At 42.6% G+C, this 144179-nt stretch overlaps 2 protein-coding genes and 3 pseudogenes across 3 annotated transcripts; 2 read left to right on the top strand and 3 right to left on the bottom strand.

Moving 5' to 3' along the window:
* Positions 1-16654: 16654 nt before the first annotated feature.
* On the bottom strand, positions 16655-68151 carry LOC147426880 (tobamovirus multiplication protein 1-like). 2 transcript variants are annotated; one of them, XM_086498912.1, is made up of 11 exons: positions 67799-68151; positions 67061-67151; positions 66917-66969; positions 21647-21739; positions 21475-21546; positions 21304-21376; positions 21141-21186; positions 21000-21063; positions 18358-18411; positions 18182-18259; positions 16655-17254 (listed from the first exon to the last, which is right to left on the bottom strand). In XM_086498912.1, the coding sequence occupies exons 1-11, from the start codon at positions 67913-67915 to the stop codon at positions 17162-17164; spliced, it is 834 nt and encodes a 277-aa protein (XP_086355038.1). In that variant the 5' UTR covers positions 67916-68151; the 3' UTR covers positions 16655-17161. The 2 variants fall into 2 exon arrangements, with proteins under 2 accessions (XP_086355038.1, XP_086355039.1); XM_086498913.1 differs by lacking the exon at positions 67799-68151 and adding an exon at positions 67230-67273.
* LOC147426881 (uncharacterized) lies at positions 36588-38602 on the top strand (annotated as a pseudogene).
* LOC147426882 (uncharacterized) lies at positions 38729-39314 on the top strand. Its single transcript, XM_086498914.1, has 2 exons — positions 38729-38788; positions 38886-39314. Exons 1-2 carry the CDS (start codon positions 38744-38746, stop codon positions 39312-39314), a joined length of 474 nt encoding a protein of 157 aa, XP_086355040.1. The 5' UTR covers positions 38729-38743.
* On the bottom strand, positions 65357-66910 carry LOC147426883 (uncharacterized; annotated as a pseudogene).
* Positions 68152-95116: 26965 nt separating the features above from the next.
* On the bottom strand, positions 95117-96668 carry LOC147426884 (uncharacterized; annotated as a pseudogene).
* Positions 96669-144179: the final 47511 nt, after the last annotated feature.

Raw genomic sequence — 144179 nt, forward strand, 5'->3', positions numbered from 1 at the left:
ACGGTTGTAAGCTGACAGCTATCAAGCAAATTCTTGACAGGTTCTAGGTACTGGAAGATACTACCCAGCAAGCAAGATCAGATTGGAGATTCAAACTATTTAATGAGGTAACTCGGTTTGGATTTTGTATTACCAATTCTTCATGAATTTGCGGTCAGGAAGATTGTACCAGGATAGGAACCCCAGCATCTTTGTGAAGGAGTACGAGCGAAAGTGCGACGCGAGAGAGAGTGCGAGAAGAAGAGCACAACGATATGGTGAACTCTCTCTACTGTAATGTGTAGAGCATAGTGAGTTCTTATTAGGTTTTTACAAAAGAATATGTGTACATACCTGGCGGCCCGCCCACTTACCTGGGCGACCACATTGGGCTTTATACCCCAACAACCTCCCACTTAAAGTCCAATGTGGTACTTTAAGTGTTAGAGAAGCTACTATACAAGCTAATATACAAGAGATGTAGAGAAGTGATGTACTACCCTACACCTAACTGCTTGCGAAAATTCGCAAAGCTCTCTGAGGGAAGTCCTTTTGTAAGTAGATCAGCAGCATTTTCTGTGGTGTGAACTTTGACAAGCTGAAGTTGCTTATCCTCGAGCATTTCCCTCATGAAATGATACTTCACATCCACATGCTTTGTCTTTGAGTGATAAACTGGATTGCGAGCCAATTGTATAGCACTTTGACTATCACAATATAACACAGGCATCTCTTCTTTGATTCCCAAATCTGTTACTAGTCGATTAAGCCAAATTGATTCTTTGCATGTCTCTGATGCTGCAACATATTCAGCCTCTGTAGTAGACTGAGTAACACAATCTTGTAATTTGGAACGCCATGATACTGCTCCACCAGCCAATGTAAAGACATACCCTGACGTAGACCTTCAGTTGTCTAAGTCACCTGCATAATCTGAGTCTGTAAAACCCTTTACACTTAGCTCCGGACTCCCATAGCATATACGCATACTCTTTGTAGCTTTCAGGTATCTCAATATTCCTTTCACTGCCTCCCAATGTTTCTTGCCTAGGTTTGACATGTATCAACTTACTACTCCCACTGCAAATGCAATGTCTCGGCGAGTAGCAATCATTGCATACATCAAACTACCCACTGCAAACGCATATGGAATCTTATCCATTTCAGCATGTTCTTCCTCAGACACAGGACAATCTTGTTTGCTAAGTTTCACATATGGTGGCAATGGAACACTCAATGCCTTTTCCTTCTCCATATTGAAACGTTGCAAAACCTTGTCAATATACTTTGTTTGAGATAACCAAATCAACTTCTTTGATCTCTCTCTCTCAATGCGCATACCAAGTATATGACTTGCCTCACCCATGTCTTTCATGTCAAACGATTTTGCCATCTTTGACTTCAAAGCTGAAATTTCTTCCAAGTGCTTGCCAACAATCAACATGTCATCCACATACAAAATAAGGATCATCCAACTGCCATCCTTAGCATTCTTTGTATATAGACAGTGATGGAACTCACTACGTTTGTAGCCTTGAGAAAGCATAAACTTGTGGAACTTATGGTACCATGCCCTCGGTGATTGTTTTAAGCCATAAAGACTCTTTAACAACTGGCACACCAAATCTTCCTTGCCTTTCTCAACAAACCCTTCTGGCTGCTGCATGTAAATTTCCACATCTAAATCACCATGCAACAACGTTGTCTTGACATCCATTTGGTGCAACACCAAATCTAATATGGCAACCAATGCAAGAAAGCATCTCAATGTAGTCATCTTGACCACCGGAGAGAAGACTTCATCAAAGTCAATGCCTTGTTCTTGTTTAAATCCCTTGGCAACAAGCCTTGCTTTGTACTTTAGCTGACTATCATGAGCGGTGATCTTATACCTGCAAACCCATTTACAAGGTAGAACCTTTTTGCCATGTGGTAATTAACTAGCTTCCATGTTTGGTTTTTATACAGAGCTGTAATCTCTGACTGCATGGCCAATTGCCAATTCTCGGACTCCTTCATTTGCACTGCTTCCTTGTAACATGAAGGCTCATTGCAATCAGTCAACATGACATAGTTCATAGATGGAACAAACCTATCAGGAGGTCGCGTGATACGTCCAGATCTACGCACAATAGGTGGCTCAAGCTCAGCCACAACCTGTGGTTCCACTCTATCCTGTCCTTGCTCCTTGCTCCATCTTCTTGGAAGACAACTCTTCTAATCTCCTCAACCCTCTCTGGTTTAGAATGATATTTGGCTTCATTAAAGTGAACATCATTGCTGCGGATAACCTTTCTGGATTCGGGATCCCAAAGTCTGTACCCCATCTCACCAGAATTACCATACCCTAGAAAGATGCACTTTCTACTCTTTGGATCAAGTTTGTTCCTAAATTGCTTTGGAACGTGAGTATATGCCTCACAGCCAAAGACTCTGAGATGCTTGTATGAGGGCACCTTGCCTGACCATACCATCTCTGCCACTGAATCCTTCTGCAAAACCTTGCTAGGAGATCTATTTATGAGATGAACAGTTGTTGATACAGCTTCAGCCCAAAACCCATTTGGCAGTTGTGCAGTAGACAACATACTTCTGACCTTCTCTTGTATGGTCCTATTCATCCTCTCAGCAACACCATTTTGAGGAGGATTGTAAGGAGCAGTAAGTTCACGTTTTATACCTTTTGACTCACAAAGGTCCTGAAAGGCCTTTAAAACATACTCTCCACCATTGTCAGTGCGTAAGCATTTAAGCTTCTTGCCACTCTGATTCTCCACAAGTGTCACAAACGTTTTGAAAACACTAAACGCTTCATCCTTGTGCTTGAGAAAGTAAACCCATACTTTCCTCGAGTAATCATCTATAAATGTCATAAAGTAAGAAGCTCCCCCTAGAGATAGGTTAGGCATAGGTCCACACAAATCACTATGAACAAGTGCCAACTGCGTATCTCTTCTACTGCTTCTATGCTTATGTCGCTGCTGTGTTTGCTTACCATACATACAATGTTCACAAAATTTAAAATCATTAAATGACAAGCCAGGCAAATAACCAGAACGAGACAAGATTTCCATTCCCTTCTTGGACATATGTCCTAACAGGCTATGCCACAAAGAAACGTTCGGCAGCTCGGTTACATTGATTACATTTTTAGAGACATTTGATACATAAGTCATGTAAAGTCCGCCAGACTTTACTCCATGTGCTACTGTCATAGAACCCTTGGATATCTTCCACATGTTCTGTCCAAAAGTGGTGACGTAGCCACCATCATCAAGTAAACCTGTGCTGATCAAGCTCTTTGTAATTGCGGGAACATGTCTCACATTCTTCAGCGTGAAAGAAGAGCCATTCTGAAACTTCAATTGAACATCTCCAACACCTAAGATCTCACATGTCTGCCCATTGCCTAGCCGAACATGATCTTTAGTGGTCACATAAGAAGTAAACCACTCCTTGTTTGGAGACACATGATCTTTAGTGGTCACATAAGAAGTAAACCACTCCTTGTTTGGAAACATATGAAGTGATTCCCCTGAGTCTATAATCCAGTCACTCAGTGCATTTCCATCAGATGTTGTAAGAAGAGCTGAGTCCATTGTATTCTTCAAGAAGTAGATGTCTCCTAACACTAGACTGTCACCCTCTGCAACAGTGTTTGTCACATTTATTTCTTGAATCTTCACTGAGGACTTGTTCTTCTCACCATGGTCTTCAGCTTTCTCTTTGCCTTTTTCTGCTTTCCATTCTTTGCAGTCTCTTTTCATGTGACCCTTCTTGCCACAATGGTAGCATTCTATGTCACTCTTGCCTTTAGCACTGCGGGACTTGCTACGAGACTGATTCCTCTTTCCACCTTTGTATTTTTCTTTGGTCCTTCCCCTGACAACTAAGGCTGTTTCTTTGCCTTTGTCCATTGTCTTTCTGTTGGTTTCTTCAGTAAGCAGACTGCCTTCTACACCTGCTATGGTCAAACCATCTGGAGGTGCAGAATTACTCAAAGATGTGCGAAAAGTGTACCAACTTTCCGGCAATGTGATCAACAAGAACATAGCTCTAACAGGTTCATCAAACTTGACACCTTGAGCTGACAACTAACTGTAGATGGTGTTGAATTCATTCAGATGATTGGACATAGGTGTCCCTTCTTTCATCTTCAAGTCAACAAGCTTCTTAAGCCAGTATACCTGTGAAGCTGCACTCTGCTTCTCATAAAGATCACTCAGCTTTGTCCATGCTTCATAATCCGACATCTCGTCTGCTACATTGAAGTAAACGCTTTCTGCCAAAGTCAGCATAATGGTAGAAAGTGCCAATTCATCCATTTCGTTCCATTCATCTTCGTCTATATCTTCAAGTTTTATCCCCTTGAGCTTTATAGGTTTTATCTGCTTCTTTTGTACCAACACGTGCCAAATCTACTTCTTCCACAATGGAAAATTGGTTCCATCCAGCTTCTTGATATTATAAAGAGCAGTGTCCTGTGATCCAGCCATAGCTACGCTTCACAGTAGTTTACTTTCCTAGGAAAAATTCAATAGAGTTTCCCCTGTAAACTGACCTCTGAACCAATATCAACCTGTCAAATGAACCAAGAAAGCTTCAGATTCTGCATAAATTTTGGCAGAGTCTCCTTTGTAAATTGGCTCTGGTGTACTCAAAAACAGACCAAAAAACCATTGTCTCTCTAACACTGTAAGTTGTGGGTAAACCTGTCCTCCACCTGTACTGTCTCTCATTGTCCTGTCACTCTCGTGTGAGCATAGACTGCGACAATGCCTCAACGGCAGTAAAGCAAAGATGCAATCCCAACTGTCTAACTCACAGTCAATACATCCTAGTTGCCTATCTAAGGGTGCTCGAGGGATCGCTCCAAGACGTGTATCACCGAAAGTATCTCAACATTCGAGAATCCCCCAGCTCAATAAAACCTCACTCGACCCTCAACAAAGGGTGCAGTAAATCTGACAGTACATAGACTTCCCACAAAGTCATACATCCACAAATTTCCCACTATATGTTGTAACCGCTGCAGCGGTTGTTTGCTGTGTGACTCACAACCAGCAAACCCTCAACAGACATACATCATCTCTGACAATACATCCCATGTGGAAGTACCTACAATGTCAGGATGAAATCTGGAATATCAAGCAACAAACACAAGCTACCTGATGAACTAGTGGATGTCGCCTACAATCTGTGTGTAGATGTGCCCGTGTCGTATGTGACACGCCTCCAAGAACTGTGAGCCGTCCTTCGATGTGTAGACAGCCACAAATCAGCACTCTGGGAGTGCCGATATCCTCAGCACCTGCAGTCGTAGGTCGGAACCCCAAATTTGCAGAGTCGGATCTGCACCCGCTGAGACCACGTAGTCGAAAATGGCATGTGCAGAACTTTATCGAAGCCGAACGGTGGCCGAGATGACCTCAAAATGAAATTCTGAGAACACCAAGTCCTTCGACCTCTCCCACAGAATTTGGGGTCGTGTCTTCGCCTGTTGAATCTCACTCCAATCTGAGCAGGTGACTCTGGCTACCTGCAAATGCTGCCCCGAGCCTCGATCTGAGCTCTGATACCAGTTGAAGGAGTACGAGTGGAAGTGCGACACGAGAGAGAGTGCGAGAAGAAGAGCACGACGATATGGTGAACTCTCTCTACTGTAATGTGTAGAGCATAGTGAGTTCTTATTAGGTTTTTACAAAAGAATATGTGTACATACCTAGCGGCCCGCCCACTTACCTGGCAACCACATTGGGATTTATACCCCAACACTTTGATCAAGGGAGTAATCACTCGACAGAAGAAAATGTGAATCAGAGACCACTGCCGCCTTTGGAACCCATTTTAGAGGAGAGTTTCTCTGACACTTCGTCTGAGAGATCATACAGCCTCATAACTGAAGACTCTAACAAGTCAAACCCTAAGGGAACAGCTTCGATGGGTGCAGGTCCTTCTCAGCGTGCATCTAATGTAAAATTGTTGTATTTGAAGTTTCAATTTGAAAATGTGCTTAAGGCCAAAATCTATAAGGATGGAATGGACCGCTACTGTGTTAAGTTGGAAAATAAGCCGAATGAGTTCAGAGACCTTGTAGATGTTGATTACGACGGGGATAGATATTTCAACCGAGAGGGAGTAATGTACCTGGTGGTTCATAACCCTTTTATTGTGGATAAATGGGGAATGACCGGCACCAAGGACAAGATAGATAGTGAAATGGCCGATGCACCACCCAAAATGGAGAAACAAAATGCGGTACTCAGACGCACCAATGAGACAGAGAGCACAGATAACACATATGTGGGGCTTTATAAGTTCAATAATGGAGAACAAACACTCTATTACAGATGTGATGAGCCCCGCATCAAAGAATTGACAGACCAAAAAAACTTGTATGTTTACACGTACACGGAGGGCAAAAGTATTCAGGTGGTCATAATGGACAAGTATGGCCGAAAGTACTCTCCAATGGATCGAAAGGAGATAGAGAGATATACATATTTTGGAGGACCACTCCACAAATATTATGTAAATCCAGAAGAGGTAAAAACCATGACTACGCACACTAGACCTGAGACTGTAACCATGAGCCCCTAGAGAACCAGGGTAGAGGATTCTTATGGACATGAACGAGTCCCAAAAACAGGACCTTTCATGAACACACATAGGGACAGTACTGTTCCTGACATTACTTACACCACTGGAATCCCTCCGACTATTACACGAGATCGACTTGATGAACGTATAGCGGATAGGATACCACTGTTAGTACCAAGAGGAGATTATGAACCTAGAGAAGCCACACCAGGCGAACCAGGATTTGTCAAAATGGTTGAAGAGGCCAGACGTATGCGACCATCTCAGGTGGAAAAATGCGTACCCAAAAAGTATAATGGATCCGGAGATCCGTATGTCCATGTTTCAATCTTCAAACAAGTGTCGAGAGCGGAACATGTAACTGATTTCCAGACTCAATATGAAGGATTTGGGTTGACATTAGAAGGTACTGCCTTGACTTGGTTCCAACCATTAAACAGCTTGGAATTCCCAAGTATTGAGCAACTTCTCCGAGAATTCGCTGAGGAATTCTCAAAAAGAGGGATCAAGCATAACATTGTCTCCCAGATCTATGCATTTAGGCAAAAGGAAAAAGAGAAAGTGAAGGAAGCATCGCTTCGTTTCAAGCAGTACATAGAAAGACGCCCTTCTCGAGAACTACCTCAAAATGAAAGACTATCAGTCCTTTTCATAGAAGGATTGCGAAATGACACGCTCAAAAAGGACTTGCACTTGAAGGCATGTGTAACTTTTGAGCAAGTCACAAAAGAGGCATTGTATCTTGTAGACAACTGCAAGGCATATGGGGAGGTGACTAAAGACACAGATCGGGGGATGAATAGCCCCTCTTCAACCACTAGTGATTCCACGATAAAATTGGGAGGACAAAATCCAACTGTGCCGGACGTTGATCGAATGATCGAGGAAGTGATCAGGAGGATAAACCAAGGAAACAGGACGAACCCAAACACACGACAACCGCCCATCCAAAAATGCGGTACTTGTGGAGGAGATCATCCAACCCAGTGGCAACAAAGGTCAGGAGTAAACGCACAGCGAATATTGAAATGGTGTGCTACAGAACAAAAATGGACAAACCATGAAACTCACGAATGTTTCTATAATCAAAACTATGTTAGAGAGAGACAATATGGACCACATGGGGGGCAACAACTTCCACCCCCTCCAAGGTACCAAGTGGGGCCAAATAACGCAATCTTGGGGTAGGAAAAAGCTCAACCTGTGTTGGGCCATCAACCTCCCTTATCCCAGGAAAATAGGGCTATGGTAAGGATTTCTCAACCCATAGAACCACCTTCTGATTAGAGTATGGTCCAAGTAGTTTCATATCGAGAAGATTCAGACAATACTTATAAGAGGGGATTTGATGGAAATGCATATGCTCCAGAGGGACATAATCCAGGGATAATTCCAGAAGAAATACCCGAGCCCTCATACATAGCACAGCCAACTAAAAACCATTATTTGGTCGATGAGAATATGCTCATGCTCATGGAAAATCAGGGCTACAAACCTAGGGGCTACCCTTTTAGAACAGGACAACCAATGGGAGCTCCACAAGCTTCTCCATCACCTGTAGCACCATGCTACGAATGTGGCAATGATCACTGGGCTAGAGTTTGTCCAAACAAAGGAAAATGGGTGAAACTTTTCGGATTGTGTGACGGATGCATGACCGACCATCTCATTCCACACTGTCTAAAGAACCCCGAAAACAAAGGAAAAGCAACCGTGAACAAAATGGGGATTGTGCCAAGCTCAAGTGGATCAGAAACAGAACCGAACATTCCGATAAACGCAGTCACTGGAGCTCAAGCACATGAGGCAGCAAGGAACATCCCAACCAGCCAAACAGAGATAGACAACTTGTCCGTCTGAACCCCTAGAAAATCCTGGAAGGCAAAACGGAACAAGATGAAAGCCAAAAGGGAAAAGAAAAAAATGGCCTTGGAAACCAAATTGCTGAAAAAAGAGGAACAACTTCAAAGGGAAAGAGACCTTAAGGGCAACAACGAGATTAAAAAAACCATCGGATCTGCCATCAGAAGGGTTAGTCTTGGTAGACAAGGTGTTCGAACCTTTGGATGCAATGCTGAAAGCTTACGAGACAAGGCTAAAGCCTAACCAAACCCAAGAGGATAGGTGGTTAACGTACCCTCATCCAAGCTATGAGAAAGAGAGGCTAAAGATGTGCAAGGAGCTCATCCAAGCCGCTCAAGCACTTATGGAACCATCAGTTCCTACGGCTCCAAAAATCGAGGTACTAATCCGAGAAAAGATTCAGGAGTTAGAGGTAACCTATCAAATCCTGTAGACGAAACACCATTGGATACAAGGGTGGTAGCCAATACAATAGATGGAACGCATTCTCAAGTACCACTACCAATTCCGGAGGTAGAAGAACAATGGCCTCAAGAGCTATGGAAACAGATCAGGAATAGAAAAGATGGAAGTGTCACACTTGTGTCAGCTCCTATCCCAGAAATCCACCTGGAGCATGAGCTCTACCCAAATAACATCATATCATTGTATAGCAATGCAGGCACAGCAATATCGAAAGACAGTAAACCGCAGTCGTTGAAGACTTTACCTTCATTTATTGGTAATATTGAAACTCGATCGGAGGTAAATAAAGTCCCATCTCAATGGAAAGCCAATCCTAAGATGATGGATACTAAAACTCTTCACGAGCTGATGTCATCCCCTATCCATTGTGCACTAACTCTGTTAGAGTTACTGCATATCAAACCGCATCTTTAGAACGAGGTCGGGAAAATTTTGAAAAAAATAGGGCTGGTAATTCCTTCACCCGAGGTTTCTCCAAACACACTAAAGGCACAACCCTCGAAACAAACTAAACATGAGCTAGTACTAGTAAACAAGGTAGGGGATTATTGTGAAGGTGAAGGAAATACTACCCTACCGGTGGAGTACAAAGAGATTAAGTCGATAGCAATCTTGGATAGCAGGGCTGGAATAGCCATAGCTACCAAAGCCATATGGAAAAAATGGGGAAAACTTGCTCTAAGAAAGACGAGAATGAAACTTCAATTGGCAGATGGGTATCTGGAAAGACCCATAGGCATCTTGGAGTAGATAGTAGTAACCTCTTGTGGAATTGCATATGAACACACATTCGCTATTATCAATTTTGATGAGAGCAGCAATTTCGACATCATACTGGGCAGACCATTCATGCGTCAACTCAAAATGGTGTAAGATTGGGGCTACGACTATATCTATCTCATGAACAAGGATGACACTACGAAAATTAGTGTCACTGATCATAGCTCTAGAGACGTAGAAAGAACCCCATGAGAAGACTTGCATTTCACAACTGACCAAGAAGGAGGAATACCGGCTTAGCTACAAAACAAAGTTCACCAGTGGACAGGAGAAGCTTCGAAATATGGAAGTCTAAAAAAGAAAACTGCATTCTTGATAGGACTGCACAAGATGATGCATACATAACAGAGCCTTTTCCAGAAGAGATGTTCGAACCTTTTGGATGGAAACAAATACTAGCTACTCTTGATGTTTGTGTAAACGAGGTGACTCTCACCAAATTCTATGATGAGGAAGGGTATGATATCATTCCATTCCAGATGATGGGTGTCAACCTAACTCTGAAAACAGAGGGGGAAGTCCCTGACAAGGACGGGGTGGCCGAGTGCCGACACATAGTGGACGAAACCTCTGTAAGAGACCTTGACCAAACGGATGAAGAAGATTTTCAAAACTCGACGGATAAGATGCTAGAGGATAACGCGGACGACGAGCTGTCTGGTAGCTCAAGTCATAGCATCAAATGGAAGGATCGACGGGTGATCTACTATCATTTCCCAAACCAAAACCCTCGAAGACAACACAGATATCGAGATAAACGTAGAAACAACCAAAACAAGCACAACGAGGACTCAATACCTCTATTAACTGACAAAACGTAGTACTTAAGATTAGTAGAAGCGACTGACTCCCTCAAGAACAAGATATCAAAGAAATACATGAAACCTGACTCAACCAAAACCAAATCGAAAAAAGCACACACAAAAACCAGAAAAAGAGAAAGATACCAAAAAATCGATTAAGTTGTCCAAAATGGAACGCAAAGTCAAATACAATGAATTGAAGCAAGCCTTGAAGGAAGTTTGGACAACAGAAACGGAAACTAATGAGGAATCAAATGATGATAAATTCAATGCACCTTCCCACTATAAGAAGTATACCATTCAGGATAGGAAGATCGTGGTGCAAAAACCCAAACGAGATCCCAAAGAACCAGGAATTTCATATGATGGGCCTGAAAACACCAAAAGCATCAACTTAGCAGAACCAGGTGAGGAGCATACATTGCCACGGACCCTACTGAAGAGGAAGAGGAACTTCTAGTCGATACTCTCAGACGATATAAAGATGTCCTTGCATTGTCATACAAAGATCTAAAGGGGATAGATCATGAGATCTGTCAGCACACGATTCCCCTTAAGAGTGATGCCAAACCACGCAGAAAACATCCTTACACATACAATGAAATTTTTGCCAAGAAAATTAAGGAGGACATAGACAAACTGAAGGACGTTGAGTTTATCTATGAGATGGAGCACACTGATTGGGTGTCCCCGATTGCGGTGGTACCCAAAAAGAATGGCGAACTGCGTGTCTGTGTAAACCTCAAACAGGTAAATGCAGGCACCATCAGGGATAACTATCCACTGCCAATAACCGATCATGTTATTGAGAGGGTAGCACGGAAAGAGACCTATAGTTGTTCTCATGCTACAACTAGTTGATGATCAAAGCGGAAGATCAGTATAAGACAGCTTTTGCGACAGAGGGGTGTGTATTTGCCGATAGGGTAATGCCTTTCGGCTTGACCAATGCCCCGGCTACATTTCAAAGACTAATGAGCCACGCATTCAAAGAATATCTCAGGCAATTTCTGGAGATCTACATGGATGATCTTTGTGTTCATTCTCATCGATGAAGTGACCACATCACCCATCTGGGAAAAGTCTTTGAAAAATGCAGAACGTATCGTATTTGCTTAAACCCGAAAAAAATGCGTCTTCATGGTAAGACAAGGTAGAATTTTGGGCCACATTGTGTCAAAAAACGGAATTTAAACTGATCAAGAAAAGGTACAAATAATTGTTGCTCTACCGAGACCAACAAAGATAAAAGAAGTGCAAGTATTCATGGGGCATTGCGGGTACTACAGGCGTTTCATATATATGTATGTTGTAATAGCTAAGCCATTGTACGTCCTCATAACTAAGCTCGAATGGATGGAGGAATGTGAACAGGCTTTCCAAAAATTGAAGCAACAGATAACTTTGGCTCCAATTTTGCAAGCCCCTGATTGGAGCAAAATCTTTCATGTCCATGTGGACGCATCAGCCTATGCCATCGGGTGCATATTAGCCCAGCCAGGAGAGAAGAAAATGGATTTCCCCATTTGCTACTTTAGTCGGCAACTAAACAACACAGAGAGAAATTATACCACCACGGAAAGAGAGGGTCTAGGAATGATCTATGCTGTCAAGAAATTTAGACACTACCTTCTAGCAAACAAGTTTCTCTTCTTCATGGATCATCAAGCACTACTGTATCTAGTAAACAAACCTTGCAACACTGGAAGAATTGTTCGCTGGTTTATACTGCTGCTTGAGTTTGACTTCACGGTGGTAGTAAAAAAGGGAACCACACACCAAAGAGCAAATCATCTTTCACGACTATTTCATGGGGAAGCACATGAGGATGTCGATGATGATCTTCCTCATTCATATTTGTTTAACATCGAAATGGTGCCGAGATGAAGCGAAGAGGTCATTCCTCTACTCACAATTGGCTCATTGCAGATAGAAAGACAACCATCAATTATCCATCAAACACGAAATCTCCAGCTTTTAGCAAGACGGTTATACAAACACTGTAAGGATGGGATACTAAGACTATGTGTACAGCCGAAAGATACAACAAGAACATGTTCAAACATGTTGGACGTCTAGTGGTCAAACATGGAACACAGTGTCCATACATATGTAAAATCCTGCGATAGTTGTATAATGCAACCCCCACGAACATGCCACCATGTTTCGCGTAGTACAAGCACCTAAATGGAGTGCTTACATAGTTGATACTTACAAAACCAAACCTTTCCAGCGAAATGGGGCAAAGCAAGAATGAGAACCGTCGAAGAAGAGGCCAAACACTATCTGTTCATTGCCAACCAATTGTATAGGCGGGGAAAGGACAAACAACTACGGCTGTGTGCTACAGAAGCGAATATTACATTATCATAGATCAAGCACACTCAAAACAGCCAGGGGGACACTTCTCTGCTGATAAAATGGCAAGGCTCGTGCTACACTCAGGCATATGTGGCCAACCCTGTTTATGGATGTAGAGACATATGTCAAACGATGTGATGAATGTCAACGCACAAAACCACCCCAAAAGAGAGATGAAATTCCACTGAAACCAATGATGGGCGTACGTGCTTTTGTCAAATGGGGCATTGACTTCATTGATCCCATCATACCTCCAGGATACAGGACTCACGCACAATACATCATTGTAGCAACAGACTACATGACGAAATGGACGGAAGCAAAAGCAACCCAAAAAAATGATGCAAGAACTACAGCTCATATCCTTTTCGAAAACGTCTTTACGAATATGGACTACCAATCGAAATAGTGAGAAATAAGGGAACACTTTTTGAACGACGTCATTGAAAGTCTCCTTGACGAATTCATGGTGGTCCATCACAAATAGGCATCCTATCACCCGCAAGCTAATGGGCAAGTAGAGAGTACCAACAAAATCCAATGCACCGTGCTCACCAAGATAGTCAACGACTCAAGAAATGATTAGGATCAAAAGCTACACACATCCTTATGGGCTTCCCGAGTAGCTTTTAAAACTTCCATTGGTACGATTCCCTTTAACCTGATATTTGGAATTAATGCGATCCTACCATTGGAATTCCTAATCAAATCCCCAAGAGTGGCAACACAGTTAGGATGGACGGGCCATGAGCTATCAGAGAGACTAAATACCCTAGAACAATTAGATGAAACCAGACTTAAAGCGATAGCTGGGATATATTGTCAAAAAAAATAAATGAAAGCTTTTCATGATCAACACGTGATTGGAAAGGAGTTTCGAAAAGGGAATTACGTTCTCATGTATACCCTTAAGCAGCACTCCAAAAAACTTAAAAAGCAAGAAATGGGGCCTTTTGTAATACATGATATATCGCAAAATGGCGCCATCAAACTTGCAACATTAGCAGGAGAGGAGATGCCTAATTGGACGAGTGGCTACAGATTAAAGAAATATCTTCTTCTGCTAACATAGACGAACTCGCAACACTCCATGCAACAACTCAACGTAGACGTCAAGCACAGGACATTCGGAAACAAGTACAACAGGAAGCCAAATTCAGAATATTGAAACGCAAAGAACAAGCAAAATGTCCAGAGGAAAGCACAACAAGACGTTGTTGTTGAGAATGCTCTGGTAGCATCCATACAAACGACAGCTACATGGTTAGGAGGAATGGATCTACTTATTCATTTACAACTTGTCGATCTACCGAAAGAGCCTTAGTGGACAAAGGCGTCAGAGCTAATGTCATTAACTACTCCACTTTCAAAAAAATCATGCAGGAACCTCTAATGCCAAACACTATGGGGTTCAAAGTAGCAAACAAAGGCATTATGGATAGTCTGGGCCACATAAATTTATCAATCACTATTACTGGAAGCGTTTATCCGCATCAATTTTATGTGGTCGAAGATCAACATCTTAATAAAGCAGTTATTCTAGGAGTGTCGTGGATGCGCACTTATCAAGCCACACCAAACTGGCAGGATAACACTTTACTCCTGACACACAAGGACCAATCTTTTGCCACGCCATTCGTACAAACGGACCATGTACGGGAACCTCTACCATCGCCACATGCACCAGCTCAACGATACTCCACAGCCATGGTCAAAAAAATATGGATTAAGAAATCAATCATGAAAACCAAGCCTATGCAATTGTGGATACCTAAACGACCAACCAAAACAAAGTGAGCTTACATTGCCTACACAGATTTTCAACCCCAACAAATTGCTCACCGCTGTTGGGACAATCTAACCCAATGGACCACTGTCTTCGACATCCAAAAACAGTCAAATGGGTATGGCAACCCAAACAACCTCGCCTTCACGATGCCTCTCCTAGCGAATTCAAACCTAAGCAATTTTGATGGCAACCCAAACAATGCCAAAAAGCAACCTAACCGTCAGCATCAAAGCTTTTGCCGGTCACAATCAAACACAGAGCGCGTCTTCTCCAATTACTACTGTTTAGACCACGCAACTTCCAGGGAACCTTGCCACCAACAACCACTGAACATATTGTTCAGCACCTATCTCTTGCACAACATTTTGTTTCCCTATGCATATCCTCCATCAGCATCATAGCCACACTACACGGCTATGCATAGGTGCTTTATTCCCAAGCACTCTGACACATGTTCGTCAAGGACGACTCACTCTAAGAAGGCGACAAGATTATCATTTGTATATACTAATATTATCATCTTACTTCTTTTCTTTTCTTTTCGTTTCCTTTCCTTTTCTTTCAAAAACACATAACAAGATTTTCAGAGCCTGACAGACTCTTAGTTGGCATAATCATGAGCCATACCGTCACCGTCTAAAACCGGCCTCCTAAAACAAGACAATGTTGTATAAGGCCGATAAAAATAGCAACCTTTTCAATATCACAAAAAAACAAACTTGTCAAACTTGTATCCATATCTCTCCACCTCTAAGACCTATTCTAACACGCCATAGGCATGAGTATTCACACGTGCATACAATACAATCATAAATGGTTGCATGTCAAAAGAGTGTCAATAAACCCTTGCCCTCTCACAAATCTCTACATGTCTTGAGTTTCGAAATAAGCATCATTACATGATCAACAAACAACTCCACACATCTACATAAAATCCCTATCCATAACATCAACATAGCTTATTGAGTGGGCGACATTCGTTTAACTATAAGAACAAACCACAAGTTCTATCATTCAATGAGAGTGTCCAAGGAAATTAGTTGATTGAAGAGGCCTCCAAACATACTTGTTAATGGTCAACACTTTAGCTTAAGCTCTATGTTCTAACTTTACTCTACCTTCTCCTAACCCCTCTGTCATCTCATACCACTCTCTCTTTCTAGCTTCATAGGAAACAATAGAACACATAGAAATGTGTCAAAATTGCATGTAGATGCCGAGAGGAATGCATACCAGGCTTAAGTTATTGGCAAAATTCTTTTCTTACTTTAAGAGAGACTAAGCACAATAGACCATTGAAGAGAGCCCCCAAAATCAGTGCTTTACAACTTAAAGAGAGTTCCCAAGAAGGAAAGGTTAGATGCCACAATTCATTAGAAAAAATAATCACAAGTCAAAGTGGACTGAAATGTGGTTTGAAGAAATGAAGTTTGTTCTTTAAAACGATACCCAGATCCATGTATGCATAGCCAAATTGTTACAAATTCTAGCAAACAGCTCTGGTGAACATGCACCTTATAGCACGATCCGATATGACCAATGAGTAGGCTGGGGAAATTTGTTGTGTAGCCCAAAACGATCCCTGGTATTGAGTGTCAAATAATCAAACATTGTGCATCTAGAAGAAAACATAGCACATGCTTGGGCATCATAAGGTGGTTCACATACTAGACTCATGGCATGAAAGTTTGAATATGCAAACCTAAATGTGATGGATGACTTCAAAAACCTAGATCTATGATCAAAAATTAGATGAGCGCATCTACTCTAACCATGACTTGTTCCATTAGTTTTCAAGAAAGGAGGGTTGATCTCTAGAGCTTACCGAAATTGGAAATTTTTTCATTGGGCCAAACAACATTTACAAAACTAAGACATAGTTTAAGCATGATCAAAAGAAGAATGAAAATGGCCAAAAATATTTCATCAATGCAAACTCAAACAAGGAGAGAAAAAAAAGGATACTAAAAAAGAAGGCCCTGTAGAAGGCCAAGCAGTCTCCAGTTAATTGATGGATGGTAACAGCAATTCAGATCTTGAAGTATTCGCAAAGCCTCATCACAGCATGTCTTTGCAAAGATCTACCTTCTTTGCAATATTAGAAGGCTCAGCTTTGCAAAGACATTATCTTGACATTGTAACAATGCTTACACAGCTTGGATCACTTTAGAAAGACACTTTGGAGCCATAGTCAAACACTCTAAAATATAACTCTTAATTGCGAGGAACGGGATCTTATAGCGCCTCCCTCTCCAACTATGCATGCATGCACAAAACACAAACAAACATGTCCATAACCAATCTCTCACCAACATGTACAAATCAATAAGCCCTCCAGCTTCACATTGAAGGGAACTATTACCTACAGAGGAAATTGAAAGATCGGGTCAAAAATTCCACTGATACATGTTTCAATAAAAAGAATGGGGGCTTGTAATGTTACAGAAACCAGTGGCTCAAGACTCTGCAATGTTACAATAATCCCGTGGCTCAAATGCTCTTCCAAAGAACTTGAAGCTACCTATCGAATAGCGTGATAATGGACTGCGACTCGCTTTGGAGGAAGCTTTCGCAATATAAACAGCACTAGTGATGCTGGAATAATCTCAACAATCTGTCGATAGCATCGTAGATTCATTCACAAGAAACACAAGGAGATACGTCAATATATCTACTAACTAATACTTCAGTGACTTAATATGTTCATAAGCACAAACAAATGTCTGTATATGTGTCGGTTTGTGTGGATAACTACATATACATCCATTTGATAGCCTATGTATACGCACTTGTGCACATGTGAAATACATACATAAACAACACACATGCACAGACATATATATAGAAATGGGAAAATTAACAAATACCCCTAAACTTTGTGGAAATTCCCAAAATAATACCAAAGTTCTAAAGATTCCCAATATACCCTCGTATCGATTTTTTATGGATTGCCCCACATTTTGCATAGTTTATCCTTTTTCACCATAGAGATCTTTCTTTGTCTTAGACAAAAAATTTAACTAATGGGCTCTCAAATAGAGGCATTTGTGTCTAGTTTTGAGCCATTTCATCTTCTATTGGCTGATAGTCAATCTTGCTATAAAAATTTTTAAAAAAAACAAGGTGTCTACAGGATTAACAAGAATATTTTGGAAATATTGAAAAAATTCAAGGGCATTTTGGGATTTTTGCCAATATATGAGGGGTATGTTTTTCAAATGCAGAAAACCATACAGAAAATGTGTCCTACCTTCTTGTGCTAGCATCAAAATCTTGCTTGCTACCCTTGTTTGGAGTGATCTTAGAGACGCTCTACCTGAACTAGAAAACAAAATTTGCACCCATCTTTTACCTGCCTCAACCGTCCCTTATAACCTCCTTACAAAGGTTCAATATGAGCCCTTGATATTTTCTGTGTACTACTTTCAATGACATCTTTCTAAGAGGCAGTATTGAGACTGGCCCAATCAAAGAAATCCATGGAATACATTGCATTAAGAGAGTGAAAAAGACAAGAACAAACATAGCTAGAAGGCCTTACCAAGTAGTAGAAAAGATTGAGAATTGGGTGGTATAAGGAATCAACATCTCCCATGTCGTTGAAGGCAGCCCATGCTGCCTACAGTTATCCAAGCCAAGCAAAACTCAAGAGTTCTCTTCAAAGCAAAATTACAAAGCCTTCATACACTCCTCTAGTGAAATTTCTTGAAAGCTTACCACAACTGCCCTGATTAGAAAGCATGTGAAGCAGATTGCTGTTACAAAGCCCACCTATCCAAGCGTCAATAATATATTCAGTATAGGAGAATCGTTAATCAAGTTATGACTACATATAAAAACCCCCTTGAGCACAGTATATTCTGGTTATGAGAACCACCGACTTGTGTGTGATCAAAATCTAACTTTGATGAGTCACAAATGAATCACAAGCATGAAAGTACATTTTGATTACGCATAGCAAGTATTGCTTGGTTAAAATACAAAATTTGCGGAAATTCTCTCTCTAGTCTACAGGGGGGAAAAAGCTTATAACTGCTAATAACTGACCTCGTGAAGATGGCAATGCTGGACACTGGAAAAGCTAGAAGGCTTGCAGAACATTCAAAAGCCACTGGAAATTTTATAGTGATTCTAGCATGCTTTTCTGGGGTTAAAATGGCTTACAAATGGCCTCTGAATGGATTATTTTATAATGATAGCTGTGGACATGGCATTAGATAAGGGTTTAAGGTGGGCATCAGCCCTAGCTCATCCCCATTATCCAATACAGCAGGCTGCCCCATTAAGTGGGGGCAAGAGGTGTAGAGATTATATAAATGTTAAAAAAATACACTTTTCTTAATATGCTATTGTTGGCTTGCAAAAATGTGCCATCTGCTTCTCTGGCTCTCTCCCTCTTCGAAACACAATCTCTTTCTCTTGAAAAGCTCTACCTTCCTCATGCCATCTTTTCTACGAGAATCTACTACACCAGCTACAGCGGTAAACACGATTCTCGGCTTTTTGCAAAGCCAAGAAGCGATTTTTTTATCTGAATATGCAAGTTTATATACTTGACTTCCCTTCGGCATCCTTTCCCTCTGTCTGCAAGGACTCCCATACCCTCGAGTCCTCAAGAGTGGGATTACGAATTGCTAGTAGAGCTATTAAATTGTTGGATGGTGAAGATCTGAGCCTTCAAGAAAGACCTCCACACGATGTATGACTTCTATGCTTGTATGATTATGGAAAATCATTCCCCTTGAGGGGAAGGAGATGGAGGGGCTTCTGTCAAGTTCCCGCCCTCAAAAGTGTCAATCTCTCAGTTTCATATGTCCTCAGATATTGGTACCTTCCTACTGTCACTAACACACATGATTAGCCATAAAAAAGAGTCAGACCAAGCTGTCCAACAGACAAATGAGATGCACAAATTTCTTATTGCACCTTCACTTTTGCAATGCTCACATTCCACACAAACATAGCTAAGTATAGTCCACACTGTCTCTCAGAGCCGAGGTTTAATGCTATTTCAATAACACCTTGCAATCATCTTACCAGGAAGGTAGGATGAATAGCTCTTGATCCAAATTGTATGAACAAAGTAATGTTTGCCTTGAAGACAACAGGAACTTTTAAGATCCATGTATGTTGACAGATGGTACAAGGTATGTGTCAGGCTAACACCAAAAAATATATTTCTCAATGCTTCACGTGCCAACAGATAAAACATGATACCATCAAGATTACTCCTATTTTCCCCTCTCTGATTTACACACCTTAACCTATACACGCATATATATATACGTACATATGCATCTAAAAAGTGGGCTCCACCCGAGGTTGTCCAAAACTAGCTTAACATTCAGACCCTTCACCAGCTTGTAATGTTGTTCTAGCAGTAATGTACACCATCGTTATGCAGTTTTCCACACCCATTTCATGCTATGAAGATATATAAATGCTCCAGGAAGGGAAAACATTACGAGTCATAACATCATTGTTTCAGACCGTTATGACAGTTTGCATATCAAAATTCCACCTGGTTTTACCTCATTGTAGCCCAGCTACAGCGCTTGGCCCACCGTAACAGCTCAGAGATACATCCCACTGCATGGGTGGACCAGGGTGGCCAACTGCTCTAATGGGCCACCATGCTGGGACTACAGAACTGGACGAGGCTTCGGCCAGAGATGGATGAGTAGGGGCCAGGCTTCAGTGTGGCCTCGTGCCTACCTAGTGTACCGCCTTTCACTTAGTCTATGTGGTTCACCTTATCCAGGGAAATATTTCGGTCATTGTATAGGTATCATCTATCACTCAGTCTTAGGAGAGTCTTATGTTAGTCTCACCTTAGCAAAGTGTCTACACAGTCTACACCTAGCACATATCCCTGCACTGTCTAGCCATGGCACCCCCATTGTACCTGAGTACGTACACAGCACTTAATCTGGAGCTGAGCATGCTGCCAACCAGTGTCCTTGTACTTGGGTCTTGCAGCGTCATGAGGTTGGGTTGGACAGTCCACTTGTCTTGTACCTTCTCTATTGCTCTCTATTTCTCTCTATTTGTTCCATTGTTTCCAGTTCTGTTGTTATCATCTTAGTGGCACTACTGCTAGCGCGCACACAGTGAATTAACCACTCTGAGTGAGACTCTGAGCATACTACTCTAAAGGTACCAGTATGCTCAGAGTCTCACTGCTTCACGCACATGAGCAGCAGCACAGATTTCCTTGCAGCCTACCACAAAGACCCATACATGAATGATCATGGAAATTCCCTTAAGTGCACTGTATAACTGGGAGGGTTCTTACATGTCTAGACTGTGTGATTCACAATTGGATGACAAAGCATAATAAGCAACCAATGCATAAATACCTCTCGGAGTTTCTTCTGACGACCTTTGGATTCTATTGGAAACCTTCTAAGTACAAGAAATAACCTTCATTGCAGCTACCATAAGTGTCAGTAAATTGTACAAATCATGTATACTAAAAATAACAATTTTACCTAACTTACCTTCCTCCATATGTCAGGAAACCCAAGGCTGCAGTAATAGATAGAACTGCAGGGACAAGCAGATCGACTTGAATAATGTTTCTTGCTAAAGTACACTTCCACGGCTGACACTAAGAATAGCTGTGAACAAGAACAGAAGTTAAATAGACAAAATAATTCTTGCCTGCAAGGAATAACCTTGTTATAATGATGGTTGCCTCGCTCATGGTTATCCATTCAGCTAACCAGATGCAAACCTTGCAAAACAAGAATAGAGCATTTTAAACCATCATCTTCAGCATCTCGTTTATCTTTTTGAAAAATGCAATTCTTTCATGAACTGAAGGTCTATCACCTGTATGAAGTACACGATTCCATTCAAAATAAGAAATATTGATCTGAGTCCTTCAGTTGGTAAGCTTCGTGCCTAATAGAGTCGAAAAAGATCTCGGATCCATTAATCCAGTCTTCACCTTCTCAGTCATAGGTTACCAAAATATAGCAAACATAAATTCCAGGTTTTGTACCTGGTGATAAATTTCTGCCCAGAACAACACTAGAAGCGTATATGTTGAAAAAAAAAGAAGGCCAGGCAAATCCAAGAAGACCACTCTAAAAACCTGCATAAAATAAATCAATCTCTCTCTCTCTCTCTCTCTCTCTCTCTCTCTCTCTCTCTCTCTCAGCCACCACTGCAGAGCTCGTCCCACACTCATTCGACCACTACTGGCACTCTCATCGACCGAGCATTGGAGCTACAGAGATACAGACGACCGCGACTGAGGAGAGGAGCTACACAGCATCGACAGAGACTACAACAGAAGATTCGAGCCATACTCTCTCGACATCCAGAGTGCAGATGAGGATGGATCCTCACCATTTCTTCCATCTTTGTTTCACACACTGTTACATCCAGTTTACCGGGTACCTATTGTATCAGCTGCTACACCCACGTAGTTTTAGATTGTAGTAGTAGTAGTAGTATTTTGTTCCACTTCTAGTTCTTTTCTAGTTCTTTTGTACCCAGACATGGTATTAGATTCACTATTTTGTAACTGATTGGTCTCATAGGTCATTTTGGCCTTTTGAAGACGTTAATATAACATTTCATTTCATTTCTCTCTCTCTCTCTGTGTGTGTGTGTGTGTGTGATACAGAGGGGCAGCACACAAGGCAACTGATACAGAGGGGCAGTTGCGCACAGGCAAAGGCAGAAAACCAGGCAGCGCACAGTGAAGGGGCAGTGAGCAGGGTCAACTAACTTGAGTTGTTTTGCAGATATGCTGTAATCGCGGACGATTACTTTCTTTCAAGAAGGGAGGATGTCACAAATTGCTGACGTGTCAAGTCACTAAAGAACAGAGCCAACCTTCAGATCATGATCGAGGGACCTAAACCCTAAGAAGAACAAGCAACAGCAGAAGAAGAAGTCCTACCAACTTATGGGACCCCGTCTAATGGAGCCCAAGTGACATAAAGGAATTAAAATAAAGTTGGACCCTCCCACACACACAAAAGACAGCGTAGAAGCTGATGACGTGGCAGTAGAACAGATTTCCGAATTTTAAGCTGACTGCTGACATGGCAGTCTGTACGGATTTCCGGATTTTCCGCTTACCTGCTAACGTGGCAACCTGTACCGATTTCCGTGATTTACGTTGGGCAGTTTTCAACTGCCAGCTTTTGGGACCAAGTGCTTTTGAGTTTGACTTCTTTTCATGTAACTGCTTTTCAAGGACAAGGGCCTTTATATAAGTGCATAGGGCTCAGTCTCTGGCACGCTTCGGTTGGAAAGTGCACAGGGCGAGTATCGGCATTGTATTGAGTTCAAGTAATATAAAGAAATACTGAAAGGGGCGCCAAGGTTTAAGGCCAATACTCTCTGAGGTGGAATTCCACCACCCCGTGTCGCGTGTGCTCTCTCTCTTTCAGTTTCAGTTGTTATTGAACTGCTAAAGTCTGTTCAATCTATTCTTTTCCGTTGGCACGTGGTGCCCGTCTTGTGACAGGAAAGGCCAGACCAATCTGTCTGCGCAGTCTTGCCTGTATCTCCTGTCTCCAATCCTTCGGTGTCAACCAAATCAGAATCCATGTCACAAATTGATAACGTGGCAGTTATGCTCAGACACATACACACACTGACAGGCTAGCAGACTGATGACGTGGCAAACTATCCAAAATTTGCTTTGGCATGCTGACGTGGGAGACAATACGGATTTCCGCATTTTGCGTTGACAGCTGCTGTACGGATTTTTGCAAATCACGCTAGCTGATTTTACTGGCAAATTTTGAGATAGTTGCTTTTGAGAGATTATTACTTTTGATTTACAGCTTTTGGGGCTCCGAACTGTGACCAAGTTGAGTGCTCCGAATTGTGCTCAAGATGAGTGCTCCAAACTGTGCTCAAGTTTTCCTTTTACTTACAGAAGGAGAGCCTTCCATTCCTTTAGTGAGAGAGTGCAAATAATCACAAACAAAGTGGTAAACATTGTGAATGAAGATGCTGAGACTAAGAGATAGAGAGAGAAGAATACGACACCAGAATGTTGTCAAATCCTCCTCCAATCTGCGTTTTCCGGGCTGAATCTGCAAACGCTGGCTGATCTGACTGTGCGACGAGGATCTACTGCGGGAAGGTGAGATCTGCGAGATTCGGGGGCTATTCTGCTATGTCTATACGCTGAAAACCGAAAACGCTATGCAAAGAAGGTTATGACGCCGAAAATTTGCAAAACCGATAGGCTGAAATTCTGGTCCAAAAACGCTAGGGCTGAATCTGTTCTGTTGCAAAAACGCTATGGTATCTGCTGGGTCCTATTGTGGCCAGGCTGATCTGCAAAGACAAAAAGTTGGGGCTGATCTGCAATGCTGAAAAATGCTGGTCCTTGTTGGCTGAAAACGCTAAATTTGCTGCCGGGGGAGTCTTGCTGAGAAGGTGCTCTGTTGGACACTTGGTCCCTTTTGCCTCTTCTGCCAGAAAGTGCTAGCGCTAGGTTTTCTTATATACATGCTTGGTCAAATTGCCCTACCCAGTTTCCCAACAAAGTCACTTATTAATAATAAGTGAAAAATGGCTAAAACAGGGAAAATAGGTATGTGCACTGTAAAAATTCTCATGATGGATTTTGATGGTAATGTTGATGATCATGCTGTGCGCAACCAGAGGATATGCATCTACTCTAAGTGTCTAAACATGCACGGTCTGCGAACAGACTCACAAAAGTGCCAGAACACTTCCTAAGCTAGGCTGACTGAACTGAATTGAATCCTAGTAATAAAGTAGCTTGTCCACGTACACATAGGGTTAGATGTGCACGTGACATCCCCTCCTTTTCAAAGTGAGGTACTAATACCAAACTGTATAGCATCGAGGGAGATCGCCAACAGCGTCTGGAATCCTAGGAAGGACTCTTTGCCGGCCCACTCTGATGCGTGGGTCATGCGATACTTGAACTTCATAAAGGTCTACAACGCTTGCTTCTTTCGGTCGCGCCGAAAGCGACACAAAGTCATATGTGGCTCCTTTGATGCTTCAACTGTCACAAAGTGATGACGTGGCTGCCCAAAAACTGAAACCCTAACTGCTGCTGAAAACCCTAACCCTAAAACCTGCCAAAAACCCTAAACCTAAAAAATCTGCCCTGACCTAACCCTAACCCTAACCCTAAAAGGCAGCAAGGGCTGAATCCCGGAAAATGCGCAAACATGCTGACGTGGCACCGTACGGCAATCCCCTGAATTGCGGCAAGCTTTCCAGCTTTTGCTGGCAGTTTGCTTTTCTCTATGCAAGTATGAGAAAGAGAGAGAGAAAGAGAATACTTTTGCTTTATTTTAAAACTCGAGAGAGCTTGAGAGAGGAAAGAGCCTTTGCTTTTATTGCTAGGCTTTTGATTTGAAGCTTTTGGGGCTCTGCTTTTGGCATCCCTTGTAAACAAATTAATAAGTGGATTGGGCTCCCACTCTGCAGGGCATCTGGACGCAGAGTCTGAGAGTGAGACCCGAACCACTCTTGTACTTTGAACACTGGTTAATACATAAAGAAATACAGAAAGGGGCGCCAGTCTTTGGGGCCAGTCTCTCTAGGCACAAAACTCCGCCGGGCCAGTGCAAATCTATTGTGACCTGTGAACTGTTTTGAAGTGGTTATCTGGTGTTGTCGTGATGGATTCTTGACTTGGAGTGTCCAGGTTTGTTACAGTGGTATCAGAGCACAGCTAATATCTCTTCTACGGGAAATCCAATCCCCAAATTTTTTCTGCGGCACCTATGGCTTCACGCAAGGATCATTTGACTCCCTCTGCATCCGGAGATGCGGGCAGGGGTCACAACAAAGATTCTGGCAGAGAGTATGGCCCGCCTCGGCCTACTTAGGTGGAGCAACGAGAGATGAAGCGTCGTCAATTGATCGGCGATCCAACAAAGATGATGCTCAGTTTTGCGAAGGACCCAAAATTGGCAAAATATATGAGCGAGACTTCTTTTCAGGAAGTGCACGAGCAGTGGCACAAAACCACAACACCACCCCCGAAACCCGCTCTCAAGAAACCTTATGCTCACAAGACATATTCAGAGAAGGATTTAGAAGAGGTGGTTGATGCACGGATTATTCAGCTTTTTGACGCGCAGAACAAAGCTAAAAAAGCACCGCAAAAAACACAAGAAAGGCACTGACTTCCCGGGTTATTTGGGTCTTCAGTAGACATTTGATAAGGCAAAGAAACAGAAGAAGCGTGTTCGATTTGAAGGAGTACCGAGTTCTTCTTCTTCTTCTTCTTCTTCTGACAGTTCTTCTAGCTCTTCAGATTCGAGCGAAGAAGACGGAAAAGACAAAAAGCGAAGCAAGAAACAACGCTTCGGAAAGGGCAAGAAAGAGGCAAAGAAGTCTAAATCTCGCCCAATGAGTGGCAGTTGTACAGAGGACTCGGATGACGGCAACTTTTATGCGAACAAGAAGAATTTTTATAAAGCCAACCAGTATGACTTTTTGGAAGATAAAAGCAAGAAAGTCCGAGAGTTTAAGGAAGGTGGACAGTCGATCAAATTTGGGATATAAAGATGCTTTGAAGGCTTTTGTCTTTTATACAGCAGTTTGACATCGCTTTCGCGGGAGGACGCTATTCAAAGCACTCCAAGATTCGGAAAGCTGCCTCTTATTTTAAGGGGAATGCTCGAACTTGGTGGTCCACGCTTCTTTTAAACAAGACTACGCCAGTTAAATGGCTAAAATTTAAGAAGCTTTTTATTTCTTCTTGGTTGACTCAAGAGTATGAACGCGATATACGAGCTGCTTGGAACCATCTTCAGATGACCAAGAGAGATACAGTGGATGCTTATTGCGAGAGATTCCGGAGCTTTTTTGTACCCGCCTCTTCATTCAAGAAGATCTTGTTCAGAGAACAGATTCAGCGGTTCACCTTGGGTCTACCTACAAAGATCCGAGATCACTCCTTGGAACAGAACTCAGCTTCTATTCAGGAGTTGATGAGTCATGCGAAGCGGGGTTTTGCCATTCACTCTAGCAGTCTGACCTACCTCACCAATGAGGTCATGACACAACGAGCCGAACAGACTTCAGTGAATGAAAGTAGAAAGAGAAAGAGCAACCCAGAAAAGAAGGATGCACGACCCAAGCTTACTCCTCAGGAGTGAGCTCGCTTCATCAGGGAGGGGAAGTGCTTTGGATGCGAGAACATAGACATATCTCCGCGAAGTGCCCTAAAAGGCACAGAAAGGACAGAATGACAAGGACGACGACATGCCTGAGAGTTCGAGAGCAGCTGAGGAACGTGGAAGAAAAGGCAAGATGAAAACAGGACTGGTTCCAGATTGTGTGGGTACCGATCCCAACACCATGGACGAGACTACAGAACTTTGCCGAGCTTGGGGCAAAGTGAAAGATCAAGAGGCCCTGATCTTCTTTGATGGAGGAGCCAAGGCCAACTTCATTTCACCGGAATTGGCGGCGCGGCTCGAGATCACTCCCGACTGGATGGGACCTCTTGCGGAGGCTGTTCTAGCGGCACCCGGCAGGGACGTAGCCATTACACTTGTCATTGGCAAACCTCGGTTGCATTGTCAGGGGTATTTGGGGCATGAGGACTTTTTCATAATGCCTTTGGAAGGTTGTGATTTTCTCTTAGGGATTCCCTGGTACCACAAGAACAACGCCGTGGTCGACTATCGGGCGAGGAAATCGACATTTACTACAGAGAAGGGTAGAACCATTGTACTTGATATTAAACTGAAGAACGAATCTGTCCCTATTGTATCAGCTTCGGCCATTTCTAAATTAATGAAATCCAGTCTGTTTGTTTACTCGATCTTCATGAAAGAACTGAATGATAAGGATAGGACAAATATGTCTAAACTTGATAAAGAACGCCAAGATTTCCTCCACTCTCCCGCCGATTGCTTCTCAGAGGGCCTACCAGGCGAGTTACCACCCGCTCGTCCTGAAGATCATACCATTGATCTGATACCTGGAAGCACACCACCAAACCGACCACCTTACCATGTGAGCAGAGCACAGAATGAAGAGATTATGAACCCAAGTGAAAGACCTCTTGGAAAAGGGTCTTGTCCACCCTAGTACTTTACCGTATTGCTCTCCAATGTTGTTGGTTTTGAAGAAAGACGGATCTTGAAGAATGTGCATCAATTATAGAGCTCTCAACAAAATCACCATCAAGAACAGATTTCCGATTCCTAGGATCGATGATATACTCCACAAATTACAGGAATCCTCGTGCTTTAGCAGGATTGATTTGAAGAGTGGATATCATCGGATCAGAATCGCGTCGGGAGACGTCTAGAAGATAGCTTTTCGGACGACTTTCAGATTATTTAAGTTTTTGGTGATGCCTTTTGGCTTAACCAATGCTCCTGCGACATTTAACCGGCTGATGGACAGGATTTTTCAAGAGTACAGGCTATTTGTTGGCACTTTCTTTGACGATATCATTGTTTTCTCCAAGAATGAGGCAGAACACAGAGATCATCTGCTTCAGGTGTTTCAAGCATTACGAGATCACAAGTTAGTGATTAATGCAAAGAGAAGTTAATTTTTCCTACCAGAGATACACTTTTTGGGACACATTGTCTCAGCAGCAGCAGGAGTGCAAATGGATCCGGCCAAGATAGAGACTATCCGTAATTAGCCCGATTTGAAGAATGTCCATGAAGTTAGAAGCTTCTTGTGACTGTGTTCATAGTACAGGCGGTTCATTCGAAAGTTTGCAGAGGTTGCTTCCCCTTTGCATATCTTGACACAGAAAGGAGTCCCTTTCTCGTGGGGACCCACAGAGGTGACTGCCTTTCAGACATAGAAAGAGAAATTGACTACGGGACTAATTTTGACTTTGTCGGGCTTGCAAGAGTCATTTGAAGTATATTGTGATGCTTGTGGTCGTAGTCTGGGTGCGGTCTTAATGCAAGAAGGCCATGTCATTGCTTACGAGAGCCGATTGTTCTCAAGGCCGGAGATGACAGCACAAATTTATGAGAAAGAGCTTTTGGCGGTTATCCATGCTCTTACTCAGTGGCGGCTTTACCTACTTAGAGCGGCTTTTACTGTCTTTACAGACCATCAGAGTTTGCGCTACTTCTTGTCACAGAAGCAGCTTTCAGAAAAGCAGATGCGGTGGGCGAACATCTTGTCACAGTTTCACTTCCAGATTGTCCATGTGCAGGGACAGAAGAATGTGGTGGTAGATGCTTTGTCTCGGAAGCCGTTAGTTCTGGCTATTTCCGCGATACATCATAGGAGCTTCGAGGATATGGTCGACCAGTATGCCACGGATACAGATTTTGTAAACCTTTTCACACGGATACGAGATGGGGAGACAGTAGCAGGATATTCCATTCACGATGGCTACTTGATGAAAAAAACCATGTTCTGCGTTACACAGCCGTTGAGGGAAAAGGTTATGACTGAATGCCACTGTCTACCTTTTATGAGTCACCGCGGCATTGCTACCACCATGAAAGGGGTAGAGAGATACTTCTTTTGGCCAAGACTCAAGAAGGATGTGGAAGAGTTTGTGCGCAGTTGCTTAGTATGCCAGAAGGTCAAGTTTGACAAGCATAAAGCACAGGGATTGTTATAGCCTTCACCCATACCCACCCGCCCCTGGGAAAGTATTGCAATGCATTTCATTTTTGATCTCCCGAGAACACAGAGTGGTCACGATGGTATCTGGACTGTTATTGACAGATTTAGCAAACAGGCTCATTTCATTCCAGTGAAGAAAACAGTCAAGCCGGATCACTTAGCGAGACTGTTTGTGGCCCAGATCTTCCAATTACATGGCATGCCTCAGACGATTGTCTCCCACAAGGACCCTAGACTTACGAGTTTGTTTTGGAAAGCAATTTCGGAGAACATTGGCACGTGCTTGCAGTTCTCGTCATCGTTCCACCCGCAGACTGACGGGCAATCTGAGATTGCCAATTCACTGGTTCTAGATTTATTGAAGTCTTATATCTCATTTCAGAAGACTAAATGAGAAAAGTACCTACCTTTGGTGGAATTTGTCTACAATAACACGATACACTCTTCGACGGGAAAGGGCCATTTGAGATTGTTGAAGGTGCTGCGAAGGTTCCACCCTTCCTAAGCACGAAAGATAAGATTTTTGAAGCGGATGAATATACGCGAGACTTAGATACGGCTTTTGCCAAGGTTTGCGAGACTTTGCAGAAATCTCAAGAACGACAGAAAAAGGCAGCGGATCGCCATCATCGCGACTTGAAATTAAAGGAGGATGATTGGGTGCTCTTACGTTTTGAAAAGGCACGCCAGAGAAAGGAAAAGGGAAAGGAGAGGCTTTTTCCAAAGCTTAGTATGCGATACTACGGACCTTTCCAGCTATCTGAAAAAGATAAATGATGTCTCCTTCCGACTGAAACTGCTTGATACTTGGAGGATTCACAATGCATTTCATGTGAGTCTCTTGAAACATTTTAAAGGTGATGTGTCTGATGATGGGGAGCCTGATGAGCAACCCAAAGTGGAAGAGATCCTTGTTCCTTGTTAGGTGCAGCGGAATGAATGTTGTTTTTCTCAAGATTAGTGATCTTTATTGCTCAAGTTTCCTTTTAGTTCTTAGGGAAGGAGAGAGCCTTCCGTCTTGTAGAGTGCTGTGGTCACGAACAAAGTGAGTGGATATTGTGTGTGCAAGTGAATGAGACTGAGAGAACGAGAGAGAAGAGATACGACACCCGAGAGGTTGTAAAACCCTCCCCCGAAGGCCCCACTCTCGTCGACGAGAGTGGTCTAACTTGATTGCACAAAGGTGTACAATGCCAATGCAATGGACTGATGCAATGGGACTATGCCGATGACGACGACGGTGATGACGACGACGACTTGATGGCTGAAATCTGAGTTCTTCTATTCGCTGAATTTCGGGACTGTTTCGGTGGCTGAAAATGACTGTTTTGGCTACGTTTTTATGGCGGAAAAATGAGGTTTCTTAGGGCTGAAAACTGATGGTCTTTACGGGCTGAACCTGCTACACTTTAGGTGAATATTGCCGGTCTTAATTTGCTGCTGAAATCCAAAAACGCCAGGGGCTGAAATTGGTCCTTCTGTCGCCCGGGTTCTACAGATGCAAAAACGCTAGGCTGATCTGTTGTGTCGTGATGACGCCGGGGCTGATCTGCTGTGCACAAATCGCCAAGGCTGATCTGATGCAAAAACGCTAGGTCTTCTATGGAGAAAACGCCAGAGTAGTCGCGAGGGTTGGTCTTGCTGAGAAGTTGCCTGTTGAGCAAGGTGCTCCTGCTGCCTCTTCTGCCAGAAAGTGTGAACTTTGGTTTGCTTATATATTAACTTAGCAAAATTGCTATACCTACTTTTGTTGGAAAGTCACTTAAAAATAATAAGTGAAAATCCCAATAAATAGGAAAATAGGCTAAATGCACTGGAAAATTCCCCTAACTGATGCTAATGGATTCTGATGGGAATTCCGATGATCATGTTGTGTTCAACCGGAGGATATGCATCTATGCTAAGTAACTGGGCATGCACGGTCTACGAATAGACTCACAAAAGTGCCAGATCACTGCTAATCTAAACTGACTGAACCCTGTTGTGGTGTAGCTTGTCCACGGACACATAGGGTTGGAATGTGTCACGTGACATCCCCTCCTTTTCAAAGTGAGGTACTGGTACCGAACTGTATGGCGTCGAGGGAGATCGCCAACAGCATCCGGAATCCTGGAAGGGACTCTTCGCCGGCCCACTCTGATGTGTGGGTCGTGCGGTACTTGAACTTCATAAAGGTCTGCAACGGTTGCTTCTATGGGCCGCGCCGAAAGCGACACAAAGTCTTCTGAATCTCCTTTCTTGCGTCAACTTTGTCTAGAGTCCTGCTTCTTTCGTCTTCAAGAATCTTCAAGGCTGAAAATTCCTGAAACCATCTCCAACACAAAACCATGAACATACCTATTCCATGTAAAGTGAAGGAAAAAATTCTTGTCTTCTCTAAAGACTGTGTATGCAATGTAGATGAAAATAGAAACGGAGTGACAAACCGTTCATCAAACACATGCAAACAATGAGGTCGAATCTTTTCTGTTCGATCGAAATCAATCAACTGTGGCAATTCACAATGGAAATGCCCATGCTTGGTGCTCACACTATCATGTGCTCTTTCGGAAACTGTGTCATGCCAAGGAAGAGACATGGAATGTGACTTCCTGACATACAAACTTTTCAACTTTTCATGAACAATCCGCATACATTCGTGCTCATCCATGAGAGAAACTTGCTCAACATACAATATGTCATGCCTAGGAAAAGGGATCACATAACGATGCTGACTAAAATACAGGAAACCTTCACGAATGAAACACTCGAACAATGCGTGCGTACCAATCATGCGAACACATAATACTTCCTGTGATGGTTCTTTGGACCAAGGCTCGAGAGCCAAGATCGGTTCTTCCTGAAGGGGTTCTTGGGACCGAGGCTCGAGAGCCAAGATCGATCCTTCGTGATTGATCGAATCTACAACGAGGTTAGCTTCGCTAGAAAAAGCATCCACTAACACATCATCCTTGTGAACAATCACATCATCTTCATGCAATTCATCATGCTTGTCTTTTTCATCCAAATCATCATTCAAATCATCATGCTTCTCATAATCATGCAAATCCTGTGTGTCATGCTATGGAGAAAAAGAGACTGAGAGAGTCTCCTTATCTCGAATTCTTTCAATCTTGTCCTGCATATTAGCAATGAGAGATGGAGAAGGAGAAGTATCCACTCCATGAAAGACAGTAGGAGAATCACTTTTGGCATTGAGAGTTAAAGTGCTAGCCTCCCAATCAACGAGAGAGTTGATTTCACGAAACCATTTCATGCCTAAAATCATATCACATCCTGAGAGAGGAGAAACAACAAATCTTCTAGTGAAGGCAGTCTGTTGAATTGCAAACAACACATCAAGGCACTTCTTCGTGATGAGAGCGTCCATACCAGGGCAAAAGCCAAAGACCTCGATAGGAGATCTCGGACTAACTTCAAGGCGGGCTCTCTCAACAAGAGAGGGGCTGATCACATACATGCATACTACCTAGGTCAAACAATATGACAAAACGGTGCCCCGACGTACGACCATAACATTTAATGAGAGAATCATCAATGGGAGGGTCCTGAGAAACTTTGGGCACCATCGTGTTATCCTTCATTGCATTGACAGATGTAGTGGGTGCTGTGGGTTCTTTAGAGTCATTCGATTCAAGCTTAGGACATGTTCTTTTTATGTGACCCTTAATGTGACAATGAAAACAACGACCTTCTTTAGAATACGTGCTTTGTTCTTCCGAAGTGATGTATCCTCCTACAATTCCTTGTGCTACCTTTTCATCTGGAGTAAGCTTAGATTTAGCAGTTGTGTTAGCCTTACCCTTAGATTCATTGGAAGAATTCTTGGATGAGAGACTGTTGGTAGAGTGGTTAGAAGAGTGATCATTCTTACCATTCTTACCGTTCTTAGGAGTCTGCGAGGTACTTGTGGAAGTCTTGTTCTCCTTAGGCTTTCCCTTGTTGTGCTTCATCTCCTGTGCGAGAGCAATCGCTACCGCCTTGTTGAGATCGATTGGATCGAATACCTCGACATCGTACTTGATATACTCGTCCAATCCAAAGAGAAAAGCCTCTTTGCGTTCATCATCCGACATGCGTAATTGGGTACCTAGCTGCAAAACACGATTAGAAAAAGACATGACCGGCAAACCATTTTGCTTGAGAGCGCGCCAATCGTCTTTCAACCGTGCGAGATACTAAGGTGGCATAAACCGTGCCTTGAGCTTGTCTTGGAAATCAGCCCAACTAACAGAGAGGGGCGTGAAATCGTCGGCTGCCTCTAGGTGCACGGCTAGCTATACCTCTTGCGATGCGTGGTACCAATTAATGGCATCACCGGCAAGGTACATAGCTGCCGTCAATACTTTGCTATTCCCTGTCTTCTTAGTTGTCGCAAAATAAGAATTAAATTGATACAACCAAGAATGAATCACTGTAGCATCCATCTTACCGCCATACTTACTGAAAGTCAACTTTTCTGTAACTGGATGGTTGGAATCCGCGTCGTGGCTTACGCCACTTGACGAACTTCCACGATCTTTGGGTGGTTCGGTCTTCGAGGCTAGGATGTGGGAAATAAACTCTTCATGACGAATCTCCCTTTGAGCCTCACGTTCATCGCGCTCGCGTTCGAAAGCAAGTCGATTTTCTTCTTGTTTTGCGGCAAGAGCAATGCGCTCACGCTCCTAAGCAAGGCGCTTGTCGTCCTGTCGATCCATCATGGCCATCATTTGCTTCATCATTGCCTCCATAAGGTCTCGCATAGATGGTGAAGGGCGAGGGTTGGAAAAACCTCCTGGTGGGGAGAATCCTTCGTCGCCTCTCTCATGCTCATCACCTGAAGGCAAAGTATCCATGCCGCTTCGGGTGACGACCATGCACTATGATCTTGGGGTCTTAAGCTCACGAGGAACTTGGTTCTTGAGGGTCTTGAGGTTCTTGAGGTCCTTGATTCGTGAGAATCTAGGGTTCTTGAGGTTCTTGAGTCTTGAGGGTCTTGGGTTCTTGAGGTTTTCTTTTGCTTGCAAATCGCGTTGGAGAAGGATCTTCTCTTCACCCGAGTTCTACCCTTTTTTGCGAGCGCACCCCTTGGCAGCCTTGCGCTCACACCAAGGTTGCTTTTTCCCACCTCACGTCGATTGGCCAGCCGCTAAGTGCACGATCTGCTCTCAATGAGTGAAAAGAGACACAAGGGGAGGCTGGACAAGCCCTTCTTTCTTGGGATTCCTGTCACTCTTCAACAAAACACCATCAGGAATCGCCACGCCCAAGTAAACTTGGGTCCGTGCGATCGCAACAAGCAAAAAAATTCTTGTGGTTCTTTCCTTGAGTAATGCAAAACACTTCCAAAGCTCTGATACCAATGTTAGGTGTAGCGGAATGAATGTTGTTTTTCTCAAAATTAGTGATCTTTATTGCTCAAGTTTCCTTTTAGTTCTTAGGGAAGGAGAGAGCCTTCCGTCTTGTAGAGTGCTGTGGTCACGAACAAAGTGAGTGGATATTGTGCGTGCAAGTGAATGAGACTGAGAGAACGAGAGAGAAGAGATACGACACCCGAGAGGTTGTAAAACCCTCCTCCGAAGGCCCCACTCTCGTCGACGAGAGTGGTCTAACTTGATTGCACAAAGGTGTACAATGCGAATGCAATGGACTGATGCAATGGGACTATGCCGATGACGACGACGGTGATGACGACGGCGACTTGATGGCTGAAATCTGAGTTCTTCTATTCGCTGAATTTCGGGACTGTTTCGGTGGCTGAAAATGACTGTTTTGGCTGCGTTTTTATGGCTGAAAACTGATGGTCTTTACGGGCTGCATCTGCTACACTTTAGGTGAATATTGCCGGTCTTAATTTGCTGCTGAAATCCAAAAACGCCAGGGGCTGAAATTGGTCCTTCTGTCGCCGGGGTTCTGCAAATGCAAAAACGCTAGGCTGATCTGTTGTGTCGTGATGACGCCGGGGCTGATCTGCTATGCACAATTCGCCAAGGCTGATCTGATGCAAAAACGCTAGGTCTTCTGTGGAGAAAACGCAAGAGTAGTCGCGAGGGTTGGTCTTGCTGAGAAGTTGCCTGTTGAGCAAGGTGCTCCTGCTGCCTCTTCTGCCAGAAAGTGTGAACTTTGGTTTGCTTATATATTAACTTAGCGAAATTGTCCTACCTACTTTATTTGGAAAGGCACTTAAAAATAATAAGTGAAAATCCCAATAAATAGGAAAATAGGCTAAATGCACTGGAAAATTCCCCTAACTGATGCTAATGGATTCTGATGGGAATTCCGATGATCATGTTGTGTGCAACCGGAGGATATGCATCTATGCTAAGTAACTAGGCATGCACGGTCTACGAATAGACTCACAAAGGTGCCAGATCACTGCTAATCTAAACTGACTGAACCCTGCTGTGGTGTAGCTTGTCCACGGACACATAGGGTTGGGATGTGTCACGTGACATTCCTGAACAGATTTTGGCACATAAGGATACGAAGAATAAAGGTGAAGTCCGAAGGCGGTTATTGGTTAAGTTTAAGAACTATCCTGCATTGGATGCGAAGCGAATGGAGGAGGAGGACCTAGCAGATACTCCTCAAATTGTGAAACTTTACCTCGAGGCTTTTGGTTTAGCATAGTCTACTCGAAATGAAACCCAAAATTCAGCTTGGCCGGATATCTGGTGCAATGGGATGCACAAGAGGGGAATCACTCCACTCCTTTGTGAGCAGATGTCTTGATTTAGATACTAGAGTCACTGATGTCTCTTCGAACTTCAAGGATACTGAAAGCTAACAGTTTTCTGCTGTATGACTTTATGAAATAGAATTCCTAATTATGATACTGGTTTGTTCTTGACTTCTTTTAAGTGCAGGAACTCATAGACAAAATGACTGCAGCATTTTGGTCTGATTGATCTCGAATAGACATGGTTGCAATAGGGGTTAGTCAATCAGACATCGATGAGGTCCCGATTGGATCTAGATACGATTGCTAGCTACATTGCCGATAAATCATGGTCTAAGATCCGAATGAATGTTGAATGTCATGTGATGTCGTGTGATGTGACTGTCGATGGGTACATGTGCTAGATGTGTGTTCCTAGTACGTAGGTACTAACAGTCAGTGTCTGCTAAGACCAAGGTAGTATCGTACGTACGTACGGATGACATCCGTACGGTACGTCCGTACCGTACGGATTGCATCCGTACGGTGCAATATTTTTTTAAAAAAAATTTGGCCAGCGCGTGTGGCGTCCGTTGCAGCGATAGGGTAGCGTTTTATTTTTTCAGTAAAGCTCTTTACAGATAGTGTGCGCTTCTGTAAAAGTTGCAGAGCAAGTGCAGAGCAGGTCTGTGAGCGCCTTTCTTGCAAAGAAAACACCATGCCTCGCGAAGCCAACCCCCTCTGGAACATTCACACTAATGTCATTGAGATTGTGAAGACTCCAGGGCAATCCGGATCAAGTACACGACGTTGGCAATGCAAGTATTGTGGGATGCAGAAGACCAGTACGGTCACTCGTGTCGTCAGACACTTGACGGCAATAGGATGTACAGCCAATTGTGGAGCATGCAAGAAGGTGCCGCCTACTGTAAAAGATCAACTGATTGCAGAAAAATTTCCAGCAATGGCAGGAGTAAACAAAGGTAGGGGAAAACAATCTACACAAGATGCTCTTCATGATGCCCTTCTCGGAGACCTTGGGGAGACGGACACTCAAGATCAAACGGTGGGAAGTAGTGAACCTAGTGCACAGGCTCAGTCTAACACGAAGAGGGCTCGTGTCATGCAAGATGTTGAGGATGTGTTTTCTGAGGATGTTAATGATACGGAGGATGTCACAGGGCCTAGGCAGACCACCTTGCCCTCGCGTGTGCATACTCAATCTTGGATCAAGGAGCGACAAAAGGTGGCGGAGATGGAGATTGCTCGCACTCTTATTGAGTGCAACATCTCCTTCAATGTATTGAGGACTGACCAATGGAAAAGGATGGTGAAGGCTATTGCTCAGGTTGGTCCCACAGATACATGGACTGGCTTAGAGTACAAGAAATGCGCACGACAATGCTTGATGAGCAAAAGGCTTTGATTGACAGGGCTTTGGTTCCAGTGAAGGCAGGATGGAAACAATTTGGGTGCACAATCATTTCAGATGGTTGGAGTGACATACGTCGACGACACATCATCAACATTCTTGTGTCATCTTGCCTTGGCACATATTTTTTGCGAGCCGTGGATGCAGGGAAGGCAGGGGAACATATCACAGGTCAGTTCATTTACACGCACATTCGGCAAGCCATTAGAGACGTTGGCGCAGAGAATGTGGTACAGGTTGTCACTGATAATGCATCAAATTGCAAAGCAATGGGTGACTTGATTTCAGCAGAGTTTCCATCCATAGTTTGGACCCCCTGTGCTGCACATTGCCTTGATTTACTCATGGAGGGGATAGGGAAACTCCCTTGGGTGCTGCCTATTGTGTCTGATGCAACAAAGATCACCACTTTCTTCCGCAAGAAGCACCAAGCACTTGCCATCTTTAGGAGCCACAGCCAGTTGGATATGGTACGGCCTTCAAAAACCAGGTTTTCCTATATGTATTTGGTGCTCCATAGGCTCTTCAAGCTAAGGGATTCCCTGATGCAAACAGTGGTGGATCCCAAATGGAGAGACATGCACAATTCCCAGCAGGAGAACACTAAGTACATCCAGAGGCGTGTTCTTGATGAGAGCTTTTGGACAGAGGTGCAGTCTCTCACAATGGCTTTGCAGCCTGTTCACGTGTTGCTGCGTGTCACGGATATGGAGGGGTCCACACTAGGGCTGGTTTACCATCTATTCTTGCAGATGAAGAGCCACATTAGAGAGTGTCCTTCTTTGTCTCAGCAGCGGTATGTTTCCTTGATTGCATCATTGACAATTGTTGGCAATTGTTTTTTTTTAGATAGCTCGGACCTGCTACACTGAGATACTTCTTTTTTGATGGATGTGTGCAGACGAGATGACATACTGGCTATTGTGGAGAGTCGGTGGACGTTCATGAGCCGTCCTATACATGGAATGGCTACATGTCTCCATCCTCTCTACAAAAAGCCAGAACTATTCCATGATAGAGATTTGCTTGCACTACGTGATTCATACATCTCGTTGAGGTATGACGAGGACACACAACTGGAGATTGATGCTGAGATGACGAGCTTCATCAACAGCTTAGGTCCTTCCTTTGTGCGGCCTGTGGCACTGAGACAGGAGGCCACCAAGTTTCCTTTGACTTGGTGGCAGAGCTATGGGAGACAGGGTCTTCCCAAGCTTACGGATCTTGCATTATGCCTACTTTCGCAGGTAAATACGAAACCTAAACCATTGCCACTTTTGCAGGTAAATACTAAACCCTAAATCATTATAATTTCCCAATTGAAGGATTGCTCTGCGGGTGCTTGTGAGCGCAACTGGAGTGCCTACTCATTGATCCACACCAAAATACGCAATAGGCTAAGCACTGCGCAACTAGAGAGGTTGGTTTACTGTAGAGCCAACATGAAGCTTGTGCGAGCCTACCATGCTTTGGGGACACCAAAGCAGGTAATATTAAATATGTGGTTTTGTTAACTCGTCGATTTTACTTATGATGATATGATCGAACTCTTTGTAACGTACGTTCAGTTTTTTCTATGAGCAGGTAGATCCCACGCAGGTTAAGATGGTGCCTGATTCCACTATAGAGAACATTGAGCAACAGACGAGAGATGAGCAGGAGGAGATTCTTCGACTACTTCATAGAGAGTTGGAGAGTGTGGATCGACGAGTGACCAGATCGCGAGCACGGGCATACAACATTCCACTCCAAGAGCGAGCTCCAGATCCAGATATTGCACGACGTGAGAGCATTCGCAAAGGAAAGCTTCCGGTCCGCAAAGCACAAGTACGTGCAAATGAGGCGATTCGTCTCATTCACGCCACAGAGAAGGAGGATCTTGAGGATGTTGCAGAGCAGCCACAGGTGTCTATGATTGTGGAGCCAGAGTACGACGACGAGGGCAATGTCTTGTCACATGGAGACATTCTCTCCTCTGCAGAGAGCTCATCTTCATCCGATGATGAGTTCTAAGCTAGTTGTCTTGGGAGAGAGAGACTTGAGTCTCTTGACTGAGGACTCCATTGGGTTTTTTCTAGTATTATTCATGCTATGTATTAGTTTTAACTTTTGGCATTTACACCTTGCTAGTTTATGAGCTTTTGTAGTTGGCATCAGACATTGGTCATGATTGCTATGTCATTCTCATTGGTCATGATTGATATGCCATTTTCATGCCGGGATGATTGTAGTGTTGAGTTTTGTATTTGTAGTATTTTAATCATCATTAGTAAATCTTTGGATCTTCACCCTTGTATGATCATTGATGTACATTGTCTCTTACCTTACAATGCTATGTTGCTTTTGAGATTATGGTATCGAGTCTGTCATACTATTACTGAAATCGGGTATTGTGTCCCATGTTCGTATATGGACCATGGTAGGTCACTTGATTGATGTTTAATGCAGGTAGGCCTTTTCATTTAGCCATATAGATTGATAGTTTATATATTTGTGGGCTTCTTTTGTGAAATTTCAAATGTTTTTCCTAATTTTTAAGGGTTTTTTACCAATAGTGCGTATTTTTCCGTACCTTAAACCTCAATCCATACGGGACTGCGTACCTTACGTACCGAATACGTACAGTATTTTACGTTTGGTTCCACCTTGGCTAAGACGGTTTATGGCCTCTGTCTGTTTTGCAGGCGTAATCGAGGGCGATTACAATGCTTTCAAGAGGGGGGTATGTCACAAAGTGATGATGTGGCTGCCCAGAAACTGAAACCCTAACTGCTCCTGAAAACCCTAACCTTGGAAACCCTAGCCCTAAAACCTGTCAAAAACCCTAACCCTAAAATTTGCCATGACCTAACCCTAACCCTAACCCTAAAAGGCAGTAGGGGCACAATCCCGAAAAATCCGCAAACATGCTGACGTGCACCGTACGACAGTCCCGTGAATTGCGGCAGCTTTCCAGCTTTTGCGGCAGTTTGCTTTTCTCGACGCAAGTATGAGAAAGAGAGGGAGAAAGAGAATACTTTTGCTTTATTTTAAAACTCAAGAGAACTTGAGAGAGGAAAGAGCCTTTGCTTTTACTGCTAGGCTTTTGATTTGAAGCTTTTCGGGCTCTGCTTTTGACATCCCTTGTAAACAAATTAATAAGTGGATTGGGATCCCACTCTGTAGGGCATCTGGACGCAGAGTGTGAGAGTGAGACCCGAACCACTCTTGTACTTTTAACACTGATTAATACATAAAGAAATAGCGAAAGGGGCGCCAGTCTTTGAGGCCAATCTCTCTAGGCACGGAACTCCACCGGGCGAGTGCAAATCTATTGTGAACTGTGAACTGTTTTGAAGTGGTTATTTGGTGCTGTCGTAATTGATTCTTGACTTGGAGTGTCCAAGTCTGTTACATCAACTTCGTCTATAATCATGTGTCCATCTTCTTCAAGAATCTCCGAGGATGAAAATTCTTGAACCACTTCCAACACAAAAACATGAACATACCCATTCCACGTAAAGTGACTGGAAAAATTCTAGTCTTCCTAAAAGACTGTGCATGCAATGTAGATGAACATATAGACGGACTGCCTAACTGTTTATCAAACACACGCAAACAATGGGGTCCAATCTTGACTTGCTGATCTAAATCAATCAACTGTGGCAAATCGCAATGGGAATGCCTATGCTTGATGCTCAATCCTTCTTGTGCTCTTTCTGATACTATGTCATGCCAAGGAAGAGAAATGGAATGTGGATTCCTTGGGGGCAAACATTTCATCTTTTCATGAGTAATCCGCATACATCCGTGCTCATTCATGAGTGAGTTGTGTTCATCGTACAATATGGCATGCTTGTGAAAAGGGATCACATAAGGACGGTGACTAAAATACAGGAAAGCATCACGAATGAAACACTCGAACAATGTGTGCTGACTAATCATCAGAACACAGAATACTTCTTGTGAGGGTTCTTTGGACCTCGACTCGAGAGCCGAGATCAGTTCTTCGTGATTGATCAAATCTGCAATGAGGTTAGCTTCAGTAGACAAAGTATCAACTAAACCATCATCCTCGTGAACAATCACATCATTATCCTGCAAATCATCATGCTCGTGAATAATCACATCTTGATCATGCAAATCATTATGCTCGTGAATAATCACAAATCATCATGCAATTCATCATGTTGATCATTATCATGCAAATCATGTGTGTCGAGCTTTGGAGAAGACAAGACAGAGAGAGTCTCCTTAGTCCAATTCTTTTCAATATGCGCCTCCACATTAGAAAATAGTAGGACCAACTCTTGCATGTGTTGGTCTCTCTGTTCAGCCGCCAAGCGCACTTGCTCGCGCTCACGCTCTAAGGCTACCATTCTTTCTTCGTGTTCACAATCCAATTCTGCCTTTCTTTCTGCGCGCCACGCTTCTTGATGTAACTTCATCCTGTCCATCATCGTCTTGACCAAAGCCTCCATAGGATTTGGTGCAATCCTTGGCGTAGATGGGGACGGGGGAGGGTCAGAAAAACCTCTTGGTGGGGAAAATTCTTCTTCGCCACTTTCATGCTCAACACCTCCATGCGAAGTATCCATTCCGCTTCGGGTGATAACCATACACTGAAGTCTTGGGTTCTTGAGTTCACGAGGAACTTGGGTTCTTGTGGTTCTGGGTTCTTGGGTTCTTGAGGTTCTTGAAGTTCTTGAGGTTCTTCTTCCACTTGCAATCTGTGTTAGAGAAGGATCTTCTCTTACCGGAGCTCTTACTCTTTCTTGCGGGCGCACCCCTTGGCGGCCTTACGCTCACACCAAGGTTGCTTTTTCCCACCTCACGTCGATTGGTTGGCCGTTAAGTGCACGGTCCGCTCTCAATGAGTGAAAAGAGAAATAAGGGGAGGCTGGACAAGCCCTTCTTTCTTGGGTTTCCTATCACTCTTCAAAAACACGATTAGGAATCGACACGCCCAAGAGGACTTGGGTTACGTGCAACCGCAACAAGCAAAAATAAATTTGTGGTTCTTGTGGTTCTTTCCTTGAGTGATACAGAACACTGCCAAAGCTCTGATACCAATGTAAGGTGCAATGGAAGTGAATGTTGAACTTTCCTCAAGATGAGTGCTCCGAACTGTGCTCAAGTTTTCCTTTTACTTAAGGAAGGAAGAGCCTTCCGTTCCTTTAGTGAGAGAGTGCAATTGATCACAAACAAAGTGGTAAACACTGTGAACGGAGGTGTTGAGACTGAGAGATAGAGAGAGAAGAATATGACACCAGAATGTTGTCAAACCCTCCTCCGAAGGCCCCACTCTCTATGGCGAGAGCGGTCTACTATTGATTGCACAAATCTCTACAATGCAATGGACTTGCCGACGACGTCGATGACGATGAGGACAGCGACGAGATGCGGACTGAAATCTGAAAAGGCTAATGGCTGAAATCTGCAAATCTTGTATCTGGTGAATTCTGACTCTATGTCGATGACGACGGCGATGACGACGTGCTGAAAAACACAGATGCTGAAATCTGCGTTTTCCGGGCTGAATCTGCAAACGCTCGCTGATCTGACCGTGCGGCGAGGATCTGCTGCGGGAAGGTGAGATCTGCGAGGTTCGGGGCTAATCTGCTGTGGTCTACGCTGAAAACTGAAAACGCTGATGCGGAGAAGGTTATGACGCCGAAAATCTGCAAAAACGCTAGGCTGAAATTCTGGTCCAAAAACGCTAGGGCTGAATCTGTTTTATTGCAAAAATGCTATGGTATCTGCTGGGTCTTGCTGTGGCCAGGCTGATCTGCAAATGCAAAACGCTGGGGCTGATCTGCAATGATGAAAAACGCTGGTCCTCGTTGGCTGAAAACACTAAATTTGTTGTCGGGGGAGTCTTGCTGAGAAGGTGCTCTGTTGGACACTTGGTCCCTGCTACCTCTTCTGCCAAAAAGTGCTAGCGCTAGGTTTTCTTATATATATGCTTGGTCAAAGTGCTCTACCCAGTTTCCCAACAAAGTCACTTATTAATAATAAGTGAAAAATGGCTAAAATAGGGAAAATAGGTCTGTGCACTATAAAAATGCTTCTAATGGACTCTGATGGTAATGTTGATGATCATGTTGTGTGCAACCACAGGATATGCATCTACTCTAAGTGTCTAGACATGCACGGTCTGCGAACAAACTCACAAAAGTGCCAGAACACTTCCTAAGCTAAGCTAACTGAACTGAAGTGAACCCTAGTCATGAAGTAGCTTGTCCACGTACGGATAGGGTTCGATGTGCACGTGACATGTTTATAAGTGACCCAAGGGGGCTCACAGCGCTCACTCTGTAGAGCATCTGGACGCAGAGTCTAAGAGCGAGCACCCGCGGGCAGTTATACTTTGCTCAAAGATTTCATATTAATATAAAAGAAATACCGAAAGGGGCACCAGTCTCTGGGGCCAATACCTCTAGGCACGAAACTCCGTCGAGCCGTGTCTCCTCTCTCTCTCTCTCTCTCTCTCTCTCTCTCTCTCTCTCTACAGGTAACAAGCTGGAATTGTAGAGGTTTCCCATGGCATAAGGGAGAAGGGCTGGTGGATATTCTACCACAAGCTGACATACTCTTCCTATTGGAAACATGGGAACAAAACACATGCAGGCTGCCGGACATTAGTGGATATATCAAGCACTCCGTATGGTGGAATGGTACCAAAATGCGAGGACAAGGAGGTGTAGCTGTAATGTATAAGGAAGAGCTTCAAAAGATGGTTGAGGTATGCAAGATCGATGACCACAAGCGCTATATATGGGTTAAGGTTTGCTCATCAAAAGGATTGATCTTTGTTGCAGGATGCTATATCCCACATCGAGAGTCACCTTTTTATGACACAAACCAACTATCCAAAAATGACCCCTTTGCTGACCTATGTACAAACATTGCAATATATGCACAAGAGGGAGCAGTTGTCCTTTTTGGGGATTTGAATGCCCGGATTGGAAACACAGAGGTACAATTGACAGACCATTCAATGCATCCTGCGGATAAGAATGGGGAACTTATACTTGGTTCTATGTGGGATAGATGTTCAAGTGATAACATCATGAATGCACAGGGGTCAGCCATGATAAGTATGATGAACTCAATGCAGCTTGTAGCCATGAATGGTGCGGATAAGTTCGTACACTCTGGATCATACACTTGCTACATGGCAAATCATGGGAGGAGTACAAATGATTATGCCTTGGTGAGATACGATGCATTGGAATTGGTCCATAGTTTTGAAGTGGGTAGCAGGCTACCAACCTCCAACCATACCCCAATTCATATATGCCTACACATGCCCAATATGCCTATTGTCAACACAATGAATACACCAAATTGGTCATACAAAATGCAACTCACGAAGAAAGAGGACTATGCTAGTCTCTTAGATAGCTTACTGTTTAACCGGAACATGCCTTGTGACATTGAAGAGACGTGGAAGATCTTCCGACATGCAATGGAGGGAGCGGCAAAAATTACTATGGGCAAGTATCAAAATGGTAAACACACCAGGAAGGGTTTACCTCATAATCCTTGGTTTGATGCAGAATGCAAGGAGGCCAAACGCAAGATGAGAGGCTTAGCACAACACTCAACTGAATGGGAATGGGCTTCTAGAGAATACAATACACTCAAGAGGGAAAAGAGACGCATGTATGAACTCTCAAAAGAACAAGACCTCAGCAGGTTCAAGAAAGAGCCAAAGAAGGCTTGGCGTAACATGAAGGGGAAGAAAGGGGATGTGATGGGAGATTTCAGCCTAAATGAAATGTATGCTTATGTACAAACTTTGTATGCCCCGTCGGGGACTCAAGAGGCGATATACACGGGGGCTCATGCCGAACATCCAAAGCCCATCACCTTCCAGGCAGTCATTAAAGGCCTCAAAAGCCTGGCGAATGGGAAAGCAGCTGACACATTACATCTTACCTCTGAAATGCTGAAATGGTCAGGTATTGAGGCTAAGAAATGGATACACCATATGATGAATCAAGCAATCAACCAATACTTACCCCAAGATTGGCAAGAAAACTGGGTGAAAGCGCTCTTTAAAGGAGGTGACCGCAATTTGCTCACTAATTATCGCACCATCATGGTGAGCTCATGTATGGCAAAACTATTTGGAAGCATTATTGAGAAAGATCTTAGCACATGGGCTGAAAATAACGGGAAACGTGCCATTGGACAAGCAGGATTTAGAGCCCGCCACAGCACGATAGACCACCTTATCACACTCCGGGTCTTGATGGATGAAACCAGGCTAAAAGGCAAAACCCTGTATTGTTGTTTTGTGGACTTCACGAAAGCGTTTGACATAGTACCCCGTCAAGGGCTATGGTCACGTATGGAAACTCTGGGAGTTCCTATGCATCTCAGGGCAGCAGTGGGACGTCTCTACCAAGAGGTCAGATGTAAACTCAAGACAAACACAGGTTTCTCACAAGAGTTCAGGAGCACTATGGGAGTTAAACAAGGATGCCCTTTGTCACCTACGCTTTTTGGACTATGCATAGATGAGCTTGATGATTTCATTAACAAGGCTATGGGAGAGGGGGGAGATCACCCTAGCATTGGTACTTTCATGCTTTTGCTCCTCATATATGCCGACGATGTGGTTCTCTTTGCCTACAAGGCACTCCTTCTACAGAAACTTTTGGATGCAGTACATGCATTTTGCAATGCAACGGGCTTGTCAGTCAATGTAGCCAAAACAAAGGTTATGTCAATGTTGAGAATCAAGATGTTGCTCTTGGTTTCATTCAACCTCCTCACTGCACCAGGTATCGGTCATATGGACAATTGGCCAATGTATGGGATGCCAATAAGGAAAACATCAGTGTTCTTAAGAAGATGCTAACACTTGTGTTTTTGAGGACAAAAAGTCTTCTCCAAGGGGGGAGTAATGTTAGGCCAAGGGAAAGGCCAAGGGCCAGGACGAACATGCAGTCAAGGGGATCCCTAAATTTACACAGGCAAGGCCTATATAGAGAGCGATTGGGTGGAGAATTGCTGATCCAGTCCCCTGTGTCTAGGCTACTAAAAGGTGGCGGGCTGAACTAGTACAGCTTGAAAGACTGGCATCTCAGCCACCTGTTCTTGCACCTTAGGCACAGGTTGTGGAGACTGCATGTTCTCCGTCAAGTGTACAGGTGTTTCCATTGACTGTGCAATATGAATCACCTGTGCTTGAGCCTTAACAGGCTTTTGAATATGATCCAGTGACCCAACTTGCTGAGATGGAACAGGAGGTTGCAGAAAGGCTAAAAACCTCGGATTCTGCATTACTTGTGTGAGCATAGCCACAGCAGTAGCCAACTGGGTCCTGAATATATCATCATCTGTCTGTGGTGGTCTTGAGGACTCACCCACTTCATGTGTCTGTTGACCCTGTGAAGAGGAAACCTCTTCAGTCACATCATCTGGTCTGTCAGCCATAATTGCAATTCCCTGTGTCTGGTCTATGATCCCCTGTGTCTTCAAGCCCAAACTGACCAAGGCTCACTTCTATGGGAAAAAGTGATTTAATCCCGTCGATGGAACCATGAAACCGGCCTGTTCAATCCAAAAAGGGCGGTAGACTTTACTTTAAATCTTGATTTAGCTTTCACCCATTATTAGTCGTCTATTTTACCTGTACTTTCAAGACACAACAAAGGGGAGAGGGATACAGGCTGCTAGATTGCACCTGTATGAGTAGACCGACACCAGATTGGCCCCTAACTTAGGTGCCCCTTTCGGTATTTCTTTATTGTTCAAAAGAGGGAATAAACGCTATGGTTTCCTACAAGCTGCCCCGCACAAACTCGGCTGAATTTCCACTGTTCCGGCCTAATTTCGGCAACATAACTGTATTAGGACACTTCACAGTCAGTATTCCCACGCATTGACTGACTTTCCCGACACATACGGGCACTTTGCAAAACCTGGCGAGAATCTGCAGCACGCTGAATTCTCTGTTTTCAGCCCTGAAAATGCGCCAGATCGCCTGTACAGCGGTCCCCTTGCGTCCCCAAACCTCATGGGGGTATTAGGGTCCGTTTAGGGCCAAAACCCTAAACCTGCAAAAATACACAGCAGGCTGTAATTTACTGTTTCGGGCTCCGTTTTGCGTGCCGGTCGCATCCTTAGCAAGTCCTCGAGCTCCTGCACCTGTAGGGCTACTTGCCCTTTGAATCGAACGAGATTTCTGGCGTGAAACCTCTCCGAATTCACTTGTACCTGCGGGGGATTAGCCGCTAGCTAATCCAGTACCTGTGCAAGAGGCTCTTGCCTCGGCAATCGCGCATGAACCCACACAACTGTACATTGGTCAAATGAAGAGCCCACTAGTGGGGCATAACATACTGCCAAAGGGGAGAGAGAGGGCAGTGCGTAGCGTGCAGGGCATCACTCCTGGCATCGCATTGTACATAGGAGGGAAAGCAAGCACTCCATAGCTCTAAACCTGTGACAAATTCTGAAAATGAGCCTCTCCCAGCTTAGAATTCAGCGCCCCCTTCTCTTGCATGAGGAAAGTGCACCAGACGGTGCCACTTGGCACATTTATAAGCATTTTCCCGTTTCGGGGTTGCCGCCTAAAAATCTCCCAACCGGTTGCCCAGTTGACTTCACGGCAGAGTAAGAAAATGTTCCCCTTGTCATTCCGGAGGTAATGAGTCATTCCGGAGGTAATGACGCAAACACATTTTCAGGTCCCAAAATAGCAATTCCCTAAATTTTAGGAGATGCTGCCATTGTATCTTTCTAGATCATCCGACCCTCTTTGTACACTGTGGCCACATCCAGAACTGAAATGTAGCCTCTGTAGCAAAGGATTCCACTTTGGCTAGTCAATGACCCCACTTGGCTAACCATAGTCCTTGTCCAACTTTAGTGCTCTCTTGCCTTCAGGCCTGGACTCCCTCTGGACAGTTCCACACTAGCTATGCAATGCAGGGCAGTTAGATTTCCCGAGGGGTGTTTCCAAAAAGTGAAAGTAAATAGATAATAAGAAAGAAATCAACAAAAAGGATAAATAGTAGTCACACGTTGGTGACAGGTTGCCTCTGAACGCAATGCCACCGCACACAAAAACGATGGCCCCAAGTTATTCATGTACCTGCACATCTCTGCATCTACTTTGAGTTGCTCCTGCTCATCGAACAAACGATTGATACACTCATCCTTAAGTGTCAAGAGGTCACTCTCTTGAAACAACCTTGGGGTCTTGTAGAAAGGATGGAGTAAAGCAACCATCCCATGAATAGGACGGCTCATAAAATTCCACCTACTCTCTACAAGAGCCAAGATATCATCTCGGCTGCAAAAAATCAGCAATGCCAAAGGTTAGACTCCATGGCACATGCCACATGGTAGGCCATAGCATGTGCCATGTACCACACATCAATAGTACCAGTAGGAAAATATTTAAAAGCATAAAGACCAAAGCTGTAAGAAGTTTAACATCTGATACTCACCGTTGCTGGGTCACGCCTTCGCATGCCGTGATATAGCTCTTCATTTGCATGAAGAGATGAGCCCTCCATGTTAGTGACTCGTAGCAACACATACATTGGCTGCAATGCCACTATCAGAGTCTGCACCTTTGTCCAAAAAGACTCATCCAAGACACGCCTCTGAATGGCTTTGGTGTCCTCACTCTGTGCACGAGCCATGTCTCTCCACTTTGGGTCCACAATTGTCTGCAACAGTGGATCCCTCACCTTGCAGAGTCTCTGCAACACCAAATACATATATGCAAACCTGGTCTTGGAAGGCCTCACCATATCAAGGGCACTGTGGCTACGAAAGATGGCTAAAGCTTGATGCTTCTTTCGGAAGAATGTGGTCATCCTATTAGCCTTTGAAATTGTGGGCTGCACCCAAGGCAGTTTGCCTATGTCCTCCATCAACAAATCTAAGCAATGGGCTGCACATGGAGTCCAAAAAATGTGAGGAAACGCTGCCTTTACCATTTCTCCCATAGCTTTGTAGTTGGTTGCATTATCTGTGACAACTTGAACCACATTCTCTTTACCAACGTCATTGATGGCCCTACGAATATGCTCAAAGATGAACTCGCATGTGATCTTCTCTCCTGCCTTCCCTGCATCCACAACACGCAAGAAATATGTACCAAGGCAAGACGAGACACGTATGTTAATGATGTGCCACCTGCGTATGTCACTCCATCCATCAGAGATGATGGTGCATCCAAACTGCTGCCATCCGGCCTTCACAGGGACCAACACCTTATCTATCAAAGGCCTTCTGCTCGTCCAGTGCTGTGGTGCGCATCTTTTTGTAATCGAGCCCACTCCATGAATCAGTAGCACCTGCACCTACCTGGGCAATGGTCCTAACCATCCTTTTCCACCGGTCAGTCCTCAAGACATTGAAACTGATGTTGCACTCAATGAGAGTGCGAGCAATCTCCATCTCAACCACTTTCTAAAGCTCTCTCATCCAAGATAGAGAATGCACACGTGAAGGCAATGTGGTCTGCCTAGGCACATGCACATCACCACCCTCCTCCTCCTCCTCGTCAACCTGCATGACACGAGCCCTCTTCCTGCTAGCAAATTTCTGAGACCCCGAGACCTCCTCTACCTGTGTAAAAGAATCACCAAGCTGTCCAAGAAGAGCATCTTGCAAAGCGTCTTCTGTTTGCTGTTTTTTTTTTTTCCTTTCTCTATCGCTGCAAATGCAAGAAATTTCTCAGCAATCAATGCTTCCCGCACAGCCACAGGTACCTTATTGCATTTGCCACAATTATTTGTGCAATTGATGCCGATCAGATGCATCACAACTCGAGTGATTGTACTCGACAATGTGACCACAGTATTTCCATGACCACTTGCGGCAACCTGCTCCAGCTTGCCCAGGAGTGTTGACAATTTCGATGACATTGGTGTGCTCCTTCCACAGGGGATTAGTTGGTTTCGGCAGGATGATTCCTGCTTGAAGGAAAACACAGAGAGAGAGAGAGAGAGAGAGGATGATCAATTACCTTTATGTGAACCTGCACACACACTGCACAGTAAGTACTAAGTCGCACACTCTGCACATTCTGTTGCGTTGCGTTGTAGAAATACCTTCAAATAGGCCACGTGCAGAATAGGCGTCCCCAATTTCACCCACATACGGAAAAACTACGTTGCCCTAAGTACAAAATTGAAATCCCTATGCTCCTGCTCGCATCCGGACGCCCAATTGACCCATTAAAAAATTTAAAAAAAACTGCCGTACAATACAATCAGTACGCGTACTGTACGATCAATCCGGCCGTACTGTACGGTAAGGATCCGTACGTACGGAGTGGTACAACCTTGGACATGCCAATGGACAGGGGAAGCAAAAGACGCTACCCGTAGGACCCAAGGCACAAGGAAAGAAAGGAAAAAGGGAATCAACTAGTAGATCAAAACATTCCCCAAACCCAAGATAAAAATTTTGAAGCCAACCAGTACACGAGGGACTTGGACACTGCTTTTGCCAAGGTTCGGGAGCTTTAGAGAAATCTCAAGAACGACAAAAGAAGACAACAGATCGACATCATCACGATTTGACATTAAAGGAAGACGATTGGGTGCTCTTATGTTTTGAGAAGGCACGCCTAAGAAAACGAAAGGGAAAGGAGCGGCTTTTTCCAAAGCTTAGCATGAGGTATTATGCCCTTTCCAGCTTTTAAAAGAAAAAGATAAATGATGTCTCCTTTAGACCCAAGCTGCCTGATAATTGAAAGATTCACAATGCATTCCATGTGAGTCTCTTGAAACCTTTTAAAGGTGATGTGCCACTTAATGGGGAGCTTGATGAGCAACCAAAAGTGGAGGAAAGCGAGGAGATACTCGTTCTAGAACAGATTTTGGCACACGAGGAAAGAAAGATGAAAGGTAAAGTGATTCGGCGGTTCTTGGTTATATTCAAGAACTATCCCGCATTGGATGCGAACTTGATGGAGGAGGACCTAGCAGATACTCCTCAGATTTTGGAACTTTACCTTGAAGCATTCGGTTTAGTATAGTCTACTCCGATAGAACCCCGAATTCAACAAGGATGAATCTAGTGCAACGGGTTTGCACAAGAGGGGAGTCACTCCGCTCCTTTGTCAATGGATTACCCCGATTTTGAATAAAGTCACTGATGTCCCCTTTGGATTTCATGGATACTAATGGGCTGACCAATATTCTGTCGTATGACTTTATGACACGGAATTTCCGAAAAAGAATATGATTGATTTGTACTTAGACTAGTTTGAGTGCAAGAATTGAAAGACGAAAAGACTGCAACATTTCGGTCTCATAAATCTCTATAGACATGATCGCATTAAGGATTAGTTAATCGCGGATCAATGGGGTCCGGAATGGATCTAGATGCGATTACTAAATATGTTGCTGATGGTCATGGTCTCTAAAATTTGGAATGAAATTTTTTGTGATTTGTCGAGTGATGTCTTGTGATGTGACTGTCGATTTGTCTAGTGCTAGATGTGTCGTGTCTAGTGCGTCGGTACTAACAGTCGGTGTCTACTAAGACAATTTATGGCCTCTGTTTTGGAGGCGTAATTGAGGGCGATTACAATTCTTTCTAGAGGGGGGTATGTCACAAATTGATGTGGCATCTGTGCCCGGAGACACACGCTGACAAGGTGGCGGATTGATGACGTGGCAGACTGTTCGGAATTTGCGCTAACATGCTAATGTGGCAAACAGTACGGATTTCCGTGTTTTGTGCTGACAGCTTGTTGATGTGGCACGCTGTACGGATTTCCGCAAATCATGCTGGCTGATTTTACTGGCAGATTTTGAGCCAATTGCTTTTGATTTACAGATTTTGGGGCTCTGCTTTCAGCATCCCTTGTAATGTTTATAAGTGACCCAAGGGGACTCACTCTATAGAGCATCTGGACGCAGAGTCTGAGAATAAGCACTCACGAGAGTTGTACTTTGCTCAAAGATTTAATATAAAAGAAATACCAAAAGGGGCCCAAGTCTTTGGGGCAATACCACGTCGGGCCGTGTCAACTCTCTCTCTCTCTCTCTCTCTCTCTCTCTCTCTCTCTCTCTCTCTCCCCCCCCCCCCATTAAAGTTTAGTGATTATGAAGTTTCTGTTAGTGTGTTGCTATTGATTTCTCGCTTGGAGTGTCCAAGCCGGTTACAATCCGCGCCAACAACGCCAGGCAAACCGCATCTCGGTGTGGCTCTCCGTGAATGAGTTGGGAGTGGCCTACTGCCCAGGTTGGGGGATAAATCTGTTGTAAGGTTACCGAGGGTGAGTGTAAGCAACTCTGAAGGTAGCAATCTAAATGATCAGGAGTGTAGAAGAGCAATTGCGCTACCATCCAAGCCAAGCTCCGGGTGACTCCGGAGTAGTCGCGTGATGATGCTTAATCTCCCGCATCTTGTGAGTAAACTCTCCAAGAGAGTCTAAAGCACTGAAGTCCCACTCCAGTCTATAGATCCAAGCAATGAACCTGTCCAAGAAGAGATCCACGATCCTCTCCCTAAGTCCATGTGAAGCTCGTGTGTAAGCAAGTGATCAAACGTGTCGAGCTCAAGTGGTAAGTGTCTGTACACCAAAGATGGTGGTGTCTTCTCTAGGAATGTCGGAATCCCATATGCCATGAGCATGGCCATATCTCGTGAACTCCTCTGATGAGTGCATAGGTGTGTCCATAGCAAACTACAAGTCACCACCCCCTCTGGAGTGCGCAACCGCCGAATGACGGCTGGATGAATGGATCTCCCAAGGATCATATGCCCATAGATGATCAAGCCGATGTCGAAGATACCATGTACTACAGCAGTCACTGTGAGAGACCGCATGGACCACCACCGGATGGTGTCCTGGCAGGAGGTAACTTCATCCTCTGTGAAAAACACAAGCCATGTGGCTGCTGTCCACCCAAAAACGCAACTGCAAGGTGATGAAAACGCTGCTGTCCAGCGATTTTCAGCGTGCTCGTACGCTCCTGGCATGGCCCAGAGCGGTGCAAAGGGTGTAGGGAGGGTTTATCTCTATGCGCACAGCCATCGTAGGGCTGAAAAGAGAGAAAAAACAGTTTATGGTTGAAAACAGTAGATCTAAAGAGGATTTTGACCGGCAATGCACCGGATGCAAGGCCATGTGGTGTACAAAGATCTAGTGGAGCAAAGCTGAGCGCTGCCCCCTCTGTTGCAAAAACGCAGCAGCTGTCCAAAAATGCAGCTGGCAGCCAAAAACGCTAAAGTAAGGAGGAGGTTTTCCACGACGAAATTGCCCAAAAACAGTAGCGCTAGCAGCCTTGATCAAAAACGCCATGTGTAAATGCAAAAACGCAGGTTGTGGAGGTTCCCCCACACCAATAAAACGCAAATTTCCATCGCTTGCCTGGTGCATGCAAAAACACTAGCAGATTTGTGCTCCTTTTTCAGAAACGCTGGCTGTTGAAGCTTGGAGAGAAAACCTTTGCAAAAGCACTGGTCCCATGGAGAGCGTGAAGCTACTAATACCATGTGAGTGCGCGCGTGTGCGTAAGCGTGAGAGAGAGAGAGAGAGAGAGAGAGAGAGAGAGAGAGAGAGAGAGAGAGAGAGAGAGAGACCACAAACGCAAGTTATGGTGAAGAAGGGGCGATCAACCCCCCATGACTACCATGAGCAGAAGACCAAATACACAATGACCAGATGATGAAGAAATGTGTACCCCCATATATAGGTGCCCAAGGGGAGGTAGGGCAATGCATGGAAAAATCCCCACGACCCAACAAGGAAAAATAACACATGATGGGCGCCCACTACAAGTGGGCGGCCAATCCCAAACTCGGGCGGCCGGCCCAAGTACAACCTAAACTATGGGTGGCCAGCCCAGAGACATACTAGCCGTACAAGTATGACGTAGACCTAAGTGAAGCAGCAGAGTGGTGTAAGTCTAACAATTTTGGCCTTTTGAAGACATTTAATATAACGTTTCAATTCCTTTCTCTTTCTTGGGGGGGGGGGGGGGGGGAAGATCATCTCTATAAAACTGAGTACAAAAGAACCCTGGAGATGCTAGAAATAGCCTATCTCACAGGATGTACATAGCTGAGAGCAGCAAAGGTGGATATGATCCACCAAATGCAACTCCTCGAGGTGGGGGATGAGGAGTGCAAGATGAACCACTTGGGTGGGGAATAATGTAAGCGGTGCAGCAAGCCAACAAACTCAAACAACCCAATACAGAAAACACAAGCAATGAAGGAAGACAAGGAACACAATCAAGGAAAACAAAAAAATAAAAGACACCAATGAAATCAAACGAAAAACATGCTCTAAAAACAGACTCCCCCCCCCCCCCCCCCCCCAACACACACACGCGCGCGCGCGCACCTGAAAGTCGGTCTTAAGAGCATGAGGAAAACAAAGCATACAAAAACCAAGCTACACACACACACCCGACCGAGACATACACACACACACACAAACCAAAGCAAGGACATGCAAGTTAAAAGAAATCAAAAAACCAATCAAACGAAAAATAAGAAGGCAAACAAACAAACAAAAAGAAAGAAGACCCGCCCATTAGCCTATCTTGGAGATTCGCCAAGTTGAGCAACCTCTGTACCTCCAAGAAGACCAATTTTCGTGATTCGATGTAGGGCCCTTTGCTTACAGGGTTTGCTCCAAGCCCTGTAAGCAAGACTAGGGAGCCCCTCCAAGAGGTACACTCGGAGGCCTCGATGCAGCCAGGTACACATACTCCCACACACGCGCACACACAAACCAAAGCAAGGATATGCAAGCTGAAAGAAACCAAAAAACCAATCAAATTGAAAATAAGAACCAAACAACGATTGCTCGCTGCTGTTGCGCCTCTCTCACTCCCCCCTCCCGCTGCTTCCCTCTTCCTCCATGGTCATATACACCATAGTTACCAAGGAATGCCTGAGCATGGCTCTGCAACGCCGGAACAACGTTCCGACAGGCGGAGATGGCATGGAACGTCCTGGAATGGATAGGCGTTCCGACAGACACTAGCAAACCGGAACGGCTCGAACGGCAACGGAATGGCCGAACAGCTGGATTTAGATCAACGGACTCATTTCCAGCCAACAGTCAAAAACGGGCAGAATTTTTAGGCTTTTTTTTTTTGAAAGTGGGCAAAGGCCTATAAAATGCTACCCACCTTCCCTTCACAACTTACAAGTGAATGCATTATTGCATTGTTCTAACTTCTAGCCTCTACCCTATCAAGCTCTAGCCTCTTGAGGCTCATCACTCTACCCTCTCTCCCCCTCTCCCAATGCTCAAGCCTCTCTCTCTCTCTCTCTCTCTCTCTCTCTCTCTCTCTCTCTCTCTCTCTCTCTCTCTCTCTCTCTCTCTCTCTCTCTCTCTCTCTCTCTTGAGTCTTCCTACCTCTCTCTCTCTCTTGAGCTCTCAAGGCTCAAGCCTACATGACGATGTGACGCACATTTGCCATTGAAGATTCACGAAGCTCTCGTTGCTCAAGTCTCTTCATCTCCCTCTCTCTCTCTCTCTCTCTCTCTCTCTCTCTCTCTCTCTCTCTCTCTCACAAGCTCTCTCTCAACTCTCTCTCCACCGGGCCCCCTTCTCTCTCTCTCTCGCATTATCCATGGCTGCTTCTTCTCGTACAACCCCCTCCATTCATGCGGGCAACACTCAAAAGGCGAAGGAATGGTCATGGTGGGATGAAGTGACCTCGGAGGGCACCTTGTCGACGGCAGGAGGTTCTCGTACATGGGCATGCAAGTTATGCTCTTACACGCGGAAAGGGTGGCATGACAAAGTGAGAGCACACTTTCTTCGAGTGTCGGGACATGAGGTGAGATTTTGCACCAACGTAAGCATCAAGAAGAGGAAGGAGCTTAAGGAAAAGGATCGGCAATTAAATCATAAATCCAAGCCCACATTCAAAGGTATCAACCCAAATACCCTCATTTTCCCTTCTTCTTCTCTACTCGGTGCCGGTGCCGGTGGATCTTCATCGGGTCCGATTCGTCGCCAAAGGACCCGTGCCACCTCTTGGGACCCAAAGAAGAAGGAAGAGGTGGATGCTGCAGTGGCCCAATTCTTCTATCACGACCATATCCCATTTGTCACAGCGAGGTATGCTTTATCGATCTTCTCTCTCATTTCTTCCATTATCGTCGTTTCCGCCACTATGATCTCTAAACTTTAAAGTATGAATAATCAATTATCATACTAACCTCTTCTATGTGTGATCGAAATAGGTCGGAGTATTGGAAAGTTATGGTGCAACAGATAGGAGAGTACGGCACCGGCTATGTGCCGCCATCTTCAGAGGCTCTCCGAACCACTTTGCTCGATCGAGAGAAGGCAATCATGGAGCAAGCAACATTCAATATTCAACGTCTATGGGCAAAACATGGAGTTTCCCTCATTGCCGACAGGTGGAGCGATACAAAGAAGAGATTTATCCATGGCCTCGTCACATACTCGAGTGGAGAGATGTACTTTGTGCACTCTCATGATGCCATCGAGAGTGAAAAGTCGGCCGATGTCCTCTCTACAAAGTAGACACCGGCCATAGAAACGATCTGTGAGCAACACGTGGTAGCCTTTGTCACATACGGGGAGGCATCAAACAGGGAAGCAGGAGCTATTGTAGAGGGCCACTATCCACGTGTGATAGTGTGCTTTTGCATGGCACACTACCTGAACAACCTTCTAAAAGACATCGGCAAGCTAGAATGGACCGCTCCAATCATTGCTGATGCAATGAAGATTGTTACTTTCATCAACAATCACAACTTGGTTCAGAGCGAGTACCTCAAGAGGTTGAGAGGCAAAGTGCTTGTAAAGTATTCAAACACCCGCTTCGCATTCACCTTTCTTCTTGTCCGCAAGCTTTCTGAATGTCAAAATGCGGTCCGACAGGTCATCATCAATGATGAGTTCACCACCTCCCCCTATGTAAAGACAGTTGCAGGGATTTTGTGCAAGGAGAAGGCAGAGGATCCTTAGTTATGGAAGGAGCTCAAGAGACTAGATGCACAGGTAAAACCAATGGTTCATTTGCTTCGAGTTGTGAATGGCATAAACCCTTGCATTGGCAAGGTTTATGAGGCAATGGACCGCATGATCAAGCAGCTTGCAGCCTTGCACAACTTAAGCCGAATGTAGAACAATAGGTCGAGATCCATGCACTTTGCAGCTCGAGGTGAAATTCATATACCTCTCCTTAACACGGGGCAGCGTACATGATGGATCCGGAGTTCCAAGGTGCAGGGCAAGAGATGGATAGAGAAGTCATAAACCAATTTACAGAGATCTTAAACAAGATGGTTCTAAACAGAGATGGGCGACGCATTGTCAGAGATCAATTGAGACAGAACAGAGAGATGCGGGGGTCATTTGGCACTCCAAATGCTCAGATTGATCGCAGGAAGATAGGTTCAACAGAGTTACCGAGGAACGCCACTTTTCATGCCTGGAACGCCAGAACGGCGTTCCGCCGGTTGGGATTGGATGGAACGCCCCGGAACGGGCTGCCGTTCCGATAGATTACCTTAAACCGGAATGGATGGGGGAACGCCATTGGAACGGGCTGAAACGGGCAAAACCGGCCAACGGTCATAAACGGCGAAAAACGGACAGAATTAAAAAAACCTATCCCCTATATATTGTGCCACCCCCTCACCCCTTTCCTTCACAAGCTATCAAGCTCTCAAGCTCTCTCTTGCTCTCAAGTTGAATCAACTTCTCAAGGCTCTCTCTCTTGCTCTCAAGCTCTCAAGCTACCAAGCTCTCAACTTCTCTCTTGCTCTCAAGCCTCAAGCCTTCAAGGCTCTCAACTCTCAAGCTCTCTCTTGCTCTCAAGGCTTCAAGGCTCAAGCTCTTTCTCCCTTGGGCTCGACTCTCAACTTCTCAAAAAGTGAAGCCTCTCTCAAGCTCTCTATCACAAGTCTCAAGCTTCTTCATCCATCATTCCATGGCCTCTTCCTCTCGTACAACCCCCTCCGTTCATGCGGGCAACATTCAAAAGGCGAAGGAGTGGTCGTGGTGGAATGAAGTGACCTCGGAAGGCACCTTGTCGGTGGCGGGAGGATCTCGTGCATGGGAATGTAAGTTATGCTCTTACACGCGGAAAGGGGGGCATGACAAAGTGAGGGCACACTTTCTTCGAATGCCGGGACATGAAGTGAAATTTTGCACCAACGTAACCATTGAGAAGACGGAGGAGCTCGAGGAAAAGGATCGGCAATTCAACCATAAAGCCAAGCCCGCACACAAAGGTATCGAACCAAAGACCCTCATTTTTCCTTCTTCCTCTCTACCCGGTTTAGGTGCCGGTAAATCTTCATCGGGTCCGATTCGTCGCCAAAGGACCCTTGCCACCTCTTGGGACCCAAAGGAAGAGGTGGATGAGGCAGTGGCCCGATTCTTCTATCACGACCATATCCCATTTGTCGCGGCGAGGTATATTTCATGAGTTATCAACAAATCTTTCTTTCCAACCAAGCGATTTTTCAGACTAAGACACTTGGATTTCAGAAATTTGTCTAACAATACTCGAAGTTGAGTACTATGAGACTCTCTTAGCTCCAAATCTTCCTAAGAGTAGTTCTCAAAGGTATACAAGAGTTTAAATAGGATCCTTATATTATACCTCTCAAATAATTTATAAGAAAAAGAACCCAACTCCATGGCTCTAAATAGGTAAAACAATCTCCGTTTGAAATCCCTATATGTAAAAACTCTATGGTTAGAAGGGCCATCACTCTCAATTCTAGAGGTTGAAACCCTAGGGAGACCTTGTACTCTACTAGAAATGTGTTGTGCAAGACAACTGGATTGATTTCAGGAATAGAAGATGAATTTGAACAAGAACCTTTAAGAATCCAAGTTTTTTTACATTGACTTGAAGGGAGAACTAACTAGGGTTTTGTAAGGTGCAGCGGAAGTGAATGTTGAACTTTGCATGAGTGCTCCGAACTGTGCTCAAGGTTCCTTTTACTTAGGGAAGGGAGAGCCTTCTGTTCCTTTAGTGAGAGAGTGCAATGGACACAAACAAAGTGAATAAACACTGTGAATGAAGGTACTGAGACTGAGAGATAGAGAGAGAAGAGAATACGACACTGGAAAGTTGTCAACCCTCCTCCAAGGGCCCCACTCTCAATGGCGAGAGTGGTCTACTATTGATTGCACAAATCTCTACAATGCTTGGACTTGCCGACGATGTCGACGACGATAGAGACGACGACGAGACGGATTGAAATCTGAAAATGCTAAGGTTGAAATCTGCAAATCTTAAGGTTGAAATCTGCAAATCTTTATCTGCTGAATTCTGAGTCTATGTCGATGACGACGATGCGACGACGACGCACTGAAAACGCAGATGCTGAAATCTGTGTTTTCCGGGCTGAAACTGTAAACTTCGCAGGATCTGACCGTGCGGCGAGGATCTGCTGCGGGAAGGTAAAATCTGCGAGGTTTGGGACTTCTATTGCGGAGTCTGACTGCTGAAAACTGAAAACGTTGATGCTAACTGAGGTTTTGTCGCAATGAATCTGCAAAACGTTGAGTTGCTTTGCTGATGCAAAAGCGCTAGGGCTGATTTCTGTCTTTTGCTGCTCCCGGTTTCTTGAAATGCAAAACGCTAGGCTGATCTGCTGTCGCCAGGTTGTTGCAATGCAAAAATGCTGGACTTGTCTGTATGCTGAAACCGCTAGGTCTCTTGGGGGAGGGGGGGTCTGCTCAGAAGGTGCCTGTTGAGCAATGCTCCTGCTCCCTCTTCTGCCAGAAAGTGCTAACTCTGGTTTGCTTTTATATTATCTTAGCAAAATTGCCCTACCTAGTTCCCAACAAAAGTCACTTAATAAATAAGTGAAAAATGTCAAAAATAGGAAAATAGGTTTAATGCACTGGAAAATTTCCCTGATGGATTCTGATGGGAATGTTGATGATCATGTTGTGTGCCACCGAGGATATGCATCTACTCTGAGTGTCTGGTCGTGCACGGTCTGCGAACAGACTCACAAAAGTGCCAGATCACTTCCTATTCTAGACTGACTTGACTGACTGAACCCTGGTCATGCTGAAGCTTATCTACGGACACATAGGGTTGGATGTGTCACGTGACATCCCCTCCTTTTCAAAGTGAGGTACTGGTACCGCACTGTATGGCGTCGAGGGAGATCACCAACAACATCCGGAATCCTCGAAAGGACTCTTCGCCGGCCCACTTTGAGGTGTGGGTCGTGCGATAATTGAACTTCATAAAGGTCTGCAACGCTTGCTTCTTTGGGCCACTCCGAAAGCGACACAAAATCAAACGTAGCTTCTTCAATGCTTCGACTTCGTCTAGAGTCACGCTTCTTCCTTCTTCAAGAATCTTCGAGGAAAAAAATTCATGAAACCACTTCCAACACAAAAACATAAACATACCTATTCCATGTAAAGCGACTGGAAAAATACTATTCCTTCGAACAAACTGTGCATGTGATGCAAATGAACAAAGTGACGGAGTGCCAAACCGTTCATCAAACACATGCAAACAATGGGGTCGAATGAGGACTTTCTGATCTAAATCAATCAAATGCGGCAAATCACAATGGAAATGCCGATGCTTGATGCTCAATCCTTCTTGTGCTCTTTCGGAAACTGTGTCATGCCACAGAAGAGACATGGAATGTGACTTCCTTGAATGCATACTTTTCAGCTTTTCATGAGAAATCCGCATACATCCGTGCTCATTCATGAGTGAAACGTGCTCAACATACAATATGTCATGCCTAGGAAAAGGGATCACATAAAGATACTGACTAAAATACAGGAATTGGACCTAAGCTCAAGAGCCAAGATCGGTTCTTCATGATTGATCGAATCTTCCTGTGGGGATTCTGTGGACCTCGACTCGAAAGCCAAGATCAGTTCTTCGTGATTGATCGAATCTGCAACAAGGTTAGCTTTGCTAGAGAAAGTATCCACTAACACATCATCCTTGTGAACAATCACATCATCTTCATGCAAATCATCATGCTCGTGAGAAATCACATCTTGATCATCATATAAATAAATCATCATGCTTGTGAGAAATCACATCTTGATCATCATGCAAATCATCATGCTTGTCATTCAAACCATCATGCAAATCCTGTGTGTCATGCTTGGGAGAAGAAGAGACTAAGAGAGTCTCCTTTTCCCGAATCTCTTCAATCTTCGCCTGCACATTAGAAATGAGAGAGAAAGAATGAACAACGTTCTTGCGATCCAATGTTGTTTTTCTTTCTGCGTACTTGCGATCAAATTCTTTGGCCTCCAAGCGTAATTGCTCGCGCTCACGCTCCATGGCTGCCATTCTTGCTTCGTGCCACGTTGTCATTATGTTCAATATCGTCTTACACCAAGCTTCCATAGTATCTGGTGCAATCCTTGGCGTAGATGGGGAAGGAGGAGGGTCGGAAAAACCTCCAGGTGGGGAAAATTCTTCTTCGCCTCTCTCATGCTCATCACCTCCAAGCAAAGTATTCATTCTGCTTCGAGTGATGACCATCCACTAAAGTCTTTGGTTTCTTAAGTTCACGAGGAACTTGGCTTCTTGTGGGTCTTGAGGGTCTTGAGGTTCTTGAGTTCTTACGGTTCTTGAGGTTCTTGCGGTTCTTCTTTCGCTTGCAATCTATGTTAGAGAAGGATCTTCTCTTCACCCGAGTTCTTTTCTTTCCTGCAGGCGCATCCCTTAGCGGCCTTGCGCTCACACCAAGGTTGCTTTTTCCCACCTCACGTCGATTGGCTGGCCGCTAAGAGCACGGTCCGCTCTCAATGAAAGAGGCACAAGGGGAGGTTGGACAAGCCCTTCTTTCTTGGGTTTCCTGTCACTCTTCAAAAACACAATTAGGAATCGACACGCCCAAGTGAACTTGGGTTACGTGCGACCCCAACAAGCAAAAAAAATTATGTGGTTCTTGTGGTTCTTTCCTTGAGTGATACACAACACTGCCAAAGCTCTGATACCAATGTAAGGTGCAACGGAAGTGAATGTTGAACTTTGCTCAAGATGAGTGCTCCGAACTGTGCTCAAGGTTCCTTTTACTTAGGAATGGGAGAGCCTTCTGTTCCTTTAGTGAGAGAGTGAAATGGACACAAACAAAGTGGATAAACACTGTGAATGAAGGTGCTGAGACTGAGAGAGAGAGAGAGAGAGAGAGAGAAGAGAATACGACACCGGGAAGTTGTCAAACCCTCCTCCAAGGGCCCCACTCTCGATGGCGAGAGTGGTCTACTATTAATTGCACAAATCTCTACAATGCTTGGACTTGCCGACGATGTCGACGACGACAAGACGGACTGAATCTAAAAATGCTAAGGCTGAAATCTACAAATCTTTATCTGCTGAATTCTGACTCTATGTCGGTGAAGATGTCGATGACAACAATGCGACGACGACACGCTAAAAACGCAGATGCTGAAGTCTGTGTTTTTCGGGCTGAAACTATAAACTTCGCAGGATCCGACCGTGCGGCAAGGATCTGCTGCGGGAAGGTGAGATCTGCGAGGTTTGGGACTTTTACTGCGGAGTCTGACTGCTGAAAACTAAAAACGCTGATGCTAACTAAGGTTCTGTTGTGATGAATCTGCAAAACGCTGAGTTGCTTTGCTGATGCAAAAACGCTAGGGCTGATTTCTGTCTTCTGCTACTGCCGGTTGTCTTGCAATGCAAAACGCTAGGCTGATCTGTTGTCGCCAGGTTGCTGCAATGCAAAAACGTTGGACTTGCCTGTATGCTAAAAATGCTAGGTCTTTTGGGGGGGAGGGGGGAGTTTGCTGAGAAGATGACTGTTGAGCAATGCTCCTGCTGCCTCTTCTGCCAGAAAGTGCTAACTCTTGTTTGCTTTTATATTATCTTAGCAAAATTGCCCTGCCTAGTTCCCAACAAAAGTCACTTAAAAATAAGTTAAAAATGTCAAAAATAGTAAAAATAGGTTTAATGCACTGGAAAATTCTCCTTCTGGATTTTGATGGGAATGTTGATGATCATGCTGTGTGCAACCGGAGGATATGCATCTACTCTAAGTGTCTGGTCATGCACGGTCTGCGAACAGACTCACAAAGTGCCAAATCACTTCCTATTCTAGACTGACTTGACTGACTGAACCCTGGTCATGTTGTAGCTTGTCCACGGACACATAGGGTTGGATGTGTCATGTGACAGGTTTGGGATGCCTTCACTAAAGCATAGGTTTCTTACGATAAATTGTCTTATTTTTACATAAAGAAGACTTTCCTTCCAAGTTGAAACCTTTAGGGAAAAAGGTATGCAAAATTATGATCCAAAACAACTCTCGAGGCTACGCTGATTTATAAAACTCTTTAGAGTTTCTAAAATTACCCTCTATGTGCTCGATAGGAAAACAACGAAAAGACTCAAAGAAATGTTTTGTTATTGCTGCATACAAGGGTTTTACACTTTCACGTACGGTCCTCTTACTTTGAACTTTTCTTGCTTCTCTTACGTGTTCCTGAAAACAGACAAAAGCTGTTTGAAAGGTTTGGCCAACATACATCATAGAACTATCATGAATACTATAAATTACATAAATAACTTAAAGGACGATCTACCATAAGATGTTTTTTCCTTAAATGCCTCAATCGATTGAGGGTTTTTATCGAAGAACTTGTGTAATAAGTAGTAACTAAGACAATCTTGAAAGAAGCCCAACGAAATAGGACTATCACCAAAAACATGCAAATTCTTCAAACTAAAAACTTAAATCTTTCTTGATACAAACTATGACTACTTCTAGCTACTGAAAAGAAAGAAGGGTCGAAAAGACATATTCGAGAGTCATTAACATTGTTGGTTGAAGCTGAAGAAAAAGTAGAAGTGTTTTGCATTATTGTAGTAAGGTCAGTGTTTCATATCATCACTCGTCTCAAGGCTAAAGATCCTAAAGCTAGATTGGTGCTAACCACACCCCTCATTTGTATAGCAAGGTTGCTGCCAATCAGTGAGGTCCTTAAATAAAGCTGCTTGCTACAATCAAAAGATCATCGACAATAGCGTGCAATCGAGTGCCCATGATCCCTTGCTTAAATCACTACTCAACCTCTCCTCTCACAAAAGATATTTCATGAAACCACACAAGAAACCCTTGATCCCAAAGACCCAAAATAAGATGTTTTTTTTTTTTTAATGAGTTTTAAGAGAAACAATTATTTTATAACTCTCTCACAACCAAAAAAAAACCAAAAAGGGAACCATAAAAAAACACACACACACACACAAAAAAAAAATCAAAAGCAAAAAACAACAAATAAATAAATGAAAACAAATTAAAAATAAAAGACAAATATCACTCACATAACAACAAACAAACCAAAATCAAGATGAAGAGAAATGCTACACAATCAAACATGATACAACCAAAATTACAAAAAGACTCATTACTTATAGAAAAGTTTATTCAAAACGAAGAATACACACATAAAATCATATCGCCACATGAATTTGAGCTCGGTAGATGTTTAGGTATGCACACCCTCCCAAAATATCTCCATGAAGCTCAACAGCTGGTCACCACTCGAACGAAAATCAAAAAGATTTGCATGTCCGCTAGATGACTAAAAAATATACCTTCATAAGTTCAGAATAGTCTATATTCACAAATTATAAGAGGGAATAAAGCACTCATAAAACTATAAAAGCAAGGAACACAAGAAAAGAAAAGAGAAAAAAACAAAACAAAATCACTTTATTTGCTATGACACGAAATTAGATAAAACAGAACATTGTTAACGTAAAAATGTTTTTAGAAAAGGGACACGCAAAATAAGTTGACGCAGCTTACTTGGCTAAACTTAAAACAAGTACTCAATTTTAAACAAAAAAGGAAAAGACTTCTTAAAACCTTAATCCTAGAAATCAAACTTCACATAACAGCTTCTAAAGGAACAAATTCTTAAAACCTAACGTAAGCTAAATATAAAATCGAAAAATGAATACTATTACAAACCTACGAAGAAGAAGCTGCAAATAACCAAAGAAGTACAAAGATCTAAACTTGACAATGTGTGACCTCAACTTCGCTGCTTGTCCAAACAGGAAGAATAAGATTATCACCTTTATCATGTATAGCTTGAACAACAGCTATGACATCCCTGCTCACATCGCCAGTGCCCAAGAGTAGGTGCAGGTGTATAAAGAGGTCATTCATGCTTTGAATGTACTATACAAAACCAACGAGCTGAGTTTCTATCACCCTCCGGAGGTGATGGGCATACTCAACCATGATGAAGGCTAGCATTTGTCAAGCTAGAGTAGAAATACTAAAAGCGCTAGAGATCAAAACAACAAAATAGTGTGTTACTAAGTCAAACAATAAGTCGGCCTTTAATTTTAAGCTCCCCACTTTCATTGAATTTATTTATGATTATCGTGAACACTCCAAAGGGAAAAACAGTAAAAATAAACTTATTACGATGCAAAAATAAACGAACGTTTTTCATAATTCTTTTGAACAAGTATCCTTTCTTGACGAGTAAAGAAATAAGATGGCACGATTGAACAACAAAAGCAGATTTACTAGAACAAAGCAGAGAAGATCTAAATAATTGAGAGCAAATGACACCATGCTTAGCTAAAAGAGAAATGTGAGGCATACGGATGATATTTATATTGGCATATTCTGGTTCAAGGCACCGCTTATCATAGATAACTACTTCTAATCCCAAGGGAGTCTAAAAAATTTTAAGGTCTAAAAAGGCACAATAATCACTATTTGTGTTACAATTAAGTTCACAAAACAACTTAGGATAAATTCCTCCACTTACAGAACTTGAATTCAAGTACATAAAATCTAGAAAAGAAGGAACGTCAGGAACAAAAAGATCGTCTACAAAGTGTCTTACATTTGCATAATTTGTGCAAAAATATTAGGCAAGTGTTAGAAAGGACAAGACCCTCCATAAAATCAAACTCATGAGTAAAATAGAAATTAGTAAGAAAAACAGCACAATTGGTGCCCATAGGGATACCAATTGTTTGCTTGAAAAGAGTCACCGACGGTTATATATAAATTGTCCAGAAGAAAATCTAACCAAGATATGATGTCAATGTCATCTACAATCCTGCTGAATCTCTTTCTTTCTTTGTCTACATCTACATTCTTACTTTTTAACCATAAGAAGTCAAAGTTTAAGGCTGACTTTTCTACTAGCAATCCCTTGTACCTATCCTCCTCAAGCTTGTACGCAAAAACTTTTGAAATAAGAGACTTGACTCTGAATTAAAATCAGGGATTCAAGTACTATCTTTAAATCAGCCTTTGCATTACAGTACGATACTTGATGAGCATGCTCAAAGGCTTCTATCTTACAAGGAGTCAAGTACTATCTTTAAATCAGCCTTTGCATTTTAGTATGATACTTGATGAACATGCTCAAAGGCTTCCAGAATCCCTGCACAAAAAATACTAAGACTTTTGTATGCTGCAGAGAACATGCATACAATACTTGCACAAGAATATATGAAGCGATAAACATATGTATACTCCTTGCATAAGGGACCAAACACATAATCGGACTTCCAAGTGAGTGCATGAATTACTGCCATAAGTAAAATATCACCAGGATAAACTAATTAAGCAGAAAAGGTGGGGTTGGCTTACAAAAAGAAATCACAAAAACGTTCAGTAGAATTTACCTTTGGCTTGAATGTGAAAACCTTGTAATGAAAACCAAACACGACGGCACGAGCTGACAACAAACATATTCACATGTTAACATGTTGATCTCCAGACAACACATGTGAAACGTCTCAAGGACAAAACCACATAATGTGTCATACCTGCATTCACAATAAAGTTCATCAAATGGAAGACCTTCTGAGTTGTCCAACCATATTCAGGAACTCGTAACTCAATTCGCATGAGCTGTAACTGTAACACGGCAAACCGTTGAGACAGACATTCACAAGTTGAAAGACCAATTACAATACAAGCTATCTGTCTCACTACCTTTTATTTTAAGCCATAAAGCAGAGAAGTTCCATAATACATGTATTTAATCATCCTAATTACATCCCATAGAAAAAAACAGCAAAAAGTTAGGAAAGGTTAGAAATTCCACAGGCAGATTCCTCGTATATGATCGTCCAAATCCAGAAATAACATCTTGAACAGAAAACTACTTCTGTGCTTCAAGCTAGACAAAAACCTGAGCGACACACAAAAAATATGTTCTAGAGGAAACTGGGCTCAAGAGCACGCCCCAATCGACTTGTTGCTCGAGCGTTGACCCTGCCAGCTCTTGATGGTGTTTTTTTTTCTTTTGAGTTAATCAAAGGGCAGAAGACATGGTAGAACCTGAGGTAAAATGTGCAGACTACTTTGTGCGGAATGCTACTCTTGAGGGCCATATAACGTCCTTTCTTAGCTAATCATGCATCGACCCCTTGTAATGTAAAAGAACGACCGCTCAATTGTGTAGGAACGAGATGATTGTAGCATTCCTTCGAGAGAATTTGAGCCAGAGCGTGAGCAATCAAAATCAACAAGAGTATGCGAGGATGAAGGCACATACTAACCGCAGCGACACCGCCCACAAGAGAATAGGCAGCACAGAGACTGTAGAAGACGCCACTTTGCCAGGCTCGTGAGTTGTCCACCTCATCCCACCAAGAATAGAGCCCTTGGACGGCCATCGAAGTCCAAGACAAAACAACGGAGCTGTGGCGTTGCTGGGTACCTACTGCAGAAGCAGCTCAGTAGCTCATGTCTTCGTCCGATGCACACGCAGTTCCAACTACATTGTGCCACGTCAAGCAGACAGAAAGCGAAGGGGATGAGCGTGCATGTACAGGTTTGGGCTGTATTGCTTTAGCTACTAGCTCGCCCACCTGTATGGTTTAATCTTGACGAATGCCAGCACGTATCTACACTCCACAGTCCAGAGGACTAAAAAGCAGCCCTGAGCCAGCAGTGGGTACCAGCTGGGGAAATTCGAAAAAGTAAAGGAATCTCCGTTGATGCGAGGCATCAGACGAGGCAAGGGGCGCCAAGTGTCGGGCGAGGGGACGTGCACAAGGGAAGTAAGTGCTACAAGAGGTGTCGCCCGAGAGTGACGGCAAGAGGCGTGCGTGCAATGGATATGGCTTGCTTATTGGTGGAGTTTTTTCTTATTGCCAGGGTTTCCTTGCATAGCAACGTCACATGGATGGTCGGCTAGTTATGGGAATTGTCCCAGAGAGTTACCTTTCCAACCCATGCGAGTTTGACCCTTCTCCTCCCTTTTAGAGGAAGGTTGGGACTCAGAAGTTGAACGCAAGGATGAGATTCGGGGGAATCTCATGAACGAATGAATAAACAAAGCAAGGAGCCAATATGGCATACACATGTTACAACAATACACTAGTCTGAAGGCGCCGCACCTGGCGGTATCACCTCTCTCTCTCTCTCTCTCTCTCTCTCTCTCTCTCTCTCTCTCTCTCTCTCTCTCTCTCTCTCTCTCTCTCTCTCTCTTCGGGCTCCAAAGCGTATTGGCCAGATGTAGAAAATGGTGCCATTTTGGGAGGCCCAAATCTCTTCCCCCTTTATATATGTACAGGTAGATAGTGCCCATGTCACATAAACACATGCAACATTAAGCTCGCCTAAAAGTGTCGGCTACTACAACTAATTCCTACAAGGACATTTTTTGTCTAAAAGTGATGCCTCGATCACAATTCAAAGCCTTCTCCATGAAAATCTAATGAAAGCAACTCAAACTTTTTGAAGTATTAGCTATTGGATTGCACTTTTTACAGCTATGCTTCATTTGGTTGCAAGAATTTTACGACGGGTGTCACATGTGTGTGACACCTTGGGTGCCCAAACAAGCCCCTTCAAGCCTAGGTGTGTCACAAATGGTCCAACAATTCAAAACTCAAAGAAAACACAAAAAGAGAAACCTCTAAGCATTAACATGATGAGCCAAGTCGTGAACAAATACCAAAGTTTTGATGCAATGTAGAAAATGTTTTGTAGGTTTGTGTTTGGCTTCTTCAAGAGGATAGCAAAAGATAAAGTGGATGTGTTCAATTAAAGTGAAAAAAAACAAGTATAATTTCATGAATGTCAACATCCTTTACAAATTTTTGATATTGTAGCCAACTATTAAATCAAGAATAATCACACAAAAAAAAACTAGCGTGAAGAGTTTATGATTCATCATCAAGTAAGTCTTTACAAGCATCAAAATCTAGTTGTAAGTGCATGTCATCTAGGTTGACAAAGAGGTCAAGTGATTCCTCCTCGTGATGTGTCCTTGAGGTCGTCACAATCAGCAATGTCATCATTGTCAACTTTGCAATTATCCCCATCTCTAACATGTTCTTAAGAGGAGGTGTCATCAACCTCTCTATCCTCCTCCACATTCAACACTTGGGATGACATAGAGGGCTCCTTTAATGTCTCTATATTGGCCGATGCAAAGATCAATCTGGCCTAGGGAGTCACTTGAATGAAAAAGAAGAGTTTAGGTTGATGTGGACATGGAATGAGCATAACGTGCCCTAATACATGCAAGAGAGACAATTAATGGTAACTTTAAAATAAAAAAAAACTATTGGGTCTAAGGGCTAGAATGCATTTATAGGGTTAGGCTATGGTGGATACACTACACTAGTAGTCGATTTGAGTAAGTGATTAGGATTAGAGAGATAAAGAGAGAGTAATCACAAGTTGACAAAAGTGAAGATCTTCACTAAATGGTAAAAGAGATTACATAATGATGGAAAAGAAGAGTGGTATGTTGATTGGGCTAAATGAGTTAAGCTCAATATATAAAAGAGTAGAGATAGAGAGCCTTTAATGATAAGCCACCTATCTATATATGGAGATACATTCAACCAATAGGTTTAGGTATACCTTATCTAGGAGAACCATTCAATTGGAAGTGGATTTAAGGAGATTTGTACTCAAAAAAGAGGTATCCAAAGTGAATGAGCTAAAGGAAAATTGAGAGGTTGAGATATGGCTCAAAGGGAATATTGTGGGGCTCAAAGGTTGAAACATGGATCAAAGGAAATGGATCCATGGCTCATAGGTTGGAAAGTACATAGCCTTGAAAGGACCTACACCCCCCCCCCCCCCCCCCCCCCCCCCCCCCCCCCCCAAAAATGAAATGGAATGATTTTATTTTTTTTGGGATGTTGATTAAGATGTCGCTCCCTTTGTTTGCTATAATTGCTACATGGAAGTCAAAAAGTTCAAGCTTTAGGTGAAGAATATTGAACATAGTATTGACATTAGGACTGTAATCTTTCTACCATGGAAGTTTTACAAAGCATAGTAAAGTGCACTATCCCATACAAGATATTGGATACTTTTTTCATCTACCTTTGAGAATTTCTTTTAGATCAACGTTGTTTATCTATTAAACCATTAAAAATCCTTTGAAGTATCTAGTGGCAAAGTGGCAAAGGACAAAGGACCCTTTAATTAATTCCAAGCGAACAAGCGCTTGCGATTTTAGTTAAGGCAAAGCTCAAAAATAAGGTTGATAAAAACAATAAATTATAGCTTGCATGCCGAAACTAGAAAGTACAACTTTCACAAGCACATGATGCAAGCTATTGTGAGGAGTGAAAGCTACTAAAGATACTATTAATGAACCATAAGCCAAAACTATCACCAAATGACATCAAAGATGATGAGCCCAAAGATGTCGTTTTGTACTATGTGTGCATGCCAAGGATAAGGCTACCAAATGTATTTTTGTTGGTTATAGTGCTGAAAGAAAAGGTTATAGGTTGTATCATCCACAAACGAACCATATCTTTGTCTTACGGGATGTTGTGTTTGTAGAAGATTCTGTTCAGTCCTTGTTCTCATGTACTAGAGGTAGTAATGTAAGCTCACTGGACATTTATGACACTTTGTTTCCTCTTTTTAGTGGTGGAAGTTCGAATGTAAATTCCAACGAGGCAAATGTAAAGCCTTTGGGGTTTCTAAAAATGTTACAGATCAGCCTATTATTTATGCATATGGAAATGACGTACTTGATGAGGAAAGGGCTGAGAATGAGCATGCTAGAGGTATGCCAAAATGGATGGTGCATACTTTGCGTGATAGTAAATTGGATGTACGTTTGTCTAGTCGTACTTGTTCAGGTTCTCGTCATGCATCTTATGCATCATATTGTTATGCTTTGGTTTTGTCTAGCTTACATGATGTTGAGGAACCTGTGTCTTTTGATGAAGCACGGAATTTAGAAAATTGGATGGCTGCCATGCAATCAGAATATAATGCACTTATAGAAAATGACACATGGACTTTATGTGATTTGCCTCCTAGAACAAAGAACATTGGTACGAAGTGAGTGGGTTTACAAGTTGAAACGCAAGCCGGATGGTGAGATTGATCGTTATAAGGCTCGACTTGTTGCAAAGGGTTATGGACAGCAGAAAGGCATAGATTATGAAGAGACTTTTCCTCCCACTTGCCGTATAACTACTGTGCATTTTCTATGTTCATTGGCAGATAATTTAGTTGGGATGTACACCAGTCAAACATTGTTACTACTTTCTTGAATGGTGACATATTTGAGGAAGTTTATGTAACGCAGCCTCACCATTTTGTCAAGAAAGGACAAAAGGATAAAGTGTGTAGATGTAAGAAAGCTTTGAATGGGTTGAAGTAATCTCCTCGTGCTTGGTATGAGAAAGCTGACACTCATTTGGTCAAATGAGGCTTTCATAACAGTCCAACAGAAAGCACATTGTATGTAAAGCATGAGGGTTATGTACTTCTCATTGTGGTTCTCTATGTGGATGATTTGCTGATCTTTAGACCAAATGAGAGACATATTGCTAAATTTAGGGCTGATTTGAATTCTACTTTGAAGATGAAAGGTTTGGGGTTGTTGCATCATTACTTGGGTATATAGTTTAAGCAGTGTGATGGTGGTATTGTCTTGTGTCTACATGAAGACATTGTTATGTAAGTTTGGACTTGAGGATTGCACACCTATTGCCACTCCCATGGAAATAGGTTTGAAATTGAGTCTTCATGATGATGGTGATCCTATCGATGTCACTCTTTACCAAGCTGCTGTTGGATGCCTCATTTATGTAAGGGTCTAAGCATTGGCAAGCTGTCAAGAGGATTTTTTGCTACTTGAGTGGCACTTTACATTTTGGCTTGTTTTGTCCCAAGGGGGGATCATTGCCGCCAGAATTACATGCTTTTTTGGACTCGTATTGGGCTAGTTGTTTTGACACACGAGTGCCACAAGTGGTCTTTGTTTCATGCTTGGAAACTCATGCATATCATGGTTGAGCAAGAAGCAACCTACTGTGGACACTTCCAGTTATGAGATTGAGTACATGGTAGTCTTCACAGCTACGGTTGAGTGTGTATGGCTCAAACGCCTAGATGATTTGGGTGTTGGACAGGACACTGCAAACACTGACAGTCAAAGCGCATTGGTAGTTGGGAGGAAACCAGTTTTTCATGCTCGCACAAAGCACATTGAGGTGCATTACCACTATGTTAGGGAGAGGCTCTCAACAGGAGAGATCAGCTTGGTTTATGTGCCAACACAAGACAACCTTGTGTATCTTTTCACGAAGGCTTTGTCTCGTGAGAAGTTTGAAGCTTTCTACAATGCTTTGGTCTCACTCCCCTTTGTGGACTAATCATGTCCTCAGGGCATGGCACTTCCCTATACTCTATGTGCCAACTCTCGTTCACCGCATCTCTCCTAGGGGGGATTTGTTACCATATACATGTGGTAGTGATGTGTGTAAACACATTTAGGACCGTCGGGCATTTTTTCCCTCCTTAGGAGGTTTTTTCCGCGTGCATTGTATATACACCCATCACTCTAGGGCTAACTTATCTTTCCATTGCACACTAAGTAATACACTCTCTGTTGTGTGTCATGAGCTTCCTATGTCTTCTCCAAGCTGTGTGTGTTTTCCTGCAACCCTAATTCCAACACTTCCTCTGCACCTCCACGCGGAAGCATGCTAGATAATGATCCCTTGGCTCATATGGAAAGGACCTTGGCCTCTCAAAAGCAATCAAATGGAAAGCCTTAAGTTCTAAAAGGATATAGTCCCAAAAATAACCAGCACAAAGCATGAAAAATCCATACGCCATGCCAGATTATCAACGCAAAACGTGAAAGTCCATATAGGCTACCACGTCATCATTTCAATCACGAGCGTCTGTACAGTTGCCATGTCATTACGTTTTTACGCATGGTTGTGTGTTTGTAGTCATGCTTTATTCTATTCTCTTTAGGTCCCTTGGGACCCATCGCACGGGGTCCCATAAGTTGGTGGGAACCCTCCTTAAAAATAGGCCACTTGGCAAGACTTTGTAAGTTGGTAAAACTTATTGTGCCGCTTCTACTTCTTCTCTTGCTTCTTCTTACGGTTTATGCCCCTCGATTGAGATCTGCATGTTGGCTCCGTTCTTTAGTGGCTTGACACGTCAGCAGTTTGTGATAGACATATATGCTCGGCTAGCCCTTGAGTAATCTTGACAACTAGCGCTACAAGGGGGCATTGCATGCTGGTATGGGCAGATGACATCATGGTTCCACATACATGGCTTCAACATGGATAGAATGCCTCTTTTCAAGTACTCCTTCAATGCACCCTCCCTATCTCTCACACGGACAAAGATCAGTAGACTCATACGTCAGGATTTGATTCAGCTAGATACCAGGAGCATATGGACACAATCGACACATGAGTTGGGTACAAAGATGGCTTTCTATAGAGAGCATCTTCTCCAACTAGTTGAAGATGTATATGTGATCAGACGAGCCTATATGGACACTCATTTATCCTATGGGATACGATGTGCTATTAGTCAGATGTGCACATCATCGCATCAATTAGAGATTGAAAGTGGTAGATTTAGGACAGTACCAATAGAGGCCAGGATATTCTAGTTGTGTCATATAGATCCAGAGATAGAGTTACATCACATTTTTCATGGTTTGCTGCTTTTAGTGTCTATTTAGAGAGGGCTTTGGACCATTGTCTAGAGTCATGAGATATCAGGATCAAAGATGCCTTGGGGTTGTTTTTTCTAGAGCTACGCAGACATAGGGAGAGTCTCTTGAGGAGGTTAGGCAATGAGAGACATTCATAGAGGGAGATTACTGACTTCTTTAGAGCAGGACTCAACGGCTAGATGAGCATGCTTCACAACAGACTTTAGAGCGCACTTATACTAGAGGTATATTAGTTGACAGAGCCATTGAGCTTGGGAGAGCTAGACGCCCACATCTACGAGGGCGACCATGACATTGACAGAGGCTCCATCAGAGGATCATGACTATTCTAGCATGACATGGGAGATTCCCAGTACAACTATTTACAGAGGCGAACATTGACGAAGCCTTTCATGTTGGGGTTGGAGCAGCTATGGAGGATGAAGTCGAAGGACTACCATGGCGTGGATGATGAGCAGTAGAAAAACACGAGAGAGAGAGAGAGAGAGAGAGAGAGAGAGAGAGAGAAACTCGATACAGTAGAAAAAGAAATCACACGCTACATTCTTTGATTGAGAGCTTACAATGTATATAAAGCCATTAAACGCCATGCAAACTGGACTTGTAACTGAATCTCTATTGCATGCCTATAAGAGGCTTTTTGCACGGGCTGACCGACAAGGGCTTGAACCCAACAATCCCCCCCTCAAGCCCGAACTGGACAGACCACTCTCATGATACCTCGAGTTTTTGGTATACTCGTAACCGTGAGTTTTAGGTTCTCTCACAACCAAGGATTTCTGGTGTATCCATAACCTGGTGCTATGATAAACCCCCCCTTGAATAGATAGGGTGTAGGTCAAAAAATTAGCTACCAAAAATGGAGTTTTTGGTTCACTGTCAAACCTTGGGTTTAAGGTGTACCCAGTAACCTCATGAGAAGAAGGACAAAATAGGACTTGAGCAAAAAACTGATAATTTGGGAGGTCTTACCACTCATCTGTGGCAGTGTCTATAGCCTGTACAATTTATTTTGACTAAACGACATGAAAAGAGTTGATCTAGAAAGCTTCCTCGTCAACAGAATATATTGGAGATTCAGTGTCTCCCTCAACCACATGAATTTGATTTTTACCCTTTTGAAAGCATCTATTTGACGGATGATTTGTTTTACCATAGTGAACACAAGGATTCTTCTTGAAACAGTCTTTCGTCTGATGATTGTTGCTCCCACAAATGGCACAAGATCTGGCTCCATTGAATGGTCGAGATGAAGCTGCTGTAGCAGCACATTTAGTGACTGCATATGCACTGGAAGTATCAGAAGAACTGGTGGGAGATACAGCATTCGAGACTGTGTATGCACTGGGAAAAATAGTAGAATTGGTACTAGGTACCCTGCGTTCTTCTTCCTGCAATGAATTGATGATACCATCCAAGGAGGGCAGCGGATCTTTCTCTTTTAAAAAAGTAACAATCTGATGAAATTTGTTAGTCAAACTTTTTAACAAAATGGCTATGAGATCTTCTTCTGGTACTGGAGCTTCGACATAAACAAGTTGAGTTTTAATACTCTTCAGTCTATTAGCTAAAGCTGCAATGTTTTCATCTTCACGCATGCGGATGGAATATAATTCCATTTTTAAACTCATTTTTGAATACTTAGCTTTGCACCGAAGCTTCTCTAACTTATCTAGGCGCAGATTGATGAATCAAGATCGTAAATAAATGAATAAACCATTCTTTAAGGAGCGTAGAATGATACTCAACAGCTTGTTGTATTTTCCTTTGTTAGCTCAGCAGATAGCTGCAATGTTTTCATCTTCACGCATGCGGATGGAATATAATTCCATTTTTAAACTCATTTTTGAATACTTAGCTTTGGCACCGAAAAGCTTCTCTAACTCTATCTAGGCAGCACTTGAAGAATCAAGATCGTCCAAATAATGAATAAAAACGTCTTCTAAGGAGGTTAGAATGATACCAAAAGCTTGTTCGTCTTTCCTTTGTAGCTCAGCAGATAATTCCCTTGTAACTGCAGCGGATGTGCCAGATTCGTCGGCTGCGAGAGGCTTGACCACGTTCCATAAGTTTTTCCGCGTCAAATAGCCTTTAACTTTGATCTGCCAAGTGTGGAAGCCGGTCCCATTGTATTTGTCAACTTTTGATGCCATACTCAATATGCAAAGGATAGCTTGGTCGTGTTTGTTATGCTTGCAAAGAATGATCGTTGATCTTTGTTAATGAAATTTAGAATTACCTTTTAACACATCGGTGGATCCATAGCATAAAATAACCAAGAAGAGCCAGCAGCGATTGATCTTCATTCAATAGCCCATTTGCAACGGCTTCAGCTTGAACATAAACCTTCAAAGTCACTTGCGAGCACAGAGCACAAATGACGGGGTGTGAAGACCCTCTTGAGTGAAGGCCTAAGACCAAATTGGGTGGCCCTTTGCTTTCAATTTGAAAATCACAATGAAACACAACAAAAAAAGGCGAGTTGTCTGCAGCAAGCAGCCGAAACAGGCGATGACGAGCAAGGCAGGTTTACTCACAGCGGGATGAAGAGGCCGAACCAGGGCTTGCTCATGTGTCGAGAATTCACCAGAAGAGTAGGGCGAAACTGTTGAGACTGATTCCGGGCAAAAAAACTTACGTCAACTTCCTCACGGTTCTCTGCATAAGCGATTGTACCCGCGAGCTTCAGTCGAGAGCCGAGAGCCCTGTCAGGGCTCTGATACCATCTGTTGGGGTTGGAGCGGCTATGGAGGATGAAGTCGAAGGACTACCATGGCGTGGATGATGAGCAGCAGAAAAACACGAGAGAGAGAGAGAGAGAGAGAGAGAGAGAGAGAGAGAGAGAGAGAGAGAGAGAGAGAGAGAGAGAGAGAGAGAGAGAGAGAGAGAGAAACTCGATACAGTAGAAAAAGAAATCACACGCTATATTTGTTGATTGAGAGCTTACAATGTATATAAAGCCATTAAAGGCCATGCAAACTGGACCTGTAACTGAATCTCTACTGCATGCCTATAAGAGGCTTTTCCCACGAGCTGACCGACAAGGGCTTGAACCCAACATTTCAGCGATTGATGTAGTACTTTCTTGGACAACGCCCAATGCCGGGAATCCTCGGTACTGATGATAATGATGATTTTAGTCTTTCACTTTACTTCACTTAATTTTTATTTTTGTACCCAGACATTGGATTAGATCCACCAAGATTGTATCAGTTTGGTCTCATAGGTCATTTTGGCCTTTTGAAGACGTTTAATATAACATTTCATTTCATTTCCCTCCCCCTCTCTCTCTCTCTCTTTCTCTCTCTCTATACATACATACATATATATATATATACATACATATATATATGTGTGTGTGTGTGTGTGTGTGTGTGTGTGTGTGTATACATATATATATCATGCTGGTATGCACATATGTCATCATGGTTTCAGATACATGGCTTCAGCATGGACAACTTGCCTCCCTTCCTTGATGCACCATCATTGTCTCTTACACAAGTGGAGATTACTAGACTCGTTCCCTAGGACTTGACCTAGTTGGACACCAAGAGGACATGGATAGAGCCAACACTGGAGTTGGGCATGAAGATGGCATTCTATAGAGAGCATCTTCTCCAACTCACAGGAAATGGGTGTGATTCAACCTAGCTATATGGATACACATCTATCTCATGGGTTACGGTGTGCCATTGGTCAGATATGGACATCTTCACACTAGCTTGAGATTGAGACTAGTAAATTCAAAGGGATACCAATAGCTAACATGATAGGCTGCCTATGCCATACAGAGCCAGAGATGGAAGATGCATTATATATGTCAGTGCTGAGTGTATTGCAAGTTGAGGGATCGCTTTCACTGTCTTTTCAGAGAAGGCTTCAGACATTTCTCCAGAGCCATGAGATATCAGGACCAGAGATTTCTTGGACTGTACCTACTTGACTTACATAGATAGAGAGATAATTTATTGAGGACAATCCCAAAAATAGATTTTCGATTTCTTCACAACAGACATTGGACAGATAGAGGAACAGCTACCACTACAAAGCTCAGCTCATAGGTACTGTCATTAACCGAGCATTGAAGCTAGGGAGATTGAGACGCCCACAACTGAGGAGCTTCACAACATCGACAAAGACTACAACACAGGATTCGAGCCATAATATCAGGACCAGAGATGTCTTGGACTGTACCTACTTGACTTACACAGATAGAGAGATAGTTTATTGAGGACAATCCCAAAAATAGATTTTTTATTTCTTCACAACAGACATTGGACAGATAGAGGAACAGCCACCACTACAAAGCTCAGCTCATAGGTACTGCCATTAACCGAGCATTGAAGCTAGGGAGATTGAGACGCCCACAACTGAGGAGCTTCACAACATCGACAAAGACTACAACAGAGGATTCGAGCCATAATATCCCGACAGCCAGAGTATCGATGAGGACATATTCATCGCCCATTTTATCTCTCTCTTGTATTGGGCACCCATTGTATCAATGATCACACATACCCAACAAAGTTCTAGCTAGTAACACTTCTAGATTCAATTAAGTATCTCTTTTTTTGTACTCAAACATGGTATCACATTCATCAATTTGTAACGGATCGGTCTCATAGGTCATTTTGGCCTTCTGTAGACATTAATATAGCATTTCATTTCATTTCATTTCTCTCATGGCACTATATGAGACTGTTATAGGGAGAGTACGGACCGAAGAGGGTCTCCTCTTCACTCTACTATTGGCGTGAAGCATGAATGCCCACTTTCTTTGACCTTGTTTGGATTGTATAATGATGAGATTGGTGACTATATTGAGACTGCAGGGCATAGAGGAGCACAGTTGTCAGGTGCAATTTCAGGGGCCACACACTAAGTTGTGGCTATTCGACACATTGGTCAGTTCCATCGTGCTTTATGGAGTGTAGATATGGGGGCCTAGCTTGGATCAACATACTAGATCAGAGTGCACATATGATGGATGGAGATCCATGGAGAGACCACTTGTATCCATGATCTCCATGCTAGTCCGAGTGAAAGCTGAGATGAGTACACCACAAATTGTAGTAGAGGCTCTTGCTAGATCAGTGTCTTTCATTCATAGCACATGGGAGCTACCACGCAATAGAAATACACGACTTGCGACAACTTGCCAGTGATGGTGATACTTTATCTTAGTTTGCATAGGTATCATCTTCGTTTGAGCTACATGGTGATAGCCATTTTTTGGCTCTCATAAAATATTTTAAGAAGACACTTCACCCCACAAAAACACCTTAGCACAATGACTAGGCTCGCTTTTTCATTGTAAATAGTGTGCGTGCGTTTAGGGTTTTTATTATATTTTTTAATCAAATAATTGAGCAAGTCATTGGGCTAGGAGAAAAAAAAAATAAAATATTACGGTTCTCTTTACATGTAAATATTTTTTATCAAATAAAGGACCTAAGTTTAAAGGGTTTTTTTTAAATTTTTTTGTATTTATATAAATATATATTCTTAGGCGTGCGTTATCAGGCCTAAGTATGCTAGCTTCCATCGCGTGTCATTCCTTATACATATTTTATTATCATTCTATCCCTTAAGCTCTACTCACACAAGCCTTGAAAAACCCTTATGTGACTTCACCCCGTAAAAATATACCAATAACCTTATCGGCTCCGTCATATTTTTTTCCATCCCTCCCAATTAAATATTCACAAGTAAATAAATTTCATCTTCAAATAAATTCCGTAAATCACTCAAAGTAGAGAATAATTGAGGGTCCCTTCCCTCATGATTTTTCTTCCTTTATTTTATATATTTTTTACCACCATGCATCCCATGTGTCCATTTTTCAAGACTAGCTAGCTTATATTTTTATCCCACAAGTATATATTATATTTGATACTTATCCTATACCATACATGTGTGCAAGCTCCTTGGAAATATTATGTCATGGTTGATGTATGGGGGGCTCACTTGGAAGACTACAAAGGAAAAAGAATCAAATAGTGGCCCACTTCAAGCTTTATTAGGTGCTGTAGGGACAGCTTTTTGCTCGAATTTTGTCACCTTCTTACCCTTCCACACACCTACTCACTCTTACACACTCTTCCCTCTCCTTCCCACTCCCAAACCTGCAACTCCCATGTCCTAATTCACCCTCTTCACCGTTGCCACTTCTCTCACACCTCCATAGCCTTCATCCTCCATTTCTACACCCTATGTGCCCCCCTTTCTCTCTACATATATGTCCATATTACCATATCCTCTTCAACTTTCTAAAGAACTCCAAAAAAATCAACAAAAATCCAAGGTTAACCTTTGCAAATGAAGGCTTTTATCATGAATTATCCAAGGTTTCGAAATAACATAGCTTCATCAACACGTGCAACTTCGCCATGCTGACCGCTTCTTCTTTCGGTGCTGTAAAGAGGTGAATGTCAACTTCTCCAAAGCTTCAACCTCTCTTAACAAGCTTATCCCTTCTCTAACTTTGCTCATCATATATCTCACCATTTGGTGAATGATTTTGTAAATATTTTGTAGTGATTATTACTAGCCACTAACCTTATTGTAAAAATGCACCCTCTACTAGTAATCTATTAGAGTAGGCACTCCCAAATTATTCACTCAATCCTCTCTCCTTTCACCCTCAATAATTCTCTTCCCTTGAGCCCACATCCATTTGACTCAAAGGACAAGAGAGACCCACCCTCATTTAAAAAAAATTAAAAATATGCATAATCTTTTATTTCTTCAAATAAACTTGATAGGTCTAATCCTTATCGGGGCTTCTAAAACCTATAAATAGAGCATTTCTCTCCCTTGTAAATTATCACATGATCACACTACACCACACCATTCTCAACACATAACACACCACTCTTCAAGCCTAGTTGTGTAGAGTGTGTGCATTGTGAGTGCTCTATTCCATCACTACACATAGGTGCATGGAGAAGCTTGAAGTTAGTTATGCCATCTAGAGGAGTGGAGTAATGCCATACTCTTCATCACACATGTAGCCTACTCTTGTGCATAAATAAGATGTATAGTTTTGGGTGCAATTGTATGCTGCAACTACGACTCTTCTCTCCAAATTGATTTGATAAGTTGGCTCATCAGGTGGTTGAAAGTATATTGTCCTTGAAGTCTATTGTGCCATTTCATGCTTGGTGGTTTGAGGGCTTGTTGAATTGTTTGCCTAAAAAGTCAATTGTAAGAGGGTACTCGGTGAGAGGGCTCCCGTGACCCTAAGACAATTTGTGTATTGGCAACAAGGTCAAGTTTTGTGTTATCTCTGTTTCTCATTAAGCTTTGTGTGCATCTAGTCTTTAAGGCTAAGACTGAGTTGCTCAAGTTGATCTATGCTCTTTACCTCTCTCTAGCTTGGTGAATGTTTGTGTTTGGTGTGTGTGGCTATCTTGCATTCCCCTCCCTTTGTGTGTTTGATTATAAGGAGATATCGCGTGCGTCCTAGTTCGCATCTACAACTAGGTGGTGCCCCTTTCTTGTTTGGTTTCTGGCTGTGGGTTGTTGTTATCTTTGATTGTGCTTGCCCTAGCCCCAATTAAGCAGCACGGGAGCCTCGAAGGGTGTTTAGAGGTCACTCTTCTTGTTGCCCACCCCGGACCGCCTCAATTTTGGTGCGCCCACGGAGGACCACTTGTAAAATTTTGTGTAAGATCAACCTTTTAGCATAGTCAAGAAGTTTGCATGAATCACGAGAATTTGTATGATCCCTTCATTCCCATTGCAAGGCAAAAGGTACACATAATTGTTAGTACTAAGTTACAGTTTCAACGTGTAATTCGTAGAATTTTAGGTCCTCTTAGGTTGGCCGAGATAAACGCTACAGTAAATCCTTTTATTTTGTCTCTCATTAGGTATGACCTTAGTCTAGACGTCTATATTTTGTTTTGTTTTAAGAATTAGGGCATGCATAGACCATGGACAAATCGCCCAGGAATAGAGGTTTTCCCCTTCCATTTCACTCCACACATTAGAGTAAACATCGCAATTAGTAGAAAAATCCATTTTCAACAATGTATGGTGTTCATGTTTGGTGCCCAAAGAGTGGGAGAAATTCTCGCATCACCAAACCCTGTCATCCTACCTCTTATTGATTATCATAGGTCATTTGATGTGAATATTTTTATTTTGTTGTAGAATAGATTACAGTTTAGAAAATATTATTGTGTAAATATTTTAAAGAAAGAAAAAACAAAAACGTGCATCACTTTGAAATCAGTTCAATGGAGAGCCAACGCCAAATTTCTGGATATCCTCTTTTCTTTGGAGAGCCTGGAGAGGATGCAGAATTATTTTTAGCAAATTTCAAGATGTCTTGCCGTATCGAGAGGATACTAACTGATCAAGAACGTGTAGAAATGTTTGAGGTGGTCCTTAGGAAAGATGCTAGCACTTGGTTTGACTCTTTGCCTGAGGAAGTTAAGGGGAATTACACAGAAGTTTTGAATCGTATCAAGAAATACTTCTTTGATCCCCAAAACACTCAAAAACTATGGCAAGACATTGTTTCTCATAAGCAAAAATACTTAGATGACTACTACTTGTACAAGCAAGAGTTTTTACGTCTTTGGGCTCTATGGATACGAAATGTTGCTAACCCTAGTGATGGTGCAGAATTTATAAAGAAGGAGAGGTTCATATCCGGACTCTTTCCTGACCTTAAGGTAAAAGTTGAGGCCGGTGCACCTGCTACCTTTGATGCAGCTGAAACTAGGGCTGCTGAGAAATATAGGAAACTCAAGTGCTTAAGGGGGGAGGTTCCAATAGAAGGTCTTAGACCCAAGGGTAAGTCACAAGCATCAACATCTAGGGAGCTTCCTGAGGTAACGACGGAAGTGATTGAGAAGTTAAATGAATCTTTAAGCAGCCTGTCAATTCACCTTGCACAAGCTGTAGGTCCAAAGGAATGAGCAAAGAAGTCTGAAGAGCAAGATTCACGACCTAAGAGAGTCTTGCAATGTTGGAATTGTGGTGAGTCTGGACATGGGATGTTTAATTGTCCTTGGCCCCGTGGGGAGCCAGGGAAACCTAACTTGAATTACCCAGTGATGAATGCAGGTGAAGGAACTGGTCAACAACCAAGGCTTCTACAAAGACCAAATGGACCAAGACCACCTCCACAAGGGGTAAAAGGAGTTCCACCTTTGCCGGATCCAAATGTGCATGTGGTAGAGGTGACAAATTCAAATGAGGTTGACATGGAAGCAAATGGCATTAAGCGTGGCCGAGGGAAAGGTAAAGAGAAAGAAGGTGTCACATCACAGAGTGACCATGGACGAGACAAGAAGGCAAAGGAGACCAAGGAAGCTAAGAGGACTCGACGTCGTATCAGTCTCCAAGACTTCCCTCTTGGACATGGTATGGCTCCATACAACCTGTTGGAAGACATGCGAGGTAAGGGTCCTGATATTTCATGGCCTCAATTCCTTGCATTATGTCCACAAGTTAGAAGGGATTTAACAAAGGCAGTTAGCGCTAGGAGAAAGGTAAAAGAGAGTGTGCATGTTGTAAAAATTGCACATGCTGAAATGAATGAGGATATTACACCTATGCTAGATTGTTACATCAAAGGAAGATTGGTTAGGAAAGGTCTAGTGGATGGGGATGCACAAATTTGCATCATGACAGAGGGACTCATGCAAAGACTAGGCGTGCACATCCATGAGACACCTGAAATCAAAGTGAAGATGGCAAACAATAGCAAAGCTAGGTGTGTAGGCATTTGTAAAAATGTTTTTGTAGAGGCCTTTGGCATTAAGAAGGCAGTGGATTTCTATGTCATGTCTACCAAAGGAAATGGTTACCCATTTATCCTAGGAAGACCATGGCTAATGAAAATACGAGCTTTGCAGGAATGACAATCATAAGAAGGTTGTCTTTGACATGAAGGAGCAATGCCAAGAGGAGCTCCATGAAGAATCATCTCAAAGTGATACGGAAGAAGATTGGACCGATAACACTTCAGAAGAAGAAAGTAGCGGCAGCATTACTGAAGAGGAGTCTTCCATTGAGGTCATGGGGATAAGGTTTAAGCCAAACAACCAAGAGACCTCTTGTCGAGGTTTGGAAGAGGTAGGTACTCAAGAGAACCAAAATGTGCAAGATGAAGGAATGTTAGAAGGTATGTTGTCTACAACACTTACAAAGGACGAAAGAGAGGAGTTCAAATGTGTGCTAAGGAAATTTCTTAGGCTTTTTGCTAAAGACTACACCGATGTGCGTGGAGTGGATGTTATTCAGCACAAGATTGAGTTGAAGCCAAAGGCCACACCTAAGGCTCAAAAGCTACGATGGCTAGGAGTCATCAAGGAGCAGGCTCTACTCAAGGAGGTAAGAAAGCTTCTAGCAGTAGGTTTCATTTATCTAGTGAAGAATTTAGAGTGGGTCTCTTCCGTTGTTGTCACTCCTAAGAAAAACGACAAGTGGAGGGTGTGTGTGGATTACCGTCCGCTCAATGAGGCAACAAAAAGATCACTTTCCCCTCCCATTTAAGGATGAGATACTGAATGAGGTAGCTGGTCATGAGAAGTACACTCTTTGTGATGGCTACTCAAGCTACTTTCAAATAGGGATTGCTTTGGAGGACCAATTAAAAACAACCTTCATCACTCCTTGGGGTTGTTATGCTTTTAGAGTTATGCCATTGGGCTTGACAAATGCTCCTGCAACTTTTCAACGTTTCATGAACATGGTGTTTCAAGCATTCTTTGGAAAGTCAATCAGGGTGTTCATTGATGATTTCTGCATTTATAGCTCAAAATCATTGCATCTACAAAAGGTAGAAGAAGGTTTGAAAAAACTTTATGACATGGGAGGTCAACTCAACCTCGACAAGTGCCACATAGGTGAGGATGAAGTGATCTTGCTTGGTCACGAGGTTTCCTATAAAGGTATTGAGGTGGATCCAACAAAGGAAAAAGCTCTCATTGAGCTACCATCACCAAAGAGTCTTAAGGAGGTCATCTCATTCATTCAAAAGGTGAATTATATGTCGCGCTTCATTCACTTAGCCTCGGAGTTACTTCACCCTTTGCAAAAGTTGACACAACAAGTAGAATTTGCATGGTCTGATGATCTTGAAGAGTATTTTTGTAATATTAAATTCATTCTGTCAGAGCTACCAACACTCATGCCTCTTGTTGGGAGTACACATTCTTTGTTAGCTCTAGTGTTGGGAAGGAAACGATTGGTGCAGTTTTATTACAACAAGATCCCCACAGTACCAGGATGCGACCCATCTACTTTGCTAGTAGGGTCATGAATGCTTTAGAGAGAGGCTACACGGAGGCAGAACTCATGATGCTTTCTCTCATGTTTGCAGTGAGAAAGTTTAGATCCTACTTGCTACCAAAACCTTTTGTAATTCTCACTGCAGAAAATTTGTTCCCTTGGGTGTCATCTCAAATGAATCTTAGTACTAGGATCTCAAAGTGGATTATGGAGTTGCAAGAGTTTCAATACTCTTTCAAGGTAGAAGATAGTGTGCGTGCACAATTGTCAGGGATTCTCACTTATAAGGTACATGAGAAGGAAATAAAGGTGCCTGAAGTAAAGACCCTACCATTGCTACCACCTAAAAGTATTCCTAATGCTTTTACCTTGTTCTTTGATGGAGCTTTTTGACGAGCCACAGGAAAAGCAGGGGGAGGGCTAGTGTTGCTCAACCCAAGTGGAGAGGTGGTCATAAAAGAGAAGGTCAATCTACCAGGTTCAACTAGCAACAATGAAGCAGAATACGACACACTACTTCATGGTTTAAAGATGTGCATTGGCCAAGGTATACGATGTCTCATGGTAAAGGGAGATGCACTTCTCATTGTGAAGCAAGTTTTAGGCATTTGGGCATGCAAGAATGAAAACCTAAGGACAAAAGTTCATGCCATTCGTAGGTTGTTTAATCAATTTGAAGAAGTGCAACTATATCATATCCCTAGGAAACAAAATGAAGATGCAGATTTACTTGCACAAAAAGCAGTTGCATGTGTTGACAATGAAGTGCAGGTCATCATGGCAGCAACAGTGATAAAGTAACCAAGGTACCAGGCGATGGAGTCATTGGCTCCCATTGTGAGCTACATTCTAGAGGGCGAGTTTCCAGAGGGCTTCACAAAGGCTCAAAAGCGGAGGCTCATTAAGAAGGCGAGTTCATATTTGTTTTTGGAAGGTGCCCTCTACCAAAGGGGAAAAGATCAAGTTTGTAGGAGAATACCGACAACCAAGGAGATTCCAGCCATTCTTGAAGGTTTGCATGAGGAAGCGTGTGGTGGTCATTTTGCACAGGAACTCACTGCAAAAAAGATTTTGCTTGCCGGATATGTTTGGCCAAGCTTACACATTGATGTTCAACATTGGTGTAAAAGCTGCCACAATTGTCAGATTAATGGAAACAGGCGTCTGTTACATGGTCCACGTCAGCTAGTCCTTGCAAATGGTCCGTTTGAGAAATGGGGCATTGATGCTATGGGTCCATTTCCCAGGACTAAAAATGGAAAATTATATATCTTGGTAGCCATAGACTACATGACTAGGTGGGTAGAAGCTCAAAGTGTGGCAAGAGTGAATGAGAGGACAGTTAGCAAGTTTGTGTACACTCACATTTGTTGCAGATTTGGCACACCTTTGGAGATCGTTTCTGATAATGGTCCAGGATTTAGGAAGGGCTTGCTCACAGAAGTTTGTAATGAGCTTCACATTCTACATCGGCATAGCACACCCTACTATCCTCACTCAAATGGTTTGGTAGAGAAGGCTAATGGCATCATTGCAGGAATCATCCGAAAGATGGTAAAGAACAAGACAAAGCTATTGGATGACTTCTTGGATGGAGCATTGTGGGCCTATCAGACTACCTACAAGGAAGTGACATAGTTCACACCCTTCCACCTAGTCTATGGTCAAGAAGCTTTGCAACCCATCGAGCTCAACATTCCAACAATGCGACTTCATGGAAAGGTGGCACAAGGAGAAGAAGCAACATGGGAAGATCGTCTTCTCACCCTAGCAGAACTAGAATGGAAACGGGAGGCGGCTTATGAGTGCTATAAAAGAAAGGCTATGCAAATAAAGGACAAGCTCGACAAAAAGGTGAAAGACAAAGGGATCAAGGAAGGAGATTTGGTGCTAAGGTACGATAATCGCCTTGACAATCGCTTTGATGTGAAGTTCAATACTAGATGGCAGGGTCCCTACATTGTAAAGAAGGCCTACTGTTCATGCTACTATCAACTCATGGATTTGGATGGCAAGGAGCACCCCAAGAAGGTGAATGGGTATCGATTAAAGCCTTACTTGAGTCGAGTTCTAGCAGAGGATCTACAAGAGCATGGAACAACTACAATACCATGTAAGTCTTTGATCTTGGTACTACAAGATGAAGATTCAACTAAGCCACCAAATATCACGAAGGATCGAAAAACGCTCTCATTGGAAGATATGCCTTTTGATGGTACATGAATGTACCATCATCTAGGGGAGGGCTAAATGATAGCCGTTTTTCGGCTCTCATAAAATATTTTAAGAAGCCACTTCACCCCACAAAAACACCTTAGCACAATGACTAGGCTCGCTTTTTCATTGTAAATAGTGTGCGTGCGTTTAGGTTTTTTATCATATTTTTTTATCAAATCATTGAGCGAATCATTGGGCTAGGAGACAAAAAAAATTAATTTATAATACTACGGTCCTCTTTACATGTAAATATTTTCTATCAAATAAGGGACCTAAGTTTAAAGGGTTTTTTTAATATGTTTTTGTATTTATATAAATATATATTCCTAGACGTGCGTTATCAAGCCTAAGTATGCTAGCTTCCATCGCGTGTCACTCCTTATACATATTTTATTACCATTCTATCCCTTAAGCTCTACTCAACAAGCCTTGGAAAACCCTTATGTGACTTCACCCCGTAAAAATATACCAATAACCTTATCGGCTCCGTCATATTTTTTCCAATCCCTCCCATTTAAATATTCACAAGTAAATAAATTTCATCTTCAAATAAATTCCATAAATCACTCAAAGTAGACAATAATTGAGGGTCCCTTCCCTCATGATTTTTCTCCCTTTATTTTATATATTTTTTACCACCATGCATCCCATGTGTCCATTTTTCATGACTAGCTAGCTTATCTTTTTATCCCACAAGTATATATTATATTTGATACTTATCCTATACCATACATGTGTGCAAGCTCCTTGGAAATATTATGTCATGGTTGATGTATGGGGGGCTCACTTGGAAGACTACAAAGGAAAAAGAATCAAATAGTGGCCCACTTCAAACTTTATTAGGTGCTGAAGGGACAGCTTTTTGCTCGAATTTTGGCACCTTCTTATGATCCAAATTTGAGGATACTTCCAAAAGACAAAATGTAGCTCGTGAGCTGAAGTATTTTTCATAATTTTTTCAGAAATTTTGAAGTCAAGGGCGATTTCACATGAAATTTATGGCCGACTTCAAAACTGCCACCTCATACACCAAAAAAATCTTCCTATTTCTCTCACCCTTCCACACACCTACTCACTCTTACACACTCCTCCCTCTTCTTCCCACTCTCAAACCTGAAACTCCCATGTTCTAATTCACCCTCTTCACCGTTGCCACTTCTCTCATACCTCCATAGCCTTCATCCTCCATTTCTACACCCTATGTGCCCCCCTTTCTCTCTACATATATGTCCATATTACCATATCCTCTTCAACTTTCTAAAGAACTCCAAAAAAATAAGCAAAAATCCAAGGGTAACCTCTGCAAATGAAGGCTTTTATCATGAATTATCCAAGGTTTCGAAATAACATAGCTTCATCAACACGTGCAACTTCGCCATGCTGACCGCTTCTTCTTCCGGTGCTGTAAAGAGGTGAATGTCAACTTCTCCAAAGCTTCAACCTCTCTTAACAAGCTTATCCCTTCTCTAACTTTGCTCATCATATATCTCACCATTTGGTGAATGATTTTGTAAATATTTTGTAGTGATTATTACTAGCCACTAACCTTATTGTAAAAATGCACCCTCTACTAGTAATCTATTAGAGTAGGCACTCCCAAATTATTCACTCAATCCTCTCTCCTTTCACCCTCAATAATTCTCTTCCCTTGAGCCCACATCCATTTGACTCAAAGGACAAGAGAGACCCACCCTCATTTAAAAAAAATTAAAAATATGCATAATCTTTTATTTCTTCAAATAAACTTGATTAGGTCTAATCCTTATCGGGGCTTCTAAAACCTATAAATAGAGCCCTTCTCTCCCTTGTAAATTATCACATGATCACACTACACCACACCATTCTCAACACATAACACACCACTCTTCAAGCCTAGTTGTGTAGAGTGTGTGCATTGTGAGTGCTCTATTCCATCACTACACATAGGTGCATGGAGAAGCTTGAAGTTAGTTATGCCATCTAGAGGAGTGGAGTAATGCCATACTCTTCATCACACATGTAGCCTACTCTTGTGCATAAATAAGATGTATAGTTTTGGGTGCAATTGTATGCTGCAACTACGACTCTTCTCTCCAAATTGATTTGATAAGTTGGCTCATCAGGTGGTTGAAAGTATATTGTCCTTGAAGTCTATTGTGCCATTTCATGCTTGGTGGTTTGAGGGCTTGTTGAATTGTTTGCCTAAAAAGTCAATTGTAAGAGGGTACTCGGTGAGAGGGCTCCCGTGACCCTAAGACAATTTGTGTATTGGCAACAAGGTCAAGTTTTGTGTTATCTTTGTTTCTCATTAAGCTTTGTGTGCATCTAGTCTTTAAGGCTAAGACTGAGTTGCTCAAGTTGATCTATGCTCTTTACCTCTCTCTGGCTTGGTGAATGTTTGTGTTTGGTGTGTGTGGCTATCTTGCATTCCCCTCCCTTTGTGTGTTTGATTATAAGGAGATATCGCGTGCGTCCTAGTTCGCATCTACAACTAGGTGGTGCCCCTTTCTTGTTTGGTTTCTGGCTGTGGGTTGTTGTTATCTTTGATTGTGCTTGCCCCAGCCCCAATTAAGCAGCACGGGAGCCTCAAAGGGTGTTTAGAGGCCACTCTTCTTGTTGCCCGCCCCGGACTGCCTCAATGGATTTACTATGGACAGACTCCCCCATTTTCAGTATTCCCTGGATGCACCCTCCCTCACTCTCACACATTCAAAGATTAGCAAGATTATCAGACATGATCTCATTGAGGTGAATACTAGAAGGACTTGGCTGCCTCCGTCACATGAGTTGGGGACAAAGATGGCTTTTATAGAGACCATCTTCTCTGGACGATAGATGATGGGTTCATCTCACACCTCAAGTATATGGACACCCACCTATTTCATGGTATTAGATGTGTTATTGATATGTTACACACCTCATCTCACCAGTTGGAGATAGAGACTGGCCGATTCAGAGGTATACCTCCAGAGGAGAGATTATACTTGGTTTTCCAGGGAGAGTAGGAGATAGAGGAGCACTATATCTACTAATGCCTAGCAAACTACAAGACTTGCAAGCGTTTTCATTGCTTAAACAGAGAGGGTTTTGGCCCCTTATTTTGCAACATGCATTACTATGACAGAGGTGCCTAGGTCTCTTCTTGATGGAGATCTGTAGACTCAGAGAGAATACCCTTAGGAGCAAAATGCCTACAAATAGAGGATCCATACACAACCAGGTCACTACTTTTACAAAAGGGACTACTTCTATTGGCCCAACACAAGTTACCTAGTCACACCCTCATTAGGGTATTCTTCTTGATCGAGCCATCCAGTTTGGCCGCTTAGGATGCCAGAGGATGCGAGGATCTTCACACCGTAGACAAGATCTACATCGGAGGCTACAAAGCAACATTCAAAAGCCCCCCTTGAGAGCTGACCATAAAGGACATTCGAGGCCATAAAGTAGAGACCCATGAGAGAGCTCATACGATGATCACCATTGTCTTGTGCACCTCATTAGCCCTCATGTACCCACTCCCCATATGTTTTGAGTTGATGTATTATGTGATGAGGATATTCATGATGATGAGGATATAGGTTAGGGTTGCATATATGCCCACTCTAGGTACCCTAATTTATGTTTATCTTTATGTTCCCCTGACATTGTACTAGAGTCACACATGGTTGCAACCTTTTGGTCTCATAGGCCATTTTGGCCTTTTGAAGATGTTAATATAACATCTCATTTCATCTCTCTCTCTCTCTCTCTCTCTCTCTCTCTCTCTCTCTCTCTCTCTCTCTCTCTCTCTCTCTCTCTCTCTCTCTCTCTCTCTCTCTACTTGACTGGATTTTAGAGCAAAGGGAACCTGTATTCACAATTTTGTGAACATGTTTGAAGGACTTGTATGTGGACATATTCAAATCCTCTTTCACATACAATGTGCATTTTTGTTGGATTCTAAGTAGTAATTTATTTTAAGTATGCACAAAAATACAAAATCAATGTATGCTATTTACATTTACAAAGTGATGCCAAGAGGAATCTTCTAGGGTCGATGTATAGGGACATTTATTTCTTATTATAAGCTTTGGTAAGAAATATTTTTCCTATCTTTGCACATCTAAGATGAAAGCAAGTTGTGTGGAGCTTACTTTTGTTATCAGATAAATAACAAAGTACACAATGAAAAGCTGGAAACATTCTTTGTTCCAAAAACTACTTACAGTGTGCTCATACATGGATTCACGTGCTCTCTAAGTTTGTTAGGCATCTTAAGGAGTTGGATAAGGATCGATGCTTACTTTACCTTTAATCAAGCTCTCACTATTTAGGGTTACCACCATCTCTCTCTCTCTCTCTCTCTCTCTCTCTCTCTCTCTCTCTCTCTCTCTCTCTCTCTCTCTCTCTCTCTCTCTCTCTCTCTCTCTCGCAGTTGATCATGTGTATGTATGGTAGAATAGCCTGAGGATGGTGAACTTTGCATGTTGCAAAGCTCATATCAGGGGTTGCAATTGTGTTTGAATGTTCCCAAATATAACACTGGACAAAGGAGTTTGATGCAATAATGCATGATGTTTTGAGGGTGTAATTTAAGGTTGGAAAACACACAAGTTTCTAACGCAAAAGAGGTTTCTAAAAGGAGTTTATCTAGTGAAGAGTTTGACGAAGGTATGTATGGGATGTGGTGTAGGGAATCACAAGTTGCATAGTGATAGATGGATAGCAATGTTCAAATCCAATGATCATAAACAAAAGAAATGGACACTCTTTGGGTGTATGGAATATACATAATGCAAACAAGATCTCTAAAGATGCGACAATAGCAATCATGCAACAAGTTGCAGTCAATTGTAATGTAAAAGGCAAGGGAACAATTTAAGTTAGCTCATGAAATGGGTCATGGTGCAAAATGTAAGTAGTGGTTTTCTATATGCATGAAGTGAAAAGTGTCCAGATTTGTCTTGGATGGCCATAAGTCAAAAGGTGTTTGCAGACGCTCAAAGTCAGTGGGGATAACATGGTGCATTAAACATATTAATTTGGCAAAGTTGAATACACTTGGACATACAAAGTTGGTTGAGGTTAGAAGTGGTGGTGCTAAGCAGTGCTAGAGGTGTGCACAGGTGCGTGGCAAAGGGTTTAAGCAAGTATCGAGGTCCTGTGCAGCCCCAAAGGGTAGAGGAAATGAATGCTTAATGTGTTTTTTTGGGCCAAAAAGGGCTCCAAAATGGGCCATTTGGGATAGTGGTTCCAAGTATCCAAAGTGCCAAGTCAGTGTTGTAGAATGTGGGGTGATGTTCTCTAGAAGTTGGTCAATACAAATTATCAAAGGGAGCCACAGTGTGGAAGATATTCCAGTTTGAAGATAGAGGGTTTTACAAATCCCCGATGGACAGGGTAGCTAGGGACAGATTGATGGAGCATGTTTGGAGTGAGAGACGCGTAGTGCTTGAATTATGGAGCATGCATGTCTTTTCGGATCGTGGATCGGAGCTCTACAAAGAAAGTTATGGTCAATTCAAGATTTGTCGCGGGTCGGGTTTGTGCCCACTTGACAACATGGGAAATTGTTCCATCTGGCATTTTTTGGGCCTTGACGAGGATTGAGAAGGTAGTATACATCAAGTGATACTAGTAGGAATTGATGATGCATGAATCAGAGTCCCATGCAACAAGATATGCCCTAGTGGAAGTATGGACCAGTTGAAGGTGAAGTGGTTGTAGATGACTTTTTCAAGTTTGATCACCTTGGATTGCGGGCCACACAAGATTGAAATGGGGTGGTTCCTCTATGGACCAAATTTGGGGACTCGGCCTATAAGCATGGGCTTACAGATTTGCAAGGGGAACCCTGAGCAAGAAATGGAAAGTGCTAGAAGTTGGGGGGGGGGGGGAAATGGGTTTTTTTTAAAGTTTTGTACTGAATTTTAAAGGTCCTTGGTGGGGGAATGCCCTGCGGGAACCACGTGGCCATTAAGTCATCCCACATGCACAACGGGGACATCAGAGGGTGGACTATATAGGTATCTGTCATGATAGAAGTGGCCATGAAAGAGACGAGAGTCAAGGTAATAGTCAAGTCTAATGTGCACATGAGGATGGCCAACCATACTAAAACAAGGTGCATGGGTGTGGCACAAAATGTGAAGGTCAAGGTGATGGGCATAGAGTGCCTGATAGATTTTTTTGTGATGAAGGCAGGTGATAATTATTATCCAATCATTTTTGGGTAGGTTGTGGCTTTTGGCAATAGGTGCTAAACAAGACTGGGAGAGCAAAGTGTTCGCTTTGCCTGACAGAGAGAAAGTGAGACAAGATTGTCCTAGATTTGAAGACCAAGGAGAGAAATTCTCATCCTATGGCAGCTAAAGATGAAGATGACACAACAAGCTATGAGTACAAGACAGAGACGGCCTATGATGAAGGCTACACTAGCACAAAGGGAGAGGATAGCAAAGACGACATGTTGAAGATAGATGCAGATCTATTCGGAGTCACCATAGATGAGTCTCCAAAGGTAAAAGGTATACAACGTCAAGCTCATGGTTTAAACATAGAGGAGATGTTGAGCATGTTAAGTGACGATTTGACCAAGGGTGAGAAGGAGAATTATGTCCAACTATGCGAGTCCTATCCTAACCTATTTGCGACGGAATACAAATATTTGTGAGGTGCAAAAGGGGTAGAGCACAAGATTGTTCTCAAGGAGGGACACATACTTAAACTGCATTGCATTTATTCGATCGAATAATGCAATTTTTATCGAATAACTCGTCATTATTCGCGTATTATTGTAAAATACGTGGTATTTTTGAATAATTTATAAACTATCGATCGATAAACTATCAATCGATACATTATCGATCAATAGTTTATCGATCGGTATAGTATTGATCAATACGCTAGATTTTTTGGAGCTTGCTAGTTTTCTCACAGCTCACACTCTCTACCTCATACTCTCTAGACGCATTGTATTCTCTCTATGTTTATGGCAATGAATTTGTTCTGGAGTTGCTAATTGATGAATTTGTTGAGAGTCAAGCAATGCCTGTTTATGCGAATTCTCTTCAATACTTTACTTTGTTGCTACTAAATCAAAAAAGTGAGATATATAGCTCAATAGGGAGCTACAATGAGAAAAAGTGAGATACATTATCATGAAAAGATGTTTACATTTTGCCATCTATCATAGGCACTAGGTCATCAACCTCTTCATTGGCTAAACATTCTGTAGCCGCTTCCCACTCCATCTCATCGTCGCTACATCTTTGTTCCGCCAGAGTTTCATGAGTTGGAAGCACTCCAAAGTGTACTTCGATCGCACGTGTGGCTATCTTTGTGGGTGCATGAAGGAGACGCATGTTACAAAAGACGTACACAAGGTCTGCGGCACGAGTAGGACTTAAGCAATTTCTACGCTTTGAGTGCACAAAGTCATAAGAAGACCAACACTCACAACTATTTACTGGATGACCGGGAGCACCCTGGTCGCCACGTGTTATAACTCAACTACGTCTCCTCCATATTATTTCCACCATATTGGGCATGAAATCTTTTTTACGCTATGAAGAACCCAAGGATCTCTGAAAGTTCCTTCCCTATTGGCATAATCCACCCTCTGCTGGGATGCATCCATGCCATCGTCGCCTGGCAACAACTGGGAGCAGACATTTCTAAAGTCTCTCATCACCTCTTTGTTGGAGGCTTGTCCGTTCATCTGGAACTTTGGATCCAAGACAAATGCAGCACCATGCAATGGTGTGTGCATTTGAGCCCATCGTTTTTCCACAAGATGCACGATTTGTGATCTCTCTCTTGGATTATAGTGGTTGTATTCTTTGGTTTGACGCAATGCCTCAGACATGATCCAATAAACCTTACCAATGACAAACTTATATGTGTCGACAACCCTTAGTAGTTCCACATAGGGCTTACTAACCCTAACAAATTTGTCAATGTTCCGCCAAAAGAGAGGAGATTGCACCAAGGACACACATTTTTGAGCTGCTTCGTGATGGCTTGGATACTTGTTGAGCCAAGCCTCCCAACGGTGATCTGCAACAGTTTCTATAAGAGCCGCTCGCACTTCAATGAGATTATTCAAAACATAGTATGATGTAGCGAACCGTGTGGCACAGAAGATTTGAAGTGCTTTTTTCGGAGACTTGGAGCGAAATAATGCATATGTAAACTGATGTTCCCGTATAAACTTGACTATGTGATTGGCATCAATAAGAACGTGTTTTATGAATGATAATCTGCCCAATATCCTTTAGAAGTAAATTCAGGGTGTGAGCTGCACATCCAGTCCATGTAATTTCTGAGTACTTTTCCATAATGGCTAAACCCGCTCCTTTGTAGTTTGAAGCATTATTTGTAACAATAGCTATCACATTCTTCGATCCACCCAGTCAAGCAATAGCTCGCTCATATACCTTTGTCAAGTAGAGAGATGTCTTCTCTTTCAATGAGGTATCAGTGGCCTCCAAAAACATTGCACCTTTGGGACAAATTACGATGACATTGATCAATGGTCTTTTCTGACAGTTGGTCTATCCGTTGAGGGCTAGTGTATAGCCAAACGTTGGAACAAAGTCAAGCACTGTTCCCTTGGGAATCGCTTCTGTATTGCTATTGACTTTGTCAACATACTCTGTTTGCATTTTATTATAATCAGGATAGATGAATCCTTTTTTTGCAGTTGACATCAGGGTATCTTTGAAAATAGGATTTCTTATGACATTAAATGAGATTCCACAAGCCATGAAGGCTTGTGTCCACTTTAGATGCAATTCAAGCATGTCCTGTTGAGTGAATGCTGCCTGTAGAGTCCCAAGCGTACCGGCTCTGCTAAATGTCCCGGGACTAGCATCTATCCCTCCCATGGCACCATTTGGAAAAGTGTAAGGACTTTGAGGTGTTCGGGTTGTCCCCATTGAAGGTCCTTGGTTAGCTCGCATGTCTTCTTGATCCACACTCACTTCTTTTATGTTGACAGATGACGCACCCGTCATGCCCTTCTGTCTCTTAGGAAGAAGTCATGCCTGTTTGCATTTCTTTACATACCCTGCAAAATGGACTCATATGTCGTTAGGTGGTGCTCCACATTCTTTCACATTGGGACTAGTGCCGAATAAATGTTCTTTGATGCGATTTGCGTTGCCGTGGCACTTATGCCCACAATGTTTGCATTCCAAAAATGAAACTGTTTTGCCTCTCTCTTTTTCCTCCACATACGACCACTCTTTTCCTCGCACCATGCTTTCTGACTTCAACAAAATATATCCTACAATCAAGATACACTATGATTATAATTTTTCACCATAATAGCGCAATGAGAAAGATAAAAGGTTATAGATATGATTTGCTAAATTAAAATGATGAATGAATAGTGTTAAGATAATATTTTAGGAAAGATCACCAATGGATATATCATTCTTGGCTACTAGGTGGTAAAGAGCGTTTGCTCAAGACAACCTAGATGAGCGATGGAGTCATCTCACATTTCACTATCTATGTCTCTTGGAGGTAGGAGCTACTGCTCAAACATAACCAATTGACCCTAAAATAACTGAGGTCTCTAATTTCTATATCAACATAGAGGTAAGAGCATGAGCTCGATAACATCCACGTGACTCCCAAGTACTATGCATGACTAATATTCACTAGGAGGTAAGAGCTTTTGCTCGATCACAACCTAGTGAATTCTATAGGTAATCCACCATATTCACTTAGAGGTAAGAGCATAAGCTTGATAACAACCAAGTGAATCCTATTTCATACCTTAAACCTCACTTGGAAGTAAGAGAATCATCTCATAACAACCAAGAGGCATTAAGTGGACCTATTCTATGCAACCAAGTGAATCTTACTCCATACCTTAAACCTCATTTGGAAGTAAGAGAATCATCTTATAACAACCAAGAGACACCAAGTGTACCTATCCTATGTCTATATGGAGGTAAGAACATTTGTTTATGACAACCAAAAGACCCTACATGTATGTGTATATGTTCTAAAATGTATGAACTAACACTATTATTTGTGCACATATTATTCCTATGATAGATTTTAACCATCAAATGTCACTTTTAGTATCTATTCTAAAACAAATAAGCTAAGAATATAGCTTCTAATGTTTAGAATTATACATTCGCACTATGGCGAGAAAAGTAGCCTTTAATGCATACAATTATTTATTTATCTATTCTTAAACAAGTAGACCTAAAGTATAGTCTCTATTGCTTAGACTAATTTATTTAATCTTATTAATAGAGTTAAAGAATAACTTCTATTGCTAAGAATTATAAGTGATTCAAATTTATACCATTATTTTATTTTTAATGTATAAACATTAAAAATAATATTTTCTTAAAAAATCAAATATTTTTTCAGTTGACAACTCAACCTTTCTATGTCGGAGGTAACCTGACACTTTGGTGAAGGAAATTGTAGCTAAAACACACAAATTTGAGCTTTATATACTACTACTGTATCGATCAAAAATATATAGATCGATTTATACTATCGATCGAAAGCGTATCGATCGATATTGAAGCGATCGATAGTTTATCGATCGATATGTAAGCAATAAAATGTTTTTCTGAAAAAAGCTGACGTGGCAGCAAATAATACGCATGAATAAATCTTTAGAACGTATTAATTGACCATTATTCACGAATAAAACGAATGTCAAATAACGAATCATGCAACCCAGGACTTAAAGCACAGAAGCTAAGAAGACTAGGGGAGATCCAAAAGGAGGCCCTTTGGCAGGAGATCAATAAGTTGCTGGATGCAGGTATCATATACCATGTGAAGGAGTCAGAGTGGGTTTCACCAGTGGTTATAATCCCTAAGAAGAATGGGAAATGGAGGGCATGTGTCGAGTACAAGCCACTGAATGCAATGACCAAGAGAAATCACTACCGGCTGTCGTTTCAAGACGAGATCCTAAACCAAGTGGCTGTGCATGAAAAGATACTCAATTATGGATAGTTTTTCGGGGTATTTTTAGATAGGTGTTGCACATGAGGACCAGATGAAGACCACATTTATCTCTCCATGGGGTTGTTTTTCTTACTGTAGGATGATTTTTGGGTTGGTGAATGCATATGCTACTTTCCAAGATTAGATGAACAAGGTGTTTGGCCCATACTTGGTCCGCTTTATCAAGACCTTCATGGATATATAGGTTGTTACAGCTCAAGAGTGGAGCACCTATCAAAGCTGCAATTATGTTTTCAAAAGGCTTGAGGAAGAAGGAGGTCAATTGAACCCTAAGAAGCGCAAGCTAGCACAACCTCGAGCGCAACTATTGGATCATATGGTGTCGCAAAATGGTATAGAGGCTGATCTCGAGAAGGTGAAAGCGTTGGTGGTGATGGAGCCGCCATCAAATTCTCAAGGTTTGGCTTTGTTTGTTCATAAGCTAAAGTATAGGTCACTCCTCTTTTGGATGTTATCGTAATATGTGCATCCTCTTCAAAAGAGGGTGCAACAGGTGCACGATTATCAGTGGGATGAGGAAGCTCAGGATGGGTCAAGGAAATCTTGTGTCAGTTGCCAGCGATGTGTCCTCCCACTCGAGAGGATGACTTTTATGTGTCTATGACAGTAGGCACGGTTGCAATCAGAGTGATTTTACTACAGAAGGTAGGGAGAAGCTACAAACCTATATACTTTGAGAGTAGGGTGATTAGCCCAGGAGAGGAGACCTACACTGAAGCAGAGCAATGGGTGATGGCTTTGGTCTTCGCTTGCAGGAAGTTCAAAGTACATTTAATTGTGCACATGTTTTTTGTGTTGAAAGCTAACAATCTGTTACCAGAAATAGTGTTGCATTTGAAGCGAGGGACGAGGATCATGAAGTGGGTGTTGGAGTTGGAGTTGTAAGAGTTCGAGTCAGAGTTCAAAGTAGACCACACGAGTCGGTCCCACCTGGCGGACATTCTTGTCAAAAAGGCTATTGATTTGCCAGCCTATCCAAGAGTGGTGCGAGATGAACCTAAAGAGGAGCCGAATTTGGAGAATGCTTTTACAATGTGGTTCGACAAAGTGTATCGAAGGGTGGTATAGAAGGCAGGTGGAGGTGTGGCGATACATGACCCACACGACAAAGTCATATTTTTGAAAGCTTATGATCTGGAGGAGGTCCACACCAATAACGAGGCGCAGTATCTCACTCTGCATTTGGGTTTAAAGCAGTGTATAGAATTCGGTATTTCCAGGTTGGTGGTAAAGAGCGATGCGTTGCTAGTCATCAAGCAATTGCTAGGCCAATGGCAAGTAAATCGGGATTCTTTGAAGCATTGATTCTTCACCATTAAGAAGATGCTAAAGTTTTTTGAAGCGGTTGAATTCAAGCATGCAAGGAGAGAGTAGAACCAAGAAGCGGACCAATTAGCAAGTAGCAGAGTGCAGGTGCATATTGCAGGCCTATATGTGGCCCCAACCACTTATGGAGGTAGGGAGACTCTGAAGGAGATTGAAGGGTTCTTGAGTGCAGGGTAGTGTCCAGAGGGTTTGTCCAAGTTGCAAAGAAGGAGAGTGGTGCAGAAGGACCGCAAATTCGCACTGGTAGTAGGTGAAGATTTGATGAACTATGGGCATGACAGAGTGCTAAGGAGGGTGTTGTACAAGGAAGAGTTAGGTATAGTGATGGAGCAATGCCACGAAAAGAGTGGACATTAGGGTAAAGACCAGGTTCTATTTCGAGTGCTAAGTGCAAGCTTTTGGTGGCCTTCCATAGTGAAGGACGTACATTACTGGTGCAAAACATGCCACGATTATCAGACTATAGGTGAGAGGCGATTGGTAGCAAAGTCGCAGGGTGCATCATCACACAAAGTGCTTTTGAGAAGTGGGGTTTGGATGCCATAGGTCCACTCCCAAAGTCTACAAGTGGTAGGAAGTATGTTGTGGTAGCCATTGACTACCTTACACGATGGGTCGAGGCCAAGGATGTGAAGGAAGTGAATGCTAATGTGGTAGCTTAGTTTCATAAAGCAAGCTAATGCGTGCATTAATAGAGAAGCTAAGGATTCAACATCGATTTTCCTCACCCTATCATCCCCAATGCAATGGTCTAGTAGAGAGTGCCAATGGCCAAATCGTGAAAATGTTGACAAAATATGTGTACAAGAAGGAGATTGAGTGGGAAATGAATCTAGAGAAGTGTCTGTGGGCATACAAAACATCCTACAAGGTGGCTTCAAATTTCACTCCATTTGAGCTAGTCTATGGTAAGGAGGCTATATTGCCGGTCCATGCACAATTAGGTGCTTTGAAAGGTATGTGGCATGTCAATGCCACTCAACAGGAGGTTCTACAGGATCGAATAGCCAGTCTAGAGGCTTTGAAAATGAACAAGGAGGCACCAAAGTCAAGGACCATGTCTATAAGCATGGCTTTACAGATTTGCAAGGGGCCTGAGCAGTAAATGGCAAGTGCCCGTAGTCAAGGAAAAAAATGGGTTTGTTTTGAAGTTTTGTAGTGGATTTTAAAGGTCCTTGGAGGGGGAATGCCCTGTGGGCACCACATGGCAATTAAGTCATCCCACATGCACAACGGGGACATCAGAGGGCGGACTATATAGGCCAAAGGGTGGCCACTTAAGGAGTTGTGAGGTGGAGAGTGAGCTCTACACGAGCTTGGCCATGGCGATGCCCGTTGGGCGTTGTGGGTGCGGTGTCATGCGTAGACCTGGCAGCGTAGGGCGTTCCAGGTGGTGGTTTTTACCTGGGAAGGAGGCGACGATAGTGGTCGGTGGGTACTGGTGGTGGTCGGTAGTGCTGACATGGCACCTTCATAGGCAGCCAGCCTCACGCCCGTAAGCCCCCCCCCCCCCCCCCCCCCCCCCCCCCCCCCCCCCCAACGATCTTGCTAGTGCCTTGGGGTAGGGGAGATCTCATGTGCATAGGGGGAGGTATCATTTGAGAGGGAGAGAGAGGAAGTCCAAAACAAGTCCAAGGGCGGGTCAAATTCAACCAAGTGGGCAATTCTAGGGGCCTTCAAAGAGCCGATCAAAGGTGACAAGCAAAGAAAAGTCCAAGGGGCAGTTCAAAGGAAGCAGTCAAAGGTGGGCTCCAAGGGTGGACCAGATGGAAGGAAAGAGGGGTCCAAGGAACCAAGCTGGGCAAAGGGAGAAAGAGGACCAAAAGTGGAGAGGGACTGAAATAAAAGAAGGAAAAAATAAATAATTGAAAATTGGAAATGCTAAGGGGCACTAGCGACATCGCTAGTGCACCCCCCCTTCAAGAGAGCAAAGAGAGAGCAGATTAAACAAGGTGACTCCCCCCTTTCAAAGGTGCCAAGTTGAGATTCCATATGGGCCAATTAAAATGCAGTTTCCAAAGTTGAAGGCCCCCTACTATAAAAGCTATTTTTTAAATCAAATGAAGGGTTTTTTTGTGCTGTTTGAAGCCTGTTAAGTAAAGTTTTGTGATAGAGGAGTGTGCTTATCAATTGTCTTTGTATTTTCTCATAAAAATGGCCATTGTGATGGCAGTGCAAAGTTTGTATGTGCCCCTTGAAGTGTAATCAAGCCGCTATTGCCCAGTCTTGCTGTCATAAAATATAATATCTAACTTTACCAGATGATTTTCTCATATTAAACTGATCATTTAATATGGGAAGATAAAAGGGGAACAAGAGTTAGGATATAGATATGTGCTTCTAGACCTATCTCAATAGGGGACCAAAAGGAGAAATGGTTGCATCTCAATAGGAGTTTAAAAGGAGATGGTCTACCAAAGAGCAATGTGCAATAAGTACTTCTAGATTTACCTCAGCAAGGGAGCAAGAGGAGAGATGGTTACATCTCAATAGGGTCCAAAAGGAGGTAGTCTACCAAAGAGCAACGTGCATCTAATGGAGCTTAAAAGACCTTAGGGTTAGCTTCATTAAAGACCTCCAAAAGTTAGTGTTAAAAAATCTTTTGACCTTAGGCAAGCTAGGGTTAACGTTGAGATGGGAATCCTACCCAAGCATGAGATGCTAAGATGCTTAAAGTGGTTGTGGGAACCTTGCCCAAAGCATGAGGTGATTTTTATGCTTAAATGACTAAGGTTCTTGAAGTGTTTAATTCAAAGGTAAACTCTCAAGAGGCATAAAAAGTTTCCATGTTTGATTGGCTAAGTGCTTGAAGGATTCAATTCAAACCAAATGACTTAATAAGCATAAAAGACACATGTTTAAATGATCCTCCACATGTGGCCCTCATGATGTGCTTGAATGCTATTGAATAGGTTTTTAAGGGGCCCAATGAGAATTTAGATACATAAAAATAAATAATTAAGTTCTTTCTCTCAAAGAGGAAAATGAGGACACATGTCCAAATGAAATAATTAAATGAGAGAGAGAGAGAGAGAGAGAGAGAGAGAGAGAGAGAGAGAGAGAGGCAGACCAAGCATGAGAGGGGGGTATACTCTCCCCTCCCCACACACACACACATTCTCTCATTGTGTGGAGTGTAGTGTAAGAGCTCCATCGCCTTCTTCAAGCTTGTGGAGAAGTGAAGAGCCTACACCAACACTCTTGGGTATGGAATGCAAATCCAACCAAGAGCCATGCTTCAATGCTTAAGCTTGCCATCTTCTTCATCTTCATTACTATGCTATTATGTTATGCTAAGCAAGAAGAGTGATGATAAGTGCGGAACTATTTCTTTCTCCTATTGATGATTCTTCTTCCTCTTCCCTACCCTCATTCCCCGCTAGCTCTCTCCACCTTCGAAGGTGTTTGAGGCCTTGGGATTGAGTCTTGGAATAGTTAATGCTTTTTGCAAAGTTTATGTTATGCTCATGATGCATGAAGCTTTCCATCTTCATAGCATCACTTAGGTCACAAGGAACACAAAGATTGTATTGTACCAAGTCTCTCTTGATGGGAGAATCTATAATATAAACGCCTTTTGGAGGGGGGACCGGCTCCAAGTAAATCCGGTCCTCAACTATTGTCACATTCTCTAATAATCTCTCTCTCTTGCAAAAGTATTGTTCATGCCAAGTTCATCAAGTACTATGTTCATGTTGCTACCATCAATTACGTTCACCTCTATGTTCTCAAAGTGATCTCACAAAAATGCTCACTTCAATTCTCTTAATTCCACTATTCTCAAAGTTCATAGGCCATTTCCATTAAATTGGTATCAAAGCATTTGGTTTCTCTTTTCTTACTTAAGAAGAGAGATCCTTAAGCAACCTAATAATGGTTGATTTTGTTAATTATATTAGGGAAGTGGGATTGGGATCTATTATTGATTTTGTTGAGCCCACTATGTGGGATATGGTGCACACCTCGGGAGCGGGAGCTTTGGTCTTAATAATGGGGTCTTTTTACACTTGCCTATGGCTTTACCATTATTGAGCCATAAGAAGTCCAAAAGGAGCTATCCCTCGGTAATTCTGCTATGTTAGACCCACTCCACTACTCTCTATAATTAACCAATTGGAGCTGTGGGTGTAGATATTAAGTTCTTATTTTCAAAGGGTAAGAGGAGTAGCAACTAAGGTTTTGAATTGCCAAAGAATACACTAAGTAAACACATAAGTATAATTAGCATGGCTGACAATAACCAAGAGAGTAGAATTAACATTGATAACTTTGATTTTGCACATGAAGGTGCTAATGATGATGCCCCCATGTTTATCAATTATCTTGTTACTAGGTTGCATCAAGCTATGGGCAACCCTACTTTGTAACAAGCAGAAGTTACCTAACAACTTTGTGCTTATGGGATTTCCCTTCCTCTCCAAGAGGAGAGAGAGTTTAGGAGGCCTCTTGATGAGACTCCAAAAAGAAGACTCTCTCCCATAAGAGAGGAGGAATCCAAAGGACGAGAAAGAAGTGAATCCCTAAGTTCCTCTAAAGATGTGGCTCCATGAAGATGGTGGTCTAAACTATTGCCAACTTCTCCCAAGAGGAAATGGTCAACCCATAGTCCTTCTCCTTGTGACTCCAAAAGGGACGAGAGGAAACAAAGGAAGAAAAATGCAAGAAAGAGGTCATTTTCTTCTTCTTCTTCTTCACCTTCCTCCTCTTTCAACAAAATCTATGGCTATTCTCCTAGGGAATACAAGAGGGGAGGACATTGCAAATCATACCCTGCATGGCGAAGATCACAAAATCTCAAGAAGTTCAAAGGGGGAGGAAAGAGTATCTCTTTTCTCACCTATGATTGCACCTTAGGTGTCACAAAAAAAGTATTGGCCTTCATCCAACAATTTGATGTGGCCTCTAGAGACGAAGGCTTCACGGAGTCCTCCAAGCTACACCATGTAGCTATGCACTTCTAGAAATCTACTCGTCAATGGTGGGCTAGCCTTTGTAGCAATGGCAAGGCCCCAAAGACATGGAAAACTCTATGAGTTTCCATCATGAAGCAATTCCTTGCAAGCGATGCAAAGGACAAAGTGCTTATCAAATGTCGGAGCTTGAAGCTGCTCTTCAATGAGTCTATCCACAAATATGTAGACAAGTTTTGGGATTTACATCTCAAGGCTACTGTCTTCCAAAAGATAGACTTTGCGGAGCAAAAGCAACAATTTTGTGCGAGATTATCTAAAGAAATGTCCGAGTATGTCAACGGCCTAACACTATCACCGAAGTCCTCCACCACACTATGGTTGCTTCAAGGATCAATTTCCAACAAGGGATGAAAAGAAATTTCAAGCCCATGGAAAACAAGGATCAAAATGAAGCTAAAGGGAAGAGCAATGCTCAAAACTCTTCCCAAGGCAACACCAACACCAACAAAAACAAGGCCAAGAAGAAAGGAGCTTACAAAAATAAAAATACGCTCTCCCAAAGAATTAGAGGCCTTTCATAAAGACCATAAATGCTTTAAGTGTGGGGAGCAAGGACATGGTTATCGTTCTTGGATCGTTCTTGCCCCAAAAGAAATCTACTCAATAACACTCCTAGAGCTTCCATGGTTGAAGCTCCAAAAGAGGATACTCATTGCAAAGGCTCATACCTCTCCTATGCTTGGGGAAAAGTAAGGGAGCATGACGCCCTTATTCTCTTTTACCCTGGCTCTACTCACAACTTCATATCAATGGAGTTGGCCACTACGTTGGGCATTCAAGCTTTCGAGATGGGAGATACTATAACTGCCAATGGAGCTTTCAAGGGATAACAAGCCTCTGTTACTCCCTTGATTGGGAAGTTGAGGCTTCATGTCCAAAGCTACATCGACAAAAAAGACTTTTTTTAAACTCTCCTCTCCAACATGAGGATGTTATCCTAGGGGCGCCGAGGTTCAACCGCATGGCTGCCAACATGAAGTTCCTTGAAAGCAGAATCTACTTCACCTACAGGGAAAAGAGCATGTACATAGATGCTAACGAGTAGGGGAAAACCATATCCCTGGTAAATATGTTTGCTTTTGATAAGTCACTGAAAAGCTCTATTTTTGCATATATAATTTTTTGTTAGAGAATGATTATAATGAGAATCTACTTCATCTACAGGGAACAGAGCATGTACATAGATGTTAACGAGTAGGGGAACACCATATCCCTGGTAAATATGCTTGCTTTTGATAAGTCAATGAAAAGCTCCATTTTTGCGTATATGATTTTTTGTTAGAGAATCTGTAAATGATTCTAACATTTTCACAAGTAGCAATAAAGGGAATCAAGAGGAATTGAAGTTGTCTAATTTCCTAATTTCCTAAATGGATTCCAAGATGTTCTCATTTATGACATCCCTAGTGAGCTACCTCCAAAACGAGGGGATGATGACCATGCAATAGAGCTTCTACTAGGAAGCTCACCGCCTAATAAACCTCCTTATTGAGTTTCACAAGCTCAACAAAAGGAGATCATGAGACAATTGCGTGAATTGGTGGAAAAAGGGATGGAGAGGCCTAGCTCCTCTCTATTCTATTCACCAGTATATTTTTAGTGCAAAAGAAAGATGGCACATATCACATGTGTGTCGACTATAGAGCACTAAATATGATCACTATAAAAAAAAAAGATTTCTCATGTCGCGGCTAGAAGATCTATTTGATAAGTTACAAGTTTTGGCCTGGCAAATCCTCCATCCGCATTCAAACTCACGATGGAAAAAAATCTTCAGGCCACTCAAATTCTCTTGAGGAGTACAAGTGACACCTCAAGGTAATCTTTCAAGTTGTGAGGAAGAATAAGCATTTCATTAATCAAAAGAAAAGTAAATTTTTCCTACAAGAGATTCAATATTTAGGTCACATTATCTCTCAAGATGGTATATGTATGAATCCATCAAAGTTGGAGGTAAGAAAAGCATGGCCTAATCGAAGGAATCTACATGAGTTAAGAAACTTTATTGGTATGTGTGCTAAAGAACAAAATGCTTTTGACAAGCTCAAAGAGAAGCTTACCTCCCAACCAGTCCTTATGCTTCTCGATCTCTCAAAGCCATTTGAGGTCCAATGTGATGCTTGTGGTGATTGCCTTGGAGTAATTTTGCTTCAAGAAGGGCATGCCACAACATATGAGAGCCAAAGGCTTGATGCCAATGAACGAGTCTTGGGAATATACGAAAAAAAAAGAGCTTTTAACTATTCTACATGCCCTAGACACATGGAAGCACTATCTCTTGGGGACTCCCTTCATCCTACGAATGGATCAAAAAGCCTCAAGAACTTCATGATGAAAACCAAGCTTTTCGACAAACAAATGAGGTAGACAAATTTTCTGCCGCAATTTGAATTACATATTGCTCACATTGTTGGCAAGCACAATCAAGTGGTCGATGCACTTTCACAACGGCCAAGGGTAAATGTGGTGTCTATAGCAACTCACAATCATCTATCTTTTATGATAGATGAGTATGCTACTGACCAAGAATTTAAGTAGGTAATTACAGCCTTTGCATTAGGAAGAAAAAAAGAACCATTCACCTTGAAGGATGGTTATCTTCCAAAAGGCAATAGGCTATGTTTTACTCACCAATACAATAAGAAAGTCATGTATGAATCCATGCTTCTCCTTATGTGGGGCAAAGAAGGATTCCTTGATCTACTCTTCAAGGAGTAGAAATGTATTTTTGTTGGTCTACCATCAAAAGTAAACATACAAGAGTATGTTTCAAAATGCGTGGTATACCAAAAATTGAAATTTGATTGAGGGAAGCAACTTGGATTGTTTTAGTCGACAGGCTTAGCAAGAAAACACACTCTATGCCTGTCAAAAAGACTATTAAGGCACATCAAATGGCAACCATATCAAATTTTCAAGTATCATGGCCTACCAACATCCATAGTGTCGGACAAAGATCCAAGAATGACCAGTAATTTCTAGAAGGGTCTCTTTGAGAATCTAGGAAGTAGATTTAAATTTCTCTTTCGGCCTATTATCCACAAACGGATGACCAAAGTGAAATAACTAATCTAATGATTCTTGAATCTACTAAAAGTCTATTCATGGAAGTAGATCAATGTTCTCAATGAGAACTTGAAAATATCTAGATATTTGTTGAATTCAATTAGAAGCTCATTGGTCCCCTCTTTAGCCAAGCCAATAGGATTTAAGTACACCATGTGGCTAAGCATAGGGAGATCTTGACATGTGCCCATGTGCCCCTTGAAAAGGGGGTGCCCTTTGGGTGAGTGGGAGGTTAAGTCAAAGATTCCTCTAACTTACACGTTGCTCTTTGATAGACTACCTCCTTTTGGACCCCTATTGAGATGTAGCCATCTCTCCTCTTGGTCCCTTGCTGAGGTAAGTTTAGAAGCACTTATTGCACATTGCTCTTTGGTAGACCGTCTCCTTTGGACCGCTATTGAGATGCAACCATTTCTCCTTTTGGTCCCCTGTTGAGATAGGTCTAGAAACACATATCTATATCCTAAGTCTTATTCTCCTTTTATCTTCCCATATTAAATGATCAATTTAATATGAGATAATCATTTGGTAAAGTAAGATATTATATTTTATGACATTACCTCTCTCTTGAAATCATAGTGGTCCTCAACTATGAGGTAGCGAAGATAAAGCCTAGTAATTAGTCCATGTTTCTCAGGGAGTAGAGTATCCCTTTTTACCCTACGACATCATTCCAAGATGGATGACTAATCCATTTGGTGCTTGGGAGACTTAGCTGCCGCAAGCATGTCTGCTCTTTAGTCCATATCACACTTCCAAAGTAGAGTGACAAGTTCTACTTGGTGTTTGGGATACGTCGTCACCACAAACATGATCCTAAGCATCCATACTTCTTAAAATTTGCACAATAAAATAAAGATACATTAGGAAAAATATGAACCCTCTAGGGCCCTTTGGGATTAAGGTTAATTAGAGGCCAACCAATGAGAAGAGGGTGGTGGACACACTCTATGCCCTCAAAAAGATAGGGGGACCAAGTAATCTTACACTTCTTAATGGCCTCTTACCTAGTGAGAAGGTGGGGAGGGGGGGGAGGGGGGGGGGGGGTGTGTGAGTGTGGTGGGCCATATGGAACCTCCAACATCCCTCCTTTTTTATATGGTTCTGAAAAAATCTCAAAATTTTGAAATTTTTCAAAATTTTCAAAACTGAAATCTTATCTTCTTAAAATCGTTTTTTTTACCTCAAAAAATCAAAACGTGCACCAAAAAACCCTAAAATTCAAATTTTTTTTAAAAAACTTTTGAAACATCATTTTTTACTATCCAAAGCCCCCCAAAACTAGTCCTTAGGCAAAAAGTGGTTTTCTCTCTCTAGAACCCCTTTTCCAACCCCTCTTTGGTTGCAACCATCACACTCACCCTCTACTCCAACACTCTCTCTCTACACCATCTCCATTGTTGCAGCAAGAAAGCTCCTCTCTCCTCCCCTACCACCTCCCATTGCCACACCAAGCAAGGGTTATCCTCCTTCTCTTATCACTTACTCCCACCTACATTGTAGCAACAAGCAAGGTCCTGCTCCTCCTCCTAATTGTCTTTATTCAATCATGGCCAGCTCTACTCAGCAAAGGCGGCCAAAGGATGAGGTCACAACACTTGCATTTCACAACACAAGAGGTATAGATGATGAGTGGGTGCCACAAGAGTTCACCAAAGGTGCTTGGTTATACATGCTGCCATATGGTATGGGCCCTCACTGTGTGAGAAATTGTGCAAACTTGGATCATCATTGAAAAGAAAAGCTCCTTGGATTCAAGAACCACAAAGACAAGGGGACCATAGACATTGTGCAACATGTTTTCTAGCATGCTATTGCAACAACCACCTCGATTCCCATAAGTACATGTTTTGAGAATACAAAGCTAGGTGTGAAATCACAGTGTAATGTTTTTGTGGATTCATATTTAAGATTTGCCATGCATTTATAATCGTATTTTCATCCACATTGGTGGAGGAGCAGCCACTATATAGTCTCTCCGACACATTCAATGCTATACATGCGGATATTGGAGCAACAATTTTCTACATCTTTGCCCAACCAAACTGGTTCAAAGAAGGATTTTCTTCTATTCTCACTCTTATATTGTGCGTAGTTCTACACAAGAGTTTGGAAAGCTTGAACCCATTGATGGCCGGCTTTCGGAACCTGGGCGCGAGAATCAACCCCACTCGAGGGGGAGATTAATAATAAGCAAAGAAGAAAAAAAACATTTTTTTAGTTGCATATGCCGCTGCCACCCCTCCCATGCTCATATGCCCACAGTGGGGCGCCCCTCCCTTGGCATCACCCTTCCCCCCTCTCCTCCATTTTCCCCCTCTCCCTACTTTATTATCACATGAAGCCGAAAATCCTCTCTCTTCCTCTCATTCATCAACCCATAGGGGGCCGCCATGCATGGGACAACTCTCTCTCTCTCTCTCTCTCTCTCTCTCTCTCTCTCTCTCTCTCTCTCTCTCTCTCTCTCTCTCTCTCTCTCTCTGTGTCACCAACCCGTGCAAGGCGCAAATGGTCTTCCTCTTTGTCTTGTTCGTCAACCCAACGAGGCCCGCCATGCGCAAATGGTCTCCCTCTCTCCCTCTCTCTCTCTCTCTCTCTCACTCTCGCCATCTCTCTCTCTCTCAAAAATGCTCAAAAGAACATCGTCATTCGTGGAATCAAGGAGGAAAGCATGGAGCACCCCAATCTCTTGCGGTTTCTATTGAAGAGTTTTTTGCTACATACTTTGGCATGTCTGGAATCATGGCTTATGGTGCACATCGAGTTGGAAAACAAGGAGTCCCTCTCTCGGGAGAAAGACCTATTGTATGTACCATGGTTGATGAGGTAAAGAGAAAGATCATCCTTGACAATAGTTGGATCTACCTCAAAGGAACGGGTTGTAATGTATATGAAGATCGCACTCTTATGCAACAAAACGTACGTTGCAAAGTATATGAGGAAAGAACCAAGAAGGTCAAGGTGTCATCTCAAGAAGAAAAGTCACTTAAGGAGGATGCAAATGCACCCCACAAATAGGGACACATGATCTATGAGACCAACTCACGCTTGCGAATAAGCTTTTGGAATTGTAACAGCTATCCATGGAATGCGGGAATTGGGATTGACAATGACTCCGATGTGATATGTCTTGTTAAAACATGGGAGCATGATGCGCAATGAATTATTGGATTTGACAAATATGATGTACATTCTTTGATGTGGGCCAAAAATGCAAAGCAACATAGAGGCCAAGGAGGCGTAGCATGTATGATCAAAAAGGGTTTGAAAGATGTTTCCATTGTCAAAGAAGATAACTATAAATGCTACTTATGACTGAAAATCAGCCCACCAAATGGTCAAGTCATGCTTGTGGTTGGTTGCTATATTCCTCACTATGCCTCCAACTTTTATGCTCGCTTGGATATGGATAGAGATCAGCCCTTTGTTGAACTAGAGGAAGACATTTCTTATTACAAGGACCATGGTGAAGTCATTGTCTTTGGAGACATGAATGCTCACACAAATACGTTACAACACGACACACAACAAGTCGACATGCCGCATGTCTCAAAAAGTATGGATGACTCATACATGTATAATCGAAGTTCTAATGATATAAAAGAATTGGATCACTATGGAAAATCACTTCTACATATGTACAACAGTATCGGAATGCTCATTGCAAATGGTGTATCTTTATGGCAAGGCACCAATGACTTTACATGTCGAAAGCACAATGGTCATAGAGTGATTGACAATATGTTGTTTTCGAAAGCCACTCTAGAATGCATACAAAGCTTTACACTTGGTGAATGGAATCCAGAATCGGATCATAGGATGCTATGTATTGATCTCAAGTGTGGTAAAAGACCCGAGCATGTAGCCTCCAATCATGATGTGAATCATTTGTACCCACCTCTAAACTTCAAACAAGCACTTATATATGTTGATATGGTGGACCAAATGTTAAGCATGACAGAGCATCAAGAGAGACCAACATTAGAATGCAAGTGGAAGGTTTTCAAAGAAGTAATTTGCTCTTGTGCGAAGGAATGATTTTCAGTGAAACACGTCTTGCAAAAGGTCTAAAAAGGGTAGCACCAAGAAGAAATGGTTTGACATGGAATGTAGTCAAGTACGAAAACACTTGCTAAGGTTGGATGCAAGCAATGGATGCAAGCAAAGACAAGGAAGTTTACTTGGAACGTTCACACACATATAAAGCACTTGTTCAAAAAAAGAGGAGAAGGTGGGAAGTCAAAAAACAACTTCTTTTAGTGCAGGAGAAGGCACATGCATGTGGCAAATTTTGGCAAAATCTAAATGGCAAGCGTGTTGAGAGCTTTGGTGACTTGACTCTTGAGGATATGTATACTCATTGCAAGAACCTCTATGAGCAACCCAATGTTGATATGATGGAGTGTTGTAGCTCCTTTTCGCTTATGCCTCCCTTCTTTACCATTGAAGATGTATGTTGCGCGCTTGAAAAACTTGCTACTCGCAAGGCGGGGACCTTCAAGGTGTCAAAGCTGAAATGATTAAATGGACAAGCAAGAAAACACGATATTGGATACGCGACATGTTTAGCCTTGCACTTTAGCATGGCATGCCTCATTATTGGAGTGCAAATTGGATCAAACCTTTGCACAAAGGAGGATATGTAAACAATGTGAACAACTATCTCACTATAATGGTTGGTTCTTTGATGGCAAAGTTATTTGGATGTATCATGGAGATGAAGATAAGTGAATGGTTGAAAAGAACGGCAAACGCGTGCTAGGCCAAGCGGGTTTTTGAAAGCATCATAGCACTATTGATCACCTTGTCACTCTTCGAGTTCTTATGAAAGCGTCTCGATTGAAAGGAAAAAAGTTTGTATTATTGCTTTGTGGATTTCAAGAAAGCTTTTGACATGGTACCGAGAGGAAATCTTTGGAGACGTATGCAAAGCCTTCAAGTGCTGAGAGAGTAAGTGCCTTCAAGTTCGGGGTAGATGCTTGACATCAAAAAATGGTTTGGAAGATGGGATGCATGTCACTTGGTCAAGGATGCATCGCTCGACTCCCAAGTCAATGGGGCCTTCTTACAACGCCAATGTATCATGGCTTGGGAGAAATCTGGAGGCTCTCGCTTCAACCATTACACCACACACATTGCCCCAAACTACAAATCTCTCTTCTTCTCCGAACGCGGTAACCGAAACCATCCCTACATCCTTGAGCCCATCCCATTGAGTGTGATCCGCACCATTGCCTCCATTCGTCTTAGCTCCCATTCTCTACGCTGCGAGACAGGACGTTGGGGTAGTGGCGAGGAGTCTCATTGACTTTGCGCCCTATGCCCTTGTCAAGTGCGAGAGAGCGAGTACCACACACTACTTGAGTGCTCAGCTTTTGACCATATTAGGTCCTCTTTTCCCCATATATTCAGCCATGAGCTCTCCTACATACCTTCCTCTCCCAACCACGATGTGGACTCTCTATTGCGAGGCTCATTTTAGCCATTTTTGAGCATTGAGAGTCATTTATGACCTCCACTCACACCACGTGACATGTTCACTTCGTCCCATAAGTCATATTTGACGTACGAAGACGATAATAGAACTATCTATCTATCTATCTCTCTCTGTGTGTGTAGCAGTCGGCTCAACAAATAATATGTATCTCTCTCTCTCTCTCTCTCTCTCTCTCTCTCTCTCTCTCTCTCTCTCTCTCTCTCTCTCTCTCTCTCCACAAACCCTACACACACACAACCCCTCACCCCCTCCCTCACCCATCGCTCTCTCACTCTCACTCACGCTCGCTCTCTCTCTCTCTCTCTCTCTCTCTCTCTCTCTCTCTCTCCCCCCCCCCCACAAACCCTACACACACACACCCCCTCACCCCCTCCCTCACCCATCGCTCTCTCTCACTCTCACTCGCTCTCTCTCTCTCTCTCTCTCTCTCTCTCTCTCTCTCTCTCTCCCTTCCTGTGTAAGCCGCCAGCGTGTAAAAAGTTTCTCTCTCTTTCTCTCTCTCTCTCTCTCTCTCTCTCTCTCTCTCTCTCTCTCTTCCCCCTTCCTGTGTAAGCCGCCAGCATGTAAAAAGTTTCTCTCTCTCTCTCTCTCTCTCTCTCTCTCTCTCTCTCTCGTTCCCACACACACACACTCTCGTTACTTACACACACACACATACACACTCTTCACACACTTACCTCTAAACACACACACACACACACACACCCTCACTCCATCTCTCACTCACGCTCTCTCTCCCTCTCTCGTTCTTTGTGTAGCAGAGCCAGCCATAAAAAATACATCTCTCTTACACTCTTGTTCCCACACATACACTTGTTGACACACACACACACACACACTTGCTGACACACGCTTTGCGCACATACAATAGTACTTACAAGCATAAAAATGCACCTACTTACATACTCACACACACACATAAGCACATATGCACAAACGCGTAAAGCAAAGAAGAAAACGAGTGCCACATCATCGACAAAAGGAGAAAGACGACCAAAAACACGCGAAAGAGGCACCAAATCAAAGACTGATGCCGAAGGCATGCCCTAGCTGGCCCCGAAAGTGACGAACACGCTACACCGATGCACCAGCAAAGCCTGCCATTCACCGGCATCTTGTTCACGATGCATCTCCGCGGTAAACATCCGTAAGGTAATCTATTTTCCCGTTTTCAACCCAAAACCTTGTATAAAAACCAAGTGTATATTGCCACCTCTCTCTAGGTGATTGTTAACCCTCACGGCTCACGGACACCCTATCACCTACGAGACGGACGTTGTAACCTACGGTGGACATTGTATTATTTATTTGGTAGAGTCAAGTACCGGGCTTGTCGGTCCAATAGGAAAAGGGTAAGAGTGATCGTCGATGAGAGGCGCACTCTAACTGGGACATTCAAGGGATTAGTTGGCTAAGCATGGGCGCCCAAGTGTGAATGGGGTGAGCTCATATAAAAGCCAACTAAACCTAAAATTGAGGCATTCTCTCATTTGTGCAATAGAAGAGTGCTCTTGCTCCATCTCCATCTCCATCTTCTTCTTCTTCACCTCCTTGTGTGTGTGTGTATGTGTGTGTGTGTGTGTGTGTGTGTGTGTGAGAGAGAGAGAGAGAGAGAGAGAGAGAGAGAGAGAGAGAGAGAGAGAGAGAGAGAGAGAGAGAAAGTGCGATCAAGCATTGCGGCTGCACGACGGCGGTGAAGCGGTTGAGCGCGACGTAGCGATGTCTCCTTCTTCTTCGCGGCGAGGAATCCTCCATGGCAGGAGCATAGAGCGGTGAGTGAAACACCATTGCCCTCTTTTGAGCTTACTAGTTAAGCTAGTTGTGTGCTTGGAGCCGTCTGTGGCTCGCACACAGTGTTAGGCAAGTCCCTTGCTTCGACAGTGCGACAAAGAGCGCACATTTTTGGCGCCGCTATCGGGGAATCGCCCTGCACTAAGCCCAAGAGGCACTTTGTGCTTCTTCTATGAGTTGTTTATAGTAGGAAAGAAGAGGAAGAGGAAGAGGAAGAGGAATGAGTTATTTTTTTGCAAGTTGTTAATTTCTGTATTGTCTGCAAGTTCTGTGATTTCTGCATAATCTTGTGTTTTCTGTTTGCACACAGTCTTTGCACAATTAGTAGTCGTTAGCTTGTTCACAGTGAATGAGTAAGTAGGTAGACAGTTAGCAATTTCTGTTTGCACATAGTCTGTACACAGTTTTCTGTTAAGGTTTGCCTGCACACAGTCTTTGCACAGTAAGGTAGTGAGAGAGGAAGTAGGTGGACAGTTAGCTCCCTGTCAGTAAGCAGAGTGGTTAACAGATTAGTTAGTGGTTAGCAGCACTGTTAGTAAGTAGATAAGGTAGTGAGCTGTTGACAGAGAGGTATGATAGGTGATCATGTGGGTTGGTTAGATGTTCTACAATCCACATCGGGTGCTACTAGCATAGATGAGAAACAACGGAAAGTCTGTGATGTCCTCCATACGATTGTCGAGTTAGAAAGACAGAATACAGGGATCAACATGCCTTCAACAAGCCTAATGAGATTCTTGGATACGGGAAAGGCCAACCAACCAACCCTATCACAAATGGAGACTCCATCAGTGAGCCCCATTGATCCTCCATATGTTGTTTCGCAAGGAGCCTCAGTACAATCTGATCCCACAAGTGGCAGCTTTACCTTCCCAGATCTAGCTCATCTTTCTCTTAATGACACTACGGCTACCATGCATATCCCAGTGGTGAGCATGACAAGAAGTACACCATGGAGTTCATTTGTTAACACTGCGCCGATGCCTAGTAGCATAGTGCCCCCAACTATACCTACATGTATATATCAATCATGTGCACCTGTCGTACCTCAGCCTCATGTAGCTCCTACACCTCCGATTATTCCAAGAGCATACAATCCACAATGGCATTATCCAAGCTCTTATACAAGTGGAGCCATGCCATTTAATAATAACATGCCATATCAGGCACCCCCTATGCTTAGGGCCACGCCCGTAAACTTTGGACCACCGTCTGGTACACCACCATACGAAATATGGGACCCAAGAGCCGCGCGTATGCCAAGGCCAAGGCCAACTCCCATCTCACATGTGGTTCCAGGAGCACATACACCCATTATACCTGCTCAAATAGGAGATTTGGCAGCATTTGCTCAAACTATCGGTCGCTCTATTGCGGAAAACATGCGTAGTGCACCTGATAGAGAGCCTAGGAGCAAGGCAGTTCAAGTAGCTAAGCTCACACAGAAATTCAGTGGAGACGGAGATGCTAGAAAGCATATGGAAGTCTTTGAACATGTGTGCGATTCCTTGGAAGAGCACAATGAGCTACATAAGTGTAAGGCTTTGAGTTTGACCCTAAGTGGAAAGGCTGGAGATTGGTATAGAAAGAGCACATACGAGAGGGAGTACTTTGGGGTGTAGCCTCTCAGCTCCAGAAAGCCCAACGAGAAGAAGGTGAATCCGTGAGAGACTTCATTAGTCGCCTAAAGAATTTGAATTCTCGATGCAATCCAAACGAGGGATTCAACAACAACCAATTGCTCGATAGATTCATTAGGGGACTACGACATGAAAGTATCTATAATGGCCTAGTCATTAGAGGTATCACTACTTGGGAAGCAGTCACCATGAATGCAATCCAATTGGAGGATAATTTAATGATTGCAGGAGAAAGAGTGTCTGCCGAGCCGAAGTCTAGTAGCTCGCAAGCGTCAGGGCATGAGCCAATGAAGATAAAGCCAATCGTGAAAGAGCAAACGATATCTGAGATGACTTTGGCAGATCTCACCAAGGCCATCCAAGAAAGCCTTAGGGGTAATCGTGCTCCACAAAACACTCATATGTATCCAAGAAGGGAGCAACAATGGTGCTCAATTTGCTTGGGCCCACATACTACGAGTGAATGCCCTACTTTCAGAGTAAAGTTTAACGGGACTTGTAACGCGTGTGGTAGGTATGGCCATCAAGCAAAGGATTGCCTAATGCTTAAACGCATCATGGAAAATAGACCGCCTATAGCTTGGGCAGACTCACCTCGAGTTCTTGCATTGATGCCTACCCCACCCATGGAGCAACAGTTGCCATTATAGCACATGGTCCCTAGAACCCAAAATGTGGTCCAAACCACACCGTTGCCACCTCCAGTGCTAGGACCGCAACCCCCTCATCCAAGAGTTACACCTATGAACCAAATAGGTTGCGAGTCATCTAGTACTTATGTAGATTGCGAAGAGGACATAGACTCTAGTATCACCTATGGAGTCGACATGCTTGAGGAGTGTCCCATGTACTATATGGAAGACCATTGGGGACAAATCAAACCGGTATATCAAGCTACTACATAGCAGCAAGAGGCCAAAACATTAATAGTTTTGCCAGGAGACCACCTCTTCAGTGCTACGAATGTGGTGGACCACATCGAGTAGCTGAGTGCCCCATTAGAATGCAAAAGAATGCTGCACTAATGCAAACAAGTCAAGGGAGTGCATTGGCAATGCCAATACTCACTTGTAATCGTTGTGGCATAGATCATTTAATCGCACAGTGTCCTAACAATCCAAACGCACCGAAAATCACACCATTGAACTTAATAGAGATTGTTGATGGGACACCACCGACTATAAACATAGTACTAGTAAACGCACTCACACGATCCATGCTCCAAAAACAAAATTATATTCTTGAGGAAAGAGACACGGCATCAATTGCCCAATCTCAGAAAAAGAAAAAAACACGAAGAAAGAGATCGCAAAAAGCAGCGAAGTCAGACCCCATCTCAAAGACCAACATAGGGACTGGTGATGACCCCGTAGATATGAATGACGCTGAAGAAGATTCTGATTCAGGTGAAACCATGGAGACCAAAACGACCACTAACATAGAAACCAACAAGGAAGATCTTCATGAGCCTTAATGGCCAGGATCCAAAAAGAAGATAGGAACTTACCTAAACCCTACAGAGGAGATTGAGAGAGTCAAGCATTTAAGGAGTTTGGTAGAAGATACCCAAAGGGATCTAGAACCAGCACCTAGGAAGATCCAGATTACAGACACCGTGTTCCCTACACAACAACAACCTCACCAAGTCCATAGACCCTTGGACATACCTAGTGTCATCCAAGAAGAAAGTGACTTAAAGTCATGGGAAAGTGGGCGTACTCACTTCTTGATGGAAAGAATGTTTACAGAGGGACTACCTGATCCTATCGAAGAAATGGAGATCCCATCTTCCCCACGTCAAGGGACTCAAGGCCAAAAGGTTCCGTTAAACATTGCCAAATTGATGGATTTCATGTCTTCAGAAGTTAGAACCACCATCATGTCCAAACTATATAAAGACCCCGAGCTAGTCTCAGCTCTTCGAGCCTTCCTCAATGGAGAATTACAGGCTGGATTACCACAGTTTGCACATTTGAACATACCTGACTCGGTAATGAATGATGAGGAACATTTAGCACCACCATCTGACCTAGTAGGACATGAATCTGTAATTGAAATACCCGTTAACAAGTTGGGGCAATACTTTGAAGGTGATGAATCTAATGCTACTCTACCAATCACTACTAAAGGATTAACTGTAAAGGGGGTCCTTGACGGTGGTGCGGGAGTCAGCATGGTGACAAAGAGTTGTTGGGAGTCTATGGGGAGACCTCACCTTGAAGCCACAAGCGTAGTGGTAAAAATGGCTAATGGATCTATTGTTACGCCTATTGGAATGCTAAAGGATCTCAGAATCAAGGTCTTGGGACACAAGGTAAGGCAGACTTTCATTGTTATGGATTTTTCCAAGCATCCTATGTCATTTGAGATGATCTTAGGGCGTCCATTCATGAGGGAAGCAAAAATGGTGCATGACTATTCCAAAAACCACGTCTACTTACAGTTCCAAGACTCTGTCATTCGAGTTGATCTTTTAAGTGGTCGAACGCATCCTCTAGGAAATAAATTCATCATTGATAATCGATCAGACACAACAATTCACTCAGCTCCATTACAGTATTGTTACACGTGTAACGAAGACACGGATATTGGGGAGAACTCTCCTTATATGGATATCCTACCCGGAATGGCTGAGTCAGACAATGTCGATTGGGTACACCTAGCGGCAACTATAGATACATGGGGAGCTAGAGGAACAACCTGGGTAACACCAGATGGGGAAGAGATACCACACATTGCACCAGTAAACATGTTAGGTGTAGCGCATGTAACATCCGATGATAAGAAAGAGGCACACCTACCTGAGAGTGAAACCGATGATTCCTCAAAGGCTTTAGGCCAATACACATCAGAAACGGAATCTCAGGGAGAAATGGATTCAGAACCTGAGAAAACATCGAGTGAACCAAGTATAGAAACTAAACACTCAAGGCCTAGTACGACCATCTATGGTAATTTATATGAGAGTGAAGAAGATACAAGCGAAGACCTATCAGGCGAGTCGAGTTCAAACATTTACCAAAATCAAAACCTTAACAAGAAACAAAGGTCATATAAGAGATGACGATATCGAGCAAATTTGAGAGCTAGGATAAACAAGGAAAGATCTACTGCAGAATGGCTTAGCTATCTAGGGGCATGTGATGCTCATCGAAAGCTAGTAAACAATTGGGGTGAACATCTCCAGAGTGTCATGTGGTGCAGCCCGCGACCCATTGACCTCTCTCAATTGGAGGTTACAGAGCCGAAATTGAGTAGAACTATAAGAAGATGTTAAAACCGAGAGTTAGCACAACAACAAAAGGAGGCAGAACTAAAAGAAAGGTCTCTGTCAGGACAAGAGCCTGCTGACTTACATACGGCTCCTGAACATTTTAAATCTTATATCACGGGGGAGCGAAAGGTTGTGTATGCCAAAGGCCAACGAATACCTACCAATGAAAGCAGTGGAGTCTATGATGGTCCAACGATAGTTAAAGAGATAGAATTAGCAGAACTAGGTGAGGAGTCTAAACCAGTCTTTATTGCTCAAGACCTTACCGAAATTGAAGAGTCTGTACTTAAGGAGCTCCTCAAGGAATACAAGGATATCTTTGCTTGGACATATCATGACATGAAGGGCGTTCCACCTTCTGTGGTGCAATATACAATTCCCATGATCAACATTGCTAAACCCGTCCAGCAACGACCCTATCCAATGAATCCTAAGTACGCCAAAATTGTACAAGAGGAGATTGAAAAACTTATCCAATGTGGATTCATATACCCTATTGAGCACTCAGAATGGGTTTCTCCAATAGTCATCGTGCCAAAAAAGAATGGGAAACTAAGAGTGTGCGTGGACCTCAAGAAAGTTAATGCAGCCACTAGGAGAGATCATTATCCCTTGCCATATTCAGAACATGTGCTTGAAAGAGTTGCGGGCAAGGAAGCTTATAGCTTTTTAGATGGGTACTCTGGTTACAATCAAATCACAATTGCATTAGAGGACCAAGCTAAAACTGCTTTTATCACAGAGTTTGGAGTGTTTGCATTTCGTGTTATGGCTTTTGGCTTAACAAATGCCCCTGCTACATTCCAATGATTAATAAACACTGCGTTTAAAGAATTTCTAAGGGAGTTTTGTGAAGCTTTCCTAGACGACCTTTGTGTTTATTCTTCTTGGGAGAAGCATTTGTTATATCTACGAATTTTTTTTGAAAGGTGCAGATTTTATAGCATCTCATTGAACCCTTTCAAATGCCAATTTTGGGTTAAGCATGGAGTCATTCTAGGGCATATAGTGTCCAAGAACGGGATATCCATAGATGAGAGTAAGATTAAAGCCATTGCCGATTTGCCACCACCTACGAACTATAAAGGAGTTCAAAGATTTATGGGCCATGTTGGTTATTATCGAAGGTTTATTTTAAACTTTGCCGAGATAGCGCGTCCATTGTACAAGCTTCTTATCGAGTTTCACTGGACGGAAGAATGTCATCAATCTTATGAGTTATTAAAGAAGGGCCTAACAAGTGCTCCAATCCTGCGAACACCTGATTGGAATGTACCTTTTCATGTGCATATTGATGCATCAAACTTTTCTATTGGGTGTGTTCTAACTCAACCAGGAGAACATAAATTGGACTACCCTATTAGCTTTGCAAGTCGCCAATTAAATGATGCCGAGATGAACTACACTACTACAGAGCGCGAAGGTCTAGCTATGATTTACGCAGTAAAGAAATTTTGCTATTACCTTCTTGCTACCAAGATTGTGTTTTATGTTGATCATCAAGCATTGCTATATTTGGTAAACAAGCCGTGTTCCACAGGTCGAGTTACACGATGGTTGTTAATTCTTCTTGAGTTTGACTTCACCGTTGTTGTGAGGCCTGGGAGGAAACATGTCATGGCGGATCATTTATCTCGTATCCCTAATGGCGAAGCTCCTACAGGGGTTGATGATGAATCGCCTGATACTCCTTTGTTCATTGTTGAGACAATGCCTGAATGGAGTGAAAAGATTGTTAACTTCTTAGTTAATGGTTTTCCACCCAAAGAGCTACGAAAAGATATAGCTCGAAAATTAATCAAGGAATGCGAACCCTATTGCTTACTGGCTGGAACTCTCTATAAGAGAGGAAAAGATGATGTTCTTAGACGCTATGCCCGCGAGGATGAGTATTTATATATTCTACAAGAGGCACACATGGGCGTAGCTGGTGGTCACTTTTCAGGAAAGTTGACTGCCCGAAAGATCTTACAGTCAGGCTATTGGTGGCCCAATCTGTTTAAGGATGCATCACTTTTTGCAAAGGGATGTGATGAATGCCAACGCTTCAAGAAGCCACAAAGAGGGGATAGGATGCCTCTACATCCTATCAAGGTAACCCAACCATTTGAAAAGTGGGGCATAGACTTTGTAGGACCGATTAGTCCGGCTGCACGTAACACGCAATCACGATATATCATTGTGGCTACCGACTATGTAACCAAATGGGCTGAAGCAAAAGCAACACGAAAGGCGGATGCAAAAACAACAGCTAAGTTCCTTTTTGAGAACATTATCACACGTTTTGGATGCCCCTTTGAACTTGTGAGTGACAATGGAACTCATTTTATAAATGAAGTAATAAAAGAACTCACATCAAACTTCATGATATCTCACCACAAGTCTACACCCTATTATCCCCAAGCAAACGGCCAAGCTGAGAGTACCAACAAAACTCTCATCTCCATTTTGACAAAGACAGTTGAGGCCCATCGCACTGATTGGGACCTAAAGCTTACATCAGCTTTATGGGCTTATCGTACTGCGTATAAAGTTGCTATTAATTGCACACCGTTTAAGATGGTGTATGGCCAAGAAGTAGTTATGCCATGGGAGTTTTTCATTCCTAGTCTTCGAGTAGCTTCTCAAGAAGGTTGGGATGGTAACCCCTTAGTGGAGCGATTATATATCTTGGAAAGGCTAGATGAAGAGAGGCAATTAGCTGTGCGAAATGCTCTAGTGGAGAAGGATAGGAGAAAGAAGTGGTTTGATAGCCATTTAAAGGATAAAGACATCAAGGTTGGTGATAAAGTTCTTATGTACGAGGTACGTAATGAAAAGAAGAAATTGAAATACGCTGGTAAGGGACCATATCGAGTGTGTGAAATTACCCCGCAAAGTACCATTCATGTGGAGACTCTAGATGGAGTTGAAACCATTGGATTCCTTAATGGGAGTAAATTCAAAAGATATTATGATCCTCTAATCCAGGAAGAGTTGCAAGCCATCCATCAAAAGAAGGCTGCCAAGGAACAAGCAGAGCTTAGAAAAATCCAAGCAAGAGTTGAGGCTCGAGAACGACAACAACGTCTTAGACGCCAACAAGAGGCTAATCTGGGAATCACGCAAGCATTTTTCAAGGACACAGATGACGACTCATTAGAATCTGAGCCACCCCTACGATACCCAATTGAGCTAAATAGCCCCTATGGGAAAGTACTATACAATGCCTTATTAGATACGGGAGCTAAACACAATTTGTTATCCTATGGAGTTTGGTGTCTATTAGGGAAACCGACCCTATCCCCGAGTACGATGCAAGTCAAGGGCATTAATAAAAAGAAAACTGCTATTCTTGGAGTCCTTCAAACCCCTATTGTCTATGACAATGGAAGCATAGTGCAGAGGTTTCTAGTCATGCCCGCGGGAGCTATGGAAGGCAACGTAAACCTGGGACACACGTGGATGTTGGCAACCAAATGCACTATTGATTGGGATACTGGTAGTGTCACGACGCGACCACCGACTCTTACCCCTAGCATTCAAGCAAAGTCACCTACGTTGCAAACTCTAGCAAAGTTGAAGGATAGCCAACATTCACAAGCCAAGGTGGTTAACTCGTCTTTGCCGGATACCCATGAACCTAGCACTTCAACACTTGTAGTTGCAGCAAGCAGTAATATTGCAAGTACTCAACCTGCACGACCTAAGAGTACATATCAATGGGTCCCCAAGGCCTTACTTCCAACTACCTCAACCCTCCCATCCATTCCAAGAAAAAATTTCCCTGGAAAACCAAGAGCGCGCTCTAGGAGGGTCAAGACCAAATCACGATGGATTCCAAAACAACTATTAGAAGCCCAAGGCTACTATGATGGAAATGAGCAAATTTGGGTACCTAAACGTAAAATGTGTCCTTCCCTATCGACAACAAACCCATATGAGTCAAACAGTGTAACGCTAAAGCCAATGGCAGACCGTGGGAAGGGAAAGATCACAGAATGCTACACACCTAGTCCAGAGCTAGTTTGGGCTCCAAGGCCAAACCAATTTATTCCACCTAGCTCAGGAAGGGGGGAGTTCCATGAAGCTTCTAGCTCCTCATGTAATACATCCATAGAGGTAAAAGCTTCTACACAACCTCCACCTACAATAGTGGACCTCCATGAAGCTACAAAGGAATCCACACCTTCCAGTGTTCAAGAATCACCTGATGAACCACTTCAAGTTCGATCCTGGGAGAGTACCTTACCACCCTTGCAACTCGACGAGGCACCTAAGGTAATAGAAAACTACTGGCAAAAATCTTCACCTATAACAACTTGGAACAACTGGTTTCAAAGGGTGACGACATCATTTCAAACGATATGATCTACCCAAGGAAGGGGGGAGTGTTTGTGGACATCCATTATTCACTTGCTTCCCTCTCAACCTTTCTCCCTGACCTCTTAATCTCCAATCTTAGGGAATGTATATATAAAGCCTTATACTCACAAAAACAAGATAAAAAAGTAAAAGAGCAAGAGCCATAACACAAAATCATAAAAACAAATTATGCACAAGAACACGACCCTTGTAATATTTGCACTCTAACCATCATCTATTTGCGTGTACAGATATGGCTAGTATGCTAGAGTCATCCACTCCTGCCTTGGGTGAGAGGTACCCTCGTTACTTTTCACAAATATTTCACATGGTCTTTCCAGTGCTTGCATGTGAATGGGATTTGATAGGTACGCTAGCATGTGAGAGGAATTTTGAGGAGTTAGAATGGCTGATACGTCTCTTGACCACGTCTGATCCATACTTAATAGAGAGCCTTTCTCCCATTGCACAAGCCTACCCTTTTGACCAAGATGACTATAGGCGTCTAGTGACCTTCTTAGTAAACATGGGCACCTATGATGAAGAAGAAAATTTACAGGACTACACGGATGGCACATATGGTCTCATGGATGATGACTTTGTTTATCTCGACGACGAGGATAGGGGTTTAACCTTAGGGTTTCCCCCCAACCTCTACAATATCCTATTCCCTTGACTCTCTAGGGGGAGTGCAAATAATTAGGTTAGGGTTCCTTATGTTTTTTGTTGTGTTCAATAAGTGTTGATACCTTTTCCCACTAATGTGCCTCTTGGAGGTATTCCTTTTATTTCCTAGTGTGTACAGGAGCGTGTTGCTATTGATAGGATTTGGATCTTCATGGAACCTTTCTCTCGTTCACACTTCAGATCAAGCGCGACCATCAACATAAACAGGTGTTTTTTGTCCATTAGCATTGCCCCTATCTATTTTGCATCCATGTTTGTCTGCTTTAATTGTGATTGGTAGCCTAATATTCACCGCATTTTCTTAGTATCAAACATTTAATTCAATGTAATTTTTTGTCATAATCACTTGTCTAGGTTTAAAAATCAAGCAGTCCGACTAAGCTAGTTTGACCAAGCTAGGTGTTAGAAATCTTCTCTTAATACCATGGGGAATGCCTTCCTAATAAGCAATGGTTACTTAGGTTCTTAATCCGATTTAGGCAGAATTGTGTGAAATGTACTAGGGCTTTCTAGTGGACTTGACCCTATTGACCTTTAGCTTAAGTATTATAAAGGGAGTTTACTAGTGTGATGAGCCTGGGGAGGTGTATCAGAGTTATATGACCCCCCAAAGCTACAAAATTAAAATGATGAAAACAAACAACACAAAAAAATATCAAAGTGCCACAATGTAAAATTTTAAGCTGGAAGAGAAATCCCTGCTTAAATTGGTACTCCACTCACATGTATCGCCTATGGTACTAGAGCCCTAGAGGTTCCCAGTGTGGGCGCTTTTCCTTGAAAAGCAAAAAATCCAAGGCATACAAAATAAGCACACACATCAAAATTGAATCACTGTGAAAAGACTTTGGGGGGTTGCGGCAAAGGTAATCAGTCAGGCGATGATTTCATGAGAAATTCCTTTTATCGTAGCTTAACTACAAGGTCCTCTAGGTATAGCCTCTAGTCAGCCCTCGAACATGAAATACTTGGCTCTCGCGATTAAACAACTTAATTAACTAGAGAAAATTAAGAAGCTTACCCATGGTATTAATAGTCGATCTCTAGTGCCTTTTGACCGTTAAATTAGCGACCCCAGACTTGTTTAATTTTTTACCTTTACATCTGTTTATGCATTTGATTACATTGCAATTTAATGCTTATTGCTGACAAATTGTTTAAAATTCTGTTACCAATCAATTGTCTGCCTAAAATTGCATATGCGTTTTAATCGCTTACGAGAATGCAATTACTGTGCAATGTTGTTTGATTTTACAGTGACTGAAGAAGGCTAAGGACATTCATCTCAAATGCTCTTCCACCTCGACCAGCGAGCTTCAACTCAATAGCTTTCGAGGACGGAATCTACATCAGGAAGGGGGGCATGTTAACCCTCACGGCTCACGGACACCCTATCACCTACGAGACGGACGTTGTAACCTACGGTGGACATTGTATTATTTATTTGGTAGAGTCAGGTACCGGGCTTGTCGGTCCAATAGGAAAAGGGTAAGAGTGATCGCCGATGAGAGGCGCACTCTAACTGGGACATTCAAGGGATTAGTTGGCTAAGCATGGGCGCCCAAGTGTGAATGGGGTGAGCTCATATAAAAGCCAACTAAACCTAAAATTGAGGCATTCTCTCATTTGTGCAATAGAAGAGTGCTCTTGCTCCATCTCCATCTCCATCTTCTTCTTCTTCACCTCCTTGTGTGTGTGTGTGTGTGTGTGTGTGTGTGTGAGAGAGAGAGAGAGAGAGAGAGAGAGAGAGACAGAGAGAGAGAGAGAGAGAGAGAGAGTGCGATCGAGCATTGCGGCGGCACGACGGCGGTGAAGCGGTTGAGCGCGATGTAGCGACGTCTCCTTCTTCTTCGCGGCGAGGAATCCTCTACGGCAGGAGCATAGAGCGGTGAGTGACACACCATTGCCCTCTTTTGAGCTTACTAGTTAAGCTAGTTGTGTGCTTGGAGCCGTATGTGGCTCGCACACAGTGTTAGGCAAGTCCCTTGCTTCGACAGTGCGGCAAGGAGCGCACAGTGATGGTCACAAAAGCCCACCTAGGAGATATCATTTTAAAGTTCTCATATAACAAAGCAAGGGTCAACCATCTGGGACCTGGCTCCTTGATTTGTCTCTCCTGATCAGGACCCTAACCTAATCAGATTATCCTAAGCTAATGCAACCTGCACCTATAAAAGAACACTGAGAGGTTTGGGAGCATTTTGGGAGAGCACTGTAGGAGAGTGGTGTAGCATTTTGGGTAACACTCAGGCATTTGGGGGTGGAGCACTTGAGAGTTAGCACTTGAGAAGGAAGCCATGCACACACCCTGACTCCAAGGCTTGCCACACAAGAGTAGAATCTCCGTATATATGGAATTCTCCCTAGAGAACACAGTATAGGCTCTCTCTCTCTCTCTCTCTCTCTCTCTCTCTCTCTCTCTCTCTCTCTCTCTCTCTCTCTCTCTCTCTCTCTCTCTCGTACGCAATATTGGTGTTAGTTTAATTACTATTGTCCGCGTCCTAGCCGCTCAAAGCTAGGTGTTGCCCCCTATTTACTTCCCGTGACAAGTTCGGCATGCACAATCCTGGCATAGAGGCCGACGCGGTCCGTTGCTTGCGCTTGTCATTTGGTGCCTCTACTGAGGAGGGCTTTTCAAAAACCTTCAGTTTGCAATGTTGAAAATGATGCACATCGTCAACCATGGATGAATGGCTGCGGAAATTCTCCAATTGGAGAATGGGGGAGGAAGAAATTGAAGAAGCACTGACCGGCTTCATCGAAGTGCTGCTGCCAGGTTGTAGCGTCGTCAATATCCAAGAGGTAAGCTCCCCACCTCGTGTTGCTCGTGCTAATTGCAAACCAAGAGCATCAAGAGGGAAGGCTTTGAAATGTCATCACTATTGTCAACCAAAGCATTCTATCAATGAGTGCCGACAGAGGAGGTAAATAAATTTGCTTTAGAGAACCGTGTCAGCACTTTCACATCAGTCAAATTTTGTGTAGCACCAAGTGTTTTCTCTCCAATGGTCATAGAAGAGTTATCAACGACATCAACCACTAAGTCCAAGCCACAAAGCCTAAAGCATTTGGTGGAAGCAAGTGGGCCTACGCTCTCTCTAGGCCTAGAGAGTCCAAGTCAAGTAGGACCACCCAAGCGTTGTTGTCGCATGCAAAATGGAAAGCCCATTGAGGTAGACTCTTCTCGCCCAGTCTTTTGAACCCAATGAGGAGGATTATGTGGACTTCAACAAGAGGTAGAGGCATGTGGTGAAGGTGTCAGCTTGTCAACACTTAAGGTATGCAACTCTAGTGGTTAGAGCCTTTCCCTACACCCAACATGGATAATTGCAATAGGCTAGAAGTCTTTCCTTTCTGTTTCTACCTTTGTGCCAAGCACTGCAAAATAAATAGTGACAAAACCTTACAGTTCGAAGTCTATGATAAGAACACAACCAAAAGAAAGAAGTTTGGTGTGTCATCTTCTTCAGGTAACTCGTTAAATCTAAGCATGGCTTGTTGAAGCCTTCTAAGGTCCACAAAAATATTATTCCACATTGTGTAAGGGAAGCCCTTCTCCAAAGGTCTTATAGAGTGTTTCTTACCTTTTTCCCTTGCCTTTGTTGTGCATCAAGCATAAAGCAAAGTTGGCATTGTGTCCTCAATGTGTAGGTATGCCCCAATGCGCACTAAGTTACACACTCTCTATTGTGTGCCTTGAGCTTCCTTCGTCTTCTCCAAGCTGTGTGCGTTTCTCTGCAACCCTAATCCAAACAGCACCAAGGGGTGATTCTTTCAAATATGTGATGGTGTTGGCAAGCTTCAGAATGTGTGAATCCTTTTCTTGCATTTGTTGTTAAAGAGTTTCAACCTCCCTCTCTAAAGAGGCAATGCTTTTTTGTAATGCCACCGCCTTGAGCTGAAGAGCTTGACATTCGTGCATCCACATATGCAAAGAAGCACCTGCACCCATACACAGCCACTTGCAATAGCCTAACAAGCTTGCTTCTCCCCTCTTAAAATATTGAAGAAATGTCAAAAGGCTATTAAAGGATGGATGGAAGCAGCTTATAGGATCGTAAAAGTACAAATGGCCGTCCACCCAAATGTCAACATTCATCTCACCGGTGGTGCAACATTCCTGTGATGACCTTTGATCACTCTCACGTGCTGCCTTTGGTGCAAACACGGTGGGCAAGCGAATATGCATGCTTTTGGTGTGCGGAGTGCATGGTGGTGGAAGCAAACAATTTGTCTGTAAGCACCATGGCAGTTGTTGCGTGAGGAAGCAAAGGATGAAAAGATAGAGGGGGATGGGGAGGGAGAGGGAGGAAGATGGGAGGAGAGAAGGGAGGAGGGGGGGGGGAGGGAGAGATTGGGGAGAAGGAGGAAGGGAGAGAGAGGAGAGGGAGAGAGGAGGGAGGAGGAGGAGAGAACAAAGTGTTTTTAACTTTTGAGGGAAAAAGATTTCAAAAAAATGGACTTTCAACGCTTCTAGATAAAAAAAGGGTCAAAAAATGATTTTTGAACATGTATATATGTTGGGAGGAAGTTTTAAATGAAAAATAAGTAAAAATGAGCTTTTTGAAAAACAGTCCAATTTTGGCTCTTAGTGACCCACATTTTTGCTGATGTGGCCACACCCCTATACTTCCTTCACTTTCAAAAAGCTAGAGAGAGAAAGTAACCTCTTAGGTCCATATCCTACATTTGTCAAAAAAAAGGCTAGAAAAGCCTACTCAAAACTACCTTCTTCAATGCCCTTGTCCCCTTAACCCTACACAACATTAGCCTTAATCCCTAAAAATTAGGATTCCTTACAAGGCCCATGCAAAGTCCATATTTCTCCTAATGTAATGAGTTTTATAAGACAAAAACATTGTTAATTTAAAATGCATTTTCATATGCTTACTCTAGTGTAGCATTGTAAGCATTAACAAGGTTCATATTATCCTTAAGCTAGGTTCCTCGCATCCATCTAGCATCTTTAAAAGGATAATTATTTAACTTAATAAGATATCATCAGATAATCTTACCATTTCTTAATACCTTGTCTTCATGTCATATGATGGACTCAGATTGAAGTACTTCTTCTTGTTCTTTGATTTTTGGAGGGTCTGCAGCTATTGCTTCTTTTGGTGGCACTCCTTTGTAAGGCTTATGTAGGCTCTCATGGAAAACATTGTGCATGAGCCAATGGTTGGGCAACTTTAATTGATAAGCCATCTCATTGATTGGCTTAAGAATTTAAAAAGGACCATAGTATCTTTTTGTTAGTTTAGCATAATACTCTTGGTGGCCTGTAGGATTCTTGCTCGTAGTATGCCTTAGATGAGCCTTGAAAAACTTTAGCAAGACCCGATCGTTTCCCTTAAAGGCTAAGGCTCTTCTGTGCTTATTAGCAGCAACCCTTTTTGCCTTTGTTGTGAGATGGATATAACCGCTTTAATCTTTGGAAAAAATTCTTGTGAGTCTCGGCTATGTTCATCAACAGAGTGAGTCTCGGCTATGTTCATCAGCAGAGTGAATATCTTCCCATGTACTTTAAGTAGTAAGGGACTTTTGGATCTTTCCCTTAACCTCAAAAGGTGCTTTCCCGATAGAAGTATGTATAATGTCATTGTACGCATACTCTATAAGAGGTAGGTACTTCTCCCATTGAGAATGTTGATCTACTGCTATGACATAGGATTTTAGTAGATCGAGAATCGTTATATTGGTTATTTCACTTTGGTCATCTGTTTGTGGATGATAGGCCGAAAGAGAAATTTAATCTAATTCCTAGATTCTCAAAGAGATCCTTTTAGAAATTATTGGTCATTCTATGATCTTTGTCCGACACTATGGATGTTGGCAAGCCATGGTACTTGAAAATTTGAGATCTAAAGAGGGTTGTCGTTTGATGTGCCTTAATAGTCTTTTTGACAGGCATAGAGTGTGTTTTCTTGCTAACCCTGTTGATTGAAACAATCCAACTTGCTTCCCTTGATCAAATTTCAATTTTTGGTATACCACGCATTTTGAAACACTCTTGTATGTTTACTTTTCATGGTAGACCAACAAAAATACATTTCTACTCCTTGAAGAGTAGATTATGCAATCCCTCTTTGCCCTGCATAAGGGAAAGCATGGGATTCATACATGACTTTCTTATTGTATGGGTGAGTAACACATCACCTATTGCCGTTTGGAAGATAACCATCCTTCAAGGTGAATGGTTCTTTTTTCTTCCCTATTGCAAAGGCTGTAATTATCTACTTAAAGTTTCGGTCAGTAGCATACTCATCTATCATAAAAGATAAATCACTGTGAGTTGCTATAGACACCACATTTACCCTTGGCCGTTGTGAAAGTGTTGAGGGCCGCTTTTCAAATTTTGCTCCACCTCTCTCTTGGTATGCACTTGATACATAGCTATGGTTTTGACACATTTTGATCTCGGAATAAGGAGAGGTAGGAACAAACCCTATGAAAAAAAAATCATTGGATGCAGATTCTACCGGATTGTCACTACCTGATGGTCACTACAGGTGAAGAGTAAAAGTCAATAGTGAAAGGAAGAAGAATCTTATGCATTATTGAGTTGGAGTCAACAAAAGATTCTCAAATTCAAGCATAATTCACTTGTGGACATAAGGCTTACACATGAAGTCCAAAGGGGACCACCTAGAAGACTTTTGGAAGGGAAAAGACGGACACATATTTTATGGGATTTTTTTAAAAAAAATTCCATTCCAAATTGGAAAAGTTTTTCAATAGCAAAGTTGTAGGGCGTTGAGCTGATCTTTCGGCCCCTTTTTTTTTATAATTTTTGGAGCTATGATTTGAGAGATATGGCCGAAATGGTGGAGCCTATCTGTCCACTTGGGAAGAAGTCATGGTTATCCAACTACACACACCAATTTATTATAAGTTTCTCTCCATTATTGCTGTATTTTCTCTTATTTTGTCAAGATTATCTCAAATATCATAAGGAAGCTCTTGGACTCAAGCTATGGAAGGTGGCATGGAGACAAAGCTCGCCATGATGAAGGCAATTAGAGAAAATTGGTCAAAAAGCAGGGCACACAGAGCTCTCTCATTGGGGGAATGCCTCTAACTGAGGTTACTCTGTAAAAACTCCTCTTGCTCGTAATCTCTTCCCTAATCACTCTCTTGGCCTACAAAAGGAGGCCTTCTCTTTTGTAAACGGGAATACACTACACATACACACACACACACACACACACACACACACACACACACACACACACACACTATCTCATACACTCACACCCACACACCTACACATACACACCTTGGTGCTACATGCTAGTAGCATGAACCCTAATCACATAATCACAACATCATCACCATCATCATGCACAAAATGAGCACCATATCTCCACACACTTGTAATGAAGGATTAACGGAACGATTTCAAGAAGAAGAATGATGGTTACACTCATGATATTCCTTGCCATCAGCTCCCATCCCTCCATTATGCTTCATACGGTCTTGTCCCCTTCTCATCTTCTTTCCCTATGCTACCTATTGTATTCATCTTTTGCAAGCAATCAACATACTCCATCTTGGCACCATACCTTGTGTAGTTTGGGATACACTTCATTGTGAGTATCGTTTATTCTTGTTCTTTCCATTTTGCTTATGTTAAGCTGTGCGGAGTCGCTAACCATACACACTTTCTCTCTCCCTGTCATATTCCTATCAACTTGCTACTTGCATCTTAAGGTGTGCAGATTTTCCACCTCTGGTATGAGAAGTGAGCATACTTGCATGTCTCCCTATCTTGCCACCTATGGTATGAGAAGTGAGCATACTTGCATGTCTCCCTTACCTCATTATCTTCCTTACTACATGCATGAGTAGCAAACCCATTCTCACTCACTCACCATTCCTCTCATTTTGTTTTTCGTCCACCTCATCCCACACTTGGGTGTGGATCTTGAAATTGTTTTCCATGGCATGTTTGATTGTGTATATGTGTGCGTTCTAGCTGCATATCTTGCTTGGTGGTACCCCTATTGTGTACCTCCCATGATAAGGCCATCGTGCATAGTCTTGGTGTAGAGGCCACCGGGTCTATTTTGCACTTTCGCCTCTCATTTGGTGCCCCCACTGAGGAGAGCTTTGCAAAGACCTTCAATTTACAAAGAGTAGCAATGCATGCCATCAATCATGGACGAGTGGCTACAAGATTTTTCACATTGGAGGACTGAAGAAGAGGAGACTGTAGAAGCACTCAAGGCCTTCATCGAAGTGCTACTACCAGGTTGTAGCGTCGTCTATATCCAAGAGGTAAGCTCGCCATCTCGCATTGCTCGTGCTTATTGCAAATCAAGAGCATTAAGAGGGAGGGCTACAAAATGTCATCATTGTTGTCAACCAAAGCATTCTGTCAATGAGTTCCGACAGAGGAGGTGAAGAAAGAACGGTGAAGGAGCACCTAATTTCCTAAAGAAGGACCATTTCATTGATGGCCTATGGGGTCGTCGCTTAAAGAGAAGGTGAAGGGGAGATTCCCTGCAACATATGAGTTGGCAGTGGAAGTAGCCCGCCTTAAAGACAAGAAGCTGCGCATAAAAGCAAGAGTCAATGAGTTAGAGGAATGAAGCTCAGTCCGACTAACCCCAGTGACTACATCAGCCGCTCAGAGAACCCGACCACAAGGGGCATCAAAAGAGAAGCACGACCTGTTAAGGTGCATCACTACTCAACTTGAGAATCTATATGTTCGTTTGGTGCAACAAGGACATGCACACAACCGCAATCAAGAGCAAGGGAGAGAACAAGGAAGTCAAAACCAAGAATACCACTGCTATAATTGTGGGGAAGATGGCCATGGCATGTATTACTGCTCACACCCAAGGAGGTAGAATTTCAACAGAGGAGCCATACAAGACCACATTTTACCACCGAGAGCAAGACCACCACCACCAAGGGCACCACAACAAGCACCACTCGTGCAAATCTTACAACGACATGTTCTACAACAACCACCACCACATACCCTCATTCCACCTTTACCACCACCACTAGCTGGCAACCAGGTAGTGAGTGTCATCAGTCTTGACAAGATGAAAGTGGAGAAACACAGCAAGGGAGTAGAGGAGGGTAAGACCAATGCTGAAAAGGTAGACACCATGAGAGTTAATCACTCTATACATGAGGAAGCTTCAGAAAAGGAAGAAAAGATGAAGATAAAAAGGGAGTTAATAAAGAAAAAGTCTAAGCCACGACAAAAAAATGGCATTTCAAATTTCACAATTGGTGAGTCTATAGAATATTGTGATCTTGTAAATGATGCTTCTATGCAGGGCTTGGAGATTCCTAAGGGGGAGGGCTTCCCAATTATCTCAGAGAGACCATGGCTCATGGCCATGAGAGCAAAGAAATATTTAGACACAGGAATTCTCAAAATGCAAGGTAGAAAGGGCAAGGACATTCTATACAACACAAAGACTGGTAAGCAAAAATGGAAGGACCTAGAGACTACTGCATATATGAGCTCTTTAACAGTTCTACTATAGCATCGGAGGAAGAATCTACAACAACAAATGACAGTGACAACTCTCTTGAAATCATGGGTCTCATTCTTACATACCACAACAAGGTGGATCCACTAGCTATACAACTGCAAGAAGGAAGCATGAAGTCTTTGGCACTACACCAATCAAAGGAAGCAATTGCAGACCAAACTAGAATGGTTGTTACCAAGCAGTGGGATTGTGGAGTCCAACCTAAGAAGATTCTTAAGCAAGTGTATGCAGTGGCAACTTATTGGTGATCTAGGTTTGGCAGCCTAGATATAGAGATTGTGTTTGATCATACTGTGTTATATGCATTTAAGAAAACCTTGAAAGAAATCATAGAACAAGGGGTGGTCATAAGAATCACAGGAAATGGATCCCAATGTGAGAAAGATGGTAGTATAATCTTGCATATATATAATCGAGATGAGGTGTTTTTCAACAAGTGGATTGCAACCTATCTTTTGTATATGCTATGTACTTTGGTAAAGCATGTATCAAGCTTGTCTTTGAGCTACAAGGTTGGTGGCTTATTACCAATGTCAGGAAACACAATGGACCTTTTTGACAGCACCTGAGAGGATAGTGACTCTTTTGCTAGCTTCACATGTAGTGGAAAGCTAGGTTTTGAAGAATATTTAAAATTGCAACATCAACAAGAAAGTGTTAGATGGAGGACTCTTGGTACACTCTTAGGAATCATGATCCTAAGTTTTCTCTTGGAAGGAGCCAAGATAGTCACGTATCCTTTCACTTACGGTGGTTACAAATCTTACCCTTTCTGGTAGGAGGTAGAAAGTCTTATTGTTAGGACATTGCAGGTGAGTATCCTATTCTTTAGCTGGGATCTTAGAGGATATTGGCACAAAATTTGGAAGCCGTAGGCTTCCCATTTACTCAAAGGCAGTTTGAGTTGTTGATCATTGATGCTCTAGCCAGGGAGCTTTGTGAGGACATATTGCTTTTCTTGAAAACAGGTGAATGTTCCAGAGATCTCACTAATGGCCACATGCAATGGCTAATTCAAAAGGAAACTAAATATCGGCTCCTCTACTACTCAATCAACTCAATTATGAACTAGAGGGATGAATGCCTCTAGCTTCAGGGGGAGGGCTAATGCGGGCCGCTTTTCAAATTTTGCTCCACCTCTCTCTTGGTATGCACTTGATGCATGAAAATGAAAAAAAACCCTATGTATTTATTTTGTACATAGCTATGGTTTTGACACATTTGTATCTTGAAATAAGGAGAGGTAGGAACAAACCCTATGAAAAGAAAAATCATTGGATGCCGATTCTACCCGATTGTCACTACCGGACGGTCACTACAGGTGAAGAGTAAAAGTCAATAGTGAAAGGGAGAAGAATCTTATGCATTATTGAGTTGGAGTCAACAAAATATTCTCAAATTCAAGCATAATTCACTTGTGGACACAAGGCTTACGTTTGAAGTCCAGAGGGGACCACCTAGAGGACTTTTGGAAGGGAAAAGACGGACACATATTTTGTGAGATTTTTTAATAAAAATTTTCCAGTCCGAATTGGAAAATTTTTTCAATAGCAAAGTTGTAGGCATTGAGCTAATCTTTCGGCCCCTATTTTTTTTATAATTTTTGGAGCTACGATTTGAGAGGTATGGCCGAAATGGTGGAGCCTATCTGTCCACTTGGGAAGAAGTCATGGTTATCCAACTACACACACCAATTTCTTATAGGTTTCTCTCCATTATTGCTGTATTTTCTCTTATTTTGTCAAGATTATCTCAAATATTATAAGGAAGCTCTTGGACTCAAGCTATGGAAGGTGGCATGGAGACAAAGCTCGCCATGATGAAGGCAATTAGAGAAAATTGGTCAAAAAGCACGGCACACAGAGCTCTCTCATTGGGGGAATGCCTCTAGTTGAGGTTACTCTGTAAAAACTCCTCTTGCTCGTAATCTCTTCCCTAATCACTCTCTTGGCCTATAAAAGGAGGCCTTCTCTTTTGTAAACGAGAATACACTACACACACACACACACACACACACACACACAGCTGACAAGTTGTTGGCTAACCCTTGGCTGACAGCTTCCCTTTTTGGTGTGCTAACCTAGAGATGCTATGCTAAAAAAATAATTTACCGAGTCTCTAGAGAAGACCACATTATCCGGCTTTGAACTACTTTCGAGCCCCTTCTCTTTCCCCACACACATACACGATTGACAATGGCTTGGTTTACTTAATGCTTTACATATTCTCCTACACACACACACACACTTATCTGCATGGGTAGAAGGTAGTGTCCCATTCCATTCTCTCATACTTACTTACTTGCCGCACTATTCTGCGCATAGACTAGCTTGCTCTGGCTCCTAGTGTGCATAACACACACTCACAATTACTAGAAAGAGATTCTCTGTCATAAGGTTAGTTGAGTCCCCACTGGCTTATTTGAAGTTACATTAATGCCTTCACATACAAGCAATTGGAATTGGCCTACATAGGCTACTATTTTTGGCTATCACTAATAAGGCCAAGCAACTTTACATCTGCCCATGGAGCTATCTTCAATCGGGACTTGTTTCACCTACCCATAAGCATGTATGAAGGTTCACGATGGGACTGCTCTGCGCTCATCACATCCACCTTCACAGCTCACGCCATGCGAAGAGCGGTGTTGATACACACACACACACACAGAGGTAGCATGCCTTTGCAAGTTTGCGCTCCACATTCTCTCTCTCCCTCTCTCTCTCTCTCTCTCACACACACACACACACACACACACACATTGTAGCAACCTGTCTTTTTCTCTCTCTTGCGTTCACACACACACACACACACACACATGCACACAAGGGAATTGTGATGTGTAGACTCCCATGGGCTCACCTGCCGTATAGATGTTCCTGGTTGCATAGCACGAATACACATCGGAGGATCTAGCAAGTTCTCTGTGGGGACGAGCTTTGTTACTGCATCAAGGATGGCATCAATCTAAAAATATAGAATTGAAAGGAGCTATCTCTCACCACACATGTACCACATCGAGCAGGACACAACAAGATCCTTGGATTCGTCCTACCTTCAGTCGACATGTTTGATAAGTCAAGGAAAACATATCCCAGGTAGGTGCAACTACACCTACTCAGCACTTCATTGCTACGAACTCATCACTTCATTGCTACGAACTCTGCTTAGGTTTTGATTTGGTTTAGTTTTTTGGCATACTATAGCATTGTACATAGACAGATGCACAATAGCTTCTACAGACTTTGTAGGCTTATGGTTGGTTTTTTTTGCATGTTGTCCTTTGAAAGGGAAAATTTCAATAGGTACTTTGATGGGTGTTGAACTGGTAGTGGAAACAAATGCGTGTTTATTTACTTTGAAAGAATATAAGTGCAAGGACAATATTAACATACTGTAGATTGATTGAATCTACTTGTTTTCTTGTTTTTGACACCATATACCTCCTGTGAGGATCTTGTTAGAGATGGCAGATTATGGGATTTTTGCAAAAAAATATCAAAATACAAACATGATGCTGACAAATTTTTGAAGATTCTGGCTTTGAAGTCGCACACATTAATAATTTCAAGGGATGATAACACTCATATATGGGTATGGTTATTGATTTGGGGATTTAATGAAGATCGGCTGGGGATGGCAAGCTGATTGACCAGCATCATAAAAGCAACTTGTGTATATAGAGATCGGGAAATATAATTGTTGATTGTTAGTTTAAATCTCATTATGACAGATCTATTGCGACTAATTTTTTATGATATTAAGATATTGAAATATAGTTTCTATGGATCTGAACCCTCTTGTGAACATGATTCTATGACCTTAAATCTCCTGGGAGGAACTCTGGAAAGTTGGCATACCTTGGAAAGATGGGTCATAAGGCTGTTTTTTAACTTTATACTTGCTGGCTGGAGTTTTGGAAATTCCCCTAAAACACAAACGTGAAACTACCAAATTCTTTTTGGGAGTCTTTTTACCTGCTTTTTTTTTTTTTTTGGTTGAGCTCTGAAACCTGTGTCAAGCACCTACTCAGTATTTGGGGTTCTGCACCTACTCAATATTTGGGGTTTTACATACTTTTTCTCAACACTACTTCTGATGATATTTGAAGCAAATTAGTAGTTAATTTTAATGTTGTATCATCTAAAAATCTTGATGTCTAATTGCTGGCTGCCATACTGAGGTAGAGTACATACTAATCTACTGAGGTAGATTACCCGCAACAGTCTCATACTATTTTGGTTTGCTCATGTTTTGACTCGCAGGAAAAAGTCTACATAAATTTGATCTAGTTTGGATATGGTTTTTGGAAATGATTTGTCACTCTTTCATTCAGTAACCTCATGTGAGGGTATCGTACATGATGGCTGGGATTGGATATTTTTGAAAATATTGAGCAGATACAAAGGAAATGTTGTCGAAATTCCTACAAAAATCGAAAAGACATACACTATGTAATTTTTTTAAAAAAAGAACATAGTATAGGGAATGATGACAATGAACATAGTATGCGGAACTATGAAATTGGGGTTGATTCCATACTATACATACTATACATTAGACTTCTTGATGGGATACATTTTATTGCATATTGCATCTCTTCATTTACAGTCAAAATGGTTTCAAAAGATTGAGCTTAGATGGGTAATCTGGCTATGTTGCCGAGAAACCTACTCAATAAATTCTATTTTTTAATGGGTAATACTGATGTGTTATCTCTCCGAGCTAATCAGGCTTGGTACAAATGTATGTCGTAAACCTTTAAGCTTGATAAGTTGAAATCATTCTCTCCTTGATTGAATAGATGTGTAACTTTTGAATTTAGTGTTAATACTTTACTTTGAACAACGATCCAATGATTGTTAAAAGAGCCTTAATCCTCAAGTGGGGGTCTCAAAGGAGATGGCATTAGACTGGAATTTTTGAGAACTGATCCAATTTACAAAGGAGATGCTGTCCGATTTTTTCTGGAATTAAAAGATGTAAACAATATCGGAAATAAATTGCTTAGTTTTTTACTATAATATTTGATCTATGTTAAGTTGCTAGTTTTTGCTGTAATTTTTGACACCAATAACAAGGGGAGGGAGTCGTTGACATCTGTCTTCCCAAGTAATGCCAGTGCTGATGGGCTTGTGTTTCTTGGATGGTGACAGGTAAGAGATTCTTTCCTTGGGATTACAACGAAAACTGCAGCAGTAACGAAAGATCGTCCAATTTACCAGCTAATGTACCAGCTGGATCCTTCTACATGTAGATGTAGTGGAAGCTCATCCCAAAGGATGGGCACATAAGATACAACACTAAGATATTATATTGTAATAATTAAAGATCAAATTTTTGATCTAAATAATTGTATTATCCATTAGATACAAAAAGTTGTATTGGTGTATATGAAATGATTTATGACATCTTGTTTTAAAACATTGTTATTTAATATATTATTTAATACAATTGTCTAAGTATGGTTCAATTATGAGGGGATTTTTCATACTTAAACACACCCTGGTGCTACATGCTAGTAGCATGAACCCTAATCACATAATCACAACATCATCACCATCATCGTGCACAAAATGAGCACCATATCTCCACACACTTGTAATGAAGGATTGACGGAATGATTTCAAGAAGAAGAATGATGGTTACACTCATGATATTCCTTGCCATCATCTCCCATCCCTCCATTATACTTCATACGGTCTTGTCCCCTTCTCATCTTCTTTCCCTACGCTACCTCTTGTATTCATCTTTTGCAAGCAATCGACATACTCCATCTTGGTACCATACCTTGTGTCTTTTGGGATACACCTTATTGTGAGTATGGTTTATGCTTGTTCTTTCCATTTTGCTTATGTTAAGGTGTGCAGATTCGCCACCATACACTCTCTCTCTCTCTCCCTGTCATATTCCTATCAACTTGCTACTTGCATCTTAAGGTGTGCGGATTCACCACCTCTGGTATGAGAAGTGAGCATACTTGCATGTCTCCCTTATCTCATTATCTTCCTTACTACATGCCTGAGTAGCAAACCCATTCTCACTCACTCACCATTCCTCTCATCTTGTTTTTCGATCACCCCATCCCACACTTGGGCGTGGATTTCGAAATTGTTTTCCATGGAATGTTTGATTGTGTATATGTGTGAATCCTAGCCACATATCTTGCTAGGTGGTGCCCCTATTGTGTACCTCCCATGATGTGGCCATCGTGCATAGTCTTGGTGTAGAGGCCACCGGGTTTGTTTTGCAGTTCCGCCTCACAGTGCATCAACCACTTGATTGTGCTTGCCAGCAATGTGAGCCATATGAAATTTAAATTGCGAAAGAAAATTTGCCCGCCTCATTTGTTTGTGGGATTGCTTAGTTTGTGTCATGAAGTTCTTGAGGCTTTGTGAGTCCCCAAAAGATAGCGTTTCCATGTGTCCAAGGCATATAGAACAACTAGTAGCTCTTTTTTGTATTTTCCCAATAGTCTCTTATTGGAGTTGCGTCTTTGACTCTCATATGCTATGGCATGCCCTTCTTGAAGCAAAATAGCTCCAAGGCAATCACGACAAGCATCACATTGGACCTCAAATGGCTTTGAGAGATCTAGTAGTCACAAGTTGAGGGATAAGATTCTTCTTAAGCTTCTCAAAAGCTTCTTGCACTTTTGCAGTCCATGAATAAAGGTTCTTTCTTGTTAAGTCATGTAATGGGCCTGCTATTAGCGAGAATTTTTCTGTGAAGCATTTATATTATGCACACATACCTATAAAGCTTCGTACCTCTTGTAGATTCCTTGGATTAGGCCATCCTTTTATTACCTCTAACTTTGTTGGATCCATACGGGTGCCATCTTTAGAGATAATATGACCTAAAAAATTGACTTTTCTTTTGATTAATGAGAAGCTTATTCTCTCTCACAATTTGAAAGATTACCTAGAGGTGTCGCTTGTACTCCTGAAGAGAATTTGAATGGCCTGAAGATTTTTGTCCATCATGAGTTTGAATGCATCTGGAGCAATTGTCCGGCCAAAACTTGTAACTTATCAAAAAAATCTTCTATCCACAACATGAGAAATCTTTTTGTTTGTAGTGATCCTATTTAGTGCTCTATAGTCCATCTTTCTTTAGCACTTAAAGTACCGGTGAACAGAATGGAGAGGAGCTAGGCCTCACCATCCCCTTTTTCCTCCAATTCATGCACTTGTCCTATGATCTCCTCTTGTTGAGCTTGTGAAACTGAATAACGTGGTTTATTAGGCGGTGAGCTTCCTCGTAGAAGCTCTATTGCATGGTCATCATCCCCTCGTTTTGGAGGTATCTCACTAGGATGTCATTTATGAAAACATCTTGAAATCCATTTAAGAAATTAGACAACTCTAATTCCTCTTGATTCCCTTTATTGCTACTTGTCAAAACATTGGAATCATTTACAGATTCTTTAACAAATATCATATACGCAAAAATAGAGCTTTTCATTGACTTATCAAAAGCAAGCGTATTTACCAGGGATATGGTGTTCCCCGACTCATTAGCATCTATGTACATGCTCTTTTCCCTGTCGGTAAAGTAGATTTTTCTTTTAGGGAACTTCACATTGGTAGCCATGTGGTTGAACCATGCTACCCCAACGATAACATCCTCATGTTTGAAAGGAGCGATAAAAAAAGTTTTATTTGTCAATGTAGCTTTGGACATGAGCCTCAATTTTCCAATTAAGGGAGTAATTGAGACGTCTTGTCCCTTGATAGCTCCATCGGCTACAACCACATCTCCTATCTCATGAGCTTGAATGCCTAACTTGGTGGCCAACTCCCTTGATATGGAATTTTGAGTAGAGCCACGATCAAACAAGATGAAGGCATCATGCTCCCTTACCTTTCTCCAAGCATAGGAGAGAGGTGATCCTTTGCAATGGGAATCCTCTTTTGGAGCTTCGATCATGAAAGATCTAGGAGTCTCATTGCGGGTATTTCTTTTGGGGCAAGAACGGTAGCCATGTCCTTGCTCCCCACACTTAAAGCATTTGTGGTCCTTATGAAACGCTTCTAGCTCTTTAGGAGAGAGTTTATATTTACCTTTGTAAACTCCTTTCTCCTTGGACCAATTGTTGTTGGAATTTTCTTGGGAAGAGTTTTGGGCATTGTTCTTCCCCTTTGCTTCATTTCGGTCCCTAGTTTTGGTGGGCATAAAATTCCTGTTAGCCCCTTGTTGGAAATTGATTTGTGAAATGACCATAGTATGGTGAATCAATTCAATGATAGTCCTAGGCCTTGAGAGTTGACATACTTGGCCATATCTTCATGTCATATCGCACAAAATTATTGCTTTTGCTCGACGAAGTCTATCTTTTGAAAGACAGTAGCCTTGAGATGTAAATCCCAAATCTTGCCCACATATTTGTGGATAGACTTATGGGAAAGAAGCTTCAAACTCCACCATTAGGTAAGCACTTTGTCCTTTGCATCACTTGCAAGGAATTACTTCATGATGGAAACTCGTAGAGTTTTCCATGTCTTTGGGGCTTCACCGTTGCCACAAAGGCTAGCCCACCATTGACGAGCCGATTTTTGGAAGTGCATAGCTACATGGTGTAGCTTTGAGGACTCCGTAAAGCCCTCATCTCCAAAGGCCGCATCAAATATTTGGATCAATACTTTGTTGGTAGCACCAAAGGTGCCATCATAGGTGAGAAAAAAGATACTCTTTCCTTCCTCTTTGAACTTCTTGAGCTTTTGTGACCTTCGCCATGTAGGGTAAGATTTGTGATGTCCTCCCCTCTTATATTCTCTAGGAGAATAGCTATTGCTTTCATCAAAAGAGGAGGAAGGTGAAGAACAAGGAGAAGAGGGTGACCTCTTTCTTACCCTTTTCTTCATTTGTTTCCTCTCTTCCCTTTTCCAGTGATGAGGAGAAGGACTATGGGTTGACCGTTTCCTCTTGGGAGGAGTTGGCAATCATCTAGACTGCCATGTTCATGGAGCCATATCTTCAACGGAACTTAGGAATTCATTACTTTCTTGTTCTTTGGATTCCTCCTCTCGTATGGGAGAGAGTCTTGTTTTGGGGGTCTCATCAAGAGGCCTCCTAAGCTCTCTCTCCTCTTGGAGAGGAAAGGAAATCCCATAAGCACGAAGTTGTTGAGTAACTTCGGCTTGCAAAGCGGGGTTGCCCATAGCTTGTTGCAACCTAGTAACAAGATAATTAACAAACATGGAGGCATCATCATTAGCACCTTCATGTGCAAAATCAAAGTTGTCAATATTCATTATACTCTCTTGGTGATTGTCAGCCATGCTAATTAAACTTAAGTATAAATTACTTTGTGCTTTGATACCCTCAAAAACCTTAGTCGCTACTCTTCTTTACCTTTGAAAATTAGTTCTCAAGCAGCCACACCCGTCGTTGCAA

The sequence above is a fragment of the Adiantum capillus-veneris genome, chromosome 24, assembly GCF_014529385.1.
Source record: "Adiantum capillus-veneris isolate H3 chromosome 24, ASM1452938v2, whole genome shotgun sequence".
Classification (NCBI taxonomy): domain Eukaryota; kingdom Viridiplantae; phylum Streptophyta; class Polypodiopsida; order Polypodiales; family Pteridaceae; genus Adiantum; species Adiantum capillus-veneris.

Coding starts and splice junctions, on each gene's coding strand:
- LOC147426882 (XM_086498914.1), top strand. CDS start 38,744: ATGAAGCTTGTGCGAGCCTACCATGCTTTGGGGACACCAAAGCAG. Junction 38,789..38,885: donor CTTTGGGGACACCAAAGCAG/GTAATATTAAAT, acceptor TTCTATGAGCAG/GTAGATCCCACGCAGGTTAA.
- LOC147426880 (XM_086498912.1), bottom strand. CDS start 67,915: ATGGCCGTCCAAGGGCTCTATTCTTGGTGGGATGAGGTGGACAACTCA. Junction 66,970..67,060: donor GAACTTTATTGTGAATGCAG/GTATGACACATT, acceptor GTTTGTTGTCAG/CTCGTGCCGTCGTGTTTGGT. Junction 21,547..21,646: donor GGGCAGAAATTTATCACCAG/GTACAAAACCTG, acceptor CGACTCTATTAG/GCACGAAGCTTACCAACTGA.